A 144,179-nucleotide genomic window follows, 5' to 3' on the forward strand; every position below is an offset into this window, starting at 1 on the left:
TCTGTGCATGTTTCAGTCTAAATGATTAAACTCCCCACACACCCCTGCGCTCCGTGCCCTCGTGATTTTCTTTCCCCTGTAGCACTTTACAATGACCAATCACAGTGCCACGGGTCATTTTATGAAATTAGCAGGGAGCAGATGTATTGCAGCTAGCTTGCTTTATACCTCAAATCCTAACTCGTGAAACATAATGACCATCCATAACATTACGACGACGTACTTGACTGAGCAGTTCTCCATATTGACACTAAAACCGTGAACCATCTGCTGGCTTCTGGAGGATCTGGCATCAAGATGTTTGTGTGGTACGGTTAAATCCTGGAGACTGCACGCTGGGTCTCTCGTGCTTTGCGTTTGTTTACGGAGCACATCTCCCGGTCTGTTGCAGCTTTTCGGCTTTTTGGGCCGACACATTGAACACTTAATTTAGGAGATAGTCAAAAGTAGTGATATTCAAAGGTGTGTACAAAAGTAAAAAGTTGAATCTGATTAATCATTTTGACATTTCTTTGCAATAGAGCTTAATAATAAAGTTCTTCTGATTAATATATAGTTTGTAGGGTTGGGACGATCCACATTAGTTCTTAGGGTCTAATATGTCGCACTCTGTATCGTTATCGTCGTTTCAATAGTAATGTGATATAGGTACATGATAAGGCAATCTGTTCTTCCAGGGATTATACGTATCTGAGAATATACAGTCTGTTCTTTCCGATTGCATGTCTCTATAGCCATTAACACACTTTAGCAGGCTAAAGTCCTGGTAAAGTCAGGGTTTTCGTCTGAAAATACTGACATTGACAGGACTTTAGCCTGCTGGGGGCTCATGTGTGAATGTGGCCATATAGTAGTACTTTTCTTCAGATGAGATAGAAACTTTGTAGTTTGTTGTTGTAGGCTTCAACCGGTACACTAGGGCAATCGTAGGTGACCTCATCACCAGATACAGTATTAGGCCAGAAACAACAAACAACAAAAACATATTGTATGGCAATAATAGGTGATGCAACATCCGTATCACAAGAAGCCACTAAATTCACGAGTTCAAGTCTTCACCTGACTGAGATCGACAATTTATTTTTTTAAATTCAAAAAAGCCAAAAAACAAACAATGCATTGAAATTACAAATGTGTAGAAGTTTACCAATTTAGTTACATTTTACTCTTGTTTTGGTCCTGGTGCTGTGTTTTTTTTTAAGTTCAGCCCTAGTGATTACCTAGCTCAAAGATTAGCCTCAGAGGTTGACTGGAGAAACCTGCCTGAGGAAATCCACCCAGACAAAGGGATAACATGCAAACTCCACACAGATCAGAACCTGGCCTGGGACAGTCTCATTGTGAGGTGAGAGCCCGATAGCCCTGCATGCATGCAAAGTAAGATTCAGTCATCCAGGACTTAGCCAACATTCTGTACAGTATTCTCTACAACAGGCGTGTGCTCCTGTATTTGCACATGTAAACGATCCTATCTATATTTCAAGCGATGCAGATGTGTGGGCTGACATGATTGTAAAGCTGTCACAACAACACTTTAAGGGGAAACGCACATCACAGAGCCCTTCACAGAGGACACGGTGCCTTACACGGAGCTGCCAGGGCAGGCGTTCTGTAATCATTCCCCTTCACTTAATCACAGCCTTGCCCCGTAGCTGTGTGGCAGCCTGTAGGGAGCGCGGGCCCGGCCCACCGCACGAGTCCCAGGGCGGCTCCTCTGCGGCTCTCTCCCTTTCAGCTGGGCGCAGCCGTACAGACGCAGCAGAAGAAGACAAAAATATCCTGAAAGTTGCCTCTATAATTGGCCGTGCGGCTTAGAGCACAGCCCAGAACAGTAGAAGTCACCTCCGTCCCCCCCAGTGAAACTCTACACTCTCCCACATTCAAAAGTTCCTCCTCCCCGCGCAGTCCACACATCCACAAGGCTCGGAAGCTCACCTCACACTTTGGTATCGACACTGTGCACTGGAATTTTCAAGCTGGATTACACTTACATTTGACGTTTGGTTGTGATTTGGCGGCGTGTTGAGGGGGATCACTTTTTTTTGGGATTAGTGCTATTGGTTTTCAAGGATGCTGCTCAGGTGCTGATTGACGGAATTACCCCTGGAGGCCAGAGCGCAACCTCCAGGTCAGAAACAGGTAAGATATCACACCAATTAGATCTGCATGTCTAAATATCAATGCTTTCACATCTTTACAAAACAGTATAAAAAAGTTGATATCTTATAATAGATTGATGAGCTAAAATATCCTGAATTAAGCAAATACATCTTGAATTTGGGGAGGCTAGCCTAAAATAGGATGAAGTAAATCCTTGTGCAAATGGAACAAGCATTTAACAAGATGAATCAACTTTTATGATATGTTTACTGAGAAAAAACTGCCTGTTCCATTGATAAAACTGTTTTAGATCACAGTTTAGCAAATACTAACTACTATTTTTTATTCTTCTCGATGACCTGGTATTGACCGAGTGAAACTACAAATATTCCACCCATCACTATCCGCTGTGTGACGGCCAAAACAAACTGCTCCAGCTAAAACTTGTTCGGCAAAGTCACTTACTTACAAAACAAAGAAGTCAATCTCATCTTGATTTTCTAGCCGTGTTCTGCTTTTCCCATTCTGGCTGTGATGAACGTGGGCCTTCTGTTAGAGACATCAGCATCCTAGTCCCAGGTCTGCCATTGAGACAGGAAGTGGAAACAGGCCAGGTGATGTAGCCCCACAGATTGCGAGGGATCTGGCTACAGCCTCGGATGCTGACAGAGGAAAGACAGCTTGATTTTAGCTTTAGAGCTCAGATGTTTTGAGGCGACTGTTTAACTTGGAACAGCATGAAAAAAATGATACCGCTGATAACAAAAAGAGTTACTTTTCCTTGTCATTTCACCACACAGTTAGTTCTACAATACTATGAAGAGGAACTTGACTGGAAAACTGTCCAGTCACAGCTGTGATAACACATCATGCCACTAGACAGAATTACATGCCACTCCCACTGTCTGGAAGAAGACAAAACTAATCATGCTACATTTAGAATTGGGCATGAGCAAAGAGTCATTGTGCAGAAAGAAAAAACTGGGTGTAAAAATGTGGACTCAAATAATTCAGTTGTGCAAAAAAAAACCTCAAACGTGGACAGAAAGTGTGAATGCAGCTGTTGTCACGGAGCAGAGCTAAATCAGTCTGTTTTAAAAGCACAAATTGCGCAGTTAAAGTCATTGGGCTCGTGTGCCGCATCATTTATAGGCTCAAGGAGGCCAACAAGCAGAAACAGTCCAGTGGGAATCAGATAAGGAAACCTGGAGGCCAAAACACGCTGTGCACTATAATGAAGACTTTGTAACATGCGCTATAGTAGTGTGTGTCTGAGTCGCAGGCTGTTGCTGCTCTCTGAAACTTTCAATTGCATTTCCAAGAAAGTTTGAGTAAATCTTATTTATTGGGAGTACGATATTTCATTTACTGAAGGATTTGATCATAGTGAATGATGAAAACATTTATGTTAATCATATTTTTCACATTATTACAACATTTGAGGCAGTGATTGCAATGGTCGTTTAAAGGTGCACTATGCAACTTTTTAATGTGAAAAAAAAAACAAGTTGATATTTGTGTGTATTTGACCTTGTCGTGACCCAGTGGCTGTGTGAGTGGTCAGCATTTACTTTCGTCACAGTGGTCTCTGGGACGCTCCTGGATCAATTGTTTGGAAGGTTTTCACTGCTGACCACCAGAAAACCTACGAAACAACTGATCCTAGAGCGTTGTGAAGACCACCATGATCAAAAGTAAAGGTGTCATGCTGACCTCTCATGCAGCCGCTAGGTCACTACAAGGTCAAATACACACAAAAATTAACTTTTTTTTGGCATTAAAAGTTGCAGAATGCAGCTTTAAATAAATTTGATTTGTTAATGGCAAGATGCAGCAACAACATCGATGATATAATACGAAACATATGCAGTTCATTCCCTATGTGATATACAATCTGACGCTGGAAAATCCACAAGTGCTATTAGTGCTGATTCAACTGAACAACAACCTGAATAGAGGTCATAAAACGAAATAGCACTGCACTGAAAGAAGAAAAAGGCCTGTGAGAACAAAGAAAGTGATCTTATGACTTTCCCAGTAGCAGCACTCAGAGTTTCCAATACCTCCCTCAGTAACCCCCCGCATCCAAACAGCCGTCCAGTCAGGATGAGCCATGTTATGGCTGCAGCCGGCCACACGGCCTCCTCTAATGGCAGGCATCACAACCACCAGTGTACCGGCAGCAGAAATAGTTTGGTGTTTATATGACAGCTTTCTCTTAATGCCACCCAGACTCATAGATGAGGCAAAAACACGCAGGTGCCGCTGCATCCGTGAGCGCTGAGCATGTGCTGTAGGTGGAGGCAGAGAAAACGCTTTGGCATCAGGACGCAGCCATTGTTGACGAGGATGCTATTTTCTGGAGAGACAATTGGCTCGTCTCTGCACGGAGCGCTGTATTTTAAACCAAGGTTTCAATTATGACATCCTGAGTATGCAGCGGTTTTCCCACCAGCATCCATATAAAAACAAGTAAAACGTGGAAAAGACATTGTGCACCAGAGGGAATGAAACTGCACAGGAGACTTTTGACATTTAACAAGTCTGATCCAACTTTAAATAATCTTTTTAACATCCCCGCTGTACTGTGGAAAACCCAAATGTCACTTTATGACTTCTAATCCCCAAACGCACTCACTGACTTAAGCTTTTATGTCAGAAAGTGAGCAAAGCAAACAGCTACAAAGCAAGAAATGTGACATTAGAAGTTCATTTCAGATCATGTTTCTAACCTCTTGTGCCCGGTCAGTGTGTGTGTGTGTGTGTGTGTGAGTTGTTGATGTCTCTACTGACCTCTCCACAGGTGGGACAGCTTGATGGTTGTAATAAGTTTAACGAAAAAGAGCTGAACCCGAGGCCGAGATGGAATTCCGACTGGGATTCAGGATCACCCTGGTCTTAGTCATTCTGGCCTTGACACTGTCCGGGGAGAGAGTCCAAGCACAGAGGGCAGGTAAGATCATAAACTACATACAGTACATTTAAGTCATGTCTTTACAGGCTTTTAGATGGTCAGCAGGGCAACAACCTTTTATGGTGAGTTAACAGACTGGTTTGATTGACAGAATAAACGCCAAATGGAACAGGTGTGAGATGTCTTAGCATAGTATTTGCAAATAAATGTTTCTCTTAAAACTCTGCATAACCTATTTTAGGCAATCAGAAGTATCACAAAGATATAGTGAACATTTTATACTGTTCACAAGTTTTACAATTTTTTTTCAGTACAGTTTCAGCTTTTTTGTGTCCGATATCAATACTTGATACCAGTATCAATAATAGTAGCTGATAATCATTTGTCTTATGAGAACTTGGTTTGGATGTTCTCAATCCAAATGCATTGATCTGATCAATATTATGCACTGTAAACCTGATATAGCATTTTTGCAGTGTAAACTATTATGCAAATTTAAAACGAAGAGGCCAGTTGACATTCTTTTATTACATTAATGACCCAATCATAACATCTATGTCTGTCTTAATTAAAGGGACTGTACAGAGTTTAAAAATGATAGAATTAACTCTTTTCCTCCCCCTACATGTTCCAGCCATTTCCTAATGTGTAGAATGAGCTCAGACCTTTTTCACCACAACTGCCTCTAAAATCCTGCACTGTCACTTAAAAATGTTTTAATTCGGGTCCGAAGTCATGCACGAGCTTAATATAGAAGCTGCAGTTACGCGTAAGACCTGAGGTGGCAGCAGTGAGTATAGAAATGATCAACTTGCATCTAGTCCGTTTAAAGATAACGTTAGCGACATTAACAATAGTAATTGTTTGGCATTCTAAAATGCTCCAAAATGCAAAATTGATCCAGCAATTGGATTTTAGTTTTTAAGAGCTTTCAAATGACATGACAAGTCCATATTATTTGTGTTGAAGTTGCTGAAAGTTGTACTTTTAAGCCAAAACTGGTATCGATTCAATATTGGCTACTTGAAAGTGATACCTGATCCAGCATTTTTCTTCTCTATTGGCACTGATATTTGATCCAGTATTGGCACATTCCTAATATTGTGTCCGGAAGGCTTTATAGATGAGAACAGTTTAGCGTGGCAAATACAGGATGTTGAGGATGCCAAAGTGCCCCACAATGCAGCAGTCTGATCCCCTCAGCTGTCATGCAACACACAAATAAATTGTGCCTAATGCAAAGTAGACAACATAAGATGTTTATTGATTTCACAGTGGAGAAATTATCTTGCAAGTTAATAATATGCCATTTTGTCATTCATGATGATTTCAAACAGTCTCTTCAGCTGGTTTTGTTTAACTGACTTCCATAAAAGCCAGACATGTCTAAATCGAACCTTTTCTCTCCTCCAGGTTGTAAAAATGTTCACTATGACTTGGCGTTTATCTTGGACACCTCATCCAGCGTGGGAAAGGAGAATTTTGAAAAGATTCGACAGTGGGTGTCCAACCTTGTGGAGTCTTTCGATGTGGCGCCCGATAAAACCCGAGTGGCCGTGGTCCGTTACAGCGACCGGCCGACCAGCGAGTTTAACCTGGGCCGATACCGGAGCCTGGAGGACGTAAAGAGGGCAGCTCGGAACATACGCTACCTGGGGGGGAACACGATGACGGGGGACGCTATCAGCTACACCACCACCAACATATTCACGGAGCGCAATGGAGCCAGGCCCAGCGCCCGCGGCATCCAGAGAGTGGCCATTCTCCTCACAGATGGCCGCAGTCAGGATTATGTGCTGGAGCCCTCCAAGGCGGCAGCCAAAGCCGGGATCAGGATGTTTGCCGTGGGCATCGGGGAGGCGCTCAAAGAGGAGCTGGAGGAGATCGCGGCCGAGCCCAAGAATGCCCACGTCTTCCATGTGACCGACTTCAACGCCATTGACAAGATCAGGGGCCGGCTGAGGAAGAGGCTCTGTGAAAGTGAGTCTGGGCTTTGTGCCAACAGCCCTTAACTTTACAGGTCACATGTCTTCAAACTTTGCCCTTATTACAATTTTTTTTATTTTTTTTTATATATTTTAGGCATGTTGTCCCCTTGTTTCATTCATACATGTTTGAGAAACCTCCAATAATCAAAAATGTATATCTCATGAGGTGGTGCTTCTCTGCCTATTTCATCGCTCAAAATGCCTCCACTACCATCCATAACTTAAAGGGATATTTCAGGATTTTTGACATAGAGCCTCATTTTAGTTATCCAGAGTGCTGTTGATTTCTAGAGATACATATATTTTAAATTCATGCAGTCCTTATATTTGAAGAGTTTAGTGGTGCTAGGCTAGTGCTAAGCTAGTGCATGTCTATGGTAACTAGTAGCCTGCATTAAAAACCTCTTCAAAATCATGGGGTCGTCCTCCAAACGTTGCCATATCTGATTTGTAGAAAGCTCCTTTGTGAATTCCATGTGTAGTAAAGCCGGCCGCAGGTAAACAAACTACTGTAGATCCGGTAACCTGGCAGATCACTCCGCCGCTGCATAGCATACAACCAGGAAGCTGATGCTGCTCAAATATAAGTTCTTTTAAATGCAAAATTGTTATATTTCAAAAATGATTCAGTCAACACAGACATTTATATTGATAGTCTGGTGCTAGGAGTGATTTGCCTCAGGTGCACTGTGCTTGGGTCAGACGGTTTTTAATGCAGGCTACTAGTTACCATAGACATGCGCTAGCTTAGCACTAGCCTAGCACCACTAAACTCTTCAAATATAAGGACTGCAGGAATTGTATAAAAAAAATATCTCCAGAAATCAACAACACTCTGGATAACTAGGAAATTAGGCCCTATGTCAAAGCTGATGTATCAAGAAATTCTGTGTACTCAGAATTTAGGACTTGAAATGTGGTTTAACACTGAACCTGTTTTGCTACCAGTGGCTCAGGGCGACGTGTCAGTGTATAACCGCAGTGTGAACTTGCCTGAGGTTTTAGCTCACTGCTCATGTTTTGGGACGATGGGGGGAAACCTCACTCAGACACGGGGAGAGCATGCTAGCTTACTGAGTTTTCTATTCATATGCATCAGTTTTAGTTTTTAAATGTCAATGCTAAGATGGAATGACAAACGACACAAGTTTTTGTCATTTTCCTTTGTTTAAAAAGTGACCTTAAATTTTGTCAAAACTCCTTCCTAACTATCCATACGCATAACTACGCAGCTGAAATGGATTTCCCTCATGAGAAAAAAAATGGGTACTGCGCCTTAATAAGTATCCTTTCAAACATGTACTTAATAAACTAAAGCGTCTTATTTTAACCTTTAACCACGCGCTCGGCGAGGAAAGACCCTGACCACCATGCATACCCCGCCCCGACCACATGAGGCCCGGCACATGCGCGGCAGGCTGTGGCGGCGGCTTCCCTTTGATGGTGCATTAACCATTTGAGGGGCTTGTAAATGACAGCATTCTGCCCATGACATTTCTGTGGTGGGATCTGCCTTTTAGGAGCTGCCGCTCACATGGGGAGGTGTTTAATACTGGAAAGCCTGCGTAACTCAACCTCAATTTTTAGGACCAACGGTAGCTAAATGCATTTGCAGGCGTAAAACAGACCCGCTGCTGCATTTTGTTTGGTAGCAGTGCGGAATAAGAATGAGAGAGCTTTCACAGAGATGATGGATGCTTTGGGCTCGAGCGCTTGAAATTCCTATACCTAAAATTAGCCAGACAGGAAAGAAAAAGATGCCACGACGAGTACTTACCGCCATCTGTAAATACTGAAATGACATGATAGCACTGCTCAAGAGTACACAGAGTAGAGAGACGGCAACAGGCTCAGCAAAGCAGATCCGTGATGTGACATTCGGAGGCCGCTGAACTTTAGCCTTGCTCTTTGACCCCGTAGAATCGGTCATCCAAAGGAATACAAGTTACATGCCGTTGACTCTTTGGCGAAAAGTAACGTCCTGTTCATTATTTTCAGGGCCAGGCAATTTTAAACAAGTATTGTGTTAAGTGTGATTACTGATTTATCTTATCTTGTTGCAATTACAAATTCATTTCACAGTGCAGATAAAAAAAAAAAGAAGAAAAGTCCAGGAACAGAACGTTGGAGAGAGGACAAGAAATATGAGCCGCTAAACTTATACCACAATCCCATGTTTTTGCAAAACATATTTCTAAACTGCCGTGTTGTCAGAAATTGGAATTAGTAAGCGTAACTTATTGTAGGTAACAGTGTGCCCAGGCCTATTTAAGAGTTTCCCTCGTGTAATCTCAAAACTCGCCACAAGTAAATCTCTAAGTATACACAGAAAGCGGTCAGCGGAACTGGCTCACACAGCTATGCAGGCTATTTTCACCCAGAAAATTACAGCTCTAATGTTACGAGCGGGTCCGCAGCAGCAGTCCCAATGTCCATGTTGGATGTTTTCACCTTTTAATCTTTATGGTTAAAAAAGAGCTGGCTAGTTACTTGGCACCGGGCCAACTTTTATTAGCTCATGTGTGGTCTCTCACCAGTTCTGGACCGTGGACACTTGACCTATCGCGACCTGGAATGCCACCAAACTTCTAAGTCAAGCACTTCTGATTTAGAGTTTAGCTGAAACCTAACTTAAAGGTTCTGTCGGTTACAGGAAAACTGTCTAATAAATACAGACGGCCACAGTCGATGGGGAAAACTAGCGAATGAACAACTCTTTCACCTAATACTCCACTGGTACTTTAACAAGTGCTGAATTATGGATGTGTTTTCAATCAAATTAAAGACAAAGGGACATGGAGAGGAGCAACAGCCCATAAATACATAAATAACACAAAAGCTAACCTTAATGCAGGGGTCTCCAACCTCTTTTACCCGGCGAGATACTTTCACGCAACAAAAACATCGAAGAGCTACTTACGCTTCAAAGACACTGGTGTAAAATGTATCTTAGGTGGAGTTCACTCAGGAGAAGACTTGAGTTTTGACCTTATATTTTACTATATTGACCCAAAAGTGTGCAGATTGTGTTCAATATGTTCAGAACAAAAAGAAAATGCATCTAAAATCTGAGTCATCAAGCTTGTGTAGACATGGAGAAAGTGTTTGGCGAGCTACCCAGGAAGGGCTGGCGAGATCCCTGCCTTAATGCGTTAGCTTTAACGTTAGCTTCATGCTACAAGCTAGCGGCTAGCTTTAAGTGCCGTTCTTTTGTTGTACTTCTAGTGGACAATCTGCTCTGTAGAAACAGCCATACCCAGTTTTGACTTGACTCTATTTGTGCGTGCTAAATAAATGCTTACAGTCCACCAGAAAAGGTCTAAAAAGAGTTCCATAATAGACTCTCTCTCGGCCACGCCCCTCCCCCCAAAATGAATTCTTGTCTTCTGTCTCTATTGCGATAGAAAACATAAATTCCTATTAACTTACGAACACATTTCTAGCATCCCAATTCTTCACAGGGATGCGTTTATAAGTTTGTTTCACAAATTTCAGGAGCAATACTATCTTGGTAATGTAAACACCAACTAGCCGTGAGCACTGTGAACATCACTTTATAGTGATATTCACAGTGCTTTTTTCCACAAATGTCTGCTTTTACATGATACTGAATATGTTCTTACCTTAGCTTAGACGAGTTATTTTGTACCTTACTTGCCTTCAGTCACATAAACACAGCACAGACGGTGTTAGCATATAGCCTCCTCTCCTCTATAGCTCCAAACAAGGTGAAGATAGAAGCTACCAAGCTCTTCCACGTTTTCCCTATTTAAATATGGTTATGTAAAGTGTTGCACTACAAAGTATAATTACACAAAATTAAACAATGTGGATTTTCTAAGCGGATAAAAAGGGGAACTATGTTGTAAGGTGTAATAATACCAGGAGTAGTTCAACATCCGCACAGTAAAGTGAAGATATTACTGCACGGATGTCGAACCACTCCAGGTATTATTGCGCCGTCAAACCTACGCAGACACAGGGAGAACATAACTCCACACAGAAAGGCCCCATCCATGTAGGAATTGAACCCGGGACTTTCTGGCTCTGAAGCACGAGCACTAACCACTGCGTTACCGTGCCGCATTTACACCTCAACCTCCTCATACTGTAGCTCTGCTGGAACAAAGGAAAAGACAACTATGTAGTGCAGGCAATATGGGTGCTGAAATTTTAAGAATGACTCAGGTGAAGCTGCCTGGTGTTTGGAGCTGTTGAGAAGAAAAACAGAGGATCCCACAAATAGTGATGCATCGAATGGGCCCTTTAATAACTGAATTAAGAATAGACATTTTCCTGTATACTTTAAAGCTTCAGTTGGAAACGCCACCCTTGATAAAAATGCGCATCCGAGTGAGATACATCTTTCCAAATGCAGTCTTTTTTACACTGCTCTTATTTTAACCAACAGCTGGATCCCTAAATTATAGCCTCAGGGCCACAAGTGCAGGGAGTCGCTTGGCTAGGTAGCATGCTAGCAAGTCTTTAGGGTCACAGCCTTTAAAAAGAGTGACGCACTCGCCTTCACATATGGAACGGCAATTTAAGGTGAGGTGAGCCATTTTAATAAACAACACAATCCAAGCGTTCTATTATCGCTTTCCACACACACAAAAGGTTTACAGGTAACAGTTAAGAAGCCTGAAAGTCTAAAATGTGGCGGTATTTTACAGAGGTAGCATGTAGGTTTATTGGTTTCCGCAAACACCGCATTATGTCAATTAGCAGAGCCCGCTTCAGGGAAATTGATGGTTTTCTCTTCAAGAGTGTGATGACGTCCAAGATGTGGGGCAGGAGAAAGTTGCATCAGAAAGAAAGAAAGAAAATCCACAAATATTGAGTCGTTTATGTTAGTGAGTAGGCCCTTGAAATTGCAATATTAGCCTAAAAATGAGTACAGCTGCAACGTCTGCAGTTCAGGTTTTAAACTGATGCACGGAGGGTGAAAGAGTTCCCACTGAGTCCATTGAATAAAATGAATACGTCAACAGTCAGCGGCGGCGCCATACTGGAGGGAAACAGACGGCTTTTCATTGACTTAGGGCAGGCAGAAACTGGTCAATAGTTATCTCAAAAAGTTCAAAATGACATTGTTAAGCCAAATCGCCTTTTGACCTGCACTACTTCCATGCGCACAGAGGGTTGGACCTGAGCTAACCAGAGTTGCTAACCGCTATAGCAATTTAGGAAAAATATTTTCACGCTTTAAGGTGTCACTGCATTTTATGCTGCATACCCTGTGGTTGTAGTACTTCCCGTTGTCACTCTCTGTTAAAATGTGACAAAGCTGAGCCGTAGCTTTGAGAGTTCAATTTACACAGGTTCAGTTTGACATTAATTACATTAGTGACATTATCCAGCCCTATATTCCCTCGTACCTATGTTCCCCAGTAACCATGTTCCCCCAGTACCTACATTCCCCGGTAACTATGTTCCCCCAGTTCCTATGATCCCCGGTATCTATGTTCCCCCAGTTCCTATGTTCCCCGGTACCTATCCCCGGTACCTATGTTCCCCGGTACCTATGTTCTCCGGTACCTATGTTCCCCCACTTCTATTGATTAAGATTAGGCACCAGCCCACTATAGGTTAGTGGATAGGGCAGGGACAGGGTTAAGCTGATTGATATATGTATGACGTTGGTTGATGTACCAACTCACCTACGAAAAAAAATCACGCTTGGGGAACATAGGACCCAGGGAACATAGGTACGCACCCATGTAGATCAGGGAACTCCTGCCAGTATTCTGGGAGCTACCAGTAGTTCTCTAGCCCTTTCTAGGTACAGACAGTAGATCGCCAAAGACATTTCTACATAAGTTTGATGGCTCATATTTTAGATGCATTTTCTTTTTGTTCTGAACATGCTGAACTCAATTTGCAAACAATATAAATTAGTAGAAAGACTTCGTGTTTTTCTTAAATGTCATCTTATTCTCCAAGGTGACCTCCCCAAAAGTTGCATTTTACTCAAGTGTCTTTGAAGCATAAGTAGCTCTTCAATGTTGCGTAAAAGTTTCTTGCCGGGAAACAAAGGTCATGATATTTATTTGAATTTCACACTATTCTAAAACTGACCAAGCTTGTTATATACCCTTTATATTTGCTGGAGAAATGTATTGTGACGCATTATTACTTAATTTTAGGACTAAACAACAACAGTACTGCTAACAAGGGCACAACATTCCTTTACAACAACTTAACATTTATTATAACTTTATATCTTTAACTTTAAGCATTATCCTTTACCCTTTTGAACCTACCGCTTAAAAAAATGAATTAAAAAGGATGGCAGCGACCAAAATTGGGGCTTAGGCAATGGCTGATGTCACTGTGGCTAAACCCAGTGGTTCTCCATAAACAATTTCCTGACCACACACATCCTATTTTTATTCATGATCACCGCGACATCAGAAAACCAATTTATCGAAGCACGGGCATGGAAATGTGTTAATTTGTTTAACCGTCCTCCGCTAATCCCAACGTTAGCCTTCTCATGAATGCAGAAAGATGCTACAGCTGCGAGCGTAAATAAAAAAAAATACAACTGCTGCCAATGGAAACCCAGGCCGGAGGTGTTGGCTTTCTCACTGTCATCGCTGGGGTGGAAATATGTGTGTGGGAAATATTAGACTGTTACTACTGTCACACTCGGACAGTCAGCACCCCATTTGCAAACACCCACCCGGTCCTGGCTGCCCCCACATCACACCAGCTCAAAAACTTCATCTACCTCAGCTTTCGTCGACTGCCCAGGAGTCACATGATCAAATTTATACCTGGGGTGAATTTACTGTTAATTTACGAATCCCTTTGTGTGCTTGGACAAGACACTGGTGTATGAATGAGAGAGTGATCAGACAGTAGTAGTGCTGGGCAATAGGTTTGGATCACAGTTTTAATCTATTTCGTTTCAGTATGAACACAACTGTATAGCCTCAGTCTCCCAAACAAAAGTCCAAACTATTTATTACAGAGCCAGTCATGTCAGCCCAGATGAGAGGCAGCAGTCGGGGGATATATTAAATCGCGCACTCTCGCACAAGACATGTTAATGAACACACATGGGACTCATATGTGTTCATTAACATGCCAAGCCAGATTGTAGCCATGGGCTCATTTTCATCTGTTTCCTCACAGGCAAACACGTAAACACACTCTCATTCGTCCTGGTATATTGTACATGTTTTTAGTGGTAGGGGAAACTGGAGCGCCTGGAAGAAAGAAACATGCAAAGTCCACACAGACAGGCCTCACTCGGGTCTTGAATCGAATACAGGACCTTCTTGCTGCACGGTCCAAGTGAATAAAAACACTGTCTAATGCCTATAGCTCATTATTGCGATTTGCTTAGATATTTACAGTGTTATATATCTTTAAATTGCAAATAAATCTTTTTTTTTATTTGGTCAAAATGTATTTTTACTTTTGTTTGAACATTGTTTTGTCTGTAACGGGAAAACAATAACTTTGGGTCAATAGGGGACTATACAGAGTTTAAAAATGTTAAAATTAAGTATTTTCACCTCCCTCTACATGTTCCAGCCATGGTGTAGTATGAAACCAGACCTATTCACCACAACTGCCTCTAAAATCCTGCACTGTCACACTAAAATTGGTTACTTTGGGTCCGAATTGCCGTCATGCACAAGCTTAATATAGACGGTGCAGTTACAAGCATGGCCTGAGGTGGCAGTAGTGAGTATAAAATGGCCAATTTGCATCTAGATTTTTTTTTTAGATTTACTGCACTATATTTGAAAGAAAGAGGCTTTCTACTCAGGGCCAATTAACTTTTGCGCCCTAAAGCGGCTCCCCGGAGGCATAGGAGGACCAGGATGTTTGAAAGCCTGACATTTCTAGTTTCCAACACAAAAGATCGCAAGTCCCTTTCACTTTCGATCCCAAAGCGATGTCCGAAAATCGCCGATGTTGTAGATGGCGCCCTTGTTCTACTTCTTGCATTTGTAAAAAAAAAAAAGAAGAAAGGCCTCTTTATCTGATCTCCTTGTATCCTCCTGTCTGCTCGCCTCATCATATCTTTGACTTATGGCACGTCTCACTGAACCATTGTCTCTCTCCTCAGATGTGCTGTGTCCAAACATGAAAGTTCAGCCTGATCGCTTCAAGCCAAACAGCACGAGTTACGGTCTTGACGAGGTTCCAGGTATGTGTAAACTGCTGCTTTTCCTACGGCGACACACAGCGCTGGCTCCTCTCGTAAACCGCAGAACGCTTTTCACTTTCCTTTAAATCGACTCTATTTTGTGTCAAAGGGGGGATGACGGCAATCCATTTGAACAATAAACGTTTTGATAGAGCTTCATTTAGACGCAAAACGAAATGGATTTTATTCATGACTTTGAAAATGGTCCTATTCTGGAAATCTGTTGCCACGTTTTGAATGATTTTTTTTGGGAGCTCGTGTAAAGTTTTTACAACTGAAGTAATGGAGGCAGGTCTGTGCTTATATCTAAGGAAATGTAGCTGAAATATGTGCTCTGTTGTTTATGGCAGACTTTCGCCACCTTTAAAACCCTGCTCTTGCTTGTTGGCTGCCTCAAAGGCGATCTGGGAAAGTCCAGGATGCTTTAATCCTGAAGTCAGACCTTGTTTAGGCCTGATTTAGTCCTGGATCACCCCAGGTTCAGTCCACACATTCGCATTCAACGGACGAATTAATTTCAAATGATTGTAGCTCAAATAATAACTAATTTGTTGCAGTTTTTTACTCATTCATTGTCCATGAGAGTAAATACTACGCTGACAGAAAAGACAAAGGGAGAGAGGGATATTGTACATCCAATTGCCCAATGGAGATATTTTTTGTCACTCAAACTTGGCTGTAAATACTGTTTAAGTGGCGCTAGCCCACAGTTAGCTTTGCCTGTTAGCCTGTTAGCTTCTTCGTCGTGATTCCTTTTGTGTGTGTTGCGGCTCCGACCTGGAGGCAGGAAAGTTGCAATTGTGGTTTTCCGGCCAGAGACACCAGGGGCAGATGAAAGACCCCACAATCATCCCATTAACACTTGTATTACCCCCAGTGGGACTACAGAAAGGATTTATTAAGGTAAACAAGTTACTTAGTACTGCTTTAATGAATACATTGTAAGAATCAGAGGTGGGTAGGGTAAGTGTGAGTTACTTTAAATACATTTTACTCAAGTAGAAGTAAAAAAGTAATATTTAGAGTAAAAAAGTACTTGGGAGAAAATGTTACTTGAGCACTGTGAGTACTGAGTAACTGAGCATTAAAGTCTGATTCATGATTCAGCAGTGACATAAATTATGATAAACAACATGAAATCATGCAAACATTTTTAATATTTCCAAAGAAATTACCATAAAATATATAAACAGAAAGCATAATGAAAAATGAAAAAAAACATATTTTACACGTCAAAATGAAGATTTGTCACCTAAATAGTTACTCACAGTGGCTCGAGTTTCTATTTTTTTCACTCAAGTAAGAATACAGACACATTAATATCACTCAATTAGAAGTAAGAAGTACTGTAGGAAACACTTACGAGAGTACTGTTACTTCAAAAAGTGACTTATGTGCTTGAGTAAATGTAACAGAGTACTACCTGCCTCTGGTAAAAATGGGTAAAAGTGGATTTGACGAGAAAAAAGTCACAACTACTTTTATTAGGGTTATTATACATATATATTATATTTTTATTTTGAGTATTTGTTATTTGACTGTCCTTCAGTAAAGTCAGAGTAGGCCCAGGTCGCCTGTTTTGCACGACAAACGCAGTACAATTCAAAACTCTCTGTCACATGTGCTCACGTAATTAAACATGTTAAAAAAAAAGGCCAGATTTTGACAAGAAAGTTCTGCTAACTTCCAAAGTGAGTTTGCTCGATTGACCTTTCATATGTTTTGCATGTTTCCAGTTGTCCCGATCCTCTATTTTGGTCAGCAGATGCAACATAACTGAAAACCTAAAGACAGACCTTTAACTGCATCTGTGTTGTTTAAATCATGGCCTCCGAGCCTTTTAAAAATCCATTACAGACTGTCCGTCACGTGGAGTCCTGACTCGTCGTGTTTCCGTGGTTCTAGGACGGCGCTTATCCAGAAAGCTCGGGATGTTGTTACAAGAATGTCTTCTGGGGGATGCGAGTTCCTGTCTGCGTCTCCCACCCACATCCATCACTTTGAGACAAAAAACAGATGCAAACAGAAGTGGGCAAAGTAGCAGAAACATCTACTCAAACGAAGAGTAGCGTTATTCTAAAAATCCTTCGCAGAGTAGTTATCTGAGTGTTGCGAAGACGTTGCCAAACAAGAGAATTCAGCCAAACATTTACAGTATAATAGTTTCCGCTCCAAAAGAAGGGGATTATCTGAGAGCAGCCGGCTGAAAACACTTCCAATCTTTGAGCCAATATCTGTTGTGCTGTTTCAACTCTTGTCTTGTGATATTGTACATTGTGGTATTCCCGTACATCTGCTAAAGAAGGCGGATTGACCATTGCCCTTTCTCCAAGAGGTAATAGACCGTTTGCAGCTAATCTAACTTCCAGGAAGGTAGCTTGAAAAACAATAAACATAATGTATTCCCCATCAATTAAACATCTCTGTGGGTCACCAATGAATACGTTTTGCCGAACCCTGTGGATCATGGGAGTTTGGCAGCGTTAAGTGGAAGACTTGTTCAGAGTTGACAGCATCAGTTCCCAGTGTCGAGTCGCATTATCACATCCCCGCCACCGGCCAAGTGCTAATTATGTGGTTTGCTTCCCTCTCAGCCCCAAAAGACATTAAAACTAACTTTCAATAAATCACGGCAAGGCGATGACATTTTCCTTTGCACTTTTGCCACTGTGCGCGATTGGAAAAACACCGGCCAGACAAAAATGAGTGTTTTTAAGTTACAGTTTGATTGGGCAGCCACAAACATGTTGTCATTTATTCGGCGACAGTTATAACATAATAATGTCCAACTGGGAAGTACTTTTACTGTCACTACTACAACTATTCCAGAAGAAAAGATTTAAAGTCTTTCCTCCTAAAAGACAAACTTCCTCATGCTTAAACATATATGTCCATTTGGCTCTAATTTGCTTTAGGAACAGGTGCTTCTATTAAAATGATATGCTACTGAAAAGCCTTAATTATGTCTGCCAAGCTGAAACCATAAATTTAAGAGCAGATTTTCAAAAAAGGGGTGGACTCAAAAGTGGGTTATTTCTGACAGCATGTTTGACTGAATTACAGGGCCCGCATGTGTGCTCTGCTGAGTGCTACCCCAGCCTGTGGATCACGTACAATGAATGTCGTCCTGAAGTGATTTGATTTCTCAGTGGCTTGAGAATGATAAATATCTTAGTTTGAGTTATTCTGCCTTGACTATAACTAAAGACTGTGTTGTTGATTTGGCTCAAAACATTAGTCTGAGGTTTGAAGCCTCAGGATGCGATATAGTAGTAAAGTCGAGTACTGAAATCTCTGACAGCAACATGTTTTTATGCATTATGTGTTTGTCATGCCCTGTGGCAAACTGACGGAGACTTGGCTGCCAACCTCTTACTTCCAGTTACTTAGTTTGACAATTCTTCTTCCCATTTTGCTTTTCCACTCTTCCTGTGACACTCCAGTTCTTCAAAAACGTATTCATGTCATGTATATGTTTGCACAGTACAAACGAGGACTACAGTTGGCAGTTTTATCATCAGTAAGGACAGCTCCTCTTGGCTCTGGGTTCGAACAGCACAACAGATGTACTCTCAGAGTAATTCTCTGTTGGAAATGTCGAGTCGTTTTGGCTGTGATTGTGACTTGACAGCCAGGAGACCTGTGGTTGGAGTCAGACTTGTATTTATCATGGCTGTCTGGTGCGACCCCTCAGGGTACTCTGCACCCGCTTGAGGATGAATCGTATCTGCAGCGCTCGGCCTGCAGAAGCAAAGCCATCTGCTTTGATCAAAAGAATGCCGTGTGCCTTTTCCCAGTCTGTGAACTCATCTGGCTTTTCCCGCACATCACCCCATTGGACGTATTCTGGCTGTCCAAAATAACTTTTTGAGCTTGATTATACACTATCCACTGCCAGTCCAAATTACAGCTGTGTGCTGAGATGGCCCTGAACAGCCACAGAATCGCTACAGCGAGTCATTGTGCATGATGCAAGCTCGGCGACGGGACATTACGGCCAGCAAAAGTCACCGCTGCACGGCTTCCTCGAGCAAGATTCATGTCCTTATTATTGGCAAAACCCCACATCAGTGCTCGGTGCGCTCACTTTGATGAGAGGGGATCAGTGTTTCTTGGATGTCGACGAGCCATGTGAATTATTTACTACTCTCCACAAAGCACTACTTTAGTTATTTTAAATCTGACTAAAAGGGGTGGAACAGAAGAGGTGCAGTTGAAATTGAAGTGAATAATGCACTAACCACAAAAAAGGAACTTGTCAACACAACCTTTATAAAGTCAAACTGGAGCTTTTTGCCATGATAGTCACAAGAGCAAAAGTAATATCGTCAGCAAAGTATTTTCAAACTGAACTCAGTAAAAATGGATTAGTGTGCAACAAGTTGTCTAGTCCAAAGACCACACAGCACCATCTGTTGGCCACAGGGAAACACAACCAAGAGGACTGAACGCTTTCCATTTAAAAACGCGTACAGTATTAGTCGATCTTGACAGATGGAGTGGATTTCTGGTTGGCTGGTCCTGTCAGTTATGGAGCCTGTTATGACTGCTCTGTTGAAATGTTATTTTTTGCCCTGTTGCTAATGGCTCATGAGGCAGCCTGTGTGCCTTAGCACCTGTCTCCAGGCTATTCTCAAACACTTCCACTAAGACGCTCACATTACTGCCCCAGACTCCTGATTCCTCTTTTGAAGCTGCATGTGAGGGTGTTAATATTCCCCCGAAACTTGACGCCCCACAGGCTTTGCCACAACAATAGGATGCTGATAAAAATCTGTGAAAATTTGCAAAACGTAATAAACATAAATGCTGTGTGTATAAAATGAAAACATTTAGAATGACATCACTGAGGGAAGGACTTAATAGAAGTGCATTTGTTTTGTACTTAAGACTATTGTACCCTGTTGACTCACTAATAGCAGTCGAGGCAGAGGTTGATCTCTGGCCACATAACCGCGAGCGAGCCATCAGTGCGCTCCGTTGGACAATTGGGCAGCATTAGTGATCTCACTGCCATCGCCATAGTTACAGCACTTGTTTGTTGTACAAGGGAGTGCCTCTCTACAGTGACTGAATATGGTCCGTGGTCTGACCACTTCAAATCACACGCTGTGGGTAAATGTACACACAAGTGCGCACATACTCGAGAGGCACTACATGTTGGTCTGGAGGGCCCTTTTTTCCCTCTGGCAAGAGGCAGCAGTTGATTGAACCACATATGCTTGTTAGTTAAAAAGGTATTTAAACTAAGCTCAAAAAGCTTTAACACAGCTGCTGCAGTCGGGTGTGAAGTAACATCCAACATCCTCCCAGAAATCTATCAAAGCCATAAGTCAGTGCTCTGGCCTGCTCTGTGTATCTGTGTGGCAAAGGTTTTCTTCTGTCTCTGCAGGGTTCGACCTGATGGACTACTTCAATGTCAGGGACATTCTTGGGACCAGGGATGACGAGGGCCAGAGTTCCTATGTTCGGCTTGGTACCATGCCCATAGTACAGCAAACAGAGTGAGTGACCGGTGTCCCCACATACACACAACTCTATTGAAGAATATAAAAGAAAATGTCTTTTTTTTCTTCCCACTGATGCACTGTTGGTGGTTGCAATAAACATTGTGCTTTTCTCCCACAGAGATGTGTTTCCTCAGGGCCTGCCAGACGAATACGCGTATGTGACGACGTTCAAGTTCAGGAAAACCTCAAGACGTGAAGACTGGTACCTGTGGCAAGTCTATGACAAATATGGAATCCCACAGGTGGGTTCCAAATGTCATTATTTACTGTCTTGATTTAGACTAGATTGAAAGGTCAACCTAATGAAAACAAACTCTCTGAATAGCAGCTTTCTCAGTTATTCTCTTTTTACTTCTCTTTGGCTTTTGGTTAACCTAACTAGATTTCTTACCTCTGTGTGCCAGGTTTCTATCCGGCTGGACGGAGAGAACAAGGCGGTGGAGTACAACGCTGCAGGACTGACAAAGGACGCCGTCAGAGCCGTGTTCAAGAACCCCGAAGTGGACAACCTGTTCGACCGCAACTGGCACAAGATCGCCATCAGCGTGGAGGCCAAGGCGGTGTCGCTGTACCTGGACTGCAAACACATCGCCACGCTGCCCCTAGAGGAGAGAGAGGACATCGACATTCAGGGAAAGACCGTCATAGGAAAGAGACTCTACGACAGCGTGCCGATCGATGTGAGTTTGCCATTTTTGTTCCACAAACACCTTCGATTTGGAATGGGGGCACTGTTGCTGCACTGTGGGAACCAGCAAAGTGTCTAATCAATGAAATGTGTGTTTTGCACAAATCCAGTTCGATCTTCAGAGAATGATGATTTACTGCGATGCCAAACATGCTGAGCTGGAGACCTGCTGTGATCTACCCACTGGGCCGGTAAGTTCTGCTAGCAAACAGATTTATCGACGTAAAAAAAAAGATACAAATCAAGTACAAGCTACAAATCAAAAGAGACACTATTTAAAGGTTGTCTCCAAATAAAATAAACACGCCAGCTTTTGGAATTCATAAAAACAATGAACACAGTGAGAACTATCCGTTTTTGTCTGTTGTGAAATCATACTTTCCCTATACTAAAGGCTTAGAGACATATCTTTACTGTACAATACAGCACTGCAAGGGATTTGACGTTGTTCAGGTGACCCACAGATGGGACATTGTGGGCTTGGAATAGATTAGCAATGAGGGGGTTTAATGTCTCATCCCTGTTGAGAATTGTGATGTGTTAGGAAAGTTAAGAATGAGTTATAACACCACACATTTTAGTTTACTCGCTCTCCCCTTCATTATTCGTAACAAAAAAATAAATAAAAAATCAGGTATATGGCCTTTAAGATAAAATAAAAACATAATAACTTTTGCATCAAGTTATTTTGATTACTTGTATATAAATCTTGACATTTAGGGACACAGATGCAAACATACCCAACATACACTGCAATTAAATGGTATTTTCGGTTGTATAAATGGTTACTCTACAACAAGCTTTAAATAAAGACGTTGTTGCTGTTTGGCTAATTTAAGTATTTCTTCAGTGTCCTAAAAAGGTTGCGACTGAAGCTCCTCCAATAGAGATTTCTACTCCAACTCCGGCCACCGCAGAGCAAAAGGAAGGGCCTCAAGTCAACTGCTCGTGTCCTGCTGGAGAGAAGGTAAACTCTGCCGTGGCCAAACCTCAGCCATCGCTCCTAAATGGATTCTTGCTTTCTGGGCTTTCTAAGAACTTGCATTTTCCACAGGGAGAACCTGGTGTGGCAGGTCCCATGGGTGAAAAGGTCACTTACAATGCTTTCTGCTACTTTTGAGTGTCATACAACACCAGAGTGATTCTTTTTGCTGAATCTCAGTGTGGCTTTTCCAGGGTGATACAGGTGCTAAAGGTGCTGCTGGACCATCTGGCCTCAAAGGAGAGAAGGGAGAAACTGTAGGAAAACAAATGTGCACAATTACATCATTAATGAACACATACTTATGAATAATGATCAATATTTGATCTCATATAAAGAGCCATGCATGCAACCAACCATATGCCTTATTTCTGTGCCTCGATAATAATTGATCTGAATGATGAATTATTTGCAGGGCAGAGTAATCTCTGTCAAAGGTGACAGAGGGGTGAAGGTGAGTACCTGTCCTCTTTCCGCTGCATGAGCACTACCTCATCTCTGTATGCAGCATGTTTGTCTCTGTGCATATTTAATATGCCTGTATTTAAGACACAACATGATGTCCGCCTTTCTTTGCTCCTCTTTCTTTTATTTACGTCTTCTGCCACTGCACCGCTTAAGGAACAGTTAGGACTATGGTTAGAGTGATGTCCTGAATGGAAGGCCAGGTGACCACAGAGGATGTGCAGTGGGGTCAGGCCCATAGGCCCACCCAGTCTGCCTGCTCTGAGCTGGCAGTGCCAGCGTCAGTCTGACTCTGCAGGAGAGCTATTCTGGAGACTAACTGTTGCTATGAAGCAGACTGTCATGATGGCACTGCCTAAGTATATACTTAAGTATATATAAATCTGAGGAGAATGACATCACTTTGTTTGTTTTCTTTTGTTGAATGTGAACACATGATAGGGCCAAGAAAGAAAAAAAAAAATAGAAATTACATTTGCCTTTTGTTTTCCAAAACTTCTCCTTAAGCCATATCCTTCTCTTGCTTTATGAACTGCTTTACATTGCTTTAATGTAGAGCATCCCTATTGCTTTTTATCCTTCACTTTATGCACCAGAGTTGACAGCTTCTTTCGATCACTAGTGGCTTTCAGTTTTCTACAAAGAAAAAGATAAACCAGAGCTGAGCTGTCAAAGGGGCTTTGTGGTCATCAAGCCACACTTAGTGAAGTGAATTCACCCTGCTGTGTTTGTCTCTAATTGCATATTTAACCAACTCTGCTGCCAGTCAGTTTGAAGCAGTGCTTTAAAGGCAAATATCTCATTATAGGGCACAGACAGGGGTCTCTCTTAAAATATTGCATGATGGAGGAAATTATGCTACAATCACGTAAGCTCCTAAAATAATTAAAAGCCAACCATCTGTGATGTGAACTGGTTAAAAGGAGCAGCGTCCTGTCTTGTGGTGCTATGTAAGTTAATAACTTGTAAAAGTTTTTCATTTCTAAGATTATCCCTGACATAAAAGGTGGCTTCTGTCTTGTCCATAATGCATCTGGAGAGCTGGGGGTGTTCTTAATGTCATTACAAACTTGTAGAAAAAGTGTCTCTGTCTTCAGTTTGAGTGTCATATCTGTGAAGTCTGTCGTCCATCTAACCGTGTTGTATTAACATACATCTGTATGTTTGTCCATTCTACTAAACCCGTTTTGTGTTACCTAGAGGTTGCAAGAGCACGTCATCTACATTAACCACTCCAGGGAGCATGCTTCATGCAGCAAATGAAATGACTGAATATTTTTTTACAGGGTGACTCAGGCAGCATAGGATTAACAGGTGCTGCTGGACAAAAAGGAGAGAAGGTGTGCCAAGTGATGCCAAATCCGTGTGGTTCACTAAAATTACCAACAAATATCTCATTTAATTTTTGCATTACTTGCCAGGGCCTTGGTGGAGTTCCAGGAATTGATGGCTTATCCGGAGATAAAGGAGACAAAGTGAGAAATAGCTTAGATGTTTTATGCTTTAATGACTTGTGAGCGCTATTCTAAAGACAAACGTTCCTTCTTTTCCAATCAGGGAGCAGCAGGAGCGCCAGGAAGTAAAGGGGGGCAAGGTCCACCTGGCCTAAAGGTAGGAAGGCTTTTAGTTCTGTCTTCACAAACCACTTCATCATAATAGACTATAATATATGGGTGCCTATTTCCATAGTCCCCCAAATAAGACAGACCAGTATGTGTGGTTATGTGTCAACATGATTTTCCTATTTTCGATTTGGGGCAAACCTAACATAAATGTAATGGACTTGACATTAGGCTCAATTCAACAGGTCAGAGAATGATTATAGCCACTTAATTACAGACCAAAATGTTACAGAAATTACAGATTTAGCTCTGATAATTCTACAAGATGATATACTTAAAGGGTAAAAAATCTAAACCCTAACATACTGCTGTTTTGGACATCATCATATTTATTTATACTACTGCCAAAGTTGAGCCATAAGCCACACTCCGCTAATTCTCATTGGCCGACACACCAAATTGAGCTTTTTCTTTTAGCTTTATTAAGTTGATATTTTAGTTTTATAAATCATATGGTTAGGAACAAGGGTACGGTTAAGGTTTAGGTTAAGGTTAGGAAAGGGGGTTTGGTTAAGGTTAGGGGGCAGGGCCATAGCGTAACTGAGTTAGAAGACAGACACAATCCTTGTGACCGTAAGATACAAACACTGGACGTATTGACAAACATCCAGGGAAGGAGCTCGTAGCATCCTATCGACGAAGGAAACAGTCACAATCTGTGTTTTTCTGAGCTGGCCTTTGTTTTAGTCTAGTACACAGTGTTTGCATTTAGTGCAATTCCAAACTTTAATCACTTTATTTGTTTGTTCTCTCTCTTTCTCATTTTCAATAGGGAATTCAAGGTGATGCTGGAAGTCCTGGAGCACCTGGTTTGGGAGGCAAAAATGTAAGTACTAATGACCTTAAAGGAACAGGCCACTGTTTTTCCATACTGAGATATGTTCTTACCCGAGCTTAGACGAGTTGATTTGTACCCGTCTGGTCTTTGTGCGTGCGCTCAGTCCCGCAAACAGAGCAAAGACGTTGTTAGCATTTAGCCTCTCCCAGCAAAGGTATAGCTCCAAACTGGGGTGAAGCTACCTATTTAAATACGGTTATGTGAAAAGTTACACGATCCAAGTATAGTTACACAAATGTTATGGTTATGCTGTATAGAAGACGAAATAGTCATTAGGGATGGGCGGATCGAATACTTTTGGAGTATCGATGCAGAAACTATGCCATCGACTGTGATGTCACAAACCAATAAAACCGCTCGATAATGGTTTCATATTTTACTGGAGAAAAAAAATATTATTGCTTGATAGCGACTAATTATTCTATGAAAAACAGAATGTGCAACCTAGTCATGAGTAAATATACATTTTTACAGGGTGACTCTGGAATCAAGGGTGACAAAGGAGCACCGGGCGCCCAAGTAAGTAAATTTATGTTTCGTATCGTGCATGTTGAAGCTTTCAGACGGCCATTTTCACCTGAGATTTACAAGTCGGCTTTACTTCTCAAGAATAAACTTCATAGCAAAGGGGTCAACTCATTCCCTGGAAGAGACCATTCCTGGAACACCGAAGCCCGGGGTGTAATGGTGCAAACAGATGTGGCTTCCTTGATACTCGCTCCGCGCTTCCTGTCTAGGATTCTGTGGGGGCGTTTGGCTACAAGGCGGCTCATTCACATTCGCCAGAGCTTTTGTTGCTGTGCGAACTTTCCCCTTTTCCATCAGAATGACGCTGCGATGCCACTCATGCGGCCCATAAACACGGTGGATGTGACGTCCCAATGCTAACAGCCGCTTCCCGAAAGTCATACGTGATTACCGGTAGTTGATTCTCATTGAAATTGTGTCGTTTTTTTGCGATTCCAAGTTAAAGCCAACGCTGCTGAGCTTTCCAGGTGTCTCTATGCCACAAGTAAGCATGCCCCAATCTCATCTAGACACAGACTGCTATTCTTGCAGCGGGTTATTGGAATAAATCATTTGGAAAGACCTAATATGTTCAGCTACCTGTTGCCAACGCGGAGCAGCAACATCTCCATGGAGACGAGCTGGTCACAGCCCGCTCCCAGCAAAGGCTCTCACAGTGCAGACAGATTTTACCAGTAAAAAGTCCCACAAATCAAAACCTTCCTCTTATTTATTTATTGGGTGAAATATCATGCAGTGTGGTTAGACTGAATAGAAAGAATATCTGAGCAGCTAGGTGAATCTTGCTGAGATGTTGGCTTCCTTCAAATGGCTTTTACATGTGGACTGAACAAAGTTGTAAACACTTGAGTCAGGACAGTGATGACTTTAGCATATGCTACGAGGAAACACGGCAGGTTAAAGGAGAACAGGCCTGAAACATGCTTAGGCCCGGTGCTTTGACAGGTTTAGAGCTGTCTGCCTGTCCGCTGTTCACAACATCAACAGGTCATTTCCTGCGGGGCCTGCGCTGGAAAAGCACTTGTAAGGCCAGCGAGTGAGTGGCACGAAGAGGGGAGGGGGGACAGTAGCTTGGACTACAGTTCTACGGATGAATGAAACGTTATTGAAAAGATGAGGGTTGGGTTTTAGTTTGCACGCAGTTCATTGTCCAAAAGGAAACATGTGCAAGTACTTCATTTGGTGACTTAAATGCTTGTCCAGACTTCTAGTTCATCTGCTGAAACAGCGAACGTTTGGCTTGGGGAGCGACTTATACCCAGGTGCGACTTATATATCAAAATATATAATTTCCTGTTCGTTATTTTCATACTGACTGCCGCTAGAGGGCGCTCTAGGCTTGTGTTGTAGTATCTGCTACTCCTGCACCACAAAACAGTAATCGAGCAGCAGAACAAAAGTAAGCGAGAAACTTGTGATGGACTGGCACAAAGCAGTGGGTACTCTTACAGCAATGAAGAAAACAAAAAAAGCTAATTGTGCACTAAAGGCTAGATGGCCACAGCTAGAGGAACGAGTTTGAAAATGGGTGCTTGAACAACGTGCTGCCGGGAGAGGCTTGTCAATGGTGCAGTTACAGCTCCATGCCCAGGTAGTTGCCAAGGCTGGTGCGACTTATACTCAGGAGCGACGTACATATCTTTTTTCTTCATCATTTAGCCTTTTTTTGCTGGTGCGACTTATACTCCGGAGTGACTTATAGTCCGGAAAATATGGTGAATAAAATCTCTATAGTCTGTCAACTTTAAAAAAATAAAAATAAAAAAAAATAAAAAGGTTTTGTTGAAGTGAACTTTTGTCATGATTGCGGAATGTTTTCTTTTTGAAACAAACTACGTGTGACATATATGACCTGACAACAGTTACAGATCAACTATACACTGTGCAAACTTGTCCGCTAACATTTGAGGACACTGAACCCCCCCTGGGACTACAAGATCCGAGCTGTGCCTGCTGCTGACGTGGTGACAAGGCAGATAAGGACTGTGGCTCAAATCTAAAAAAAAAAATAGATTGGTTGAGAGATGGAGAAACCCGATTGCAAGTCGAGAGGCAGATGACTTTCTAGTTGACGTCTACCATTCTAGAAATTGAACATATACTTTATACTCTCTTATACTCTATCTAATGCCTGGTTTGGTTTTGTTCCTGTTTTAGGGACTGGCTGGTATCGATGGATTACCTGGACCAAACGGCGTTGCTGGAAAAGATGTACGTTTACTCACACAGGAAATAATGCAGCAAAAGTAACTCATTTCATAAGCATTTATAAACTCTTCAATTTATATGATGTTTGTTTAGGGCCTGAAGGGAATGGCTGGTGCCCCTGGACCAGGTGGAATTAAAGGCGACAAGGTATGTCTACTGTAGGCAAATTGAAAGCCAATCATTACAGGGCAAACAAAGTGACTACAGTTTGTATCCTTGGATAAATGAACCATCATAATTTTAGTACAAGCAAACATTGTCCATATATCTGAGCCACGCAGATGACCAGGAACCAGACGCCCCTCCAGTTTTGTAGATTCAAATTTCATACAGTGTTGCACATAATTGCTGACTAACCCAAAAGATATCACTGTTCGTTTGACACGATGAAGCACTTCAAGTTTACCCACGGTGCTCGGCCGATTCTCCAGACATTCCTCAGTCTCATTCACAGCCCACTCGTTTTTTGGCTGTCAATATAACCCACACACACACACACACACACATACACACATACACTATTTGCCTCTAATTACTTCTTTGATGTGTGTTTCTCCCAACAGTCATACATAATACGCACCCATTTGATTGCACAAAGACACAATTACTTCGCCCGGCAACTCCGCAGCTTTCACTTTCCCCCCGCACAAGAGCACAATTTACCAGCCAGAGTGGCATAAATTACAGCCATTGATGTATATTTACGTGAATGCCTTGAGGACTTGACTTTTGAGTTACCTAACCATGGTGTCTGTCTCTGTGTGTGTGAACCGTGTAACAGGGAGATCGAGGTCTTCCCGGGATACCTGGAGATGTGGTGAGTACCAAAACGAGAAGGAAGGGGGAAAGCGTATCTGTTTTCAACGTGCTCATTTAAGGAGAAGCAGACAAGAACAATGTGGGATGAAAAGTTTTAATGCGAGAGATGCGAGTTTCAACTGAAAACAATGGAATGAAAAATATAGTTTTTTAAGGATAGTTTTCTACAATGCCTTGTAATATGATGACAAATAATGGGTGGTAACCTACAGTTAAAGCTCTACTTTCAGATGCTATAAAATTAGTTAATTGGAGTCTGTCATAGTCAAAGATTGCTGCTCTTGGTACAATTGCCCTCCGGAACAGCCTGTAATCAGTGATGAAATGAATGATTTATTTTGGGCATTCTGTCACCAAAACACTGAGGCTGCAGCATCAGCTCGGTCACTCAGAGCTCGCTGTGCGCCCTCTGATCCCCGACCTTGAACCAGTTTGGTATCGGCCAGTTCATCCCTGAATGCCAACGGCTGATAAAGTCTGTAATAAGTGTCATTCAATAGCGCAAATTACTACAGTGACTGGACTCGCACTGTTCACAGTACTTCACACTGTTACAAAAGCAAAATAATGGCTAATGAAGGGCATGTGGCCCGAAACGTCACACTCAATGGTGTAAGAAACGTAAAAAAATTTAATTTAAATTTAAAAAATTGGGAGCTTTAACTGCTGTGCGGACCCTTACTTTAAATCACAAAAGCAAAATAAAACCGAGTGTCCTGACTAAAGCTTTAGGCTGTTGTGTTGACTGGAGCCAGGGTCCAGTGTGAGGCTGCACCTCACAGTCAGAAATGAAGTTTAGAGCAGGGGCGGAGCACATGCCGCAGAGGGCTGGGGGTCGGGGGCCCCACTCACTCAGATTGATAAGCAGTAGTAGTTAAATTTAGAATATAAGTTGCCTTCCTATTGAAATATTTTAAACTTAATAAAAAAATAATAATAATAGGCAACGCAAGCATTATAGCATTAATAAAATGTCGCCCAATAATAGAATTTAATGAAAATTTAAATCCACAACTTGAACCATACAAACCTGCTGGAGCACCGCGAAAAGGCACCAAATTGCAGGAAATGCAGTCTGTTCAGGTAAAAAAATATTGTGTAGCCCCCCACTGTGTAAGTATTTAAATTAGCCGTTTAAGGTACATAGGTGATTTTTAATGTGTTTTTTTGTATTTTTTATATACATAAATGTGGGGGGGGCAGAATTTTTTTTCTGTCATAGGGCCCAGAATATTTAACGGCGCCCCTGGGCATAGATCTGGGGCATAGATCTGTGGGCATAGATCTGTAACATTGCCGAACAAGGCTGCAAACCTTTGACTCAGGGTCAAATACAGCCCTCTGAATTCTTGTTGAATTTATTAAAATTTCCAGAGTCTGTCATTTTAACTATTCACTCTGTTTACCACCGTGACCTCAACAAACAGTGGCTTATCTTTGAAATCAGCATAATTGAGTTACAGAGCAAAGGGAGCTGTTTGGCTTTTACTTTTTATCTAATGATGAGCCAGATCCAGTCACATTAAGTGGCCTTTTGTTGTGATACTTATTTCAAAGAGTGTGAGGGCTATGAAAGGGAAATGAAAATTGAAAAATCCCTGCTAGAACATTCAAGCCACAAGGGGGCGGCAATAACTAAATCCCTAAATCCGTATATTTGTGTTTCTTGTGTCTTTCAGGTTCAGAAGGATGGCATCAGAGGAGACAAGGTAACTGTCAAATAATATGTTACAAATGATAATCCTCTTTCATGTTTTTGATCTATTTTTTATTGAATACTACAGTCTATTATCACTGTGTTTCTTTGTTTGTAGTTTGTGTATTTGCTTGTGATATGGATTTTCTTCTTTCCCCCCTCTCTTACAATGTAAAAATCAATTATCCCAAATTGTTTCACAGTAATTGAAATGTTGAGATTACTGGCTCATCTCTTCATGCACATAGTATCATGATGCTGTTGTTGCAGGGAGTAGCTGGACCCCCGGGGCCTCCTGGCGCTGACGGACCCCCTGGGCCTCCTGTAAGCGTCTTCTCTTATTATTCTGTGTTTGCGCTGTGGTGGATTTTGCACTCCCAGCCGAGAGCTTGGTATTGTGGAAAAAGGCGCCTGCTTGTACATGTGTAGTCGAGCTGCTGATTAAATTTTTTTTTTTTTCCCCCCCTTTCTCTCGACTGTGGCTGAATGTCAATGTTGTCTTCTTTAGGGTCCTCCCGGCGCTCAAGGTTTTCCCGGAGAGCCTGGTGAATTCGGCCAGCGGGTAAGAATCACCAATAGTGAACATTTCTGACCTTGTTGATCCATTTTTCTGTGCGTCATCGTTTTCATGGTGCAACCTTGGTCCATCATATCATGCTGTTTTACTAAATAAGTTCACATTCAGATTATGAATCCACGTAGACCTTTAGGAGCTTTAAGTTACCAAATATGTATGATCAAATGACTCAAATAAGACAGAATTAGAACAACCTTGTGAGCACCTAACCCAACTATTGTAAAACATTAACGTATATATTGGGTGTGCTGTACAAAGGGCATTAACGAGTATGTTGTGCCTTCATGGCCGCTTGAATAAGACATGCTATTGTTAAAAAAATAAAGAAGGACAGAGTGGAGAACAGAGAGAGTTCCGCATCCTGACAGCCATTTTATTAAGGGGATATTGCTTAAGAACACTGCTAAAAGTAAAGAAAAAAGTAAATTTGCCCCTGATTTAAAGTGATAGTCTGTAAGTTTGCAAAGTGAGGAGAGATGGAGTGAAATTTGAAAGTAAACAATCAAATTCCTCCCCTTTTCAACCAGAAAGCCCTTCTTCGTTTGCAAAATGAGGAGAGCAGGAACAGAATTTTTAAATAATAAAAAAAGTAAATGATCAAGCTCCTCCCCCTCCTCTCCTGACAGGCTGGTTCACAGGAAAACCTCGTCTCATTGGTCAACACGAGAGGATACTAGACTCTGATTAGTTGATTAGATCCGGGAAGGAGTATCTATTATTACATACTTTACAGAAAGATGTGGTCAGTTTTGCGCATTTTGGAAAATTTGTAAAACATTTAGACTTCCAGACTATCACTTTAAGTAATGTCAAGAAATCTGTCAGTGTTTTTTTTACACTTAAATGAAGAAAAAACCTCTACGTCAGTGTTACGAGATCTTTTTTCCTGATTTACGTGTACAAAAACTGGCTTCACTGACACGTTTTCTGAAATGAGTGACTCAAGTCAGGGGAAAATGTACTTATTTCAAGACAATGTTGCTTATTTCAGTGTAATCATTGTTTTGAGGGTCACCATGTTGTTTTCTGTAGCGGGCTGTGGACACAGGTTAGATGTCCACAGCCACCGCAGCCCAGTGTCCCCTTCATTTGACCCATCCTTCATTAATCCGGCAGTGAGTACCAACAGTGCAGTGCCCGTGACCCATGCCCATATCTTGAACAAACCAAGCAGGAGGGTAGCAATATTTGACCATGGTGACCCCGTTGGGCCGGGAGCTGCCAACTTCTCAAGCCGCACGTTCAAGTCTTTGCAGTAGATGGTGAGGCCGACAGTCGGGAGCAGGACCATAACCTCTTCTTGGCCATGAATAAAAGACTGTTGCAGCAGAACGTCCTCAACCCGACAAGCTCCGGAGAGATGTAGAGATTTATCCTTCATTAATATGTATAAAGGGATTATATCGCGTTGAAATGGAACAATATCCACCTAATCTCCCTTTTGCTCAAGCTCGGTTTTACTGCAGAAATACATCCACTTGCTTTTTTTCATAAGAGAAGTATTTGGTTGAAGATGCGCTTGATTGAATTGCACAGATGCTTGTCATAGTAGGTGATTTATTCTACAACATCCAGGCCATACCTTTGAATATGAACGTGGTAGGTGTTGCCACACTTTTGACAACCAAATATCTACCAGATTCATAAAGTAGCAAGAACCACAAACGGGTGAACTGATGGATCGATATAACCCACAATGGCAGTGAGTGACCTTGTGAACCACATTTGTTTGTTTGCCAGGGAAAGAAAGGTGAGAACGGTTTGCCTGGCGTGGACGGCCTTCCCGGACCTGCGGTAAGTACTTTGCAGTTTTGAATGAAAAAGCTATTGTTGCGAGTCACGGCGCATTACTCCCAGCATGTCATAATGGAAAGCTGTTAAATAAAGTGAGATTAAAAGCTGCGGCTCCTTCTGCAAATTGCTTCCCAGGGCAAAACGCTGCACCTGTTCTGTGCTGCCAAACGTGGCTTGAGAGCTCCCTCTGGTGGTTCAATGCGGATACTGTATTTGGCTTTCACAAACTCAGAATACTAATTAACCCCTCACTAAATGTTGTTGTTTTTTGTGTGTCTTAGGGCCCAGAAGGTCCACCCGGGGGACCAGGAAAGCCCGGACTCACGGGACCACCTGTAAGCGAAAGAAACGACAAATCTCATTTCGCATTTTTATGTACTTTCTAACTGTTCTCTTTTTAGGGACTGCCTGGTGAAATCGGGTTTTCCGGTAAACCGGGAGAGATGGGAAAACCTGTGAGTGGCGTTGTTATTGGTTTACAGCTCTTTGTGAGTTTTAACCGTCCACTTTGACTGACACCTCATCCGTCCTTTTTTTTTTCCAAGGGTCTTCCTGGTAAAGATGGCTTGGATGGCCTATCCGGAAATGACGGCGCTCCGGTCAGTGCGACCTTATCCCTCCCATAATAAAGGGTCTCATGAAGATTTAAATATCAATAGAGATCAATGACAAATCTAGCCAGCTTGAATAATACATAACTTAGCAAAACACGCAATTATATTTAAAACATTTATCCGAAACTTCGTAAACCAAGTAGTAGTCAGTAGTTAACTTACCACAGGTCTGTTTAGCCTCCGTTGTGCCCTGTAAACTGTTATTTTGGATCCCTGAGGACAGAGAAATAATCAAAAAGACTATTGTTATTGTGTATATTCCTATTGTAGCATAAAAACTGGTTCTTGTAAATGCACGTTTGACAGTGAGTTGACGTCAGTGTTTGTAACTGTGTCCGAAGGGCCCCAGAGGAGAGCGCGGAGCTGACGGGTTTGCTGGAAAGTCTGGGCCTAAGGTACAGTTTGCTTCCACAAACACACGAAGCTCCCGAGGTTGCATTTATATCTTTATCATGGATGCAACATGCTAAAGCTCCGCTGATGTGCTTGTCCTCAGGGTGATGAAGGGCCGCCGGGACCAAGAGGGCCCCCAGGGGAGAGAGTGAGTGCGCAGCAGTTTTCTTCATTTACCACCATTGCTGCGGTTTAACTATAGGCGATGTTTCTTTGTCAGGGAGAGGCTGGACTACCCGGGCAGAGAGGTGCTGACGGAGCAAGAGGAGACAGAGGAGTTCCTGTAAGAGCTTTGAATTAACAGTTTTGTGACACGTTCATGTTGAGGTTTTCCCAACGGAGGTGTTCACAAAAAAGTCCAGTCTGCATTCACGAAAAACAATGTGGGAGACTGGGTACTGGTGTGGAACAAGTAAAGTTATACAGGACAGCTGCTCTTTCGAGTGGGGTTCTTTGCAGCCTCTGAAAATATTTAGTGGTCTGGTCGGGTTAAGCTGTCAAAAAAATGTCAAAGTGCCCATAGACCAAAAAACCAAGGACGTTATGAAAAAGTGAAAAAGATCAGGGTGCAGAGACAAACGCGGATCAAAGGGAGTGACCCACCGTATACAGGGAGGGGCCATGAGGGCCTGTCTCGATTTACAGGTAAAACTCAGAAATTAGAACATCGTTAAAGAGTGCATTCATTTCTGTTATTTGACTTAAACTGTGAAACTAATACATGATAGACTCATGCAAAGTGAGGTATAGCCTATATTAATATGGTGCACAGCTTGTAAAAACCCCAAATGAAAAATCTCATAAAATTAGAAAATTTTAAAAATGAATTGTAAGCCATAATCATCATATATATATAACAAATAAAGGCTTGACATATGTCACTTTGATGAGTCTACTCTACATCATATATTAATTTCACATTTTAAGTTGTATTACAGAAATAACATGATCACCTAAGAATACAATAAACAAAAATGATGAATATTACAACATAATTGTAGCAACAATTGATAAATATACAATATGGAAAACACCACAGAACTATAGGCAATGTAAAATGGTCACTGACACGAGATAGCTCCACCACAAACTTCTCTGATGCTCTATTCTGTATTTGCTCTGATGGCACATTGCTTTTCCATGGGGCTCAAAATTGAATGCTTTTACACTGTAGGTAACAGTTTTACTTCCCCACACTGAGCCTTCTCATAGGGAACCCAGGGAACAAAACAGCCCATAGCGCCACCCTCTGGCTCGGCATGATTGTTTGTTTTGGCTCCTACCGTTTAATTGCAGCATATACAAATAAACAAATCCTTGCAATATGTTTTTTTTTTTATGAATTGAACTTCATTCAACAAAAAACACAATAGTTTCACATGGTGCCTGCAAAGCTGTAGCAATTTCAAGTAACAGCCTCCGCTCCAAAAAAATAAAATAAAAAAAAACTACAGAATAGTTTCATGACAGTGAAAATCACAATGTATAAATATAGTATGTTAAAAAAATGAAAACAAATCGAGAAAAGTAAAACGAAAAAAATAAATAATATGAATAAGTAAATAACCAAATGAAGATGGCATGTAGCCCGGATGCGTATTAAAGCAATGCAGTCAATTCAAACTGTTAAGCTGATTACGCGAGCTGGAGATGCCACTGAATTTATACATGAGAAGCAAAAGGACCGCTTTCTGTTATAATCATCTGCAATATTTAACAACCTATAAGTTAATCTCTCTAGTGCAGCGAGTTGACCCAGAGAGCTATGCCTGCGAGTAAGAGAGGGAACAGATGGACCCTTCCTCTCCCTTACTAGCAACTTCCTCCACATCATGACGGTTGTCTGAGTCCACTGTGAGAGGGTGGAAGACAAGAGCTCAGTAGTGAAGGGTCCAACATTTGACCTTCCAACTAACACCAGGCCAAGATCAAGTTCGATCGCAGTGCAATAGTGTAAACCATGTCTAAAACTATATGAAACCAGCAACTTCAATGCAACAAAAACCCTCCCAATTTCAGTTCGCAACAGCTTTTTTGTGACGCTATCGTTAATGTCTCTGCATTAACATAAAAAAACTTTATTTTCACAGACATCACAAATACAATAATGACCAGTTAGACAACGCTGCTTGTCAACGATCAATGATACACTTATTTTGATTTTGATTTTGAATTATACTTGACATAACTGAGCTTAAAGATTCAAACTTCATAGGAGCAGGTATTGAAAAGTGCCAGCATTTTTTCCAGTAATGCTGCTTTAAATATTTATGAGTAATATAACATTAAGTCACATTATCCTCTCTGTTTTAGGGAGAGAGAGGCCAAGACGGATCCATCGGGCCCAAGGGAGAAAGGGGCGACAAGGTAACAAGGATAAACAGTCAATTCTCCAATATTCCCATATGTTTATCATGTATTTTGTTGTCGCACTCCTCGCACTGCCTCCCCGTGGCATAAGCCGCTACTTATGTAAATGTTATGCCGACAGCGTGAAAACAGTCTCTCTATCTGCAGGGTGAAGTGGGAGCTCGGGGACTACCGGGAACGCCGGGAAATGTGAGTACAAGGCCCGAGCGGCTGGAACTTAAACTCTGAGGCGGTGTAATACATGAAGAGACGGAAGCGCACTGAGGACAAGAGAGTTGAGAGTGTGTGTGTTTTTGCGCTTTGTCAACAGGTCGCGAGTGTCATCCCCGAACCTGGTGAGCCGGTGAGTCGCATTCACACGATTCCGTTTGGTGCATTTACTCAGAAAAGTCAGTAACGCAAAAAAAAAGTGTTTTGTGAGTAAGTTCTTAGTAGTGTGAAACCTACTTTGTTGAGGAGACAAAGTAGTATCATCAGTAAGAGTATCAAAGTACCCTCTATAAAATTTAATTGAATTGAACATTTTATTTCCAGCCATATAAACAAAGCTGTTGTGTTCAAGAACAAATACAGAGACAAGGATACATGCCATATCTGTCCAAGATCTTTACCTGTACATGCAACACACTTCCTTTGCCCCTATAATTGGTCGACAAAACAAAATAAATAACATTTTAGCTTGAAAAGGAGTGGGAAGAACAAACTTATATACTCCCACCCCATTCATATATTCTAAATGATTTAAATAATGTGGTTGCTGAACTTAGTTTAGCCCTTGGTAGCTTGTAGTAATGAAACAATTAAGTTAGTTACATGTATACATGAGATGCAACAAAATGATATAATATATAATTATTCATTCGTACACCCAATATATCAGCATGTTAGTATTACTGTTATTATAAAATCATCATCATCACAACCCAGTATTTATTTTGTATGTAAGAATAAGTGTTTTTTTGATATATAACATAGCCCATATCTATTCATGAGAAGTATACTAATAACAAATGGATTCATTGATGCTCATGGTAACCAGATTTCGTTATAATGATGTGTATTTAAAGGAGTTGAGGTACTTTTTTGAACAGAATGTAAGTTTTAAAAAGTATTTCAGTTTTGGACGATTCAATTCAATTAGTAAATGCAAGTTATCTTCATGGGAAATGTAAACATACATTTTAAAACATCCAGATTGAATAATATTAACCTCTAACCCCCACCTGAACCGAGCTCATTTTCTAAAACAGCGACAAACACGCCACAAAAGAGGACAAAAAAATCAACCAAAGGTGACAAGAAAGTGGCAATAAAATCAACAAAAAAGTGACAAAAATGTAATGGAAAAAAACATAAAAAGTGTCAAAAAGGCGATGTATAAGATCCATTTTGTAGGTCTTAGCTTTCAAATAAGGCGCTACACTGGCTCCAGTCAAGAAGCTTTTAGATTTGGGTAATGCTGAACTGTAGTAAATGGTTAAGGTGGGGGTTTAAGAGGTTAAATTGAGGATGTGATTTGGTTTGACATTGGCTGTTTGAATCAAGATGTGTCCAGTGGTCGAAAGTATTAGATTGAAGATTAAAAAGCTCTTTAGTGATAAAGATCAGATATTGAAAATATATGAATCATTTGTGCATCCTGAAAACGTTACCATAAAATGTCGGTCCATGTGCTTTTTAATGTGTCTTGTCGACTTATGTGTTAACTATTTTTCTCTCATCAAAGGGAATACCTGGAGAGAAAGGAGAAAAGGGCGAAGCAGGAAAACCTGGGGAGACTGTAAGTCATATGATGTAATACATCATATTAGTGCTGTGACCTGCGACACACAGACAGCAGTTGCAATACAACACAACGACCACTAGATGTCACTAGACAATTAGTAAAGCAGCGTGAATTGTTCAGTGCACTGAGAGCTCAGATTCCTTATTACAGTGACTGATCACCGTTGGATATTGTTCAACAAAAGTACAGTTATTTCAAAGTATAGTGTTTAACAGCTTTACTGTACAGTAGTTAGTAAGTTAAGATTTCTTTTATCGTTGACTTGATAACATTTAGAAACCCTTGATGACATTGTTTATTGTTTGTGTCACTAAAGGGTCAGAGGGGTTTACCTGGAGAACAAGGCTTTAAGGGCACCCCTGGACTTCCTGTGAGTTATTCCATCAATTTAATGTGTTGAATATTTAAATCATGTTTGCTATTATGTGCTAATGCTGTATCACATATATTCTACGACTGCTTGTGTTGCCTGAACTACCTTTTCTAAGAGAGGGTTTTAGTAAAAGTTGTTGTTCTTTGTCAAGGGCTCTAAAGGTGATACTGGACCGCAAGGAGAAACAGGAAGAGTGGGTGACCCTGTGAGTGGAGTTTTATTGAGATTATTCTAACTACTCTGAACTAACTCTTAAGGAAGTAAAGTAAAGTGCACTTTAATGTTTATCTGTGACGCTTGCAGGGTCCACCTGGCGTGGCTGGGGCACAAGGTCCTCGGGGTCTGCCAGGCAACGTGGTACGTCCTAGAACTATACTACAATACTATACTAGACATTATCTTAGGGCGGGGCAATTAATCGCAATCGCATATATGCTGCTCGACTGACTTGTTTTGATGTTTGTGTCATAGGGCTTACCGGGCATCATTGGGCCCCCTGGTCCTGCTGGACTGAGAGGAGACAAGGTCGGTTAACCCCTACAAACCCTGGGCACATTAAAAAACGTTGTGTGGAGCTGGCTGTGTTCAGGATGTCAAGGCCGCAGAGAAAAACATATGTCAGTTACACAAACCTCCCAGGACATTTTCACTTTGTTGGTCGTGAGTCTTTCTGATTCTGACTAGTACACACATTTACAACACCTTTTCACCGAAGAGCATTTCAATAATAAGGTGAAATCACATCTCTTGTATAAAACCATCCCACATCTGTACTGCACTTATGATACAAACCGTTTAAAGGCAGGTACAGCATGATGACTTGTGTATTCGTGCAGGTATCCACAGATAGTATCTTTGTTCATCTGTTTTAGGGCGACGCAGGTAAACCCGGACAAATCGGTCTCATCGGCCCCCCCGGAGACCAAGGTGTGATTGGACCGCCCGGACCACCAGGGAAGGGAAAGGATGGACAGAGTGTAAGTCACATGGATTCATCCTTTATCTCATTGTTATGGTTCCAACTTCCTGGCAACTAAGAAATGGTGATAAGAGTCCCCATGAACATTACAAGTTAAAAAGTAAATCAATCAAGCTTAAAGGGGCTAGATGCAAGTTTGCCATTTTATACTCACTACTGCCATCTCAGGTCATGCGTGTAACTGCACATTATTACATTATTTTAACATTTTTAAACTCTGTATAGTCCCTTTAATATACTAACAATATTATAACAACCAATTTCCATGTACAGTGTAAGCTTAGAAGAAAGCTGCTGGTGTGAGTTCAACTTTTTCTTAATGATGATTTGTATTTTTTTTCACCGGCTCCAACATGTGGCGTTCTGCTGAGGGGGCAGAAAGAAACAGGAAACACTGTAACGGCACATCACATTAAAGCTACATGGGCCCACAACACGAGAGCTCCCGGCGCTTCCCCCTTTTACTGCTGCAGCCAGGTGCGGCCTCGGGGGCGAAGCTGCTCAGGTTATGTGTATCATAAAGAGAGAAAAGCAGGACACTTTTCAACGTCAGATTTGATGCCCACAAAGAGCCGGCTCATGTGTTTGGCCCCCTTCAAAACTTCAGGTGGAAAGCAGGAGCCAAAATAACTAGATGGGAAATGTGTAAAGAACCTCAAAACAGCAAATACAGTAGTTGCCTCCAGTGTCGACGTAAACAGGGGTCTGAGTAGGGCTGGGTGTCGTAAAAAAAACTATTTTTCTCCCCCTACATGTTCCAGCCATGTCCTAATGACCTGTTCACCACAACTGCCTCTAAAATCCTTCACTGTCACTCAAAAGGTGTAACTTCGGGTCTGAAGTGCCGTCATGCACAGGCTTAATATAGAAGCTGCAGTTACATGTAAGACCTGAGGTGGCAGTAGTGAGCATAAAATAGCCAACTTGTATCTAGTCCCTTAAACAATACTTGGTTTTCGATACCGATACTTTTTCCGATACCTATGCTAAAATATTTGTCATATATATAAGCATAAAACAGGTTAATAATTTATTCCTTTTCTTTCCATTTCATTCGTTTGTATGTACAAATGAAACTTTCTTTAACTACAAAAGGGCAGAAAAAACACTTTCTAAATTTTTGTTGTTTTTTTCACTCCATTTTTAAGTTTTCCCTAAATTTCCCAGAATTAAAAAAAAAAGAAATTTCCCCAATTTTTTGTACATCTTTTCCCCCAATTTTCCCATTTTCCCCCCAAAATCTTTCCCCACGTTTTCCCAGTTTTTCTCAAAATGTTTCCCCAATTTTATATATTTTCCAACCAATTTTTCTCCTCAATTTTTTTTCTCAACTTTTATCTTGATTTTTCCATATTTTTAAAAACATTTTTCAACTTTTTTTTTTTTTTTGGTTTTATTTCTTAATTTCATGCCAAATTTGCCCCTTTTTTTTCTCCACTTTTTCTATTATTTTTTTTTTTTACATGTGTTTCATTTTATTTTGATGACCAACAGCATCCAAACTTTTTTTTTTTGGACACCTGTAGTAACCAAACCCTTTTTTAAATACCAGACTGGTTTATCGTTTAACGGTACCCTGCCCTAGGTCTGAGTGAGCGTTTGTGAGTGCACTTGCTGGGACAACAAATGAAAACTACAATCCAGCTCCACTTACATGTCTATTTCACGTATGACAGTCAGTCTCACCTTTTTCTGCTTCCAAAAGGGAGAGCCAGGACCCCAGGGAATCCAAGGACCCCCAGGCCTGAAGGTATGAATAATTTTTGGCAAAAGCAAAAGTGTTTTATTTTTTTACGTCCCACATTTTTCATTTCAACTTCCAAATGTTTTGTAGCTGAAATGATGAGATAATTTCACTTTCCCTCGGTCTAGCCAAAAGCAATTTGTATGCCCGCTGCACTGTGACCTCCTCCGACCAGCTCCATGAGCCGTGGAATTGGCAAAGTTTTTTCTGGGGCACGTTTTAGGTTTATAGCCTCATCCCTGATTGTTATTTGTTCTGGCTTCTAAAATGTCAAGTGCAGATTTTTTTTTTTTCCGAAGAAGGTGATACTCTTGAGATGTGGGGCCTTTTTCCCTCCAATATCCTGAATGCTTTTCATTTCCTTAGGGACCACCAGGGCAAAGGGGTGACCCAGGACCCCAAGGAGAAAGAGGCCACGCTGGAGAGGGCAAGACTGGACTACCCGTATGAACAGTGCATTTTATATTATTGATTAGCTTTTGTTGAATTCACATGCAAGCATTACAATTCACAGGGGCCTTCTGGGAACAATGGAGAACCAGGACAAGCTGTAAGTGTGACCATTTCATTTGGGATGAACACTGATTGAGGAGAAGGTTTATTTTTTATGTTTTTGTCTTGATTGAAGGGATTGAGAGGAGCTCCAGGTGTAGCCGGTCCCCCAGGCCCAGCTGGACACAATGTAAGTCAACATATAAGAAAAATAACAGCCATTCATAAAATAACTCGCCAGTATGTAAATATGACTCCATTTCTGTCATTTTAAGGGTATATGTAGATACTGTGCTACTCATAGTTGGTGACATTGGAGGAACACACACGATTTGTTAACCTCTTCACCCACGCCTGAACCGAGCACATTCTCTCCTGTTCGGCTTTACCCAAAGCTAAATGCTTCTGGAAAAAAAGTGTCAATATAGTGACAAAAATGAGAACATGGATGAAAACGCAACAAAAAATCCACTCTAGAGTAACAAAAAAGTGCCAAAAACATGCTGAAAATGTGGAAAAAATGTGATGAAAACCCAACAAAAAAGCAATGGTAAAAAAAAGTGAGGACAACATGAGGAAAAAGATCCATTTAGATTAGTTTTGTAGGTCTTAGCTTTCAAATGAGGCGCGACCTTATGGATCTGGGTAAAGCGGAAGTGGAGAAAATGCACTTGGTTAAGGGGGTTAAAACAGAATAGGCCCGGGGTGTCCAAAGTGTGGCCCAGGGGCCAAATGCGGCCCTCGGATCAAGTTGTGGTGGCCCTCGGGCTCCTTGTTGAATGGCACACATTGCAGCAGACGGTACTTTTTACTGCAAATGTCATAATTCTGCACAATTCAAACCGTAACTAACTAACTAACTTTTGATTAAAAGAAAGTGATGGCGTTATTATTCCAAGCCCAATATATTTTTGGAGGGGATTAGACACTGTTACTAACTCAGGAAGAGCAGCGCCCCCTGAGGAACTACTCGGAAGTGCATACAGCCCATTACATCTTAAAGCAGTACTAAGTAACTTGTTTACCTTAATAAATCCTTTTCGTAGTCCCTGTGGGGGTAATACAAGTGTTTATGGGATGATTGGAGGGTCTTTCATCTCCCCCTGGTGTGTCTGGCCAGAAAACCATGTTTGCAACTTGACTGCCACCGGTGCGGAGCAAGCAATACACACTAATGAAATCACGAAGAAGAAGCTAACATGCTAACGGGCAAAGCTAACTGCGGGCCAACGTCACTTTAAACAGTATTTACGGCCAAGTTTGAGTGAAAAAAAAAAATTCCATTGTATAATTGGATGCACAGTAACCCTCTCTCCCCTCACCTTTCCTGTCTACTCTCCAAGACAATTAATAAGTTAAAAAATCGTAACTTGCTACTACACCTGCAGTTGCGCTTATGGCCTCTAGGGGGAAGAGTTACTTAGTACTGCTTTAAAAACAAATTTGGAAATCTGCTGTGCCAGTCGATTTGTATTATTGCAAAAAAGGCCAATCCGAATAGGCTACACACACAGTAGCAGCATAAACAGAAAACCTGCTGCGCTATGTGCCTTTCTATACAACGTCCCTGAAAACTATAAATACTGGATATGATCTTACCCCCTGTTTTTTATCGTCGATTTGTTGTGCTTTCTGTGACGGTCTTTGATACGTGTTGGTACTACAAACCACAATGACCATGTGATTTCTAGGGTTTACCTGGAAGACCGGGAGAAAAGGGATCCCCCGGGGAGCCTGTAAGTACACACTACATGTACCCTGGATCATTTTTTATTCATGGCAGTGCCGTGTTGAGCACAGGTGTTAGTCAATAGTTATTACTAATGTGCTTTTTATGGTCCCACAGGGAAAAGTTGCTGACCTGCCCGATCTCAAGGTAGGACCAGAGTAAAAAAGAAAATGTCGAGGGAAACTAGGGCTGCACGATTGGATTAAAAACGCAAATTTAATTCTTGTCATCGTGTAGCACGCGCTAATGGGAGACGAATAAAGAAGCCGACTAACTATACAATCTTTTATGTGGTGATCTGTGTAGGGCATCTGCTCCGATTGCCCTGCTGGTCCCCCTGGTGCACCCGGTCTCCCAGGACTCCCTGGAGATAAAGGACATGCAGGGCTCCCCGGGAAAAGTGGACAAGATGGCTTTCAGGTCGTACAAATTGACTGCACATCCATTTATATCTGAATGTTTGCTGTGAAGTCACATCATTGCATCCTGTGTGTAGAAATCATCCTCACACTGTCACTTAGCGGATGGCTGGGCCTAGTTTGTGAAATTAATCATGAAATAATTGTGATCGGCAGATGATTATGTCGATACAGCGTGACACAGCATTATCTAACTAAACAGCAGCATCTAGTGGTTTGAAAATGTATTACAGCTGCAGTGTTGAAGCCTCGGCATGTCACTACTATATACACACAAAAGAGGACTACGAGTTCAAAATATATTTCTTATCTTTTAAAAACTAGTTACATTATCCAACCGCACAGATTATTGTCTTTTTGCTATAAGATTGAAAAAGGGGGTTGTGGTCCTAATCTCTAATAAAAAAATGATCAGGTTCAACATTCAACAAAAGCTGTGTCTCTTCCTGCCCTATTACATACAGTAGACCCACTACTCCCAGCTGAGATTCATTCATTAACTTTTTAAGCGAAAAAAAAAAGTTGATCTTTTTTTGCGTATTTCACCTTGTAGCAGCTGTATGAGTGGTCAACATGGCGCCTTTACTTTCCATCACAGTGCTCTCTAGGACACTCCAGGATCAAATATTTGGAAGGTTTTCACTGCTGACGGACCCTCTCACCCGAAAACCAACAAAACCATTGATCCTGGAGCTTTGCAGAGACCACCGTGATCGAAAGCAAAGGCGTGACATTACCCACGCAAACACTGAGTACAAGGTCAAATACGCACAAATATCAACTTTTTTTCCCACATAAAAAGTTGCATATTGCACCTTTAAACTTGAACGTGAAAGCTATCTCTTTCCTAAGTTTGACTGGTATGGATACTTCTCATCTCTCTATTCTTATCTCTGTATTAAATAAGACATGTGGAGCGGCCATTGCTCTTTGATCATTAATCATTGCAGTGTAGAAGAGAGAGGCTGTGCTGCTCTGAGGGCTCCACTGAAGCATTAGGAGTCTCATCCTCTGTCTTCAAGGCGGAGACTGATGTGCGGTCTTATCATTACAGGGCCCGCCTGGACCAGCCGGACCTCAGGGGCCTCCCGGAACTGATGGCACAAAGGCACGTTCCCACACGAACTGCACCCTAATGCATCTCATAAACAAATGATACTAGCCGCTTTTTAAGCACTTGCTTCCAGAAGTAGTGTTTTTATAATACACACTATTAGACTTCTAATGCTTAAGAATGACTTAATCAGCTATAGCACATTAGTAATAGTATTCTGGTATATTTACATAATCTTCTGAAGTTTAAACTGGAGCAGTGGTCGTCACGTAGCACTGCTATTAGCTGCTGAAGCCTAATAGGAAATGGGGGCAGGCTCCGGACGTTCCCAGCTGTAATGGACTTTCCACTGAAACATTTTTGCCTTTCTTTAAGTCATTATTGAACTAAGGCTTGCCATTCTGACAAGTGTTTTTCTTAACATGCACTACATCGTTCTACTGTTTTCCTTCCTAAATATAGGAGCCAGCTCCAACAATCCAGCCAAATGAACGAGCTTCAGTTTAGCCCGCGATGTTCGCTATGAGGAAGCCACCCTCACTCAGTCCATTGCTATTTTACAGTCTATGGTCAAGAACCACAGGTCCATTTTCAGTATCCTGGCAAGTCCAGAATGATACCCCAGTGTATTTTTGATACACAGGAGTATCTATCTGGGCAGCCCTCCCTCGTTTACCACCCGTGCAATCAGATTTATTTATTTTGTTCGCGAGCACCATCACTCTTAGGACGCAGATGTCCCCTCAATAGCAATCTGTGGATTACAGCGGGATAGCTAATATCGCTTTCCAATCAGTGGTAATTACCAAAACCACATCAACAGTAGGTGAGTTCTGTGATTCGTAATCCTGTTTGAATATTAACACAGAACCGCTAATAAGCCCACAACTACAACACATGTCCGCCCTTCGCTGATTGGTTTACTCCACTTCCTGTTTGCTCGCGCATGTTCCGACACTGACCAGACTCAGTCTGGTACAGTGGTGAGTCTGCATTTTTCCAGACAGCATTTTCAGTGGGCCATCTTCTTCTGCCAAACTTTTTTTTTGACAGTTTTTGGTAACTGAATAATCAATGATTGCTTTAACAGAACCTCTAAGGGAATAATGATTCTATTATTGATTTACTTCAGGTATAACTTAATGAAAGTGCTACATGCTTGGATTATATTATATTCTTTGAGCTTGTTACGGTTATGATAGGCAGAAAGTGTGTTACACCAGTTTGGAATCACAGCTTTACAGACGAGGATAATATTAGTGCATTTGTTGTTCCAACACCGGGACAAAGCGTAACATTTTTTTTAGGATGAATACTTTTCTAACAGTTTATTATTTGTCCATCTTCATGACCACAGGGAATCAAAGGAGACCGAGGCCCTGCTGGCGCTCCAGGAGACAAAGGAGATAAGGTAAGGTATTCAATAGTAACAATAGTATTACGCCATGTTTGCAAACTCACCCAGGATGCTCCTTGGTACATTTGCTTAAAGATCCAATAAGCCATAAGAATAAAATTAGAAGTATATTTGTTGTTAAAATGAACAGTGCCCAGTGCTTTTTAACCTGCTCTTGCGTTCCCAGGGTCACCCAGGTCCGCCCGGCCACCCCGGCCCACCGGGCATCATGGGATCGGCTGTAAGTTCCCTCTTTTGAATTCACCAAGGCTGCTCTAAAAGCGGCGCACATTTATTTGTAGTGAGTCTCTCAGCGGTGGCTCTCCCCTGACACTGTGCCTGTCCTCTGCAGGGTACCGACGGACAGCCCGGCCCTCCTGGTCCCCCAGGGCCCCCTGGAGAAAAGGTCAGTCAGCAGGGGGTGGACTTTCCTCTCAGAAAAACGTATTACCCATGTGTCATTATTGCACAGAGCGGCCTGCGCTGCATGTAGGTCAGCCGGGCGCGCGGTAATAGCGGCCATTCATCATCTCTGCTCCTCTGTGGTGGTGACCAGTTTGTCTGTTTGTTCTGCACCAGGGCAAAGAGGGTCTCAAAGGAATCCAGGGACCACCAGGCCTTCCGGGATTAATAGTAAGAGACTGCATCATTAAGATAAACTCTAGAGCGTAATGCTAACGATGATGACAAGGCACGCGCACAGGGCCCCACTTCCACAAGGGGGCACCAGACATTTGCATTTACAACAAAAATGTGAAATTATCAATTTAAACATGATTCAGGCGAGTTCATCATTCCATTGTAACAATTCATGAATACAACAATATTCCACAATAAAAGGCAATTATGCAAATATAGATCGTACAAATAGTCCCTTTTGCATTAGATTATATTGATTATGAATTGCATTAAATCTCATAGAGTCAACCGTATCTTAATTGGTAACATTCTGTAATAACCACACACTATTTGTAAAACATTGGTTAATACTTATGCCATCATTTATAAAGCTGTTCTCATCATGTGTTGATTATTTATAGACACCGAGATGATGCTCTGTGAAACATTTTAGAGTATGGTTTGGTTTGGCATTAAAACTAAAAACATGCTCGTTAAACGTGTGGGGGACGTGATCAAAGCTGTGCCATAATGATTGTTGAAATCTTTAGGGTCAACCTGGAAAAATGGGGAAAGATGGGCGACCAGGTGAACAAGGAGAGTCGGTGAGTGGATTTGTATGAATGAAGAACTAGAAGACCATACAAAGAAAGACAGACATTCAATTCTCTGTTTCTCACTGAATTCTAGGGCAAACAAGGAGAGCCTGGACCCCCCGGCCCGCCTGGAGTCAGGGGACTTCCTGTAAGCGCTTCACATTATTATGGACGACACAGACGAGTCAGGCAGAGCTAATGAGTCACTGTTGTTTATTCTCTCTGCAGGGATTTAAAGGCCACCGAGGGGAGTCCGGACTTCCAGGGCAAAAGGTCAGCGTCTGCAATGAACTTACACACAATTATCACTGTTTTTATACTTTTGACATTCAAACTGCTGCTAGCTGCAGATGAGGCAAGGAAATTGTCCAGGTTTATTTCCGACTGTACGTTGAAAACTTGCTCAGAAGAATTACATTTGAGAGAATAGGAGAGCCAAGCGGTGATTAGGGATGTTGGCGGTTGGTAGATGAAAACTAGTTTACTTTTCAACCAAGAGTGGCAAGATTTCACCGCGGCGATGCTGCAGAGGTTTTTCATTTTGTCAAGATGTCCCAAAATGTGACACATCGACGGATAGGGAAGAAAAACTCTCCCATCTATCAGCGGCGTGTTTGTGAGCAGTTTTCTCAGCTCTGACACCAGAACAATAAACAGAAGAGACAGCTCGGAGACAGCACCTGCGTCGCAGTGGAGCGTGACAGTTCATCGGACTTATGAAAACACCCAAGGAAGCTTAGTGCTCAGCCATGGAGGCAGCGCAATAAAATGGATCTCAATCGAATCGCAGTTTCAATGGTTGAAATGGGGAAATCACAGACTACAGGGTTCTTTACCAGCCACAAAATATGGGGGTCACATTGTGCACAAAAGCTGCAATCCCCATAGTTTAAACCTCTACCAACATTTTCCCCAGAAGATTCAGATTCTGGTATTTTTTGGTCATTGGAGTCTATTCACGTTTCAAAAATTTCTGCAAAAATTCTACATTAACCTCTAACCCTGGCCCCCACCTGAACTGAGCACATTTTTCTCTAGTTTGGCTTTACGCACATTTAGAAGCTTCTTAGAAAAAAGTGACAAAAACACAACAAAAAAGTGAAAAAAAAACGCATTGAAAGACTGACAAAAAAGTGAGTAAAAAAGATGAAAAAGTGAGACAAAAAAGATAAAAATGTGAGGGAAAAGTGAGACAAAAAAGATGAGAAAGTGAGACAAAAAAGATAAAAATGTGAGGGAAAAGTGAGACAAAAAAGATGAAAAAGTGAGACAAAAAAGATAAAATGTGAGAAAAAAAAAGATGAAAAAGTGAGACAAAAACGATGTAATAGTGAGAAAAAAGTGAGAAAAAAGGTGAAAGAGTAAGAAAACAGTGAGAGAAAAAGATGAAAAAGTGAGAAAAAGATGAAAAAAGATGAAAAGGTAAACAAAAAAGGTGAGACAAAAAAGATTTAAAAAGTGAGACAAAAAGATAAAAAAGTGAGAAAGAAGATTTTCTCACTCTTTCATCATTTTTCATCTGACAAAAGTGACAAAAATATGAAAAAAGTGGATGAAAAAACGCAATGGAAAAAAAAAGTAGACGACAATGTGGCAATAATGCGAGGGAAAAGAACTCGATGAGAGGAGTTTTGTGTCTTTCAAAAGAGGCGTTTACACTGGCCTATAGGCTACAAACTTTTAGATTTTAAATATCATTTTTCAGCGCAGTGCTCTCTTTCTCTTGACTTTTTTACCTGCGTGGTGGTGAGAGTATAAGAGTGTGAGAGGAATCGGAGAGGCCTGTGTCACTGCGACCACAAAAGAAAGGCTCATTATTAGAGAAGGATCAGCCCCGCAGCCTCCACTGACAGGAGAGCTCCCATTAAAGCACACCCAGAACTCTCTCCATGCACTGTGTGACAGCCCCTCCACACCACCCATCATTTACGTCAATAAAAGCCACTCAGAAGGGCCATAATAGTCTGTTGGTATTCAGCAGATTGAAAGCTCCACCATCATACACAGCATTTTTCTTTTTGCTCCCAAAGATGATGTTTATTATTATTATGATGGGCCAGGGAAGTGATATTATTGATACAGAGATGACCAGTACTTCCTCTGGTACTGACACTGGCTTTACTGATTTATTATTCAAAAGTATAAAGCACCCCCCGCCATAACCAAGCTCATTTTCTCCAGTTCGGCTTGACCCAAATCCAAACGTTTCTTAGCTGGAGAGCAACAGTGTAATGCCTCATTTGAAAGCTAAGACCTACAAAAGGGATCGAAACGTTTTTGTCAAGTTTTTTTTTTGTCGTGTTTTCGCCGCTTTTTTGTCATGTTTTTGTCACTTTTATGTCGTGTTTTTGTCGCTTTTTTGTCACTTTTTTGTCACTTTTTTGTCACTTTTATGTCGTGTTTTTGTCATGTTTTTGTCACATTTTTGTCACTTTTTTGTCATGTTTTTGTCACTTTTTTGTCACTTTTATGTCGTGTTTTTGTTGCTTTTTTGTCCTGTTTTTGTCTCTTTTTTTGTCACTTTTTAGTCATGTTTTTGTCACTTTTATGTCGTGTTTTTGTCGCTTTTTTGTCATGTTTTTGTCACATTTTTGTCACTTTTTTGTCATGTTTTTGTCACTTTTTTGTCACTTTTATGTCATGTTTTTGTCACATTTTTGTCACATTTTTGTCATGTTTTTGTCACTTTTTTGTCACTTTTATGTCGCGTTTTTGTTGCTTTTTTGTCCTGTTTTTGTCTCTTTTTTTGTCACTTTTTAGTCATGTTTTTGTCACTGTTTTGCCTTCTTTTCGTAACTTTTTTTGTCATGTTTTCGTCGCGTTTTCGTCGCTTTTTCTCTCACTTTTTTGTCGCGTCTTTGTCGCTTTTTGTGCCTTTTTTGTTGCTTTTTCTTCGCTTTTTTTTCCCATTGCTTTATTTTGTCACGTTTTCGTCACTTTTTTGTCTTTACGTTTTCCTCCTCCTTTTCATCGCTATTTCGATGCTCTTTTTGAAGCCTTTAGAATTGGGTCATGCCAATAAAGAGGTTAAATGCAATCTGTGTGCTGTTGTTTCAAGGCCCTCACTGGATCGCTCTGTTATCGTCGTATTTCATAAAAACTGAATGAGCTCCGCTTGCATTAACGGTGCCTAAACTGAATGTGACTTTTCCAGGGAGAAGATGGGAAGCCTGGGGTGCCGGGACATGAAGGCAAACCTGGCAAAGAGGTAAGTCAAGTAAATCCAACATTAGGGGCATAATCGCATAAGTGCTACAATCTTAAGCCTTTTATACTCAGTACTAACAATAGATCTTTAGTTGTAGCTCCACAACCCTCATCTTTCTGCCCTTAATCATAGAAACAGGATGTACTTCACTGAAACAACCCTTTTGCAATGCTGTTCTTTTGTGACCAAAGTCAGAAAGCCTTTGTCCGCCCACATCCACGACTGTGACAAGGTCGTCCCTGAAAGCTTCCACATGATAGCAATACTAAACTCTGCCTTGTTCCGTTTCAGGGTCCAAAGGGGCCTCCTGGACTCGAGGGAATTATGGGACCACGAGGAGAGTCGGTGAGCGGGCCGTGAAGCACTCAGTGTCACGCAGAGTTCACAAGGACTTCGCTCAGCTCTTCAGTCTTTCCCTCACACTATGCTTCCAACGCATTCTGCATTGTTAGAGAAGTCCACACAGGATTGAACAGAGGCGGTTCCTTTCTGTGTCTGTGTCTTTACCTGATACCGAAATGTAATGAATGACCACAGAGCAGATCTATGAGCAGAATCACTAGAATATTTAGACATAGTTACATAAAAAAAAAAAAAAATCCAAAACGATGCTGCCTAGTTATGCCATTTCTCAGATTTTCTTTCCCATTTCCTCCTCAGGGCAAACCCGGCGAACCAGGACCATCGGGAAAATCAGGTCTCCCCGGAACGCCTGTAAGTCAATATGCAGCTTTTTCTTCCGACATTTAGTGCAGCATTTACTTAAAGAAGGAGCCGTTGGAGGGAGTCTTTCTATTACCGAGTGCACTTGGCTGTGTGGTGGGTGTAGCTGTAGGCAAGAGGATGTGGGGACTTCTTAACAGGAGATGAGCTGTCAGTTCAAAATAGAGAATTGCCGAAATAGCCTTGCTCCTATCTGTGGCCGTCTCCCGAGTGGTTTTGGAGGGAGTGGAACAGCGCGCTGCAAGAAGAGGCAAATGATGGAGAGTGTTTAGCTAAAGGGAAATACTATAGGAGCTTTTTAAACATTATCCAAGCAGATTACCCTTGTCAAAAGCGACATTCAAGGCTAACAAAGGCATAAAAAGCTAGAAATAATATTGCTATAACAGAATAACAGAACTGCTTTGTATCGCTGTATTGCTGTAGACTAAAGACTGCAGCCATTAGAGGGTAATGAAATGTAAATGTGTGCTTCATGTAAGCAGGAAAATGAGAGCTTTTATTTTGAACGATGATCCTCCGCGCACTGATGCTGCAGTGGTGCAGGACTTGAAAAAGCCTGGGCAGCAGTCACACTTTATGAATGTGCTGAACACACTGTTCCTGTGAAGTCTCTCATGGAATAATGAATGGCTCTAGTCTGTGTCACAATGGTAGAATATAGAGAAGGTGAGCTGTGTATACGGTGTGTGCCACGGATTCTTACACTCTTAGGGCCTGAATGACTAAGCCAGGGGCGAGAATGCACATGAACTATTTAAAATCAGCATATCGCCCCTGATTTATCTTTAGAAACTGTTTAGGCCCAAATCCGATATACAGTAAATCAGGCCCTTAGACTATACTGTGGCACAGGCTGGACTCACTGCTCTTATTGCACTTCAGGTTAGAGCACTTCACAAGTACACAAGTGTCTGATCATTCCTGCAGCAGCTGCTTCTAAAGCCACATTGTAAATATGAATTATAATCCGCTCGATCAGGCGCGTCCCACCACCACACTCATGCGGAGATGTTTTATCCCGGCCAGTGCTCCATGACCCATGTCAAAAAGAAATCCTGCTAAATGTTAATCTCTCTCAATCCTCAGTAATGAGCGGGCTTTCATAGTGCAAGTACAGTGGTCCACGTGTGTGCCATGTGATGTATGCTCTCTGCAGGGCCTGATGGGTAACAAGGGAGAACCGGGCAGCCCAGGATTACCAGGCTTTAGTGGACCCAAAGGTCCCGCGGTAAGAACTCAACTGTCTTTCTTTGAAGCATTATTTTAGCTCACTGCTGCATTTACTTTTCTCTGTCGCCTCGGGCTCACTGTGTCCATGTGTTCTGTGTACAGTCAGTTCAGTCACCCACATTAACAAAGCTTTACCCCAGTGGCTTATTACACTGTACTGTACATGTCCCAGTGTGATCATTTAAGGATGCTCTAAGACAGTGGCTCTCAAACTTTTCACACCTCATTAAATATTTAACCTGGTGTCGCACGGCCCGGCTTTAGACTTCACCTACCTTGCCTCCAGTGTCTGACACAGGTGTATGAATGAGAGTGTCAGTGGCTTTATGAGAAAAGCACTGTATAAATAGTGACCATTTACCATAAATTGGACTAAACTATGATTAAACTGGATCTAAACCATTTCTAAACCAGAAAAAAGGGATAACTTAAAGGAGCTATATCATGCTATTTTAGCCATTCCAAAGTTAAGTATAGGCATTTATATGATATATTGTACCTCTACCACTATGGAGCACTCATTTTTGTGATAAATATAAGTGTTTTCTGGAGGTATTTTTCGAACCCGGAAGACACAACGCTTCGATTCAGTTAACTCCGCCCCCTCTCTCCGCGCATACAACTTTACCGTAATATAAATAAACAACAATAAGTGAAGTCACTTCACGATGCAGTTATAAGGAGTTGACATCTGCAACACAGCTTCATAAATGGCTAACACACATGCTAATATGCTAACACACAAGCTAACCCACGTTTGGATTGACTCACCGCTCTGGTCCATCGCTGTTTAGTTTGTTTGTTTGTTTGTTTGTTTGTTTGTTAACTTTATTGTCCCCGTAGGGAAATTTGTTCTCTGCATTTAACCCATCCTTCGATGCCGCTGGGGCAACCCGTAAGGAGCAGTGGTCGACAGCAGTGCCGCGCCCGGGGACCCATCTCCATGATGTGGAGCCAGGCTGATGGTCAGAATCACCTGGCTGGAGGATTCACCTATTGCACATGTTTTTAGTGGTAGGGGAAACCGGAGTACCCGGAGGAAACCTACGCAGACACGGGGAGAACATGCAAACTCCACACAGAAAGGCCCCGTCCTTGGTGGGAGTCGAACCCGGGACCTTCTAGCTGTGAAGCGGAGGCGCTAACCGCTGCGCTACCGTGCCACCCATGATGGGACTCGCGTTGGTTATAAAAGTTAATCCACTTTGATTCTGGCGAAGGTTCACCAAACATCCATCAGAGACAGTCACAGAAAAACAATATTTTGGTGATAGTTGCTGAATCCCGGAGAAAAAAACAGCTGAGTGGCCTCTTCTTGAAAAAGGCTGAATAAACTCCTCGTCCTCGTAGCCAAACGCGCTTCTTTTTCTCCGTGACATGATCGTTAGTTAAGAATGAAGAACAGATGTGTCCAGAGTAGGTAACGAGCTCCATCTTCAGCTGCAGCGCAAACATGACTGATCTGTTCAGACGCGATGTGTTTGTTTTGGCCACAGCTGACCTGGAAGCACTTCGGGCACATCCTTTTTTTTTTTTTTTTTTTTTTTTTTTACTCTTTGTTCCTCTCTTACGACAGAAATAATGAAAACGCTGTTTTACAAATTAAAATCAGGCCGTAAGCATAGAATTAAGACATTACATTACAGACGTCGAGCACTTCCGTTCCGCTGTTACGACACAACTGAACACTCAGTCGTTCACCAGGAGAGGGAGGAGCAGCTGCTCAGAGAGCAGGATTCAGGAGGATTACTGAGAGCTGCGTGAATGAAGCCACAAACCACTCTGGGGGTGTTTTTGATATGGAAATAGCATAACAACATGGCTAAAAGCAACAAAAAGTCGATTTTGCATGATATAGGACCTTTAAATTATTCACTGAAGTATAAACTATTCCCAATCAAAATGAATACAATCAAAGACTGAGAAGCCTTGTGTAAACACACAATAGCCCCATAAGCTCAGGAATCACACTTTATCTTTGGTTTAGACACAATGAATAACACATAAGCCTCATAAATCCCTTGACAAACCTGCATGCATCTGTGTTCAAGCCAATGGACTGACACTCCCTGTCAGACATCATCATACAGCAGAATGATCTCAAGTCTATTATGTGTTTATTTACAGGGTCCTCCTGGTCCAGTTGGCCCTGAGGGTAAACAGGTATGATCTTTATCTCTAATGAAATAAATCACCCTTGTGCTTTGCTGATCGATCTGCTTCTGTTCCACAGGGAATGCCAGGCCGAGTGGGAGATCGGGGAACAAAGGGGGACAAGGTGGGTCCATGGCAGATCTGATAAACTTCAGACGGATGTGACCTGGTCTAATGCGGTACATGGTTTATTTGTGTCTAGGGTGACCCTGGCACAAAGGGAGACAAGGGGCACACAGGAGAGTCTGGAATCCCGGGAAACCCTGGCCCCCCAGGCAGGAAGGGCCACACAGGCATGATGGGAATGACAGGACCACAGGGAGAAATGGGCCCTCCGGGATCTCAGGGACCTTCTGGAAACCCGGGTTCCCCTGGACCAAGAGTGAGTCCACCTTCACGATCCTCCATCAGTGTAAATGTGTGGATGTGGCACTGCTAATGACTGTGCTGTTCCAGGGAGAGTCAGTGTCACTGGAGCAGATGAGACGGCTCATCCAGGAGGAGCTGAGCAAGCAGCTCGACGGTAAAGCGACACGTAGACTTTTACACCTGCTCTGATTCTTCATTTGGATAAACCTCATCCCTTTCTCTTTAGCCAAACTGGCCTACCTCATGGCACAGATGCAGCCCGCCCATGTGAAGACCACAGCGGGCCGGCCTGGACCTCCAGGGCCCTCCGGCAAAGATGGTAGCCCAGGACGACCAGGGCCTCCTGGGGAGCCCGGTATGCCAGGGCAGAGTGGAGGAGAAGGACCCAGAGGACCCCTCGGCCCTCCAGGTAGGGCACACTGTGCATTTTAGATTTTAACCACAACAGTTAACAGTATTAAACGTTTGAGCATTGGGTTTGTCAAGTGCCAGTTCTTAAAGGCACCTGAGGATTGTTTTGTTGTAATACAAATCTTGTATTTGCAGGTGAAAAGGGTGCACGAGGGGAGAAGGGAGAGAATGGTATCGGTGAGAGAGGAGAGCAAGGACCAGTTGGTCCAATCGGTAACTATCATGTTTATTTCTCCAGTTTAGGGTCTATGTTTGATGTTTTAGTGTAATTGAACAAATGTCTCTGCCTAGGCCCTGCTGGTTTACCTGGTTATGGTAAAGACGGAGGCCCAGGACAAGCTGGAGCACAGGGAGAACACGGGAACCCCGGCCCCCACGGGCAGCCAGGGCCCCCAGGACCCCCGGGTCAATGTGACCCCTCACAGTGTGCCTACTATGCCAGCCTGGCACAGAGACCCCACTCCAAGAATGTGAAGGGGACTTAGACTCTACGTGCTGAAGGACACGACCAGAGGTCCAGCTGTATTTATGAACTCGGTCCATATCAGTCCAGAACTTTCACTTTTTGGGATGGCCTCCCTGTGGAGGGCTGAAGCTGCTGCCAGTGGATTCTTTTGTATTGTTTGATAAAGAAATGAAGCTTTGGGTGCGTGGGGCATTTTATAAATTGGGGTTGAGAGAGGGCAGCTAAATGTTTTCCTTCCTTGCATGCTTCCTGTATAATATATAGGGAGATAAAGGCTGAAGCTATTCCTTGGAGATTGGAGTCTGTTAATCTCTCATTTCATCAGCAATTACTCAAAATCCCGTCTTTCAGGAATCGGCCTCAGTCTGTTCTCATTCTGTCTTCATTTGCCATTTCTCCAACAGCTCACTCTGTACTGCAGCACAGAAAGCATTTGCTGATTCAAACCGTGAATATGTGTAGGAGGACTCCCAATGACTGTGGGGTGACAAAGTACAGAATCTATTCTCTTGTTTGCCAGTAGCCAGGATAGATACTGTATTTACAATACCGATTACTGATATATATCACTGTGGACGCATTCTGATGCTCTCACTGTCGACAGGGGGGAATAACATAATATTCTAACCATTTGTTACCTGAACGTCGAACAGTGGAGAAGAATCGTCTTGTTTTCAGCGGATTTCTTGCCTCTAAGAAGATGGAGCATTTACCCCGGAACTACAGACGACATATTCAAGGCATGTTGAGTCTGAAAAATGAGTCATGCGTCAAATGCCTTTACTGTGTGCAAGAAACAACAACTGAATCATCGAATGGGATCTTTGTGTGAAAGGAGATGAAGGAGGGAGAGACACTCTGCGAACTGTTGGGGCCGTGCATCATAATGATTTTTGTTTTGTTTTCTAACTCAGATCTCAGTGCTTAACAAAGGGTTTTATATAGCAGTCATGTGTACCAGACAGGCATGGGTTTGAATAGGGAACTGCCTCTTCTCACTTAGAAGCCACTCCGCGGTACTGCTGCAACAAACTGTTCGTTTCTGACTGACAGGACACCTAGAACTTTCAAAAATAGTTGTCATATCTGCTGATTCGGATCTATTTCTACTGCATTTCTTCAATATCCTGAAGTAAAAAAAACAACAACAACAGATTTAGTCGAACCCTGTTGATGTAGCTGAAGTTGGCTTACATGTAGCTACTGTATGTTGCCATTTATCCCCCGCCCTGCCGCACGTGTCCAAAATGACAGGAGAACGATGAAGCGTCAGTCTGGAATTGGCCTTGCCTTGTTTAATGAAGTGCGGCTGCTCTGTCCTGTGCTCTGTGCATAGACTTGGGCAGCAGTAAACAGCTATAATTGCAGACCTCTCCCTCTAAAGCCGCTTGTTCCACGGTGCTCCTTTCAATGTGTCCCTTCCATTCGGCACCACAAGGCGCATTAAGGGCCCCCACAAAGCTCTGGGCCTGCTTTTCTAAAACACTCTGCCTTTTTTCTTAATGTGTCCCCTGGAACCCGGATTGGATAGTTGCTTCCCTGCATAGCGATGACCAGTCCGTTGTATTAGAGCATTTGAGAGATGCCTTTGCCTTTTGCTCCTCGCGGGCCAATTAAAGCGGTCCCCGGTCGGATGTGCCCCGTCGCTATAGCGCGCATTAAATGGTTTACACAAAAAGTCTTTGGGTTTGTTCTGCTTTTCGAAAAAAAAAAAAACCTAAAGAAACACGTCAATACCTGCTCGAGGAAAGCGAGGCAGCAATTCTTCAAAAAGAGATGGTGTTGAGGGGAAATTGCAGGCTCACATAATTGAGATGTTATGTGGGCCTGTCACGACTCCTCCGGATGACCTCTGCTCACACTAATCACAGCGTGAGTCTTGTTTTTGAATTGGAGCATTAAAGTTAAATATTTTGTGGACGGTTTTCTCAGAAAGTTCATGTGCGCCTAGTGTCTTTGTCTCTAAGAGGAAACTAAAGCCATCTGCTGCAGCTTAAAGTTAACACTTCACAGTGATTGGTTGTACCCGCCTGTATATGTATATGTGCGAGTATATGCCAAGACTCACCAGTAGGGGGACTGAGTGGTAAAATGTCTGAATCATTTACGTTCTTCAGATTAAAGCAGTACTAAGTAGCTTGTTTACCTTAATAAATCCTTTCCGTAGTCCCTCTGGGGGTGATACAAGTGTTAATGGTATGATTGGAGGGTCTTTCATCTCCCCTTGGTGTCTCTGGCCAGAAAACCACAATTGCAACTTTCCTGCCACCGGACCGGATGCCCCAATTCATACTAATAAAATCACAAAGAAGAATCTAACGGACAAAGCTAACTGCGGGCAAGCTCCATTTAAACAGTATTTACAGCCAAGTTTGAGTCTCCATTGTGTAATTGGATGTACAATATTCCTCTCTACCCTTTGTCTTTTCTGTCAGCGAAGTATTTACTCTCACGGACAAGTTAAAAAATTGCGACTTGCCACGGCACCTGCAGTTGCGCTTTTGGTTTCTAGGGGCAAGAGTTACTAAGTTCTGCTTTAAAGGGCAGGGGCCAATACAACTCTATCGGAGAGAGACAGTTTTTGTAAGAAATCTCCAAAAAGAAAATTGATAAATGTTGAAGTGATTGGATAAAAAGATCTGCTGTGTTGTTTTTACGCTCATGTTTTCGAATAATGTCTTCACGTTTGGACGCCTTTCCGAGAAAATAGCTGGATGGTTGGTTTATACTTGCTGACAGCGAAGACATTGAACTTCGAGACAGTTTTTGTTCATGTGGGTTGTCCGAGTAGTGATGTGAGATATTAGCCAAAAACGACAAAACAAATGGCAGTTCAACAGTTACCATAGTTGTTGTTTTTTCCCCCCAAGTTGTTTCTGCCATTGAACCTGATCTCACACATGCTTTGTTTTTGAGTTTTCCTTCTTCGACGTTGACACTACTTTTCCCCCTCATCAAATATCAGCAAACCCATTTAAACCCATTTAACTGCACAATGCTCAGCTTCAGTCTCATCCTATTACACATTATTATAAAAATACGTATATTGTGGTTGTTTTGAGTGTTTGCTGTCCGTAAGTTATACTGGTAAATTATTCTTTAAGGCCACCATGCAACCGTTTTGAACAACAGATCACGTTTCCCTCCAATGTTCCAATATGAAATCGGTGCTATTGTACAATAATTAGTAACTTTGTAAGTATTGAAATGACACATGTACTGTAATGTTTAATAAAGACTGGGAGAGATTAATTTTAGAATGTGGTGTGTGGCGTGGTTTTGTGTTGCACTTTAGTTCTCAAAGATTATATTGAGAGAGTTAAAGGCCCTATACCTGATTTTCTTTGCCCAAAGCACTCCCCTGAGGCGTAGATGAAGGACCAGGGGGGGCTCGTTGGAAAGACTGGAATCTCTAGTTTTCAACACAAAAGACCGAAAGTCTGTATCACTTTCTGATCTAAAGTTATGTCCGAAGATTGGCGATGTAAATGGCGGGAGTATGGGGTTCAAAGATTAAAGCGAAATTCGGCACCCCTCCAGCAGATGGAGCCCTAGGCGACTTCCTGGGTCGCCTATGCCTAGGGCCGGCCTGCATGGAGCAAATACTGTGACGGTCATGTAAACAACAGCAATTAGCCCGCTAGTTCATGATTGATTTTCAAACTCTTAACCCCCACCTTAACCGAGCACATTTTCTCCAGTTATTAATGAGATATCCAGGCATTACTCGAAAAGCTTCTTGGAAAAAAAGGGTCAAAATAGTGTCGGAAATGAACGAATGAATAAACTAATATGAAAAAAGCAAGATGAGTTTTGTAGGCGTTGCACTGGCCTTTAGGCTGCAAGAAGCTTTAAGATTTGGGTAAAGCCTAACTGGAGAAAATAGGCTCTGTTAAAGTGGGGTTGTGTAGGTTCAAAGGTTTATAATTAGATGCTGTGCACAAATGTCTTTTTATTCCAGTACTATAATAAAAACGAGTATGGGCATTTAGCAAACGTAACACTATTAAATATATAATATATATAATAATAATGTATTATATATAATATGCTGGTGATATGCTGGTGATACAGTGAATACAGTCACAGTCAGGTGAGGCTACACACAAAAGCATTTTTATCAATCCTTATTTTGAAAAAAAAAGCCCTTTTATACAGTTGGCTAAGTGCACTGTGGCTGGCTAAACAAAGTCAAAGATGTCCTCCCGAGGCTGCTCCAGCTGCTCACTAAAGGTCACACTTGATCTTCCGATGCTTTTTACGCCGCTGCGATCATTTTGATATAGTCCTGTATCCAGGCAACAGTGAAATGCAATAACAAGAGATAAGGATAATAAATGTACAAACGCAAGTCATTTCACAGCTTTTTATCACTGGACTGGCTGTTTTTTTTTTATTGAAAGTGAAACTGTCTTTTTTTCTGTAAACACTTTGCAAAGGCTGTCTTACATGGTTTGAACAGGTCGGCTACATAATGTATAATAATTAAACAAGGAGCAATGCAACGTGAGTTGGTGCTGTGGATCTTTTAAACTTTCCATAATCAAATAGATTCTTAAACTGGCTCAGCGTGTGAGGCAGTATCATAATGTGTGTGTGATAATGTGTATGATAATGTGTGTGTGTGATAATGTGTGTGTGATAATGTGTGTGTGATAATGTGTGTGTGATAATGTGTGTGTGATAATGTGTGTGTGATAATGTATGTAAGGCCGAGGTTTCCTGCAGGCCTGTTGTCTTTTTGAAGGTTGAAGAAGTGGATCTTGGCACCAGTAGCAGTTCATTTTTTGAGTACACACCATAAGATAAACAGTAAAAGTCTATACAAGTTTGTACAATTGTGCCGTGTCTCTGATTCCAGTGGAGACAGAAGGGGACGTCCACACATGTCCCGGGATGGATGCTTTGAGGTTAATGGGTAGTTCTGTCCCATGTTACTTTCTGCGTTTGTAGCTGGCAGCCTTCTTTCCACTGAACATATACAAAGGAGGAATTCTGGCCATACAGGTGGAGGGGTCACACAGGCCAGGGGTGCCAGAGGGGCCCCGAGGGCCCGATGCTCCTGGGACACCAGGACTTCCTGCGTCACCACGCTCTCCGTCTTTACCATCTTTACCGATGCCTGGAGCGCCCGGAGCACCTGGACAGAGCAGTGTAAGAGTGAGGGTTACAAACAGGACTTAGACGGATTACAGGCCTGTTGTTCTGCTGTAGCCTTACCTGGGGCGCCTGGTTCACCTGGGCTTCCCTTCACTCCGATGCCGTCCTCTCCTTTGTCTCCCTTGTCTCCCGTGTCCCCTGTGTCACCTGAAGGAGAGAGATTGATGAGTGTGTCATTAGTCAGCCTAATGAGTGTGTGTGATTCAGTTTTGTGGCTCAGTGATTGTGTAATGTACATCTCAGACACAGGAGGAGGCAGAGGCGCTGCCGTCTCTAGGGTTTATCTCTTCTCTTCTGGAGACTGTCCAGGAGGACGAGGCCAAAACACTGACTGAAGCTTGGCTTATTGATGAGTGTGGTGATGTTGGCACAGTCAGCCATGATTCTGACATATTGTACTGACCTTTTTTACCAGGAGCTCCTGGAAGCCCAAAATAGCCGGGCGGGCCTTTAGGACCCATAAGCCCTGGAGCTCCTGCTGCACCTGCAGCACCAGCAGGTCCTGGGAGTCCAGGAGGCCCCGCTGGTCCAGGGCTACCAGGGGCACCCAGGGCAGCAGGCTTCTGCAGCAACTCTTTCCTGAACTCTGAGAGTTGTTCTGGAGAACAGACAGTCAAATGTACAATAGACACACTTGATCAAAAAAATAAATGCACTTTATCCATTTGTATTGAATGTACCTTCTACCACTGCTGCACACATCTCCCGAAGCTTCTCATCGTTGACTTTTGGACCCTATATGGAAAAAAATCCTATTAAATCAGGCTACATTCATCTTCCTGGAATAATTCAGAGGCTGTTAATTATGTAGATATGGAAGAGAATGGCTCAGATGTGATTTCCTTCTTGCTCAGTCTATTGTTTGAATGTGACTAAAATGTGCAGCATCTGCACAGAGCTGATAACTTCATGGAGTCACTCTGGGACTAAGCTGCACAAAACCTCTGTCGAAACCAAAGCCGTTCTGCAACACTCAGGAAAATCAAGTTTAATAATGGCTTGAACCACGGTTTGTAAACAGAAACAGTGTTTTTCTTCATGTATCCTTTGTGTAACCTGATAAAAGCCAGTTTGATGCTACAGTGCAAATACAGTAACATTAGTGCAGTAACATCGTTCTTGACAGACTCTCATATTTTCTGCTCCTTGTTTTAGCCAATCACAACTAAGTCTCAAAATGTCGCTGAATAAGAAAGTACTAAAGCAATTCAATATTTAGTTTGTAAAAGTGTTATTTGTGTTTGTAAGTCTGTAGCATCATACCAGGGGGTTTCCAATGTTTCCACGTTAATTAGTAATAATTTAAGTGCTTGTGCAAATGTACAACCACTCACAGCAACAAGGCCCCGCAATTGTGTCAAATCCAGTGGATTTAAGCCTGAACATTTCAGCTCCAGGCGATCATTCTTGGCAGTAATACTAAATGTAAAGTGTTATTATTATTTAACCCAGACTTGTTGTTTGCGCCTCAAAAGTCATTGACAATATCTCACAGGCAGTCCTCTGGGTCCTACTGGTCCGGGTACTCCTGGCTCTCCCTCTAACCCTCGCGCTCCCATTGGTCCCGTCAGACCCTCGTGTCCCGGCTGTCCTGGCCTGCCCTCGTCTCCGGTCGCTCCTCTAGCACCTTTCTCTCCGCGCTGAAGGGATGAGAACACCACATGATCTTTATATTTACAACGACACTGAGTAAAGGACCATCATACCTCTCCTTTGACTCCGGTCACACCAGGAGGCCCCTGCAACGAAACAGCCCGACAGTTTGTGACGCGAACAGTGATAAATGTTTGTTTGTATCCAGCCCCAGAGCCTTACCTGGTCTCCCTTTACTCCAGCGTCTCCTTGCAGACCGGGGTCCCCCTGTCAACAGCGTAAGACTTTTAAACTCCTCAATGCTTAATTAAACCGTTTTTACACTGTATTCTTACCTCACTCCCTTTAGGTCCCACTGGGCCAACAGGTCCCTGAACAGACACGCCAATATTTCATCAGAATGATAGTCGAATGACAAAAAAAATCCGAAAGAAATGATGCACTTCTTACCAGATCACCTTTGAGTCCAGTGTGTCCCTTGTATCCCTTCTCACCAGGGACACCCTTTTCTCCTTGTTCCCCCTGCAAAAACACAGAACCTTTAGCTTTATTCTAACACTATTCACACAACTCCTTCTTCCCACCTCTGCTGTCTTTAGCAAAGCAAAGGTATATTTGAGTTAACGCATCTTTTGGGGGGCAAAGCTCTCGATTTACCGATCGATCTACGTTCCCACCCTCACCTACGGTCATGAGATTTGGGTCATGACCGAAAGGACAAGATCGCGAATACAAGCGGCCGAAATGAGTTTCCTTCGCAGGGTGGCTGGGCGCACCCTCCGAGATCGGGTGAGGAGCTCAGTTACCCGGGAGGAGCTCGGAGTAGAGTCGCTGCTCCTTCACGTCGAAAGGAGCCAGCTGAGGTGGCTAGGGCATCTGTTTCGGATGCCTCCTGGTCGCCTCCCGTGGGAGGTGTTCCAGGCATGTCCTAGTGGGACAAGGCCTCGTGGAAGGCCCAGGACACGGTGGTGGGACTATGTCTCTGGGTCTCTGGGTGTCCCCCCAGAACAGCTGGAGGAGGTGTGTGTGGATCAGGAAGTTTGGGCATCTCTGCTGAGACTGCTGCCCCCGCGACCCGGCCCCGGATAAAGCGGAAGAAAATGGATGGATGGATCTTTTGTACACAACTTCGTGTGAACTGTGAGTATTGGTAATAATGTAGAAAGTAACCTGGATTCCTGGCGGACCTGCTGCTCCCACTGGTCCCTGCTTTCCAGTTTCTCCCTGAAAGATTGGATAAGAAATATAATTCTATTTTTTCATAACAGCGTTGCATAAGTGAGATAAGGAGCTCGGAGTCCACGCACAGTCGCTCCTTTATCTCCAGGTTTGCCATCCTCTCCTGGATCTCCAGCTTCCCCCTGTAAAAAAAAAAAAAAAAAGAGTTACTGCTACATTGTTTCCTCTTTGTTTTTGTATCATTCATGCATGCCAAGCACTCTCTTCAAAATACCGTAGTAAGAATAATAATAATAATTCAAAAACGGATATCAAGAGTGAAGATTTCTCACATTTTTTCCCGGAAGTCCGACTGGTCCAACGGGTCCCACGTCACCGGTGTCCCCCTGGACCACACGACACAATTCAGGCTCAAACGTGTCCGACAACAGGAGCAGATACGGCTCATTGAATGTTTGCAATTACCTTTTCGCCAGGAGGTCCCTTCACACCCTGCTTTCCCGGCAGCCCCTGGAGGAAACCATCAGCCCCGTTTAATGGTCAACATAAAACCAGATGATAAAGATGTGACATCGTCGAGGGGAAATGACAAGAGGCCTGAAATGTCGGAAGCTCTGTTTACTTACTTCAGGAACAACCTTAACCCAGTGCACTTTCTCCAGTTCAGCTTTACCCAAATCTAAAAGCTTCTCGACTGGAGCTTACAGACTATAGGCCAGTGCAACGCCTCACTTGAAAGCTAAGACCAACAAAACTGATCTTTTTGTCACCTGTTTTGTTGCTTTTTTGCTGCCGTTTCATCACTTTTTTTGTCGCCTGTTTATCTCTTTTTTGTGCGTTTTCATCCTCATTTCCGTCTCGTCTCGTTTTTGTTGATTTTTTTCCAGAAGCTTTTAGATTAGGATAGGTTAAGGCTGTGGTTCCCAACCTTTTTTTGTCTCGTGCACCCCTTTCTACTCAAAGTACCCCCTAAACTCTAAGGTGCAGCCAATTACTTCAGATTTATTGGTATTTATTTGTGTATTGTGTTAAAAATGTTAAATGTTAAAAAAAACGTTTTCTTTTAAAATAACATTGAAATATGGTTCAGTTTTGCCTTTTTATTTTAGATGTGAAATCTTTTTTTTTTTAGTTCTTTAATATTTCCAAATACCCCCCAGGTAAGTACTCGCATACCCCCTGAGGTCCCAGTACCTCTGGTTGGGAAACAATGGTTTAAGGCATCTCATCATAATGAAATGGCATAAAACATAATCATTGTTGCGATTTATTGATTTGAGCCAAACAAAAACACACATACATTTCAGTTCTATCGTTAGAAGATCTTCTCACTCTCAATCAAAGCGTTGACTTAACTTGACTACTGCACTACCAGAGCGAGAAGAAACTTCTGACGATAAAAGCGAAACTTCCTCAGTCCAGTCAATGATATTTGAAATCCTTGTTGCTCTTTTAAAGTTAAGGTGTTCTTTGTTGCCCCAGTAGTAGGGATGTCAAGATTAACCAGTTTTACAGTTATTGCGGTTATAAAAGCTCACGGTAGCTTAATCGTAAGAATTTCAGGCTCCGCGTCTCCTGTGTGTATTTGTGCACAGGTAAAGGCTGAAGAAACAGCGTCCAGTGTTAAATCCACCCCAAGACACATGAAGTCAGCGGCAGGTTTAATAATCCAAAGTACAGACAGTAAATCCTATCCATTTTTGCCAAGGGAAGAGTCCCAAAAGAACTATGTGCAGCTGGGTTTGTTTTGTCTCGGTGAAAGTGAGAGAGAAAATGTGTGAGCGCATGGAAATCAGCTGAGAGGGTAGTTAATTCATGAGACATAGATCAGAGAGAGAATATCTTCTGAAAACATTCCCATCAATCTGCTTCCTTTAGATATGCCTGATAATATGAAGAAAACAAATACCACAGGCTAAATGTTCAACAGGTTTTCAATCAAAGTGGTGGTTTCTTATTTTGTGAACATTGAGACAGGACTGCAAAGGATTTGTGAAATTATTGGTATTTTCTCCCTTTAAAGCAGAACTAAGTAACTCTTGCCCCGATAGGGCATAAGCACCACTACAGGTGTCATAGCATGTTGTTGTTTTTTTTACTCATTAATTGTCCGTGAGAGTAAATATTACGCTGACAGAAAAGACAAAGGGAGAGAGGGATATTGTACATCCATTTACACAATGGTGATCATTTTTTTCACTCAAACTTGGCCGTAAATACTGTTTAAGTGGTGCTAGCCCACTGTTAGCTTTGCCTGTTAGCCTGTTAGCTTCGGGATTCTATTAGTGTGTATTGCGCCCCTGGGTTGGAGCAGGGAAGTTGCAAGGGTGTTTTTTGGCCAGACACACCAGGGGGAGATGAAAGACCTCCCAATCATCCCATTAACACTTGTATTACCCCCAGAGGGACTACGGAAAGGATTTATTATGGTTAACAAGTTATGTAGTTCTGCTTAAATTTTTATCATGATGAATAATTATAAAATCACAATATTTTTCCACAGAATAATCGTGACTCGGAAATATAGAATCCCTATTGTGAAGAGAAATTTGTTCTCTGCATTTGACCCGTCCTTCGACGCCGCTGGGGCGACCTGTAAGGCGCAGTGTCCCGCCACGACAGCACCTGAGGAGTGATGTCATGTCACTGAATAATGTCAATACTTACTGGAATACCCACGATCCCTCGGACACCAACAGCTCCAGAAGCACCAGCCTCTCCCTAATTAGGAAACAAAACAGCAGATTTAATGCTGAAAAGTCATTTATGTTCACTTTCTCCACAATCAAGGCATTTTTCCCCGTTTTCTACAGGGTCCCAATGACGTTTATGTACTGTATGTGTTTCTGTAGCGGTACCTTTGCTCCATCAGCTCCCGGAATTCCATCTAACCCGTCGGTGCCTGGCATCCCCTGTGGTTTATATCACACTGTTAGGCGCCGAAAGACGGTCAGAAAGAGAATGTGCCGGAAGACGCTAAAAGACAATCACAAACCCCTTCTCCTTTCTCTCCTTGAGGTCCCTTTTCCCCCTGAGCTCCCACCGCGCCCTGAACAAAACGACAAGAGGATGTGAAAATGGTGTCTAAAGGCTTTTCGCTGTCAACGTGAAGGAGAGATAACTCACTTCTTCACCCTTTGGTCCCTCTGGCCCGGGACGTCCGCGGATTCCCTCCACACCCTGAGAGGAGAAAGTGTATTGAGAGTCAAGTCACACCCGCAGACGGAAATAAGCCAATATCGTGAAGGGTCTGGAGAGGGCACGCCACTCACCGGGGCTCCGGGTGGGCCCGTGGGTCCAGGGACGCCATTAAAACCAGGTGGACCCTGCAAAGACATTTACTTGTATCAGTATTTCCAACAACAACATGGCTGACTGTACGGCCATATCCATATCACTTACTTTGTCTCCTTTTTCTCCCGTCGTTCCAGGAAACCCGATTGGTCCTCGCACACCCTACACACGGGAGCATTTCATCACAGGGATGAATTACGCAAACTCTCCAACTTTCACAATCTATAGCACACACTGACAGGTAAATACTTCCGCCGAAGCTTCACCTTAACAACCTACACAGAGCAGCCCAGAAGTGCGTCATAAGAGGAGTGAGGGTGTGTGTGCTTGGGGGACAGAGCGCTTGTTTAACCAGGAACAAAGGAAAAGAAAGAAAGGAAGGAAAGACATTTTGAATTAGCATTTTCTAACCAACAAAGGGTAAGATAGTGATCGAGATGTGTTTGAAATCTTTACCAAATAATGGCAAAAAGCATAGTGCCCTTTCTTCAAAACTTTATATTGAAATACTTTGAAATAAATTATTTCAACTTAAAGGGACTATACAGTGTTTAAAAATGTTAAATGTCCTAATATGTAGAATGAGCTCAGACCTGTTCACCACAACTGCCTCTAAAATCCTGCACTGTCACCCAAAAAGGTGTTCATTTGGGTCCGAAGTGCCGTCATGCACGAGCTTAATATAGAAGCTGCAGTTATGCGTATGACCTGAGGTGGCAGTAGTGAGCATAAAATGACTAACTTGCATCTAGCCCCTTTAAGAGTGTTATTAGGGGACATAACAGTTGATTTCTGTTGTAACATTTTTCAAAGTTTTTCATTATCATGCAGAAAATCAATGTGAGCGAAGTTACTATATTTGGTTCCTTGCCCTATAAGGGGTAAAAAAAAAAATACAATGGTGTAAATATAAAATATACAGAGTGCACTTTCAGGTCTCGGGGGGTGCTGGTATTCAGGAGACGTTGTGTTTTGTGATATTGATGTTTGAATGATCACACCTGTCATAATGTGATTGTGCTTTACATGCATTGGGCGGAGTCAATCACCTCGAATAATGTCTGCCTAAAAACGTTACTAAAAATAACCCCCAGGTGCAATGGCCGTGGCCAAATATGGACAAAACTAATTCACTTTAGGTTTAAGTGAACGGGGCGCATGATCAAATATGGTGCCTGCCTTTTCCATGCTGTAATTTCACTTATTTCACTCTGTCCTCCAATTATTCACCAATAAAATGTGTGAGATTCATCAACTTCCCATGGCTTTGTTTTCAAGTTATGTAAAGAAATTAACCATGAATTAGGCCAGACTTGGGTCCTTTTCAGACTTCAGAGAAAACAGGAAGTTTAGAGCATGACCGGTCTCTGCTGATTGGTCAAATGCCACAGTGGGATCTGTGATGTCGGGTGATCTCTTCTGATTGGCTGAGTGAGGACTACATGCTCCTTTACCTTATACTGACTTGCAGCAGGGAGGCCGTGTGTAAAGTGTGCAGAAATGACCAAAAATAGTCACTTGCCCTATAAAGAGTTAAATATTACAAATTCAGCCCGGACTCCCCTGGAAATGGGATTCCTCACATCACTGGGACCATCCTGGTTAAATAAAGGTCAAAAGAAATATACAAATAATATGCAAAGCCACTGGAGCTGTGGGCCATTGGGACCTATCACTTGACCGAGATTCAGAATGATTGATATATAAATGAAAGTGTCTGTCCCAGAAGGTGACAGAGGTGCACCGAGCTGAGGATTAGCCTTCTGTGCACGTCTTGGGTCGATGGGGGGGAAACAGAGCACCTGGAAGAGACCCACTCAGACCCGGGGGTAACGTGCTCACTCTCCCATGCTCTGGGAATCAAACTGGAGACATGGCCAACGCTCAGCCAGCATCACTGACTCGTTGCTCACTAACTAGAAATTTCATTTGAATGCCAGCCCATTTGAGTGTCCCACCCGATACGCCGGGTAGAACTTGGCCCTCTAAGTGTAAATGTAGATGTGTGCGCAGCTGTGGGCCTTACGTCGTCTCCCATGCGCCCGGGCTGCCCTGGCGGACCATCTGCTCCAGCGTCTCCCTGCGGAAAAACAAATCAAATAATGAGCTTAATCTTATCAGACTGTCCCATGATGACTGCCAATGACTTATTTGTTCTTAGCACAAATAGCACATAATGAAAGCAAATCTGTATTACATTACTCTGACAACAATAGATTTTTCTAACGTCACAAAGGAAATAACCGATAACACTGTAAGCCTTACCTTGTCCCCGGGGATGCCATTTACTCCCGGCTCACCATCAGCACCTTTGTGTCCCTAAAACAATAGTGAATATTTCATTATTTCATTTTGCACTATTTATCTATAAATGGATTTGAACTTAATGTCTTGGGTTAGTCGTATAAACCTCATAATGACCTCTCACCTTCATCCCAGGAAGTCCCGGCAGTCCCTGAGGTCCAGCAGGACATGTAGCTGGACACTGTAAATACACATTAATATGTTACAAACTGAATCTGCAGACACATTTAAAACTGACACAGAAAAAGGCATGCAGCGTTGGCGTCTCTAGAGTCATGCAAACAGAGGTCCACAGGACAATAAGAACTCACAGGTTCCCCACTCCCCTCAGCCACGGCACCAGGAGCTCCCTAAAACACAGCACACAGGCGTTGGAAACTGAAGATGTCCACACAGACCACCACAGGAAACACCTCACTGACGGTGCTCTGAATAAAGCCTGCACATGTTTAAGGTTCAAAGATGTAAAAGGTAAAAGGTCTGATGTAGAGGAAGATCAGGAGATGTTATAGCTAGGCCCATGGAAACACCCGCGCACCTCAAAGTCAGGTATTGCAGAAGTTTGGAGGTTTGAAGGGTCTTACCACAGGCCCTGGGGGACCAGGGGGCCCTGGAGCTCCTGCTACTCCTGCTGTCCCTCTGGGCCCAGGAGGACCCTGTCAATCACCAGAGACATGTCACTCACTTCATCCTACATATAACTGTGTGACTTAACCAGGAGGCGTGGCACAGACCTCAGGGCCAATGTTTCCTTCATCTCCAGGGGTTCCAGGTTTACCTGGTGCTCCCTAGACGTTACATAAGCACAGTCAGCCCACAACATCAATAACAACAAATACTGCAAATATTTGCAAATATGTAGTGTAATTAGAGCTTTAACTCACAGCAGGTCCTTCACTTGTAGGTCCCTGTAAAAACACAATATTCAACACTTTACAAGAGCATTCAGCATCATTATATCAGAATAATTGGATGTGTGGACACTTACAGGAGGGCCTGCTGGTCCAGGGAAACCAGGAAGACCCTGCAAAAAGAAATAACTATAAACGTCAGTATTGTCTTAGAGGAAAACACTGACCAACCAGTAGCTGCTTGTTTTACACAGATTTCTACAGATCAGGAGAAAAGTGACAAATGAGATGATACTTTTAGCTGTGAGTTTAATCATTTTGTAACATTAGAACATCACACTTCATTGTGAAATTGTATTGTTTTGTGTGGTCCAAGCCCACGTAAAGGTGTGAGGAAAGGACCCAATTGAATGTTTGACTGCATTGGCCACCGATCTGTGGCCCTCCATGCTGAATACACACAGTATGTGGCCCTTATAATAAGTCATACACCCCTGCTATAAATATAATGACGTTTCAGTGCATTTAGGTTTACCCTTTGTTTTGAACTCTCCACCACAGGACCTGATACATGAACATGTCTGAGGTCTCTGAGTGAGCCTCACTCACAGACACTGAGATGGGCGTATCTCAGGTTTCAATTGTCAGTAATTTTGTTTTGGTGTTTGCTGTTAGTCAGGAATGACTGACTTACCCTCTCGCCAACTGGCCCTCTGGGACCCATTGTACCTGGAGAGCCCTAAAAAATAATAAAAACAGTCTCTGTAAATCAACCACCAAGCATTGGTTCAGTGTTAGAAGATGAGAGTGTTGTAACGTTGTTGCTGGTCAGTGATGGAGTCTTACAATAGGTCCGGGGAGGCCGGGCAGCCCTCTCTGCCCTGGCAGACCGATCTCTCCCTTCTCCCCTTTGGCGCCCTGAGAAACAGACACAACATGAATCACCACACTTTATCTTCTTCCTGCATCGCCTTGTTCTGTTGCTAAGATACACCGAGGTGGTGACAGTCAACATTTATTCAATGACCAGAGAGCCACTCTGGTCGCTGACACAACATGAAGAAAATAGTTTTTGGAGTAGAGACTTTTGTTGCACATAAATGAGCAGCATGTTTGATGTCTGGCAGACAACCTTCATAGTGACAAGCACAAACCTCCACAATGATTAAAATACACAATGATTAAATTGTTTTAATGTGAATACCTGCAGACCATCAGTGACACTGTACTTACAGTTGCTCCTGGGCTGCCAGTGGACCCCGGAAGACCCTGAAACACAGCACAGTGTCTCAGGTTTGTTTGGTTATGTGAATGCACAGATGTATGTGTAAAGTTAGGCCTTACATCTCTTCCATCCCTGCCATCTTCTCCTGCGGGCCCTCTGGGACCTTCAGGCCCGGGGACACCAGGTGGGCCTTGAAGTGACTTGTCTGGCTGAAAGGATAAACAAGTGTGAGAACATCAAAGTAAAAATATTGTTCTCTTTTACAGTTTAGTTGGGATCCATTTTACAAGTGCAAATGCAACTAGTTGAGTAAAGCAAATTCATTTCAAAAAGACTAAATGCCATCAAATTGATAGTATTATTGACCATGCAGGTCAAATTAGCATTAAGCATAAAGAAATGAGGCTGGATTATTGGTTTAAAAAGTGTAAATACCTCAGCATTGGCATACATCTGCAGAAGCAGGAGAAATGAGAGGAGAGTTAGTAATAGTCCCACACCACCTTCACCAGCACCAGCACCTGCTCAGTCTCAGGGACCACAGCCGTGAGTAAATCATGCTGTCACTGTTCCCAGTCTGCAGTGATGCATAATGTTAGCCTGACAGAGCACACCAGGCCAGCAGCCTACATCAGCTAGGAAACTCTACAGTACATTGGAAAACACTTCATTAACATCTCTACTTAGTTCTGTGTTCAAATGATGTAGTTTAGGGTAAAGGCTCATTTGTGAAATGATCATGACATTGTATTTGTAAAAAAAAAAAAAAAAATTGAAAAAAGTTAGATAAACAAGCAAGGCAGTATCAAACAAACAAACAAACAAACAAACAAACAAACAAACAAACAAACAAACAAACAAACAAACAAATGAATTACATATGTGATATTGTGAGTTGACTCCTTTGGCCACTAGAGGCATGTTCCCTTTTCTCCACTAACACAAAGCAAAGCCTGCTGCTTGGCACAACTATAATGTGTGGGTTTGGCTTTCATTTGAGCACATTTCCTTTTTTGTTTGTCAGGACGGCCAATTAGTTTTCTAACAATCGTGCTTTCCCTCATAAACCAAGGCGTAAAGAGAAATGAGATCATGTCTGACTGAAACTGTTTACTCTGTGGTGTGCAGGAGGGTCCTTCTCCCTGGCACATGCTTTGCCCTGAGTTGCAGGTACTGTACCTCGGTGGCAGGCAGCTCACTGCAGCTCTCTCTCTGCGCTCTCTTTGGGTCACAGTGAATCAACATCCACTGGAGCTCGAACTGTAAAGATAAACCAGTGTTACTGTACATACAACACACTGACAGTTTGAAATGAGAAGTGTTTTGTCCCATGAAGCTCCCATAGTCCTGTTGATCCAGGCCCTGTTGACTGTTGAGTCAGATTTTTACACCAGTACATTTGAGCAGGGATTACATTTTTCTGCAGGAGCCCAGCTGAGCAGCTTTGCTGTGACAGCAGCACTTTGGAATTATAGCCGAGCTCAGCGCTCACTTAAACCTTAGTGTGTTACGGGCAGATTTAACATGAGCCATAATGCACTCCCCTCCTATAACCCCGTTTCCACAAACTAAGTTTCTTATTCTCTATAACATCAAATATCAAATCATATCGAAACAAATCCTATTTCCTACTAACTCATACAGGGTTTCCCATTTATGTATTAGCCGCCACAGACTCATTTGTCTGATTTATGTCGCAGCATGAATGGTGCGTATACACATGTGTATTCTGTATATATAGAAGTTTAACTCATTTTACTATAACTTGTATATTTTTTGCATGCCCTGTAGACTTATTATTTACAAACTATCTTATGTTATATGTTGCACAAAAAAAAGAAAAAAATCTAGTCTGAGATTGTACCTTTACAGACAATGGCAATAAAACCAATTCTGATTCTGAACTATGAAAAACCTATACATGCATCATAATGCTTAGTATTATTCATTTTTGCATGACCTTTCAGCGGATGAAAGTCAATACATTGAATTATTAATTCATGAATTATGTACAGAGATCTAACTTCATCCTTCCAGCATACTAACATCAGATGTACAGAACAATATAAATCAACACACACTGGATGAAGCTAATTGTGCTTTGGTTTCTCCTCTTACCACCACAGAGGTGTCGGGGTCCGAGTCCAGCCGGCCAATCAGGGTGTCCCCCTCGGTGTTGATGGGGCCCTTGCCTTTTATGGGCTTCCTGTCCACGGGCTGGCAGTCGACGTAGAGGGTGACCTGCTCGCGCTCCACTCCGATCATGACCTTGTGCCACTTGGTGTTGAAGAGCACGGACAGGCCGGGGAAGGTGACGGTCTGGAGCGTCCCGTCGGCGCCCATGAGGAAGTACTCCAGGGCCTGCTGGTCGCCGTTGAGCCGCAGACCCGCCTGCTTGTAGCCGTCCTCGTCCACGATCTGCCACACGTTCCACACCTTGCTCACCGTGTTCTTGATCATGCGGAAGGTCACCATGAAGGAGTACTCGTCAGGGAAGCCCCGGGGGAAGTTCAGCCTGGCCACAAAACGGGGAGTTCATTTCATTAGTCTAAGTCTTTTGGTAAACACAGATTTGCTTGTCAAACTTCTTTGCTTGTCTTTTGGCTGTAAGGGTGTGAAGAATCAGGAGAGACATTCAGGAAACTGTCGGAGAGGAGCCTGGAAATCGTCAAACAAAGCCTGACCGGCACAGAATATTCCAGAAAAACAAGTAGAAGAGGATAGAAATAGTGTGTCAGTCATACTTCTCACTCCACAATAGTGCAAACATTCGTAAATGAAATATGTAGCTTTAATTCAGTCAGAAAACGGACAACAACAAAAAAGAGAGTCCTGAGCGCATAAAAAACATGCAGCTGCAAGTGTTCCAGTATGTTGATGCCGCTGTTTGTCCAGAACAGCGTTACAAAACACAAGGGCGCGCCGCAAGGTTACGTTGACTCATCTAAAATGCAGATCACACCCAGATAGATTCCCAGCGCTAAATCCTTCACACATCACAAAACGCAGCAAAAGACCATGAAGCTCATCCGCTCTGGGAAACGACTGCGCTGTTTCTTTCTCACAAACGCACACATTTAGACTGAGCGTTTGCACAACCCAATCTTTTGTTTATTCATCTTTTGAGAAATAGCATTGATGCAGTTTTTTTTTGGGCTCGTAGGCCTTATTCAACAGAACAGCACAGGGTGAACGGGAGGGAAAAATGTGTGGAGACATTTCAGCAAAAAAGCCGAAGACGGAACAGCAGAAAACTGAACACATTGTTTGTGTGCAGAGGTGAGTAGAGTAGCCAATATATTTACTCAAGTAAGAGTAATGTTACTTTTAAATCATTTTACTCCAGTACGAGTAAAAAGTAGTGAGCAAAATAATTAGTCAAAGTACTTGGAGAAAATGTCACTGTAGAACCGTGATTAACTGGGTAACTGTCTGAGCGAAAAAGTCTGATTTATTTTCAATAACGCCATAAATTGCGTGAAACAAAAATCGTGACATTTACAAAGAAAATTCCAACAAAATGGCAGAAAACACAGAAAAACTAAATAATTCTAAAGAATAAGGTGCATGATATGAACTACATCTACAGATCTACTTTATAGATCGGGGTTCCCAAAGAGCGGCCCTCAAACTAATTTTGGTTGGCCCTCAGGCTTCTTGCTGAGTTGGCACACGTCACTGGAGTTTGTAAGTTTGCAATTTTGATAATTACAGATAATTATAACCTCCAGACCTAACATTTTAATATGAGAATGAGCTGCATTAAGCGTCTAATCCCAAATAAAGATGTGGTTTCAGCGTTTAAATCTCTGCTAAATGTAAGCGATTGAATCTTGCACTGCACTGACCACAGGTGTGGGGCCCTCCATGTCTTATACACCTACATATGTGGCCCCAATGAAAAACGTTCTGGACAACCCTGTTATAGATCAAACTGAAGCATTTACCACTTAAAGGGACGATGGAAGTTGTCTTTTTTTTTTGTACGCACTACTGCCACCTCAGGTATTACGCGTAACTGCAGTCTCTATGTACATGTACATATACAGTCTCTCGTGCATGACTGCAGCTTCTATATTAAGCTCGTGCATGACGGCACTTCGGACCCAAATGAACACCTTTTTGGGTGACAGTGCAGGATTTTAGAGGCAGTTGTGGTGAACAGGTCTGGGCTCATTCTACACATTAGGACATTGCTGGAACATTTGTGGCTGGAAAATACATAATTTTTACATTTTTAAACTCTGTCTAGTCCCTTTAAATATTTACTCGCAGTGGAAAATATATTGTAATATATTTTAATGATTATTAATGATTTTAAGTAGAAGTAAAAAGAATTGTATAATGAAACTACTCTAAGAAGTAAAATCATCAAAAAGTTACTAAGTAAGTGGTAAGTATGCTGTACCTAGTATCTAACAAATCTGAGTAAATGTAACTACCCGTCTCTGTTTGTATGGCTAAACAGATTATTCAGGCCTAATTTCCGAACCAGAGAGGAGTAAGGCCGTTTAAAGAGGCTAAAGGGCTGCAATCTGTTCCTGGATGAGAAACAGAAAAAGTGGTGTTTTTTTGAGTGGGGGAACAGCATTATCAAACATAATTAAGCACCATAATTAGACAAGTCGTGGTAAAAAATACATATAGAACTCGTGACCAAACATCATCCTCATAAATGCATGCAGTAAATTTTGCCTGTGGCAACTTCTACAAAGTAACATTCAAAAACAGAGCTCTAGAACTTAAAAACATGGGAAAATTCTGAACGGTTTTGGGAAGAAGTTGAGGAAAAATCTTCAACATACCCCGGGTCACACTTCATATCTTACATCAGCCCTAGTTGGCAATCCCTGTTTGATGCTTTGTGCATTTTTAACAAGCCATAGTCTCAGCATGTGGCGCCTTCGTGGATATGCGCTGCAATAGCCGGACTTTTACCGTCTTGTAAACGATCAAGGTAAAAAAAAAAAAAGAAAGAAAAGAAGTTTCCTGTCGGCCTATAAAACCACGGAGGAGCTTTCTGCAGCTTTGGCCCGCAGTGTGAAAGTGTGAGGCATGTGGTGTTTTAGCCCAGAGGTAGAAAGAGGACGTAGAGTGTGATGGTGGTGGTAGTGGTGGTGTGGGAGCCGCTGCCAGTGGCTTATGTAACAGCAGTGAGTGAGAGCTATAGTCCACAAGAGGAGACGAGCTCAAAGTGACAGAGCGGGCGGACAGGGAATGACCAGGGGACGTTTAGAGTGATAAACAGCACTTGAGACAGTCCACTCCTTTGACAAAAACAAAACAAGAACGCCTGTATAAATCAGCAGTTTCTTCAGCCTCATAAAGTGCCCTTATTCTGCTAAATTGATTTTCTGGGAGCTTGTTACAATGTGAAGAGGCTGTTCCCTTGAGAAAACATACCGTATGTTCCGAAGAATAAGTCGTTCTGGAGGATAAGTCGCTGACAAGCCTCTCCCGGCAACCTGTTGTTCAAGCACCCATTTACAAACTGGTTCCTCCAGCTGTGGCCATCTAGCTTTTCGCCCACGATTAGCCTTTTTTTGGTTCTCTTCACTGCAGGAAAAGTAACGGCAGTTCCTCTCAGGTTCTTCCCTCACTCGAAACTTTTTTAGGACGCTCGTTTTCGGCGGCATATTTCACTACTTGTAATCTGCAGAATATCATTTTCTTTTTGGGGGCATTTGTGTTCAGTCTTAGCAAATACTAGTACACAAGCCTAGAATGCCTAGAAAAGCTGCTGTCGGTGTGAAAATAATGTGAAATTATATATTTTGATATGTAAGTCACACCCTCAGCAAAAACTATGAAAAATAGTGCGACTTATAGTCTGGGAAATACATAGAGGTATAGAGTTGTGTTTTTTTGTTTTCATATTTAACCATTCTCCTTCACAAGTGTTTTAAACCCCCACCTGTTGATGTCATAAGGCGGTGTGACTTTGTTGTTACTGTAAGTCCTATCAGCTTTTCTGTACTCGCTGTGATAAGTTCCCAAACATACCTGTCCACTTTTGACACAAATATGTAACATTCGCTCAGGCATGTTTTCCTGACAATTACACACTGCGGTGGACGCTGTAACATCTGTGTTGGACTAGTAATGCCGCACCTGCAGCGCAGACCTCGGCTGCTCTGTATCTTTACTGCACTTACATGGTTGGAATCTGGAAGTTGGCCTCTCTGTCGAGGCGGTAGGCCACCTGATGGGACATAGAGCCATCCACTTTCCTCACACCTTTCAGAGGGATGACGTCCAGCTGGAACTGTGTGATCAAATCAAAGCCTAAAAGGGACACAACACAATCATAAGAATAGCAATAATAATGCTCCTTCCAGTAACAATTTGCCACCACATGTTTGCCTTTATTGAACTGAAGAAATGATCTGCTATGCAACGACATGCCAGTAAATGTTGTTGCTTTAAAACTGGGATGTACAGCTTTACATCAAGCTGTGTGTCACTCATTTTCATTTACTCCCCATATAATTAGATATTTCCAGAACTTACACAGAAAGACATATTGAGACAAAAGGTTAACCTCTTAACCCCCGACTTAACCAAGCAAATTTTCTCTGGTTCGGCTTTACCCAAATCTACAAAATTGCGTTTTCATCGTACATTTTAGTCCCTTTTTGTTGCTCTTTTGTGGCTTTTTTTCCTTTGCTTTTTTCATCTATTTTTCATCACTTTTTTCCATCGCTTTTTGTTGCATTTTCTGTTGCATTTTCATCCTCGTTTTTGTCTCATTTTCGTCACTATTTTGGCCCTTTTCAAAGAGGCTTGTAGATTTGGGTATCGCAAACGGCAGAAAATGCGCTCGGGTCAGGCGGGCAGTAAGAGGTTTAATGCACATTCCAGTTTTACTTAGAGCAACACTTGCCATTCTGTTTTCCCCACCAGGGGGCGCACTAAGCTTCTGCACCTGGCTCTCAAAACAGTGATACTGAAGATAAGCAGGCTGTTGTTTTTTGTGTGCAAAAGCCAACATTATTAATCCAAGGTAGGAGGAGATTTGTGTTGAACGCCACCTGAAATGAACTGCCCCCACCAAACAAGCATCACTCCACCAAAACCTCAAGGCACAACGCACGCAGATGTGGCTCAGGGTAAACAGGAGCAATTACAATCTTGCTGAGCTTGAACCGCTCTCAGTAAAAATCTGAAGAGCTTTGGTGGAACATTTTATTTGGCTCATTCAAAATCCTTAGGTGTCTCCAGGCGTTCGGCAGCCCACCCTGTTTAACTAATTAAACGCTCCCTTTGGGCTATTTTGTCAATGGGGTTTTTTGTGTGTACTCTGGTGGTTTTCTACCACCTCTTAAGCGTTCTGTGAAGAGAAATATGCTTTTACCTGGAAGGTCATCCTGGCCGCTTCTTATTGGGGGGCAGACAGTATCGCCATCAAGCCGGTTAAGGTCTAGTTCTGAAAATATAAAAACACACACAATAAAATAGCAGTTTCATTTACACATGTCCTTAAAGTCTCATACTGCCCTTCTGTAGCCACATCTGCCCTGGGTAAGACAGATATGTGGCTATCATTCTACAGCAATGGCTCTCAACCTCTATTACACTGTAAACCCGTACAAGTTCAGTCAACTCAAAACTTTTATGGAAACTCTATTAGGACATAGAGTTAATGTTTTAAAATGTTTACGCAATATCCAAGTTATAATTACAAGTTCAGTTGACTCATCCAACGTTTATTGTTTTAAGTTTAGTAGACTTATCACTTATTACTTTTGTAACAATTTTAACTTACATTTTCAAGTTAAACACACTCATTGCATTAACTATTTCCTGTCAATTTCAACCTAAAATTTTAAGGTTTAGCATCATGAGATTAATATTCAGTCAACACATTTTTGAGTAAGATGCCTAAAAGAATTATGAGTTTGTACATCTTTTCGAGTTTACAGTGTAAGGTTGGACAATTTTTAGAAAAATGTCAAATTGCAATAAGTGTCATCGAGTGTCAAGATTAAGTGACTCAAACTACCAACCCCCACCTGAATAGGCTCTACCTAAAGATACACCAAGACATCGATGTTGTTTTGATCTGAATCTGTCAACAGTGATGGAAACGCAATGCATTTTAATACAGTGCCTAATGTTGCATGGCTCCAGGCTCGTGAAGCAGAGGCTATAAGTCATCAGGATGAACACACGCTTCAGAAGGTCAATGCGGCATCTGGTAATGAGGTATCTATACTTGTTTGGTAAAAACTGCAGTGACACTAATACAATACCCCTGAAACCGAAACTTCTCTCACATTGTCAAGCGGGAGCTGCATTTTGGCTCATCATCATCACTCAGTATGAACTTGTAATGCGGCATATTTTCTGTAAGTGAAGATCTTGCTTTTTGGCCGTAATGAGACAAGGGAAAGATAATATTAATATAAATGTTCATGGAGACTGCTCAGCTCCTTTATTCTATACTTATATCAAGGGTAGTGAGGGGAAAAAGAGAATTTCCACATGTGAAGGGAATTAAATGATCCTCAATTACGGAGATATGTAAAATAATCATAATTAACAAATAAAAACACAAATAATGTTCGTTTTTTAAACTTATTGTTAACCAATACTGTCAAGGCTTGATATAACACCAGCAAACAGATTAATATTTTGGCTCACTAGCCTCTTTTGTGAGTTGAGTTTTCTGATTTTGTACAAACAAAATAGCAAATAAAGAATAACCTGATACACCTGTTCCAGGTCTGGTTACCATGTCTTAGATAGTTTTACATAACCTAGTTTCATCTGCATATAGCATCCCATTGGCATATATTAGATTAAAAATTTAGCCAAAAGTAAAACATTTTCCTCATTAAATGGTGGCAAGTAAAATCATGTGGCGACGTGTAACATTTGAAAAGAAGCAGCCTCGGTGATCAATTAAGTTAACATGAAGACCTGAATACACTATAGCCCATTTACTGTGAACTCTATCAGGGGTGTCGGGGGGGGGGCAAAACAATTCCATGTTATGTCAGGAGAGGTCACTACACTTGATTGGCTGCACGAGAAAGCTAAATGAGAAAAGCACATCAAGCCTGGTGGCAGCCAGAGGGCTCCCCACTCTGCACCCTGAGTCAGCTCGTTTACATGGAGCACAGAAGACCAGCACATCTGGAAGCCCTCCTTAAATCCCACATTAGTGCTGAGGAATGAACCCCAGTGGTGAGACGGTATTTATAATCCCATATTTACTAGCACTAAACACTTATCTGACTGTGCACGCAGACCTCAGTTGTTAAAGTTAGTGCCTGCCGCAGCATTACGCATTGAACACCGGTCATTAGTGCAATGAATGAAAACGCAACACTGTTAAGATGTCACATGCGTCGGCACGTGTGAGTGACAGTGAGCCGGTGACAGACATGAGTTTACCTGATGGACCAAATTATCAAATCTGTAATATTCATCACCACAGCAAAAAAAGAAATGCAGGATTTTATTCATTTGTCTATGTATTTTTTATTTTTTTTTGCTTTTACTTTTACAAACAGGGAATAAAACGGAAAGGAAAGACACTTCAAGGGCATAGCATCCAAATAACCTTTTTTACTGCACATTGGGTTCTTATTTGCATTAGAAAAATGACAAATCCAAAGTCCACAGGCACATTACCCCTGTCGCCATAGAGAATGTTTACAGAACAAATATATTCAGGACAAAAGCCAGGCCGGCAGTGTAGCCTTCAGAGCAGGGGCTCAATGATAAGACACATTTAATCATGACTTACGTCCAAGGGCTGGAGAGAGGATGAGGAGCAGCAGAGCCAAGCAGACAGGCGAGTACCACGTCTGGAGATGCCATGGTAGTTTTCTGCGTGAGAATGAAACATATTTGTGTCAACAATCACACTGTCTGCCACCAAAATCAATAACTCATCATCGGTATGTGCAGGCTATGGCAGATATTCATTTTCCCCTGATGAGGAACACAAAAAGGGCAGGCAGCTTTATAATGACCTGCTCTACCATCTGGGCTACTGTCCCCCATGCTGCAAAACTAAGGCTATTTTAGCTTTAGCAGGTTTTAAGGTCACAGGTCAATGGGCAACACTTAGTGAGTTAGCTAAACAACCAACTTTAAATGTTTACAGGGAACAACAAAGAAAGCAACCTTGGAGGATGGCAGTTTTATCGCTCCATTTCACTGTTTTGTGGCCAATTTGTAACAGTAAAAAAAAACCTTGCTAGCTTAGCGACAATTTGAGACAAGTAGCTTAAATGTGACAATGTAGTATGCTAGCAAATTAGCGATTCATTACTTTTTAAGAGCAAACTTGACATTTACTGGAAGTCAAACCAGTGAAACTTACGGCTTTCATTATCCGTTCATTTAGTTTTATATAGGCTATAGAGTTCGGGAATGTGATGTCATATCGCTAAGCATTATGGGGTTAGCAGCAATTGTAAACTAATGGAGATTTTAAAAGTTAAAATACTGGAGTTACTGTTCACATTAAAACACTTGGACACCACAGTGTGGTAGATGTATTTACCAGAGGTAACTCAGCAGCTAACGGAGTTGTTCCACGTTTTTTTTCTCTCAAATTTTTATGCTGTTTTTAGCTAATGTTAGTCAATGGAAATGTATGCTAACAGCTGCAAAGATTGCGGATTTCTATGGTAACTGGAATTTCCCGAACTCTACATACATTTTTGTAGCTATTCCATGATTATGTAAGCTAGGTATTATAGCCACCCAACCTTGTACCTTGATTTGCTTCCTACCCTCAGTCCAGACTATTCATTCTCATATTTTCTTAATGGAACAACAATAATAAATGTATCACTACATGTTTTTATTGGGTCTTTCTGCACTCTATGAATATGTGTCTAAGTGCTATGTGCAAACTGAAGAGCCACAGTGACGAATTGCCAAGTCGAGAGGGTCTTTGCAGAGGACGTGCTAAGCTCTAACATTATGTCCTTCAAGAAGCCTTCTCAGAGCCCTACGGGGACAAGCTGCCTGACGGGCCGCCAACCCATCTTCAGGCTTGATTGATGCCGTCACAAAGTAAAGACGAATTGAATTGTGTGGGTCAGAGCCTTTAGTGCTGGTTGTCAAGCCAAAGTAAAGTTTGCTCTGAGCTATGTGGACATTAGCGCAACTACAAATGGTGCCCGAAAAACTATGTAGGTCAGAGTCTAAGAACGATTTGAGAGGGTAGCTTCATATTGTGTAATTTCATAGCTTATTTTATGCTCTTTTTTTCTTTTCTTTTTTGAATAATTAATAAATTGCTTTAACTGTTGCAGAGCGTTGGGTCACAGTACCTACAGGCTTGCAACATCAAGCTTGTACTCACGGGGAAACATATGATTCACCAACTTTTCAAATCAAAACAAGGACATAACAACAGCCAAAAGAAGCCGGGATATAGGACTGCCATGTGTAATTCCAATTGAATACCAATACATTTTTGATGGGGTCTAAAGGGGATCATAAACTGAAGAGGAGCCAAAACTGACCCTTGTGGGCCACCTATACAGCCCTTATAATAGGCTATTTTCAGAGATTCAAGTTTCCAGTGTCTAAAATTACAAGCTGAATCTAAAAAGATAAAATAAAGCTCGAAATACAGTAGGCCACCAATATGGATAAAGGGAGCCCTGCTTAACATAAACACATTATTTACTTCAATCATTCTCACAATTTTACTCAACCATTTCCTCATCATTACAATTATCTGAAGATCAAAAGTCAACACCTATTTTATCATGGCATGTTTTGACATCCAAATTATAGACCAACAGTGGTGCTGAAAAACACCACATGATTTCTCTGACAAAAAAAAAAAAAAAAAAAATACTGTGAAAACTATTATTAATGCTCCTGCAGTTCAAAAATAAACTCACTACGTACTAATTTGGCGCCAGAGCAGAAGGTGTTCTGAAAATATACTTTAGCGAATTCCCCTCGGCTAGTAATAAATCAGTCAGGTAAATTAGGTAACGCTATGTCATCTGCGTTTTGTTCCCGGCATTCATCATCATTTAGAGGGATTTCCCAAATAAACGGCTCACATTATGAAATGCGTTTGCTTTCTCAAACGGTAATATGTTTTGCATTGTTACATTTGTTCTGAATGGCTATCAGATATGTACAGGTAATATCCGGCCATAATGTTTTGTACCAAGATACATAGGTTGACCATCCAAAGTGACAGCATTTTTTAATCCTTCGCAAATTGCTGGGTTTATAATAGCAGAAAACATACATTGACTTTACAACTGTTTTACTCATGTACTTACCTAACATAATTAAGTTTATTAAGATATTTGAAGCCTTACATATACAAAAATTGGTGCTAATACCCAAAGGCTTTCTATCCACAGGCCTGCATGGGCACAGTGGAGCATTTAGTGATTATACAGCAGGTTATCTTCAAAGCCAACCTGAAAATCAAAAGCACGCGATGATGTGTGATTGCTCTTTTTCAATTTACCTGATCAGATGAGAGCAGTGGGAGGCCATATTGCCAGATTACAGTCCCTCCGCGTGGGACCAAGTATTCAGTCAGTGGATCAGATGCTGGAGCAGAGGCAGTCACAGTTCACAACGTCCCCCTTGAAAGCCCGTCCTACCTGCGCATGTTGAGGACTGACTGAAGAGGGGCCGCACACGGGATGCTCAAAGCTTTTCAGCGACCACATAAAAGTTTGTTCAATGGGTTCTCATTGGCTACCGGTTCTTCAAGAGGTGGTGACTAATGTTTTATTACCGACACTTGCAGGAGCTCCTGGGCCCGTGTAACCCCCACCCCTCTTGCTTTTTGTTTTACTGTGCCCCCTAATGACATGTGCCGCCTGTATGTAATTCCCTTTATAATTATCGACAGCAACAACAAAAAAAAGTGGCCTGGAAGTGATGAAAAGTGCATTTCATAATCATGTGAGGCTTCAGAGCTGGGCAGAGTGTCGGCCTGTGGTGTTGACATGCGGAAAAGCCTTGTCATTACCTGAGCAGCTTTGAGGCACACATGCTGTTTATGTGTCCTGCATGTTACGTAATGGCATCGATGTGTTTGAACTCTTCAATAAATTCCCGTTTAGGCGCTTCTGTTAATGGAGTGCTTTGGGACTGTGAGAGGTTGTTTGAATGAAGAAGCACTTTCACATTGGAAGAGTCACAATGAGTTGAAGAGCGATTATGTTGGCATTTTGTTGGCCATTTATAGAGAATTATGCTATTGTGAAGTATAAAAGTATCAAACTTATTTTCCAAGTCATTTCCAGGCCTCGTGAGTCGACTCGAACGTCAAATTGAGGACTTTAACTCGGACTTGTGAGTTTCCGAGGAGCAGTGACCTGGACTTTGGCTTATGGGCCATGGTTTCAGATTTGGACTACAAGCTGATTTCGCTCTGAAGTACTTGTAACTATCAACCTCTGAATATACACTTACAAACAAGCTTTATAGATGATAGTTTTAATTTCAAAAGGTAGACACTGAAATCTGAACTCAGGTCCACTAAGCGTTTGGCTACCTACGCATAGGAACAGGCTAAAATAACTACATTTCTATGATGGTTACCTGGACATAAGAATGCATGGAGTCCTGGTTGTGTTTTAACACAGTACTAAGTAACTCATGCCCCTACAGGCCATAAGCACCACTGCAGGTGGCGTAGCATGTTAGGTTTTTTTACTCATTAATTGTCTGTGAGAGTAAATACTACACTGACAGAAAACACAAAGGGAGAGGGGATATTGTACATCCAATAAAACAATGGAGATATTTTTTTTCACTCAAACGTGGTTGTAAAAACTGTTTAAGTGGCGCTAGCCGGCAGTTAGCTTGGCCCGTTAGCCTGTTAGCTTCTTCTTCGTGATTCCATAAGTGTGTATTGGGGCCTCCGGGTCGGAGCAGAGAAAGCTGCAAGTGTGGTTTTCTGGCCAGAGACACCAGGGGGAGATGAAAGACACCCCCCCCCCCCCCCCCCCCCCCAATGATATAGTAAGGTAAACAAGTTACTTAGTACTGCTCTAAATGTGCTTTGGAAGGCAACACTTTTTTAAGTACTTTTCCCAGAGCAGTCAGCTATATTTCAAATCAGTAAAAAAAAAAAAAGAATTGCAAGTGCATAAGCGTGTGTAAGTGACAAGCTCTACTCTGCTTCTTTAGCTGCACATCTCTGTAAGCCTGAAGCCAGTGTTGTGTTTTTGTCTTAAAGCCACATGCTGTCTGCAACACCTGTTTTTGAGGAAACACGATTTTTATCGGAGAAATGGTAAATACCACTGTCCGGAGGGGTAATGACCAGTTTGGGCTCTATCCGTCAACACGGTATGAATCACAGCTCTTAACAATGTCTCAATTTAGGTATTTTAAGTATTGATCCTTGATTATCTTCTTTTCTTGTTCTGCTTAAAGCTGGAAATTGCAGTTTGAAAGCCCATTGATTTACTGTAACTGTTGTCAGTGTTTCTGGTTAGAGTTTGTCACAAAAATGTAATCTCTGTCATGCATTTTTTTTTAAGTGGTAGCATTACATGGTATGGGCATGGTTTTGCACACTGAAAGGAAACCCTGGGAAAAAACCTGATAATTCTAGACTCTGGGTGGATATCATTAAAAAAATATTTGCCCCATACCCTTGATGTAAGTTGTTGACATAATCAAATTTACAATGTGCACACAACCTACTGATTTTCTAGATGTAACTGCATTTAGTGTCTTCCCATTACGAGAAAAACTGTAATCAATAACCCTTCAGTAACCAAATACACTCTCATTTGCTACAGCCAGTAAAACAAAGGTTATAACGAATCGTCCCTGTATTGCATTTCATCAGTTGACGGCGCAGCGGCTGCACATTGTCCCTGTTCCACCGAGCTGTGAGTGAAACATAAGGCAGTGACTGGGCCTCCTCAGAGATTGTGCAGAGAGATCATGTGTCTTGCTCTGGATAATTGAGAGCTCATGGTCTCAAAGAGAGGGCCTGCACACAGAGAGCAGCCTGAGCCGCGGAGAACACGAGCAGCGATTATTCCAGCCGAGCAGATAGCCCCATGACTACTGCTCTTGTGACTGAGCATCGCAAACACGCCCAAGGCTCTGGGTTAAGCAGCTCCATCCTGGATACATACACAGGTATTGCATCACACTGCAGGAGATGGCTTAGCTACGGCTTGCACCATGTCGAGATGTAAGATTGATCAAAAATGGACCCTGACTGGAAAAAGTCTTGGAACTGAAACCCATGAATTGGTATTGGTCTTTAGAAAAAAAAAACTCTCTCACAATATGTACAATTATACCCAAAAACAGTGAAATGAACATGGCGCACACTGCAAATATGAAACCTTTTTGAGACATGAATGTATTAACCGCTTACCACCCGACACATTTTCTCCAGTTCAGCTTTACCCAAATCTATAGAAAGCTTCTCTACAGGAGCTTACAGCCTATAGGCCAGAGTATTGCCTCATTTGAAAGCTAAGCCCTACGAAAAACACATCTAAGATTTTTCCTTGTGTTGTTTGTTCCTTTTTCTTCGCATGTTTTGTTGCTCTTTTTGTTTGCGTTTTTGTCGTTTTTTCATCACTTTTGTGTCATGTGTTTTGTTGAATTTGTATCACTCTTTTTGTTTCGTTGTTGTCACTCTTTTGAATCTTTTTTTTTTGGCTGTGTTTTCATCCTCATTTACATCTTGTTTTCGTCGCTATTTTCGACGCTTTTAGAAACTTTCAGATTAGTCGAACTGGAGAAAATGTGCTCGGTTAAGGCGGGGGTTGAGGTTAAATAAACTGTTCCATTATGTGCAGAAACTGTGTTAACAAACCTTGCTGTGCTTCCCTTGCGCTGTAAACAATCTGTGATTCAGACAAACAGCCCTACCGACATCAGCTGTTTCCCCACCATTCACCACGACATCTGTTGAAATGGAAGTAAACAACTACAGCAATTGCTCCTGTTCACTTTTCATCTCTGCGTAATGTCTAGTGAGTACCAATGTCTACACGCAGTATCCATGAGACTATGACCAGTCTGATCCAAAGGGGACCCACACCTCCAGTGCTGTAACTGATCAATGTCTGCACTGCAAAAAGTATTGAACTAGATCAGTATAAACATCTCAATTTAAGCATTATAATCCAAATTTTAGTTGTTTTGAGTAGGTAAGAAGTTCTTGGGCATTTGTCCTAGATTATTTAACTTGTTCTGAGATGTTTCTGACTCGTTTCGATACATTTCGTCCTTATTTCAGGCAATTTTCTTTGCCAATGGGGTAAGAAAATTGGTCTTATCTCATTGGCAATTTTACTTTCTTATTTCAAGCGAGATTTACCCTAGAACTGGTCTGAAATGTCCTCAAACAAGCAAAGTAAACTTGGTCCGATCAGGAAAAGTGTCTAAATGAGTGAAAACCACTCAAAACAAGATACATTTCCTCAATTCAAGTCATTTAAGCCAATGCTTGATATTTACTTTTTGTAGTGTGACATTCCACACCACCTCTGGAGCGCCGGGAAGTCTTTATCGGACCTGGAAAAGAGGACGCACACAGCTACAAGCACTTGAAACCCGAACCCTCACAAATCTGCAATGCTGCTTGTTGGTTGCACAAGCAGAGTTATCAAAAGAGGCAGGCTAATAGTAAATATTACACGATGGATTCACAGCAGTGAAGCTTCAAGCGGCTCTTTCTGAAGTCTCTAAAACCACTAGCCAAAGTGTGAAAAAGGATGTCCTTGCCGCGTAACCTAATTCTGAAACTTCTGCCAGTTTCCTTCCCTACAGACGCTCACCTAGGCCCTGCCAGCAGAAGAAAATCAATAGACTACCTCTCTTAATCAAGAGTGCTTTTGGTTTATGGCAAAGTGCCATAGAAGAAAAGCAGAAATTGACTTTCTGTGTATGAAAGGAAAGGTGATTGAGAAAAAAAGAGAAAAAGGAAAATGGCAGTATCTGGTTTGTGATAAGAGAAGTAAAATGTCCCATGTTGATAATACTGAAGCTATCCAATCCCAACACTTTATGGCTCGTAGATGTTTGGATTAATTTGTGGTTGCATAACCTCCTCCCACTTATCTGACGAGTGATTAGTCTGTCAGTTCAACCAGGACAGATGGGATTTTAATTGCACTACCTGACTGACAAATACAAGTGTGCATTAAAGCAGTGTTAGGGAGAATACTTTCTAATTGTGTTACAGAACACTGAATATTCGCCTTAAAATGTCTTTAGTGACATATTCCGTTACTTTGTCCAGAGTTATTCTGAATACTTAGAAGACTTTCACGTTGATTTGCGTAATATTCAGACATAAAAGCGGCGTATGATTAAGACGATATCTAGGCTACACTTGTTACATGCCTGTTAGAAACTTATTTACCACTCATTTGGAATGCAAAAAAAGCACTTTGCAAATGCCCACAGCGCAGAAGGACAGAAGAGCTAAACCTTTCACCTTTTCTTTCTTATTAATAGAAGCTGAAATGTAATTATTTAGTACTTTTTCCTTTGATTTTAGGAAAGTAACTGTATTCTGAATGCCCTCGAATGAAAAAGTAACTGTACCTGAATGTTGCTCAAAATGAATTCCCTTTTCCCACCCCAACACTGTGTATGGTACAATGTCAAATAAGAGTAACATATACTTTCATTTCTCCAATAAAACCTCACAATACAATTTAGAAAATGCATTCAAGATAAACTCTGTCTTGTTTTATTTGTAAAGAATCTCATAAGGACTTTAAAATGTCTATGTTATGTATCAAATGTGCCAATTTATATGAAATGATCCAGCAAGCCACTGTCACCCCGAATCCACAGGCCACGTGCTTTAAGACTTGCAGGCCTGATACATTTTAATGCAGATAAAACACACTTAAAAACAGTGGCCCCTGAAATGGTCGGTCTAACTTAATGTGGATTGACCTTGACTTCTTTCCAGCCCTATATTCAGCTCTTGGTCTAGTGGGGGAAACAAATCCATTTCACCTTAAAGCTGGAGTACCTAACTTTTTGTTGTTGAAGAGTACATTTATTTTTGTCACCTAGAAGTACGTTGTAAACACAGCAAAAAACAGACCTTGGTGCTATGTCTCCTGCTTCACTTTGCCACCGCTCAAAGCTGTACACGGGCAGGAAAGGTGAACATAAGGAATTTGCTGGAACAATTTGGATATGCAGGAGGGATTGTGAGAGCTAGAAATGAGTTTGGGCCAGAACTAAAAATGTCAAAGTATGAACAGAAAAAATTAGGTACCTCAGCTTTATAGCTGTACTAAGTAACTCATCCCCCTAGAGGCCATAACCGCAACTGCAGGTGTCGTAGAAAGTTGCGCAAAGTGAGTGAGTGAGTGGTTGGTGGTGGTCGGAGGTAGCCTGGCATCCAGACTAATCTCCGATGTTTATTAATTAATAAACAGGAGACTAGTCTGGCGACCCTGTCGTAGAAAAGCTACTGCTTGAGGCGGGACTAATGTGGGACAACCGAAGCGCATAGCAGCCAATGAGAACATAGCAGATGTGACGACAGAAACAGCGACAAGAAAGTTGTCGTCATTCGGACATTAACAATGACGCTCCTGCCACACGGAGTACAAGAATACAAGCATACCGGAGCATTACGTGAAGTGGTTGCTTGTGTTGAAAAACTACAAAACAAAGGTGCAACAATGTGACGCCCGTTCAGGGAGCTGCTAGCCCGCAGTTAGCTTTGCCCGTTAGCTTCTTCCTCGTGATTCCATAAATATGTATTGGTTGCTCCGGTCCGGTGGCAGTCAAGTTGCAATTGTGTTTTTTTCTGGACACCAGGGGGAGATGTAAGACCCTCCAATCATCCCATTAACACTTGTATTACCCCCAGAGGGATTACGAAAAGGATTTATTAAGGTAAACAAGTTACTTAGTACTGCTTTAAGGCCATGGCAGCTAAATGTGTGGACAACAATAACACGAAAAAGACATTAGGAGCTAATTCAACAACGTACAGATGTTGTTTTCTGTGAATTATAACTTCTTTTTACATGATGAGACACTCTGATCCCATATCAGAGGGATGAGGGTAGACAGTAACACCTGAGTATATTAGTAGCTATACAATTTGGTGGTCTGATCATCGCATAAGTTGCTGCTGTCTTTCTTTCTTTTTCCACTTTGTTGCCCAGACCAATGCCCATGCACGTGATTTCGCCAATCGCCATTACGGTTCACAAGAGCGTTTAAAGGGTGTGCGTGACGTCAGCCCGGACAGAGCTACGGCAGGACTATTAATATTCCGCTAATGAAACTATCCCCCTCTGTGCCTACGTGTGTGCGCGGCCGGAGCGAAAGGGGGGGGGACCGCCACCGCCACCACCACTACCACCACCACCACCACAACAACAACGCCAGATTCCGAGACAGACGCTCGACTGCTGCTGCTGCTGCACTTTCCCAAATTGAAATTCCCGTAAGGACCGAGCGACATAGACGGTGCGTGGAGGGAGGCAGAGAGAGGGAGAGGGAGAGGGAGAGAGAGAGGGAGAGAGAGAGAGAGAGAGAGAGAGAGAGAGAGAGGGGGGCACTGCAGAACGCACGGGGTCTGGAGGGATAACCATGGCAACACCAGCAGCAGCACCACAAGCACAAGCGGTCATATAAACACTGGCGAGCGCGCATCCGTCCGCCAAAAAAAACGCTGCGTTCCCGGCTGGATTGTGAGCTGATATCCGGCTACGTTTCTTCTTAAGGTGAGTCTGACCGTCACCATCCATGTGGCGTCCCGGCTGCTGTCTGTCCGTCTGTCTATCTGTCTGTCTGACTGACTGACTGACTGTGTGTGCGCATCACTGAAACTCATTGTCAGCAGCCAAATCCTTCGCGTAAAAGCAAAGGATGTTGTTACACAGATATAAAATAGACTTGTTATCCGGCGGGGGACGCGGTGTGCAGTGCTCTTGGCGTGGCTAACTTTGGGAATGTGTCCTTTCGTAACCCTGTGGTAAAAAAAAAAAAAAAAAAAGTCAGCCGGGACATCCTCGTCTCAGACTTTTACAATTAAATGATATATGGTTACGCAATGAGGTGGAGGTTTTGGCTATTTGCTTTCCAACGAAGCACAAGATCCATTCTCCCACTTCAAAGTGAAACAGTGCTGAGTCGCCTTCATTGTCACTGTTTTTTTTTTTTTTTTGTCTTTTCTTCCACACAGCAGGCTCAGCACTGATAAAAATAGAAGTAAACATTGATGAAGGGCAATGGGCATAAGCACTCATGGGATTAATGCAGACATGAGGGGGGGGGGGGGGGGGGGGGGGACTCTGCTTTATAGTGCTAAGTGTATATTATTGGTCAATGTGCTGGTGAAAATCCTTATGATCTTCAAAATGAATGGCCGGGTATGATTTCCCTTTTTTAACGGCCTTTGATGATAAGTGAATCTAATTTGTCCACAAACAGCAAGTAAAGTGGCGTGCCTTGTAGTAGCATCACTGAGTCAAAGGATCTTTTATTCCATGGGACATTCCAGTGAGATTTTATAGCCCTGGTTTTTACAACATGAATATGTAACCCTCTAATAAATTTGGATTCTCTCTAACTAAGTTACTCCAATTGGTCAAAATCAAATTGTAGACATCACAGCCTTTGCTTCTTTGGGTGTGAAGAAGGGATTGTCCATAATTACAATGGCATGTCATGTGATGTGTAATTACGTTAAGCTCCCCTGCCGAGAAGACTGTCTCTAAAATTGGGCTGTGAGCAAGCGATGGGAACACTTTTAGGAGAAAAGTCGCATTCTAAACTTAGCGGGATTCACGCTAATGCTAATTGTTGGTGTAGATGACCAAATGCTTCCTCACTTCCATCAGTGACGGGTTGTTGCACTTTACATCAACGTCGACTTCTTCTTTGGGCTTGGAGAGGACTGTGATGGAGTAAAACAACCTTAATCTTAAAGCGGGCCACGTTTTGATCTTGCAGTTCAAAATATAATCTGTAGTAACATAAAGTATGATTGAAAAAAGCTGCATTTGTTTTATATTGTACCCTATTTAACAATCTACCAGGGCAATTCCAACTGCTTACCTGCTGTGGAATAGAATAGATTCACTTCATTTTCTACCGTTCGCAAAGATTGAATTTGTCTTGCTCATTCACATACAGCAGTAAATGCGCGCCGACTATAAAACACATTGCATTACATTGCAATAAGTTTGTGGATGAATTTTTGTTCAGGTTCATTGCAGCCGCAACAGCAGTTCATCATATTAAATGTAACGGCAGAAGCTCAGTTGGTCAAGTATTCAACTACTGATGCAAAGGTCAACGATTTGATCCAATCCTGTACCAGCGTATTGCTTTTTGTGTTTTCTGAAGCCACCTGCCTACAGTTTCCTGGTACACAGGTGTATGAGTGCCCAGTGGAGCCAGGATACGGCTATATTCATGTGATTAACATCTTTACATAACAGTCTAATTGGTCAAATCTAACATAAAAGCCCCAAACCATTGTGTGCAGCCTTAGATAATCCCATCACATGACCTACTGGCTCGGTCTATGGCGGCTCTTTGGTCAGCAGCGCATCCAATCACTGTATTTGTGTCTCTTTTGTCTGTCTCGCCCACAGCCAGCGCGGCCGATGCAAAAAGACTGAATTGCAGATTAATTTCCGTCTCATTGGGTGTGCCGCGGTGTCGCCCAGACCCCCCGCCTGCGCGTTACAGCGTTCCCTTCTTTCTGCCGCAGCGAGGTTTAGAAATGTCAAGCTGCGTTCTCCTGTGGGCTGACACCACCGGGGCAGCACCGGGGGCATGTTGGGATGTCCCCCCCCGGGGGAATTAGTTGTGCGGCAAACTCTGGTCCATCACGCCAGCGTCACAGAGTTACTTACCACGCGGCAGATGGCTGTTTTGCAGTGATTAGGGTGTAACGATTCGCCGTGAGGAGAAAATTAGGGATGCGATGGGGTAAAAGTGCCCCAGCAGCAAACTGAGCATCAAGTAGCTGCTTTTATGGATCTTTGCAGTGCAGAGAAAGAGCTTCTGACATGGATTGAAGTGTGGAAGGGAAAAGAGGTCAAAGAAAACAAGAACAAGTTAGAATATTTGTTCATTTACTGTGTTTATTAATTCTGCTCTAAAATTTCAAAATGATATGGAATACCCATGTATGTCCTTTATATAAAGTTGATTTAAAGTCATGTATGGGCAGGTTGGTGCATTGATTTCCCTCTCCACATTGCATTGACTGCTGACTGCTGACCCAATGTTCTTGCTCTTTCAATATCTCACATCAAACATAGCATCATTTTGTGGCACTATTGTGTATTCAAACTGATTTAACAGTTACTGAGCACTTGGATGTCTTGGTCATCTTTTGTCTTTGAAGGATCTTTCAAGTACAAGTGGAAGAAATAGAAAATCAATATTTCAGCTGAATGGGCAGAATTCTTTTCTTGTGTGCTGGAAGGTACCACAGTGACAGTAGACACAGCGAGATGGCAGTATAGTGGCTGAGTGGTTATCGTACCTGCCTCCCTGAAAGAAGCTTGCTTGTTTCTCCTGGCCATGTCTGGGCGCGTTCCTTCTGGGTTCTCCAGCTCTCCTCCAAAAACCCCAAACAAACTCACTGGGCTAATGCTCCAGGGTCCATTCATGTCTTTAAGATGGCAAGAGGTTTCCAATAGAGAATGCTGCAAGACAATTTAAGCACCTAACAACTAAGCAATAAGAAATTCAGTGAGAAAGTTTCCCTTACATAACATGCATTGTTACACCTCCTACAATGCGCCGCCAGTTATCTGAATTGTTACATTTTCATGCCTCTTGTGGCAAGTTAAAAGTAGAGCTAATCTAATTATGGTTTTATTATATTCTATAAAAATCTAGCGGCCTATGATTTCAGATCCCATAAGGAACATTAGTGCCGTTCTATAGGGATCTCTGAGCATAAACTTTAACTGGAGTTTAGCCTTAACACGTTGATGCATATGTATCGTGACTTGAGAAACATGTTCTGATTCGAGGGGGCGATTTGAATATAAATGGAAGACTTATGCTTTAAAGGCACTGTTTTACATTTCATTCTGTCTGGCTTTTGAAAGTACTCTTTGACACTTCACATTTTATAAGTTAAACAAGTAAATAGTAAATATAGAGTCAAGGAAGTGACGTTGCAAAGACAGTAATCTAGGGTTATTAAGTTGGGATCCTGACTTTCTAAGTTGGGGATATTAGTGACTTGAGTGAAGGAGTTGTTATAAATGTCACCCCCTGGGCTCTGTAGGTAAAAGTTATTTTGTTTCACTTTAAGAACATGAAGCTCGGATGGAAACAGGAGATGGACTAAAGATGATGGGGATAATTCATTCTATGTAGCTAATTTGCAAGAAAATACCCATGTTTCCTGTAAATTCACTGTCTTTTACTGAGTTAAGGATAGCATTATCATAATAATTGCCATGCTATTTTCAAATTATCGTGCAATTAATATGCCGTAAAGTAAAGTGCTGCCAGTAATTCTAATCTTGATCTTAGGAAAGCAGTTTTGAAAAGAATAAACCAAAAGCAGAATTACAATGGAGGCAATTTAAGAACTGAAATCTTCCTGATGAAGCTGTCTAAACATTATATTGTTTACAGAGTGTCCTCATGCTAGTAATGTTTTTTTTATTTATTTTTTTTAGCAATATGTATTCTTGTCAAACAAATGACAGCTGTATGGCCTTGGAGATTGGACACGTGGGCGTGTTGCTCTGAGCATTTGATTATATTATTGATCAATTCAAGTCGGGGCAGATTCATCACAGAATATGGTCCCTCGGTTGCTGGGAGAATTTTATGATGAGTGGAGGGAGGCAGGGATTGTACAGTACTAAAAGTACACAATGTTCAATCGCCTACGTATCTCTGAGAAGGGAACCCGAGGCTGCTGTTTGACTGGCATCACTGAATTACTAAAGCTGTGAAATGCTGATCAAAAAATCGCCTCAACACGTTCCCGCCGCTTTGCCTCTTTTATTTGCCGTCTGATAAGTAATGCATGACATTGCAATGGTGGCAGTGTCATGACCACTACATGTAGTTGCTGGTTACGTGGCAGAAAAAAAAAACAAGAAACACCACAGAGCGGATCAGGCCGGGGAAGAGACAAAACGTTGGTGACATGTTGGTCCAGCAGGCTGCCAAAACATTACAGGCCTCATTATGCACACTGTCATGGTCTAGAAAGCTCCTGAACAGTTCGCAAACAAACATATGCTTTCCCTTGTAGCTAACGGCGTCAGCGATTGGCCTAGCTTACCGCACAGAGGATGATGTGGAATAATTGGTAGAATTAAGGCTGCGCAATTAATAAAATGAAACGTATAAAACTTTAGTTAGAAATAGGCTTCATGTGAGGTGAAGATACTAACACGTTTATGCTAACAACTTAAAACCTTAGTTAGAAATAGGATACATGTGAGGTGAAGGTGCTATCATGTTTATGCTAACAACTTAAAACTTTAGTTAGAAATAGGCTACATGTGAGGTGAAGATGCTATCAAGTTTATGCTAACAACTTAAAACTTTAGTTAGAAATAGGCTACATGTGAGGTGAAGATGCTAACACGTTTATGCTAACAACTTAAAACTTTAGTTAGAAATAGGCTACATGTGAGGTGAAGATGCTATCACGTTTATGCTAACAACTTAAAACTTAAGTTAGAAATAGGCTGCATGTGAGGTGAAGATGCTAACACGTTTATGCTAACAACTTAAAATCTTAGTCAGTCAGTCATATACTCGGCCACTGTCACCGTTTTATCCTCCTTGTCAACAACAACAACAACATCAACATATAGGCTGTTATTTTTATCCCCTGCATCAGCATTTCAATGTAGCAGGAGAATAAAAGAAGGTTGCCAGTTCATATTAGCCTGTTACTTTGATCTGTTGGGAGATAATTAGGGCTAGCAGACAGGCTAATGGTACACTTGACGGCAATGTAGCTCAACATCCATATGGTAATTAAGCGGAGCATATCCAGGGGGCTTTCCATTTATAATGCCAAGTAAAAAAAGTAAAAGGCATCACAACTTCAATTACATAGCCACGTGATTCCAAAATTATTTCACTGTCAACAACATTCAAATTAATTTTTCTAATTAATAACACATCTACTTTGCAGCAATTACACGAGGCTAAGCATTAAGAGGTCTTGAAGTATACATTACTCTATTACCATGCATTAGTTATTTTTTTTTATCAAGGGAGATAATTAGGGCTAGCGCAACTTAGCAAGCTAATTATTTTCCTGCCTGGAAATAGATTCATCGCTGTTGTCCTTTCCTCTTCAGTCACATCGCCTAAGCAGTTGCTAACCAGGAAGTAAGTACAGATCAGAATGGTTGTAAGCTACACGTCTTCCCTCTTATTACCGCTGTATTCATCATATTAAGTCTGTTGCGATTAAAACATTCCTAATGATTATAGATTTGAACTTTTAATATTGCTGTTTATTAAAGGAAACATCCTGCAAAATGTACTTTTTTGAGCTTTCAACCATAGGCTATGTAACGCTCCCTTTTCAGAAAGCTCTGTTGCTTCTTCATACAGTAAAAGCGCTCCTATCTGTTATCCTCTGCATTTTACTAGGTTTATGAACCATCACCCGATCTTTTTTGTGTACATGTGCACCCAGACTGTGTTTATCATGGTGCCATTGATGTGTTAACATGCTGTTGCCAAAAAGTATGGCTTTTACTTTGTTTTTCTTGTCATGGCGTATTTTTCATGACACTGAAAGCTAGTTTGTGCATGGTATGTCCACGTTAATGCATTTTTGACACTTTGCAAATCTTGTAGATCTGTAACAATCTGTGATAATATACGGTATGGATTAAGAAATTGTTGAAAAAAAATAATTATAATTATAAAAATGCCATGGCTAGTTGGTTCCATAATCATTTTATTCATGATGGTCAGGCATTATCATCAGGCGGCACAGATCTAAGTGCCTTGACCAGAACACATTGGGGCCTCAATTTCCATATTATTCAACTTATCTACGCTCTGGAATGGAAAGCCAGTCACCCGTGCCCATGGTGACAGAAATATGCTGGCATGGAAACCGATATAGCTTGCGGATATCAGTATAAATCTCCTAAAAACTGGAGAAAAATGCCATGTTATAAACGATGACTCACTCTCGCTATAATCACAGCGAGGGATTGGATTCATTTCAATAAATACTTAACCTGTGCAGGAACAGAGATGCTGCCCAAGATTGCGGCGCACATTGCCACAGCAGCCAGGGGAAATCATGTGTGCTCATAATAGTTTCTCCTCTTCTATGTGTGTGTGTGACATGTCAGTGTGACCGCTCTCCTCTCTGCTTCCCCCCGGCAGGTGATGAGTGGGACTGGATCATGTCTGAAGTACAGGGAACAGTGGAGTTTTCGGTCGAACTGCACAAGTTTCACAATGTGGATCTGTTTCAAAGAGGGTAAGTCTCAGTATTTTTGGCATCTCGTTGATGCAGTTTATTGTCGTGCGCTTCTAATGACGTCACACAGTTGTTTGTGGTTTGGTTTTGAGGACAGAAGTGGAACTATGCCATACAGTAATATCGTTAATGTAATAAATCTCAAGGAATTTATCACAGCGTATAATCGTTGCTCTCAAAAATAATGGTCAAATATTATTACCCTAGAAAACTGTATATCATGAGTTTGTCAAAGATCTGCTTCCACTCTAAAGACTAAATGAAGGCATCAAAAAAGTAACCCAGTAGATCACAGGATCCTGTACTCTCAAATATATGTATCAATTTGTAAATCTGCAATCACTGACAAATATATCAGTAACATATCAAAATAAATATAATTTGACCAATTATATATTTCTATTTAATTGAATAACCATAATAAACATCTTCGAACCTTTCGCTTAGAAATATAAAAGTATATCTCCAGGTCATGCAGCAGTCGCTCACGTGCTCAAACAGGCTGAGCCCCCTGTCGTACAGAGCCTCCAAAGTCAATGTCAAGCAGCCTGAGGCTGTAGCTGCAGTTGCTTGTAGCACTTAGCCTCCACACAGTAAACAACACCTGCAACTCATGAGTCCTCTATTTGAACAATACAGAAGTATAGCTCTTACTTCTGTTAACATGATAACTCCAAGACAGTGTGGTTCCCAACCTGGGGGATGCAGATGGCAGCCATACGTTCATCTGGATACCCCAGGGCAGCTGTGGCAGCAAGAGCTGCTTACTATCACCGAATGTGGAGTAAATGAGTAAAGAAATGTAAAGTGCCTTTGAGGTCCCAAGACCTATATAAAACAGTTTACCACTGAAACTAGATACAGAAATTTCACAAAAACCTTTTTCGCCTTTCTGTTGTTAAGTCCTTAAATATTCTCCTTAAATCCACATTTTCTAACTGTGCTCATGCTGTTTATGCAGTAAATAAGTGTGTTGGCTGCATGTGTCCCAGCGGACGGAGCTCTCAGCCTGTTTGAATATTAAAACTGTGACAAGGCCACTTCAAAGAAAAGCAACTGTTTTCAACAGGGGCTTATGTATTTAACCATGGTTTCAAAGCTACTTTTGTCTTTGGTCGCACAAAAGTGCTTTGTGAGGCAGATTATTCAGTAAGAACTTCAAGCAGAGGCTGAGGCGTGCTCATAATTTTAAAACCTAGAGATCAGCATGTTTGTAATTGCAATGCCATAATAAATGTGCATCTTAATCATGCTTAATCTTGTTTACCTCAATAATATCGCCATGATATTGAGTTGGATAATCAGCAGCTACATTTACAGCCAAGAGCTCTAATATGTAATTTAGTGGTTTGAAGCTGGGCTTTAAAATTGCATATTGCTTATTGACTTTTTCCACTAAAGGCAGTTTGAGGTCTCATTTAGCGTTAGTACCCTCATTTATAACACATCTTAGCACAATTACTAAACTGTTTTCCTAAGACTCACTCATTATTCAACACCGCTAGAGAATCCATGAGCTCAGTGCTGCACATTATTCCTAAATGTATTGTTTTGAGAGAGATATTGATAGTAGCAAAAACAAGAACGATCATTTGTCTGCTGCCTGTCTGACATTTAGCTTTTATTTGGCACGTTGTTGGTCCGGCGCTCATTTGCAAGGATTGTTAGGAAAAAAGGTTAACTATTTTCTTAAGCTGATTGTGCAGAATCTATTTAGCTTTGGATTTGTGCATCTACAATTGTAGAGACAAAATAAATCCTTTCCCCATCAAATTTGTGGGGCAGTGCAGTGTTCAGATTTTGTGTAGCGTGCATGAGAGAAAGTCATAAGCACCCCTAATCCTTTGCGACATAGTCCAAGTACAAGCACACTAATGAACAACCCATCTGCGGCTATAGCAACCGCCACCAAACGCAACATTCTCCATAACTGCTTCCTTCAAGAGGCCAACGCACCTTTTTTTTTCTCCGACATTCACTAATGATTCCATGCCGTCTGAACTATGCCACGATGCGTCTGCTGTGAGATTAGTGGCTAACCCTCATCTGCCCTGCCTCTGGCTTGGTCTAAAATGATTTTCTCTCTCCAAATGGGACGGGCCGAGGTTTTATCTCCTTAATCCCTTTGGTTGAGTGCACTAATATGTTAGTTTACGCAGGTTGCAATGCTGTGGGGTTTGTGAAGCAAAGAGGAAGCGGCAAAGTCCTTTGTACTATCGCTGCCACATGCAAACGTATGCACAGCTTTGACGTGACGTTTAGCGGCTAAAGTGGGCTGAAATTGAGAAGATATTTCGACTGTCTGCTTTGATTGTGGACACTTAAGCAATTGATCATTTCGTGTGTGCAAAGAAGGACTCATCTGTGACCCCATATGAAGTGAACATGCTCAAATCTAATATTGTGTTGATGAGAAATCTACAAAAAGACAATACAAGACCAATCAATCAATCTACCAAAGTTTTTTTATAGAACACTTCTCCCGCTCAAAAAAGCACATAGTCCTTTAGCAGCTGATAATCCCCCACTGTCCTGTTGTTGCGAATAAAAAGATCAGGAAAGCAACAGAATGAAACGATGATAAAACGTGTGTAAGATTTGAACTAAAGCTAGGCTAAAGAGATAATATGGTAAACTCTGCCACAGTTAGAGGCCATAAGAACTGAGGCCTCACCATGAGTTTTAATCCTTATTCTTGGGACAGTTAAAAGGTTATACCTCAAGACCTGTGGGCCTGAGAGGGCTCAATACATAAATAAATAGGATTAAGACCACTTTATAAAACAGTAAAAGCACTTTAAAATCCTCCCTCTCTGGTATGCTCTCTCTTTCCGGCGCTTGTCAGGAGGCAGGCACCTGAAAATTATTTTAATTTATTGCATTCTCACGTCCACAGAGCCTCTTGTTTTGGGTTGCCAGATCCTATGACTGAAACCAGAACGCCATATGACACAAGTTGCCTTCCTTTTTACTGTGCCATTCTGATGATTTTTTACCAAATGTGATATCATTGACTGACAGCAATTTGCAGGTTGTGACAGGTTTGTGGGTCATATATGATATTTTGATGCACACCGTCGCAGTTTGGGCCCAATGAAGCGATAACCGGCCCCAGAGGCAGCAAGGGAAGAGAATTGTTAACCCACAGTGAAATGGCACTGCTGCGAAGCTCGTATTGATCCGAAGAAGGCGGCGACAGCTGTGCACGTCCAGTTGTACTGATTGCATTAAAACACAGATTATATCTGCAGTTGCTTTGCATAGACAGCAGTCTACGAATTACACTCAGCTGGATCTCTGTGTTTTCTTCTATGGACATAAAAAGCTACAGTAACGATACCAAATATAATCAAAGAAACAGTACTTTAGAAAACTGGTGTAGTTGAGTTTTATACATTGCAGTGATGTAATACCCAATAGACCATATTAACAGCACACACACACACATATGAGCATGTCTTTTCAATTATTTAATTTCAACTTACACTTTTACCCATAAATCATTTAAATTCACTATTGTACAGTGGGGTGCTGGGTAATCGGAAGAGTTGGGACATTTCAGTATACTCTCGCACTTTTGGGCAACCAGGGGTGCAAAAAAGAAGATAGTAACGGACTCTCACAGTTGTTTCTATTTATTTTTTACTTCTAAATTAGTTTTTTGAGTGAATCCAAACATTTTATATTATATAAGTATCTTGCCGGGACATGACTCCTCTTTTTAAACCCTTTTCTCTAGATACTGTCCCCGCTGATCCTTGAAGTTGCAGTAATTTCCTGACTGCCACATTGTTTCATTTACCCGGGTCAAAACTGTTATGAAGCCCTTTTTTAATAACACTTAAACCTTTCTTATCTGTGCCCTCCCAGGTTCTACCAGGTGCGCACAGGGTTAAAAGTGTCCCCTCGTGTGCCGCACAGATTGATAGCGACGACACAAGACAACACAGGTAAGAGCGCATTGTGTCTCATTGTGAAACACACGCACGTTATTTTCAGAATCCACAGGGCTAACAATGACAGCATCCCCAGTTGTCTAGGAATAAGCCTTCAATTTGCTATATTGCGTCCCTGTAATAATAATCTGTTATTGCTGTCTGGCTGGTGGACCTCTCCATCGTCTGGCTCAAATCCTGTTCGGAGGAAAACACCGCAACAACAAATTTCCGGTGACTCCACCCCCTGCATTAACAGAATATAAAAAAATGGTGCAAACCTCTGTGTTTGCCAATTTGGCTTATTCCCTCCTTAAATCTGGTGGTAAACCATATGTTACATTACACAAAGCAGGTCCAAGCTCAAAAGTGCTGTGTGACCATATTTAGGCTGCAATAGTTTATAAAGGTGCATCGCTGACTGTATCCGAAAAGCTTGGTTCGCCTCAACAATAACGTGTTCAATAGCACCATACGTGTGTCTATGTGATATAACAGTGCAAGGTGATATTTCTATCAAGACAGGTGGAAAAAGGACAGCGCTCTTATGTCAGTTTTGGTTGTACTGTTGACTCATGTCTTATTGTGTTTGGTCAATACAAAAGGCAGCCAAGGGCAGTGTATCCTTATCACAATCCGAGCAACTGCAAAGTCAACCGGACAGGCTTTTATGTTTGACCAAAAACAATAAAACACAGGTGTGGCCAGTGGGTGATCACCTGTAGTTGTGTAAATAAGCTCAGAATATTTCCCAACTGATTACGGTCCTTGAAACGTTTTCATTGTATATCGTCTTTAACACTGTCTTACAAAACCAGGGACCATATAAATTAGCATATGCTAGAATAGGAATAGGGCATAGGTACACAAACTCCAGAAAATACAACAGTATAAAACTAGAGGTTTAGATCACAGGTATAGTATTAATGTCAATACCAATTTTTCAGAATCCAGTCAATAGCAGATATTTTCAGGGTACATGAATCTTACACCAATGATTACGATTGTTTACTAACTGAACATATAATAAAGTGCAGCTTTATTCAGGGCATTGCCCCATGGGCTAGCATTTGCTAATGCTAATGCTGCAGACTTGTACGAAAGTGTTCAAACAAAGCCTCATGTGTCTGCTTAATAAAATAAAAAATAGAAAACACTGGCCTATGCTGGAGCTTGGAAGCCAGTAGTGTACAAATGTGTTATAGTTGTCTGTGGCACTATATTTGAGTGTTGGCTTCTGGTATTGTGTTGCTTATTCATGACTGAGAGAATATTACATATAAAGCTTTATTACATATGAAATATCCTGGACCACATAGGGGAACAAGTGTGGGAAGATCTCCAGTCAGGAAATCTTTTTATGACCATTCATTCTGTTTGCCAATGACAAAGAAGTCTGTGAAAATAGCTGTCTCCCTGAGACGTATGTCCTAAGTATACACTACAGTGAGAATAGTGTTCATGTAGTGTCGAGGGGGGGATTTTTCCTCTTGAAGCCGCAAAGACATTACTCCATGACTGTCATGACTTTTTGTCAAAAGCCTGAACAAATGAGTTATAAATAGAAGCCAAAGTCTGACCTTAGCTTATAAAAATCTGAAAGTGATTCTATTAAAGTTGAGTCTTTTACAGAAGGCTGCTGATCTGAATACCATAGATCTCGTGACGTGTTATTTATATGAATAGCAGTAAATTGTGTACATTATTAATCATAAATTTAAAAAAAACAAAGGGTGATACGAGGACAGGACAGAGACCTCACCAATATATAATAGTCAGTGAAAGGTGTCACCTACTGGATAGTTGAGGGCCATTGGAACAATCCATATTTCTGTTGGTCACTGGGCAAACTCACCATCAGCGCTACAGTGGGACTGGGACATCAACAACTCGTCTCAATTGAAATTTAGCCGCTTTGTTTTGACTATAAATAATGACATAATGTTTAGACCAGTGGTTCCCTCATCCAAAAGATCATAGAAAGTGAACCCAGGCGTCCACATGTCCGTCTGGTGAGATGGAGGAAGCTGGTTCAGGGGCAGTACAGATCCAGTAATGTGTGCTATTTTTAGCCTCTGGTCATGTCTGCAGCACCATGTGGGCGTGTGTGTCTGTGCGTTGTTGTGTGTGTGACTGAAGCGGACTCGTGAGGACCATGTGACAGCAGGGGTCGCTCCGCTCTCCTCAGCCCTGCCGGGGACGCGCTCGTCTGCATGCTGGGCTCTTATCAGGGATCGTCACGAGGTTCGCTTCAAGGTTATACGAGAAAGCAAAGGCATCCACGCAGCCCGAGCAGTGTGTGTATTCAGAGTAGGCAACAGTGAGTGACACAACTGGAAAAAAATAACCATCAGATAATGACTTAAATGTTTGGAGGTTATAGTTATTTTCTCTTTTTTTTTATGTTCCATTGGCAATTGCATTTGTATCTTATTTTAGATGAGTCCACAACCTAGTCAAAAAAACAACAGATTCTCTTAAACCGAGCCATTTATCTAATTTCCGATGGTATTATTTGGGCAATGCCAAGTATTTGGTGAATAGAACAGACAAGTTAAAATCAAAAGGCTGCTTTGTTAAATTTGGAGACATTTCACAGCGGCTTAATGGTTAGCGCGATCGTCGACCAAGTTGAAGATTGTTTATTGTGTTATTGTTTCCTTGGGCAAAACAGTAGATACTATGATGTACGAGTGAGTGATCGTTGGCACAGATCGGCAGCTATGTTTCAGCTTTGACTTCCAACTTAGCCACCACTGAAAATACGGAGAGTGAATGAATAGTGCACGAAATCGTAAAGCAACTAAGTTAATTTGGATACTTTTTCTGCACTGCAATATGAGAAGGCTCTCTGGGGGTAATACAAGTGTTAATGGGACGATTGGGGAAGTTTTAATCTCCCCCTGGTGTCTCTGGCCAGAAAACCGCAATTGCAACTTTGCTGCCTCCGGGTCGGAGCCACCAATACACACTGATAGGATCACAGCAAAGACGCTAGCAGACTAACGGGCAAAGCTAACTGCGGGCTAGCACCACTTATATAGTATTTACAGCCAAGTTTGAGTGAAAAAAAAAGATCTCCATTGTGTAATTGGATGTACAATATCCCTCTCTCCTTTTGTCTTTTATGTCAGCGTAGTATTTACTCTGACAGACAATTAATAAGTAGAAAACTGCAACATGCTACGACACCTGCAGTGGCGCCTATGGCCTCTAGGGGCATGAGTTAATTTGTACTGCTATGAAGGTGCTTCCAAGAAGAAGAAGAAAAAGATATTTTTTTGTATATAGCGCCTTTCACAGATATAGTCATAAAGCGCTTTACATGAGACAATTGTACATTCACTCCACAAAGGGACTATACAGAGTTTGAAAATGCTAAAATTAAGTATTTTCCTCCCCCTACATGTTCCAGTAATGTCCTAATGTGTAGAATGAGGCCAGACCTATTTACCACAGCTGCCTCTAAAAGGACTGATATAGGAGCTGCAGTTACGCCTAAGACCTGAGGTGGCAGTAGTGAGTATAAAAATGACCAAATTGCATCTAGTTCCTTTAAAATGTAACTCTTTATGCAGAAAAAAAAAAAAAAAAACAGTTGATATTGCGTGAATTTGACCTTGCAGGGACCCAGCAGCTGTATGAGTGGGCAGCTTAGCGTCTTTACTTTCCATCACAGGACGCTCCAGGATCAATTGTTTGGAAGGTCTTCACTGTGGACGGGCCCTCTCCTCAGAAAACCTACAAAACAAATGATCCTGGACCGTCCATCAACGGCAGGCGCCCACCCTTCGCTAATTAATTCACTCCACTTCCTGTTGTGCTTCATCTTTGGAAATGAAGTTGATGCCAGACTCAAGCGCTGGTCCAGTGGCGAGTCTGGTTTCCGGGCAAATGAAAGCTTGCATTTTCCCGCCTCTACTGTCCTGCCCATATTTAGATATTTATAGTTAGTGTGTCAGGAGGGGGAGGACCAGGTGTGCTGTTTTTGGACTTACTGCCATTGTCCACACAGGAAAACTCTTTCTGAAAAACAAATATCAACAAATCCAGTTTCAAAATAGACAGGGAAGTGTTTTCAAACTAGTTAAGTCTTGATCCATGTTTGGGAAAAGTTGGAGAATCACTGCCCTCAATCTTCTAAGACTCAACACTTACATTAACCCTGCTGTAGCTTGGACTTGCTTTTGAATTACAAATCTCAGCTCTCTATCGCTTTGCCCGGCATTGATTCCTGCCTGCAAATTGCTTTTTGAAGAACAATATTTCATAGGTGGCCCGCAGTGCAGAGCTCCCCGTGCCTCATCCGGCGTCTGCAGCCCTATATTTCACTCGAGCGGCGGCGTGTGTTGTGAATGGGCTTTCTCTTACAGCCGGGGTGAAGACTCATATCCATATTGCAATTTGACGGCACTGGCCCGCCTTCCTCAGCGCGGTGCTTTACAAGGCCATCTAGACGGAATACATTAATGCCCTCTCGCGTCGTATGTCATGGGAGAGCGCTCGACATTAGTAAACAGCAGGGACCACTCAGCATTTATGGCCGCATATGATTCATCTTCAATTAAAGGCCACACAGTTAAGTTTTTCTTTGAAACGATTGGGTTAAGAGCTGTACTTCAATTAGATAAGTGTTGCATAAGAGTATGTGAAGGAGATGATTTCAGAGATTTTTATGTCTGATAGGGAAATAGAGCAAATTCATGGCAATAAAGTGTCAAGTTGAGGTAATGGTGTAACAACGATGAAATGATTTTTAAGTAACTTGCACTAGGGAAATCTCAGTTTTACGGGAAGGTGCTGTAACAAGCTTTTTTGCATATGTTGCACTGATAAAGTGTCAAAGGAAACAACAATTAATAGCCAGAAGCATACAGATATATTCAGATTTTTCAAGATTTCTTAACATTTTGGACTTTCAATCTCAATGTTTTCTTTTTGTCAATGTCAGTGTAGTTTGGTCCACACTCAACACACACAGATAAAGTCTCTTGTCAAAGGAAACAACAGCACCAGGGGCGTAGACTGGAAGCATGTTTTGACATTTAAAATGTAATGATAAACACACTTGGCATTGGCTCATCAGTTCACCCGTCGACTACTGTAACACACTCTTTTTTGGTATCAAGCAGTCTTCACTTCATCGCCTTCAGTTGGTGCAAAACGCGGCTGCCTGCCTTTTGACAAACACCTCCAGACTCGCCCACATCACCCCCATCCTTCCCATCCCTCCACTAGCTCCCGGTCCGTTTTTGAATGTCATTCGCTTTTAAGCTCTATATCTGTCCGAGCTTCTGTCCATGCAAGGCCCTGCGCTCCTCCTCTCAGATGGTTTTGGATGTGCCCATGGTCCGGGTCCAGGCCGTGTAGCAATCGTACTTTTGCCGTGGCAGGGCCCAAACTGTGGAACTCACTCCCAGACAGGCCCTCCATAATGTCTAATGCCTGTGTTTTTACATTTTACATAATTTAATGTTTTTTCTTGTGGTTTATATGGAAAGCTTTTTGGCCTGCCAAGTGTACAGTAGTTGTAAAGTGTTTTAGAAATAAACTTGATTGATTCGATTGAGCTTCAGTTATATTCATCATGGTCATTATTAACTTGAGAATAACCTGGTCTATTAGGACTATTTGCATAATATTGTTAAGTAGGGGTATGACAATCAATTTTTCAATATATCATGATACAATATGATACCAATACTACAAGGTCAGAAACATCATGTTTCTTTAAGGCAGTACTGTACTGCAGTAACTCATGCCCCTACGCCAATCAGCGCCACTGCAGTCGTAGCATGTTAGGGTTTTTTACTCATTAATTGTCCGTGAGAGTAGTTTATTTTGTTTTATTTATTTTATTTATTTGATAGGGACATGTACAGGAGCATTAATCAGCAGATTAAAAGATGCTTTGTACCAGACTTTAGCTCTTGGAGCTAATTTCCATCTGCAGTCCCCGAGACAGACAATTACAAAACACTACAAAAAGCATAAAAAAATACAGTTCATAATATTTACAGACAGTATTTACATTTATATGCAATTTTTTTAAAAAGTACATTTTATTAAAAGGAAAACTTGTTCCTCTATAGTCTATACCCACCCCTACCCTTCTCAGATGTCAAATTTAGTTGTTGCTGTTGTTGTTTTCTTTAATGCTGACATGTTTGATTTCCCAGAAAATGTTGTTTCACACCCAGGCAAAATCGTTGTGGGTCTTTGCATATTTTTAGTGCAGTTGGAAGTTTGTTCCATTCAGAGATAGTTTTAAAAGAAAATGCCGATTGTCCTAATGCTGTTTTTCGTTTTGGTACATTGGCCATTGACTGTTGACCTTGTTGTTCTGACCATCTGATCAGATGTTAATTGGACAAACTTTTTTAGTGGTGGAGGTGCCACATTATTAACAATCTTGAATTGTAAATTTTTATTTGGTCAATATTTGACAGTGATGATACTGTCGCGATTTCCTATCTAGAATCCTAAGTGCTTGTTTATAAAGAGTTTCTAAAGGTTTAATTGTGGATTTGTTGGCTTGTGACCAACATGATACACCATATAGTAAGTGAGGTAATATCATTGCATTGAAGTACGTTTTAGCTCCTTGTATTGTCAATGAATTTCTTATAGATTTAAATGTAAACAGATTATATTTTATTGAATGGCATACCTTTTTGATGTGTTTCTTAAAGCTTAGTTTCGTGTCTAAAATGATGCCAAGGTATCTGAACATTACTCATTGACATTATAATTTTTTTTTCCTTTTACTGTAATTAAGGGGTTTGTTTTTTTGTTTGGTTTTGTTGAGAAAAACATTGCCGCAGTTTTACTCACATTCAGTGTTAGACAGGAATCATTCAACCATACAGAAATTTTGTCCATTGCCACAGATAGCTTGGTTGCCACTTGTTCATGGTCCTTCCCATCCGTGTAGATAACGGTGTCGTCAGCATACATCTGGACATCAACATCATCACACACGGATGGGAGGTCATTTATATATAAACTGAACAATAATGGCCCCAAGATAGATCCCTGTGGCACTCCCATAGTGCACTCTCTCAGTTGGGACACTGCTTCACTTACATGGACACACTGAGAGCGCCCGGCTAAATAGGATTTAATCCAGCTAAGGGTATTGATGGATAAATTATATTGTTTTAGTTTGGACAATAACACCAGATGATTAACGGTATCAAAAGCCTTTCGTAGGTCTAAAAATACAGCACCTACCACCTTTCCTGTGTCAAGGCTTGCAGTAAATACTACGCTGACAGAAAAGACAAAGGGAGAGAGGGATATTGTACATCCAAGTACACAATGGAGATAATTTTTTTCACTTAAACTTGGCTGTAAATACTGTTTAAGTGGTGCTAGCCGGCAGTTAGCTTTGCCCGTTAGCCTGTTAGCTTCTTCTTCGTGATTCTATTAGTGTGTATTGGTGGCTCCAAGTTGCAAGGCAAAGTTGCAATTGTGGTTTTCAGGGGGAGATGAGAGACCCCCCAATCATAGGTTATTCATATCGGCATATCGTGAGGTCATCTCTATTGTAAGCCATGTGTTGCGTATGGTATCGAATCGTGATACGCCCCCTTATCGTGTATTGCGATATGACACAGTATAGTGTCTCACCACGGCGCCTGGATTATTACCCGGCCATGAAGGCGCACGTGTGTTTTTTTTCTGCAGATGGTGTATGCGTTTAACTCATTGACATGGATGAATGGGATCACTGTAAGCATAATAACAGTGATTCAGGACAATGTAGAATTAGCGGTCCATTTACAGCGCCCTGCCTCTTTACGATAGTATCACTGAGAGCATGTGGGCGAAGAGTGCAGTGCTTCAGTTATACGGGTGGCACATGCAGGCAAACAGCTGCGAGTATGGAACAGCACATTGCAGTATATAAGCTGATTATTTCCAGCGCCTGAATTGGTACAGGCTTATAGAGGCAGAGGTGCGGCTTCTTAACGCCCTAGCACCTGGAACGGTTCGCCAAAGCCCGTCGACCAAATGAGGAATTGCCTGCACACACTGAAGCATTTGATTATTTCTACAGGGACGCGATATGGGGGAAAAAGATGAGAACTTCCGGACTTGGTAGAGGCCTGGGATTATAAGATCAAACCCTGCACAGGCTTAAGGTGTGAATGCAGGATGCGCCGTGAGTGAGGTGAATTGTAAACAGTGCGGTCGTTTAATCTGGAGAAGGATATCGTGTTTCACAATTTCACTGTTTATATTTGTATTTTTTCGTCAGGTCTCATGCTTAAGCCAGATGCCCTTCCTGTTGCAATGATAGCCACATTAGTGCTTAAAGCCACTGGATCCAATAGTTGTGCATTCTGTATAGACAAAATGGCCATACCGCCTTTGCAATGGCCAATCCCGTCAGACCTTGGAAGCTAAGCAGGGAAGGGCCTGGTCGGTACTTGGGCTGCGTCCGAAACGGGCAGATTGGTAAGAGCTCTTACGCCAAACCGGATGTGCGTCAGCGTCCGCCATGGCAAGTTGCTTCCGAATTGGCAAGTCAGTTAGGAAGTAGTTAGGAAAAGGAGCCTTGATGCTAACTATCATGGCCACTTTAGCATAGGGACCTCTGATGCTAACTAACCGGTGATTAGGAGCTATGTGCCATCCCACAAGCCACTGCGTCTCTTTAAATGTCTTTGTTTGGACACTATGTTGTTGTTGGACACTGTACAGTAGGGGGCGACATGCACTTTTGTTTGGCTTGCACTCCACCAATAACTTTAAAGAAGAAGAAAAACAGCTGTTGGTGATGTCACTTCCCTTTCCCCTGTTTAAGGATGGACAGATTGTGCAAATTCTGCTGAAGGTCTAGTTCACTAACTGCATAGAGATCTAACAGTCGACCCCATGAAAGGTTAAGGAGTTAGTTGCTAGTGTTAGTGCTTAGAGGCTACAATTTGATGGTTTCAGACGCAGCCATTGATGGGAGACCGTTTGGGAACACCAGGAAGCCTAGCGAATGTTGTGAGCGAGTGAGTGGTTGGTGGTGGTCGGAGGGGCCGATGGCACAGACTGGTTGCCTCGCTTCCGTCAGTCTACTCCAGGGCAGCTGTGGCTACAATAGTAGCTTACCACCACCGAGTATGGAGTAAATGAATAATGCGATGTGGAGCGTCTTTGAGTGTCCAGAAAAGCGCTATGTAAAACCAATGCATTATTATTATTATTAAAATGCTGAGTAGAAAGAGTAGAAAGTGAAATCATATTGCATCATATTGTTTCACGGTCTTGCACTGGAACAAGTCACAGAACAAACCACTAAAATGTGTTCTTGTTTAATTCTTATATATTGTTACGCTGTGAGCAATTAAAAATAAAAGATATAATGAAGCTGTGTGGATCAGCAACCAAGAAAAGCCTCCCTTTTTTTTATCTTCAACCTATCATGGATGTGGCAAATTGAACGATTATCGGTACAATATTACTGTCAGCCTTTGCAGTTTTAGTATAGCTATTATTATTATGGTATTTTTACCTACCACCTAACCTACAGTCGAGAACCGCTCATCTAAAGATTTGAAAGCATAATAAATCAAACAATTGTGCAATGTATCTAATTGCATAACTAATAGTATAACTAATTGCATTCAGTAATTTTAGACCAAAACAAAATGCTGAAGAAGTCAACTTTACGGTCTCGCTAACCATCAGATTTGCTTCACTGGTCACATTACTCACCCTGTGGTCAGGAGTCTTGTGGTCAAATTACTACACTTCGTTTCCTTTCCCCCACTGTGACTGTAAGGTCGCCCTTCTCATGATATCTTACACGCATCCCAGTTTGTAAAATCCATACCCACTTGTCTCCTTTTGAAAATAATTGCTCGTATTGACTTGGATGACGCACCACGACATCAATAACGGATTGTGAATGCCGATTTGAATTTTGAATGAATAGTCGATGGAGCGTGCAACACTAATTGTACTTAGAAGAACCGCTACATTTCTCTTTCAGTTGTGTTTTATCTTGAATCTAAATCTTATCTGCTCTTTGTTTACACCACTCCGTTTATGTAAATGAACAACGGAGCAGCAGCTATGTATCGATTCGTGGCATTAATCTCTGTCCGACACAGGGCAGGTCACAAGTTCCCTACGGGGGTTCAACCTGTGCACATTAAGTCATGAGGTTAGTTCCACTGCACAAGCCACAACATCTAAAGTTTAAATAATGGAATAGCTGCGATATGTAGGGCTATCCAGAAGTTGAGACTTTCATAACCACCCATGAAATACCAGTGCCTCCTTTTGGTTTTACAGACACTCAGATGACAGTGCACTTTTCCTTGGCACTGCTTGTCTCCGTATATATATTTTTTTTAAAAAGAACCCATAACTGTCACTGTTAATTTGCAAGAAAAATGCCATACTGTGACGAATAAAATTTTGCGATTCTCTGTCTGCTCATATTCACCGTGCGCACCGGGCCTATAGAGCGTCAACGAAGTCAGAGTGATCCCCGTCGAGGGAGAAAAAGAGCATCACATCGGCAGGGGGCGCTGTCAGCTGCCCCCCCCAAGCACATCAGTCAGATCACACTCTTGGCGGAGTGAGAAAGCTGCTGCTGCTGCTGCTGCTGCTGCTGCTGCTGTGACTCAGTGGAGGAGTGGAACAGGCATGATTCACCAGTCTGTGAAGGAGGATGTTTCTAACTCTGATAGACCCTTCATAGAAAGTTGGACAGACGCCAACTGTTGAGAGGATTATGCTTAATTGACTTATATGAGCTTGTAAGCATTCCCTCAACAAAGACTGGGACGGTTTCATTTCGTTTGTGCAGGTTTGAGTTATGCTCCCTCCTACAATGTCAAAAATAAACGTCCGCATTATGCACTTCCTGAACATCCTCTGTGTTCTTACACCAAACACACACCGAATGGAGGGGAGTTTGAGCTTTAGTTTATACCATAATATAACCTTGTTTCTTTGTCAATTTGACTTCCTCCATACAGTTAATCCTGTTTTCCGCAGTCCACGCAGTTGATTCTTTTTAGTCATTTCTTTCCATTTCTTTCTCTACAGCTAAAGCGCGTACACGATCTGTATTTTCTGTATTTTGATACGTACTGTGCACGATAGACGGAGGCATTTTTGTAACCTCTTAACCCCTGCCTTAACAAATTGCATTTTCTCCACTTCAGCTGTACCCACATATAAAAGCTTCTCGATGGATCTTTTGCCTTGCGCTGTTGCCGTGTTACCGCAACTTTTTTCTTGACATTCCTTTTCATTGCTTTTTGTTTGCGTTTTTGTCACTTTGTCGTAGGGCTGCTCAATTATTGGAAAAATAATCACTACAATTATTTTAGTCATAATTGAAATCACGATTATTCAAAAGATAATTTTATTTATTTATTAAATAAAAAAAAACTATGCTGAGTATTTTCGGTTTTCTGAACAGTCATAAAAGTACAAATGATTTCAAGTCTCTGTTTCACACCTGCCCCCTGCTGGCCAGCCCTCACACCTGCGCAAGTAAACTTGTAATCCTGTCTTGGTGTTAGTTTGTCAAGTGTATTGTAACTATTGAAATTGTTACGTATTGTTTGTTTGTCTTTGTTTGTCTTTTTCAATAATTACATAAAAAAATTAAAAGATTTTACCCGATTATGCTATTTTTGTAACCGTTTAGTGTAATAATCAAAATCGTAATTGAATTTAGATTAATTGCACAGCCCTACTTTGCTGTCACGTTTTTGTGGCATTTGTTGCATTTTCATCCTTGTGCTCATCTCAATTTTGTCGCTAATTTCACACTTTTTTCTAGAAGCTTTTAGATTTGGGTAAAGCCAAACTGGAGAAAATGTGCTCAGTTCAGGTGTGGGTTAAGAGGTTAAAGTCCAAAAAAAAATCACCAGACAAGTTCTGAGCAGTTTACTGACAAACTGTGTTACTTGCAATGCCATGGATTTGTTAGCATGCCATTAGCTAAAACTAACTCATCTAAAAAATAATAAAGCTGAAAAAAATTAAGCTAAAAATTGTGATCATCCCCACTGCTGTTTATAGAGGCGGCTGAACTTCATAACCAGATAAATGCATGAATTTGAAAATGGAAAATGTAGCAGCAATTATGCAAACGTCAACTCCACATATCATATTCAGTTACTTACTAAGGACTTACCAAAAATGATCTTTTTCCTAACGCCCACTCCCTCTGTGTCCCCGCAGAAGAATGCAGCTTCAGCTCCCCGGGGGTGTACGACGGCACCGTGTACAGCCGGATAGTCCAGATCCTGTACCGCAACGAGGAGATCACCGTCAACGACTGCATGGTCTTCAGAGTGCACCTCCTGCTGGACGGAGACAGAGTGAGTCTCCTCATTGGGGCGCAACCGCTGCTTCTCTTCATCTCCACACTGGAATTCATGGATTTTTCTCTTTTTTGCACCACACGCGGGATGCAGCAGCACTTTTAATTACAGCCTGCGTTTCCCATAACACAATTAAAAGCATGGCGCTGCTGCCTAATGGGAAAGTATTACGCCTGTGTTAGTGATGTTCACAGGGATCGCATTAGTCGTCCGTGTGATTGGGGAATTATTAATCTGTAATTAGCAGAAAATGAGAGTACTTGCTAGAGTGTTAAAGCAAACCTTAAGTGTTAGTGCTTAGTGATGTTGGACCTATTAGCCGCACTTGTACCAGGTAATGGCATAAATAAGTTGTGACTGGGGCTCGCAACACAGACGGCATCTCTGGAATCGGCCACATATGGTCATATTTGAGGCAGTTGAGGGGAGGAGAAAAAACGAAACTTTCTATAATTACTCCAAAACTACTTCAACAAATGCTTAATTATGAATATAGTTTTCTACCCAATAAAGATACAAAGACATGGAGAGGAGCAAAAACGCTCAACATGGTGCGTCATGTTAGCATCATGCTACATGCTAACGCTAGCTGTAACTTTAGTTTTTTAGCTTCTACTGCTAGCTTCTGCTGAGAAATAACATCCATATGGACCCGATTTACACTTCACTTTATTTGTGTGTGATAAATAAGTTTATATTCTGCCAGAAAACGAAGTGAAAAATTATGTTTCCAAAAACATACTTCCTTCCCCCTCGGCAAGGCCACGCCCCCTTGCATGACATGATGACGTCTGTATCTATATTTTTATATTAATTGACGATTCTTCATGGTTAATCGCTATCCCTGCCTACTCTGGATGTCGAGAGGTTTTCTTGCGCTCTGTCTCCTTATCAGGTTGTAGCACATGTTTGCGATGGGTTTGTGAGCTTTCTCAGACCGGCCCTCAGTGCCGTCCACAGCTCGGTTCTGCTGCACTTTATATAGACAGTTGGGACACAGCCACAGCCAAAGGCACCTTGGTCCGACTCATTGATTCTCCACTTCCTTCTGTTCCACCGGACTTTCCACTCAGCCTTTGGGTGGCGGCCAGCTGCGGAGGACCAGCGGAGCTTTCATTTATCCGACTGGACAAATATGACAGCAAGAGTTTAATCTAAGGAATGGGAGCGACTTGGACGTCAGGCCCGGGGCTGGGCATTAGGAGTAAATACGCAAATTGAAATAATTCATCCTTTAGCCGGGTTGGTCGGTCACAATTATGCTCTGAGCATTTTAGATATGTCCACATTAACTCATTAGTGAAGACTGCTATTGCATTTACGGACATATTTGTATTATCAGACCCCAAGGAAATTTTGTTTTTTGTTTTTTAATGTCTGCCAAAGTCATTGTACTTGGACATTGCCGTTTCAATATTTACAGTTCTTACACACTGAGACAGCAGTTTTTATCATTGTACAGCCAGAATACAAACACTAAATTACCATTCCCTATATCACAGCTCTTCTTCAATCTGCAGGACAGTTATTGACAGAAAGTTGTTTATGTCCATACCATCCTGAAAAATTGCCCTCTTGCCTGTTGCTGGTAGAGCTCACGCGAGTGATGAGTGGAGATGTGGCCCCGGCTAATCTTGATCATGACGGCCACAACAGAGGAGAGCATCAGTCAGAGCACACTGACTCGGACAGTGATGGATGTCGAGGAGCTCCCATCGCAGTGCGCAGCCACTGGACACAAGGGCCAGGAGTCAGGAGGCTGATTCATGACGCCGAGTTTCCAGTGGCTGGACACCGACGCTGGACTCGTCTTCTAAGAGCTGTTTGTGGGGAATACTTGAATCTTAAAACCACTTTAGATGGTTACAGAAATGTTAAATATTCCCTCTAACGACCAGACTCGTAACACTGGAGTTCTTGTAGGCTTTTCCGTCATTAGCCTTCCAGAGGGTTATCTTTCGCTCCCAGCCCCGCGGCGCTCAATGCCCCCCCCCCCCACCGTCCACAGCCACATACATGCTTGATCAATCATACATCACAGCCCGCCAATGTTTTCCACTTTCATGCGTCGAAGCTTTTATTCTAATCGGGGCAAGCGTGATCGGGCCTTCAAACGACTTCATTACAAGAAGCCTTTTGTAGTTTGCGTTTCATATGCAAAAAAAAAAAGGATTGAACTTTGAACTTGAAGGCAGGATTGATGCGAGAGTCTTTTGCCAAGTCTTTTGTGCGAACATAAAACGTGGCATATTGAATGTAAACATATATGATTAATCAGATCACATCTTTATTTATGTAACCAAATGAAAATGTCTCAGTTAGCGCGGTTGCCATTGGTTACAAAAGCAAGATACAATATGCTGCGTTCGTTACATAATCATCTGAAGTTAATAGTGCATCATCTACTAAAAGTACTTGAAGACTTTTGCAAAGGCCTGTCGTACTTTGCAATGAAACATATAAATAGTACATTTGGTTGGTTGGTCGTACCTATTTCCCGATTGATTACTTATTTAAATGTTCAACGTGTTACAGAAAAAATGCTTTAAAGTCACAAACCAATCAGTAAAACATGTAGTTTTAAAACTGTACTATTTATTTATATTAGGAACTGCCCACCGCTTTTCCATACTGAGATTTGTTCCTCCCTGAGCTTAGATGAGTTGATGCGTACCTGTCTGGTCTTTGTGCGTGCCCTCAGGCATGCAAATCGACCAAAGATGTTGTTAGCATTTGGCCTCTACCAGCATATTCCTATAGCTCCAAATGGGGTTAGAAGCGACCAAGCTCTTCCACGGGCACGCACAAAGACCAGACAGCTACGTATCAACTTGTCTAAGCTCAGGTAAGAACATATGTCAGTATGGAAAAACTGTGCCTGTTCTTTTAAAGGGAAAATTTACTTTTTAAAGCTTTTTACCAAGTTATATCCTTGATCCCCTCACGTACGTTGCACGTAGAATCTTCCGCGGCAACTACTGGCCGCCTGCTCATTTCCTCTGAACTTCCTGAGTCCTACTTTAAAGGATAATGTATAACCAACAAAATATAAATTAGTGATCTAGATGTGTTTCAGGGATTATTAATCATCACCAAATTCCTATAAAAAAAACATAATCCCCCCGCACTTTTTTCCAACATCTGATGGGAAATCATGGTTGCACCCTGTCACATTTACTAAAGTTTTAGCACAAAATTATCTGTACGAATCATTGCTTGCATGAAGCAGCTTAAATTTCTTTTCGGTCATAATTTGCAAAATTGTAGTGCTCCGGCATCCTATTATGCATCTCAGTCGGGTGAAAAAGTAATTCCAATATGCCTAGCCAGAGAAACGGCAATGCTAAATCGCTTGTTTTGTTGTTGCTTGTTGCAGGTGGAGGAAGCGCTGAGCGAGGTGGACTTTCAGTTGAAGCTGGACCTCCATTTCACTGATAATGAGCAGCAGTAAGTTTTACAGCGCGGCACTTTCACCGCTTTGTACTTTTTTCTATTGTGGTTAGTGCAGCTAAACAAAAGGAACCTGCACCGACCTCATTCTTTGCTGGTTTAATGCGCGCAAGGATGCAAAGTAGGCATGAAAACAGCTCATTATGCGCTTAAGCAGATGGCTACAAGTGGCTTGCCCATGCGTGTGATTAAAATAAAAGTTGAAAATGATGACTTTGCATTGAGCACGCCGCAAAGGCCGGTGTTTAGACCCACTACTGTACTCCCTGTTTTTGACATACCTGGGTGATTACAGTACTCTACTGTTTACGCCAATGACATATGTTTGTATAGTTTCTTTTCTCGCACGGAGGAATGAATGGGGGGAAATAGCTCAGTAAAAGGCAGAAATTCTTCCAAACATGCCAGACAGAATGTGCCTTTTGGAGCCTGATGAGCACGAATTGTTCAGTCCTATGAACTGCACAAAGGGATCATCTAAAGTATATAAGTCACTTTACATTCTCAGTCATTTGCGAAATGTCAATTTGAGATGAAAATCAGTTTCATGAGGGCAGCTGGATGAAATAATGACTTTTTTTTTAAAATTTGAGTGCTGTTTTGGTGTAAATGGTGTGAGTACGTGTCACAAATATTAATATGGTTCATGATTTAGAGAGGCCTCAAGTCTGATAAATGTCAGCTACACATAATAGAAATCCAGTTTAATCAAGAAATAGATTGGCCAACTGTTTTATGATCTTTGGTTTCATTAACTGGCAACGAATCCAAATGCCACAAGGAGCTGCAGTAGAGATAACATTTGCTGATATTCGGAAATGATTACTCTTTTCGGTATTTCAGTTTAAGCTTGTTGCACAAATGTGGGAATGAGTTACTATTAGTCTTTTTGCAGATCTCTTGTTAAGGTTTTTTTTGCTGATCCTACAGGCAAAATTGAGCACCTCTCTTGGTTTGGCATGGGGAGCGTCTTATAATATATAATTTCACATGCCCCTAGGGGGCACTGCAGGCTATTTGAGCCACAGAAAGACAGTTTGGAGTGAGCGAGAAGCCGAGAAGAAAACAAAACAAAGCTAATCACGGGCTAAAAGCTTGATGGCCACAACTAGAGGAACGAGTTTGCAAATGAGAGCTTGAAAAACGTGCTGCCGGGAGAGGCTTGTCAGTGGTGCAGTTACGCCTCCGTGCCCAGGTAGTTACCATGGTGATTGTACTGAAGTGACACCGAGGATGAGGATTTCAATGGATTTAGTGATTTGGAGTGAGATGGAGAGTTTGGTATGTTCTTTATGCTATAGTTATCTGAACTCAAAATGTGACGTTAACATACCAGACACCTATTTAGTTGTTTATGCGTCATGTAGCTAACCATCAATGTGTAACGTTAGCATACCGTACGCCTATTCAGCCCGTTGTTTTTTTCTACATTAGTCATTTTTTGGCTAGTGCATCTTATACTCCGGAGCGATTTATAGTCTGAAAAATCCGGTACATACTGTACATTTTTGTTACTTGTCTCATTAAAGATGCATTATGCAACTTTTATGCAAAAAAAATAAAAAAATAAGATGTTCATTCGTATTTGACCTTGTAATGAACCAGCGGCTGTATGAGTGGTCATCATGGTAGCTTTGCTTTCCATCACAGTGGTCTCTAGGACACTCCAGGATCAATTGTTTGGAAGGGTTTCACTGCTGACGGACTCTCTGACCAGAAAACCTACAAAACAATTGATCCTGGAGCATTGTAGAGAACACTATGATGGAAAGTAAAGGCGCCATACTGACCACTCATACAGCCGCTGGGTCACTAGAAGGTCTAATAAGCACAAAATAAACAAAAAGAATTTGCATAAAAAGTTGCGTAATGCACCTTTAAATGTGTATCGCCACACCAAACCAGGCTCACAGTTAGGTGATGGGTGGATTTTTTTCCATTAAATCAATCAATACTGAACAATGTGGGTGAATGACTTGCCCAGGTATGCTCAACAGAATGTGCCCATTATTTGTATGTACGTAGCTTTTGTTGTCTTGTTGTTTCAGGCTAGCAGAGATAGCCAGCGTGCCTCTGATCAGCTCCCGCACCCTGAACCTGCACTTCCACCCGCGCAGAGGCCTGCACCACCACGTCCCGGTCATGTTCGACTACTTCCACCTGTCTGTCATCTCCGTCTCCATCCACGCCTCCCTAGTGGCCTTACATCAACCCCTAATCAGGTAATCCGGCACGCTTACACCGCGGCCATGCGCGTTGGCCGCAAAACGGAATCGATGGCGAAACACTTATGACATGAATCTGCCATTGTTTAACGGTGCATTATATAGATCAGTGCAGCACTCGACTGTTCAGAAGCACACGCATTCTGAAGCTGTACCGTAAGGCTTTTCAAGTGACCACACATTTGATGGTCACTATGAGCAAATCACAAAGGCTGCAATTACTTTTCGGTAACGCAGTAGGATGTTTTGAGCACCAAGGTGTCATGTCTCCATGGGTAAAACATGCTAATCAAATAGTTTAAACCTCTACATGTTTTAAAATTTGGAGTTACATGTATATTTAGTTAATATTCAACTAATATTAAACCCCTCATCCAAGAGCCGTTTTATTTAAATCCTAATTTAGTGACACATAGGGATGGGTGGATCCATACCAAAATATTGATATTTTTCATGCTAACAAATTCTAGCCTTATTCCCAACATTTTATGCTAGCCCAAGCATTACTTTGTATCATATTGATTCTAAAATCACAGGTGTCCACCATCCCCACTGAGGGAAGAGTTAGATCTGCCGTAACCTCTTCCTATCAATGTGAACGCTCCGAGACATGTTTACTCTGTGCACTGTGAACTGATTTCAAAACATAAATTGCGTTTCCCTCTACCATATCGTGTGCTCCACAGCTTTGCACGAACAGGGAAAAGCTCCTGGCTGGGGAAAGGCTCACCCGAGAGTGCAGGAGACACGTCGGGTTTAGAGAACCTGGTGTTCGGAGCTGGATACTGCAAACCTGTCATCTCCGAGGTACGTCAGCATTTAGGAAGCGGCACCTTGCGGGAAAGAAGGGAACACAAGGCCGAGGCCAGTTTTGAATTGTGAAAATGGCACAGAATCACCTCACGTTGTGACTGATAAGAGGTCAAATGATAATATGATGGTCTTTTGGGAACAGTGGCCTTATCTCATTGCCTCGTGACTTAACATTTTGTCAGAGCTGCCATGATGGTCACACGGTTTCTTTTTTCGTGTAAATCATTTGGGTGCTCCTTTTTTTCATCAGGGGTTGCCTCAGTGAACTGGTCGCATGTTGATTTGGCTGACGGTCAATTGAGCTCTGCGACGAATCACCGCATTGTGATATCAGATGTGCGAATAAATGACCAAACTGCTAATTGGCTTGTTGCACGGTATGGCTATGCTAGCTCCTCTGACCTGAAGCTGTTAGCGCCAGTACTTCCTGTTTGTATTCTTTTCCTGGAATAATCATCATACTGTCTAAAGATTATGTTGTGGGCAGTGAGTTCCCGGTAGACGATCATTTACTGTGTGTTCAAATCTTGATGTAACGAGTTCAGAGGAGAGACCTGAGATCATAAAGGAAAGAACTGAATAAACGCACTATTTCAAATGTTTAACCTCTTAACTCCCACCTGAACCGAGAGCATTATCTCCAGTTCAGCTTTACCCAAATCCTGTAGGCCAGTGTAACGCCTCATTTGAAAGCTAAGATCTACAAAACTCATCTAAATGGATCTTTTTCCTCACGTCATCAGATTTTTTGGGGGGGGTTTCAACTAATTTTTGTATCTTTTTTGTAATTTTTTTGTCACTTTTTGTCACATGTTCATCATTTTATCATCATTTTTTTGTAATTTTTTGTAAATTTTTCATAATTTTTTGTCCTTTTGTCAATTTTTTGGTCCATTTTTTGTCACATTTTTGTCATTTTTTCATCAATTTTTGTGAAAGTTTTGCCACTTTTTCTTATTTTTTTTGGTCAAATTTTTGTCAATTTTTTTGTCAGGTTTTTGTCAAAGTTTTTTCACTTTTTTGTCACATCTTCATCATTGTTTTCATCTCAGTTCTGTTGCTATTTTCTCACCTTTTTTCCAGAAGCTTTTGGATTGGGGTAAAGCCAAACTGGAGAAAATGTGCTCGGTGTTAATGGGTTAATGCATGAAGTTAATGTTAGCCTTTAGCTTCAAGACAAACTCACTGATCCTTATAAACATAAATATTTACTCTGTACAGCAACTCGTTAACCTGCAGGAAGTGATCATCTACCAGGAACTGTAGGAAATGCCATGATTCGAATGGGTCTAAGCTAATCTTAATGGAAAAGAATACAAACAGGAAGTACTAGCGCCCACAACTTCAGCTCAGAGGAACTAGCGTAGCCACATTGTGCAACAAGCCAATTGCTCTCAGTAAACATTGAAATTAAAAAAGTCGCCCCCCCCCCCAAAAAAAGCGTCACACGCTCTAATATTTAGCTTTAAAGTGACAGTCTGGAAGTCTGTTACCTGGTCTTGCATTTTAATAAATAACTAATAGTGAGTAATAATATGTGTATGATTTTTTGTAAAGTCCCTTCTTCCCGGATTTCATCAACTAATCAGAGTTTAGCGTTGACCAATGAGACGAGCTTTTCCAGTGAACCAGCCAGTGAGGTCCAATCGAAATTCTTTTCCTGCTCTCCTCACTTTGCAAACTAAGAAGGGCTTTCTGATTAAAGAGGTAGAAGAACTGGATTGTTTAGTTTCAATTCTCACTCTATCTCTCCCTCACTGTGCAAACTTACAGACTATCACTTTAACTACAGCACACAATAAGCTTCAGCAATGCCAAAAGTTCGGTGATGGGAGAGTGTGACCACTGCGCGATGCCTACTCAAGCACATCCCAAAGATTCCCAGTGGGATGAATATCTGGACCAAGCCATGCCTCCTCGCGCTCCCTGAACCACTCTTTCATCAGGGAAGAAGAAATCTATTGATGAAATAACCTGGTATTCAGCCTAGACTTAACCAACTTCAGAAACTCCAGATCATAGAAAAAGACACATACTTTAACTTATGGCCGTACATGTTTTTACTGATAAGAAAATATAGGTTGCCTCCCTGGAAACCATATGTGTCACGTCAGTGTGGGCTCGCTGCGCTGTTCTGTTCTGCGGACTTCACAGTAAACACAGTAAATGTTAATGAGCGCGGCCCGGTGAACCCTCCGCCCCCCTCCCCCGGCTCCGCGCCTGGTTGTTACCCCCACCCCTCACTGTGAGCTTTAATAGTCTGTGTGTTTAGCCAGGCGGGAGGGCTGCTTTTGATCCCGCTAATGACGCGCTCCCTCACTGCCACGTACCTTGTCGCCGAGCAGGCAGGTGAAACATTATTCCCTCACGTTTATTTAAAGACCCGTGTTTACCTGTGGCAACGCTTTCAACGCTTTCACACAAGTCACACGGCGCGCGCTCTCCGCAAACGTGTGATCTCACGCCGGTGGCTGCGTGCGTGCTGTTTCAGAGAGGATGTGAACTCGAGGATTGTCTGACTTTGTAAATGTGGTTCTCTTAGATATTCGGTATCTTGGGAGACTTATGCTAATAGTTTACTTTTGAGAGAGCACCATAGCGCAGACTTAAAAGTGTACTGATCAAACTGAGAAGCGTGCGAAAAGGGAAGATGGCAGTGTCGGCCTTGCTCCTCCCTATTGCTGCAGCAAAACTCTTGGATGTGCATAGTTCAGGGAGGTGATGCGTACATACATAAAAGATCACTCAAGACCAAGCAAATGGATGTCACATACACACTAACAAACAGAGGATTTTTCAGTCTCAGTGGAAGAACATTTACTCACAAGCCTGAAGGTTGGTGGTTTGGTAGCGCTCATCGAAGCATATACCGCTAGGCCTGAACTTTATTCAAGTAACTTGCGATATGCGATAACAATGTTATTGAGATATTTCACTGAACCATTTCAACACGATATGTTCCAGTCTAATTAAACACAAATTACACACTACATTTATGTCCACGTAGGCTATAGATGTGATGTCTGAAAGAGAGTGGAGAGTGACGAGTAATGCTGTAAACATGGCGCGACTTAGTCTCTTAGTCGGAAAAGAGTGATATGAATGAAAATGTGGATAATGAGTTCCCTTAGGGTTGGGAATCAGGTGAACCGTCAGGTGAGCATCGTGTAGAAGAACGACTAAAATTGTTGGATAGTCCTGAAGGAGGGAGAGAGAGGACATGGCGCGTATACTGACATTGTATGTAAATGTCTCTGTGTTGAGAGTGAAAGCCAAAGCCTCCTTTATCAGTGAGTGGATTCGGGAAGCAACACTGACAGTAGTAACTTTTTAATATTATACTGCATACCTTGCACTATATATAAATATACAAGTTTGATTTAAATGGATGTGTTTCAGTCACATGCCTGTAGAATCATATTATTTGAAAGTTGTCCAAAATTTGGGTCAATCCAAATATTGACAGCGCTGCGAAACTATGGATCTGTGATAATGGATGGCTTCTTTTCAGACTTCTATAAAGCTTTGGAGAATTATGAAAGTAAACACACAGATGTTCCTTCCTGGTTTAGGTAGAGCACTCCTGTGCAATTACAGAGTGCACAAAGCTCTGATGATAGGCCTGGACACACCGCTCGCCTGCAGCAAGTGACACTACATGCCTTTGGAACAGTGAACCCAAATAGTGTATGCAAAACAGCATGACCCCCTAAAACATACTTAGATAAGTGGTCAGTCTGATGGCTCCAGACTGTAACGGAACATAACTGTAAGCTTGTGAAGGTTAATGATACTAGACAGATGGTGGAGATGATTTGTAGCAGTTCAAAGACAGCATTGTGTTCAGGTCAGGTGAAGAGCTTTTCGCAGCTTTGTTAACAGAGCCATCTACTGTAAAATGGCTAAACTGCACTGGTCTGAAGGAGATGCAGACGAATGATTCATTGGTACCTTTTACTGTTACATTCAATTGCTAACATAACGGTTTGCATGATGTAAAAGCTGTTTAGGTTCATAGATTTTGCTTTGGTTCCTGAGACTATTATCCAATTACAAAACAAAATGAGCTCCGTTCTTTGGGATGCCAGATCCAGTGGGATGGTTTACAATATATAGAACTCCCTCACCTCCCAAATCCTAGCACCCGCCCACAATCAGGTCCATATTTGTGCTAGTGCGGACCTCCAGTGACTGAATTCTGCAGAGTCTGAGCTTGTGGTAAGCGGTTAATACAGTATACTGTATATTTTTTCTTTGTTGCACGTAACTAAGCTACCCTGTCTCTTGGCATCGGCCATCGAAAAAGAAGGGACTTTATAAATCACTAACATTTAGTCCATTCTCCCGTATCTCTGGTATATGCAGATTTTTACTTTGGCAGCAGCCTTGCTTGAAACTTGGCAGGAGGTTGCAGTAGTTCAGGAACATTTGCCTGTCAGTGGAAATGTTGGAGGTCCCATTCCCACTTTTGCCAAAGCACTTTGCCTAAGTGTTAAATAAAGATTAAAAGTGCTAGATTTGTATACATTTGTTTGGTTACACTGTTTTACACTACCTTGATACGTTGTACAGAAACAAAATGTAATAATAATGCATCGGTTTTATATAGCGCCCTGGGGTAGACTGATGGATGTGAGCCTTCCAGTCTGTGCCATCGGCCCCTCCAACCACCACCAACCACTCACTCACTACATTCGCCAGACTTCCTGGTGTTACTGAATGGTCTCCCATCCAAGTAGCGACCAGGCTCTTCCTGCTTAGCTTCCAAAGTCTGATGGGACCGGGCAGAGCAAAGGCGGTATGGCCCTATTTGGAGGCACATATTAGGGCATATTAGGGTTAGGGCTTGTGGTTAGGGTTAGAGTTAGGATCTTATGTCTCATTACATTATGTACCTCCAAACTACAAAGACATATTATTCCTCGTGTATGCAACCCATAGGTACAGGTTATTACACATCGGTACACATTACTTTGTGCTGAATTTGACAGGAACAATTTATCAAGGGTGGTGTAAAATAAAGAGTCATCATTTGTATTTCCCAATGTAAATGGCGAGGGTATTACTGAACATGGCAACAGTGGTGAGATTGCTTTCAGTACATTTTTTGTTTCTAGTTAGGCATTTTTGAGTGAGTTCAAGAGGAAACATCTTAATGGTTTTGAAATGTTTTTTCCAAAGCTGAAAAACGTCCTTATATTGCGTGTCTACATCTATAGACTGAAATGAGCTTGCTGAGATTGATTATGACACAATGCAAACGTTATATGTGCAATACAACAAATGACATTGCATTTGCTTCCCATTTTAGATGTGGTTTTATATTAACATAAAAATCACAGCAGTATTAGTTTAACTGGAACATTTTACAGCCCCCTGCTGCACCTTCCCTTCCTGATGGGCCTTTACTGTCACTCAAAGCAGTGTTAGGGGGCCCATTTGTGTCCAGTGCCTCGTCAGATCTCCCGCCTAATGATTACCAGTGAGCAAAATACTAAAGGTGTCTTCTTTTAGTGGTGCACTTACATGCCTGTACCGACTGTAAAGGTCAAATATGTAGCTATTCTCCTCCACTGACCTACATAAACTGACATTTGCTCCCTTGTTTTGCTCCTGCTCTTCTGCCTCTCTCCTTCTGCAGGGGAGCTTTTACGTGGCCAGTGAGAGCTGTGCACAGAGAGCGCACACGTGGCACCGTAGACTCTGTCGCCTCCTGCTGGCCGCTCACAGAGGCCTGCACTCGTACCACTCAGCGCTGATGAAGGAGATCCCTCAGCTGCAGCAGACTCCTTTAGAGCCAGGTGAGCACAACTTTTCTCTTTTGTTTTTTCATTCCATGCTTAAAGTCACACTGTGAATAATTTTCACCTGATTTGTGTAATTGTGGGCGTTTATAATGGTGAAAATTCCTTAAAAAAAGATGTGTCTTGTACTGCAATCACGTGCCCTCTCCTCATAAATGACCCGTAACAGATCATCTCAGAGGTCGCTGCTTTGTTTTTGAATGAAGGTTGGCAAACGTAAGATGTAATACTTTAGGTCCTCTTCCAAATGCTTTATTTTGATAATCCACGGTAGAAAAAACCCCTCCTGTTACTGTTTTTTTGGAATGTTTTGCAGTGTGGCTTCAAAGAAGAACTAAGTAACTTGTTTACCTTATTAAATCCTTTTCGTAGTTCTTCTGGGGGTAATACAAGTGTTAATGGGATGATTGGGGGGGTCTTTCATCTCCCCCTGGAGTCACAGAAAACAACCCTTGCAACTTTCCACGCCTCCGGGTCGGAGGTTCAACACACACTAATAGAATCACGAAGAAGCTAACAGGCTAATGGACAAAGCTAACTGCGGACTAGCCCCACTTTAGCAGTATTTACTTTTCTGTCAGTGTAGTATTTACTCTCACGGACAATTAATGAGTAAAAAAAAACAAAATGCTACGACACCTGCAGTGGTGCTTATGGCCTCTAGGGGCATGAGTTCTGCTTTAAGATAATGATATCTCCATTTGTGTGTGTGTCTGTTTGGATCATCCCTCCTTTGTAGGTTACCAGGCTATATTCTTGTCATATTGAATGTTACATTCTTTCCCACAGAACCGTCGCCTGTTGATGAAACGCTGAACCAGCTCACAGTAGAACTCCAGGTGTGTTGTTCATTACTGTATCTTCTTTGTATTGACTAATATCTTTATTTTGGGACAAATTGAAGAATTTCCGAGGAGACACAGCGGTGCTAAATCCCATGTGGTTGCAGCGTGACAGTCCAACATTTTTATTTGGAAGCAGGGATTAAAGCCGCTTAAGAAAGGCTAAGGTTGGCCAAATGAAACATAACACAAATCTAGAATACTCGAAAGGGCCTTGTGAAAATCTGTTTGTTGAAGCTAGAATTTGTCATTTATAGGCGTGTTGGATTCAGATTTTACTGCAGGTTACACACATGTCTCAATATTAATTTACCGTAAAATAGGAACCAACAGTCGTGCACAGATACTTTAAGAACCGACTGGATGAGTAATGAACAGATTCCCTTCAGTTGCAGGAGGGCCATGAGAAGGTGGCTGAGCAGATCAGTCGAGACGTCAGCCATCTGTGCTCTCAGCTCACAGCTCTGTGGAGCCACTTCCTGGAGGTGGTGCTTCTCAACCCACACATTCTGTCCTACCTGGCCCAGGAGCACCACACGCTCAGGGTGAGGAACGCAACACCTCCACACGCCATATGTCGATTTAAAACTATTCTCTGCACTCAAACTAAATCTGTCAGTCGGGGTTTGATTTGAAATATAACAAACTGATGTTTTAACTTTCACAAATCTCTACAAGTTTACCAATGGTTTGTAATAAAGTACTAAAGTTTGTGGAGGGAAGCGGTGACGGAAGAAGAGGAAGCACCTTGAGCAGTGCCGAGAGAAGTCCTTTAATTGTAAGCGCATATGGATTTTATGAAGTTGTGATATTGATTTTAGATGACCACATGAAAAAGGCCTTTTCCTCATCCACATAATAGTATGAGAGTTGCATTTCAGTTGTAATAAAGATTGTGAACAAATCAACATACTCCTTATGTGCTGCTCTGTTCAGACTGGTGCCGTTCATGGCGCTGTATAATATATTCGTCGTGAGTTTAATGATAGATTTTGATATTCAGATGATGCTGACTCCTCCTGTTTCACATGAACCCGTACACAGATAGCGCTCTTTGTAGTACCACATATCCATGTATGCCTAAAAATATCATCTTTCAAGTCAACTTCAACTGGGAGCCTGTACAGAAAAAATAGTGTAAAATTGGAATAAATGTTACAAAATCGAAACATGACCAATTTATGTCCCCTAGATATAATGTAAACATGTTCCAATATCATCCAGGTTTCACAGGTTATAAGAGTAATGTTGATTAGATCCATTCACAAAAACAAAAAACGCACGTGAAGGAATTACTTTAATCAATACATTTTCTTTGTGTCAATTCTGAACTCCACCTGCGGCCAACTTTCCAATCAATAAGTCCACACAAACCCATGCTTTGGGTTCCCAGATTATGTAGCTAAAACTGCCCCTACTGTAATAAAAGTAGTGTAGTAAATTCTGCAAGTGTGCATACTACATCCTACCTTTAAAATACTATCTGTGGTAGTTGACATTTTAGATCAGTGGGACTTTCATTTCAGGTTGGGCTCCACATAAGGATCAAATTCCAGTCATATTTACGATAATGAATTCACGTGGAGATTCACACAAAGAAAGTGCTTCAAAGAGAATTAGCGGTGCGCTGAGCAGTAAGTCTCAACCACCAACCGCTTGAGTGGGCAAATATCATTTCCTTTTCTCCCTCTAATCTAATCACTGGTCTGGTTAATAGAAATATGAAACGGCGCTCGCGGTGCTTCACAGCGGAGCGCGTCTCTCGGCTCTTTTATGCCACACAGTTTGGTCCCAGTCGTCGGATGGTAATGAACATGTTTGCTTTGGTATTCTTTTACCTCCAGGGGTATTGTTACGCCTCCACCCACCCAGAGGAGCTAGGATTTCAATTAGCATTTATTCTGCAATTATCATGGGGGGAGCTGACACCACTGCTGCTCTGTCTGCTGTGACTGATTGAGAATCGGAGTCTTGTGTTTGTTCTTGTATTCACATGGCATCCTCAACCACACTTTTGGATCACTTTGGGCCAATATAAATCAGAAATTGATATTATTTTTTCGCAAAATGACATGATCAATACATCCCTGGTTTAGTTGTATAAGGGCTACGCATATACACTGCGTTCCAAATTATTATGCAAATGACATTTTTCTAAGATTTTCTAAATTGTCAACTCAAATGAGAGTCAGCATAATTTTCAAGTCTTTACCTGGTAGAGGATCATTCAAATGTGGTGGATAACATTTCCTAGTGATAACAGTATTTTTTTCAAAAATAAATATAGTAAAAACCTCAAAATCCACTGTTCCAAGTTATTATGCAACTCATCGTTTCAATACATTTTAAAGCTTGTAAGTAACTGAAAATGGTCATTTGTTGAATTTGTAGCATTAGGAGGTCATACTTACTGAAATCAAAAGCTATTTCGATCAAAAAAATATTAACAGGTCAAGTTATATTTTAACATAGGAGCCCTTGTGTGATAGCAGCTTCAAAATTCTTAAATCCATTAAAATTGTGAGTTTTTGGACAGTTTCTGCTTGGATTTCTTTGCAGGATGTTAGAATAGCCTCCCAGAGCTGCCTCCCACTCTCATAGAAGTTTTTTTGTTGAGGCTCCAAAGGTTCTCAACAGGGTTGAGGTCAGGGGAGGAGGGGGTCCACATCATGAGTTTCTCTCCTTTTATGCCCATAGCAGCCAGTGATGCAGAGGTATTCTTTACAGCAGGACATGGTGCGTTGTCATGCATGAAGAGGATCTTGTTAGGGAAAGCACGGCTCTTCTTTTTGTAGCATAGAAGACAGTTGTCAGTCAGAAACTCCACATATTTTTCAAAGGTCATTTTCACACCTTCAGGGAGCCTAAAAGGGCCTAAAGGGGCCGACCAGCTCTCTCCCCATGACTCTGGCCAAAAACATGACTCCACCACCTCCTTACTGACGTCACAGCCTTGTTGGGACATTGTGGTCATTCACCAACCATTCACTACTCCATTGATTTGACCATCCAGGGTTACACGGCGCTCATCAGTGAACAAGACTGTTTGAAAATGAGTCCTCATGTATTTCTGAGCCACTGCAGCCGTTTCTGTTCATCAGCATTCAATTAACAGTTTAGGGGAGGCCCGGAGAGAAGGTTTATGCACAACTGCAGCCTCTGGAGGGTCCTACACCTTGATGTTCGGGAGACTCCAGAGGCACCAGCAGCTTCAAATACCTGTATGCTGCTTTGTAGCATCTGTTCTCATAATCTGATGTGTTTGTCTGGCAGAAACCGTCCATATTGTGCCTTTATCGGCACAAAACGGAGTGTGCTCTGAATCATCCACAGATCTCTTATCTGTATGATGATTAAGCTTAATCTTTCATGAAATATCGAAGGTTTTCATACCTAGACCAAGGCATTCAACTATTTTACACTTTTCATCAGCAGAAAGTCCCTTTTTCTTTACCATATTGCTTGAAAATGATGATCTGCATAATAAAGTGGAACACCCTTTTTCAGTAGTTTTTCCCTTAACTGGGCTTAACCTGACAACTAATAATCCCAGGTCTCTGAGATTAATGTCAGTGATTCATAGAGCCCCAAGACACGATACCATCCATGAGTTTCATTATTATTGCTTTTTTTTTTACCTTTTAGACACAAAAATCAAATTTGCATAATAATTTGGAACGCAGTGTAAACTCGAAATTGTTTGATGATTTCAGGTAAGAAGATTTTCCGAAGCGTACTTCTTTACCGAACATCCCAAAGAAATATCCCTGACTTTTCAAGAAGATCTGTGAGTAAACTACACATACACTGAGCAGTTTCATCTCGATGTGTACTTAGCAGCACTATACTCTCTTCCCCCTTTTAGCATCAACAGACACGGGCAGATAGCTGCAGAGGTGCGGAGCTCGGAGTACCTGACCAAGATGCCTCCTTTACCTGTTGAGTGCCTGGACATCGATGGAGACTGGAATAGTCTGCCCATCATCTTCGAGGATAGATACATGGAGTCTCCTAACACAGGTAAAACAGAAATCATATTTCCAATGAACTTAAAGTATGCACAAAAGGTTAATGCAGGCTCGAGATTTGGAGATCCGTCCCCAGGCGTTGTACTCCTGCATTACTGCTGTATTATTCACAGCACTTTATTATGCTTACTTGTATTGGTTTGTCCTTCACTAAATACAACATGAGACTTTTATTATCACTGACACTCAAAGTTTTGACACCCCTGGCTGCAAGACTGTGCGACTGAAGTGTTATTTATGCTACTGCGTCATTGTTTTCTTAACTTTTCACAAGGCTTTAGAAGAGGTCTATAAAACCACTCATTACAGTTGTACAAACTGTTTTTGAATCTATTGAAGATTGTTTTTTTTAGCAAGACAGAAGGTTTGTTTACCTGCTTTATAGTTTCGATCACTTCCTGTGATCTTCCTCAGAAGCGTCACCTGTTTTCTAATCTGTTTGGGGCACGGTAGCTGAATGGTTAGCACTCTCGCCCATCGAAACGAGGTCAATCTTCACGGCGGTAATGAAGGATGGCTCAAAAATAGACTGCAGAATAGCGATAACTAAGTGTTGGTGGCGTCCCTGTAGTGCTCGGGCTAACTGTCGGTAGTTTATGCTAGCAATTTCACTGGGTTTTTGGAGCCAGCGCCTATATTTTACTTGTGTGAACCAAAAGTAGCAAAAGGGACAAATAGGATGATGTTGCGTGCGTTAAGGCAAACACATGTAGGTGAGAATGACAAGCCTGTGTCCGATAATGACTTGAAGATGAGCAAAAAGGTTTTACAGTAAGGAACGTCCGTAGCCTGCCCCAATTTCCCTTTTAGGTTTCAGCAGCTAATAGCTAAAAGCAATTATCTTCAATGGATAAATAGTTAACGATAAATAAGCAAACAAATAATTAAGTAAGGCAAACAACATTAACAATAACATGGGGCAAGTTTTGTGATCGCGATGAGCTTGAATACCTTTGGTTCCTTTTTATAACTTTATAACTTGACTTCACTGTCTCTTTGTCCTGTTCCTTTCAGACTGGCTCTCAGAAAAGCCCAAGCTAAACAAAGAGCCGAGGAAGTTCCATCCTGCCGATATCTTTGAAGAAAACCGAGGAGACAGACCACCAGCACTGGCCCAGGATCCCACAGACAGTGACGAATGCATGGACCTGCCCACATACATGTCACTGATGGCAGAGCAGAGCCGAACCAGAAATAACCACCTCCACTCTCCCACTGATGCTATCGAACCCACTCATATAGCAAAAGCAGAAAAAGAAGAAACTAAAGAGTCCAAAGAAGTCAGTCCTAGCAGTCTTGATGTGTCCAGAAATTCCCCTCACCTCCAAAACTTAGTGAATGACGAGGAATCCGATATAGCCATGCCACTAAATCACTCTCTAGACAATGATCCGGAAGATGTCCCTCTAATAACTTTACCAGCTCCTCCGGATTTTCGAAAGGACTTAGCTCTTCGCGGTGGTCTGTTGGGATCAAAGTTCATCAAGCGCTCCTCTTCCGTCATTTCCGACTCAGGTATCGAAAGCGAGCCCAGTTCTGTCGTATGGCCAGTAGAAACGTTGAGAATCGTGCAACCTTTAGATTTCTCCAGTGAGCGAGAAATTCCGCAACAGATAAATTCCAGACTCCCGGTTCGTCAGAGTTCTTTGGAGGGACTTCAGATCGAAAGCAATGGTAGCATACCGAGTGCCGGTATTCAAGCGTCATTGAATTCGATTAGCTCATTGCCATATGAGGAGGATCCGCAGCAAAGGCAACTCAGAAAGCTGACGAAATCTATGTCGGCCCCGCAAATAAATAGTCCTGAAGAAAACGGCGAAAGGAGTTTATCGATATGTCAAGATAGTTGCGCCAACAAAGATTCGGAGCATTCCACTCCACCGCTTTCGGAGGTTCTCAGGGACAATTCTAGTTTGGAATTATCAGTCCATTCACATCACCAGCAAGATACCAGTACAGACCTAAGTGCATCCAAGTTGTTACTACAGGCGTCCATAGATAGCCCTCAAGACAAGGAAAGTTGCACGATAGATTGGGTATCCAGAAGTAAGGGGAGCGCGTCAGTAGAGGATGTGCATCTCATCGAATCCAATGGACACTTGAAGCAACTTATGGAAAAAACAGAACTCCCGAAGGAAATCGTAAGAACAAGAAACGATCGCAAAAGTCTAAGTGAGTCTAATTTGCTTGACGCCGAATATAAGGAGTCCGGCAATGAGCACAGACACAACAGCGCCACCACTCTGAGGCCGACGGAACTGGCCGGGCTGACCATCAACAGCGTCATGTCGTCTCCGGAGCTCAACGGGACACTAGCCGGGGAAAAGGAGCATTTAGAAGGGCCAAACAAGTCGAAGATCCCCAACTCGGGTCTGGCGTTTGTGAATAAGAAGATGGTGGAGGTTGTGAACATGTCGGTGTCCTGCGCGCCGACCTGTCTGCCGTTCTCGTCCGCTCTCAGAGACTCTCCGTCCATGGGTGGCATGTCCGCGCGCCAAGCTACCTCGCCCATTACCCATCAGCCCCTGGGCTCCTTCGGAATCATCTCGTCCGACTCAATGAACCCCCTCAACATGGATGAGGAGACCAATGAGCGCATGCTGAAGTAAGTTTGACCCAAAAAAAAAACGTATAGGCTCCACCTACGATTCTGTAAAAGTAACTCTTAAAGTGGACATGTCATGCAAAATCAACTTTCATGAGATTTAAACCACAATTTTTCGTTGTTACCTCATCAAAGACATACCTGGAGTAGTATTTCACTACATTCACGTAGTTTTAAGTAGTCCTCGGACAAAGCTGTTAAATGTAGCTGTTTCTTCTTCTACGGTGTCAGCGCCTCGTTCTTTACTTCCTGATTATATTCTAACCCAAAAACTCTTTTGAGCCTTTCTGAGCTCAAAGTTTAATGCTGGAGCCACTTATTTTTTTAAGAGAATGATTCCTGTAACTGCCAGCAGGAGGAGCCCCAGTCAAGATTTTCGCCAACAATTTTATTCTTACAGACATATTTTCAAATTATAAAACGTAAAATGTCAAAGCTGAGACACCCAAAATAAGGTTTTTAAGTCTGCTTTTAGGCTCCATATGCATGTCCACTTTAAAAGGGAAAATAGATGAAGTATTTACACTGGTCTTTATAACATACATCCCACAGCTAACAGCATGACGCTAAATAATTTATCTCAAGCTAAGTTTGTTTTTTTGTTTAACAGTTATTTGAAATGATTGGCTACACATCCCAATCCTCAAAGGCTAATTACTTAAACCTTTTTAATAATACTTCTGTACATGCCACTGTTCTAAATGATGAAAAGTTGATACCTAATCCACAGTAGATTGAACAACCTCCAGCAGAGGCAGGTGACTCATGGCGGGAAAAGTGGAGCAGCCCAAAATGAAACCAGGGCACATTTAAAAGAGTGAGTTAGAGGAGATGAGGTGGAATGCCCCGTGAGTGTATTAAAGCACATCAAAGAGCTCCACAAATCCATCACGATTAGTTCTTCTACGTGCTCGAGCTGGAATCGGATTTGTTTGCGCTTCTCTACGGCTAAAAACCCATAACCTGGCCCACTGACAGCCTAATAAAACTTTGAGCAGCTACTTGAGACTTTTGTAGACTTTGGTTTATAAGCTTCCGTTTGCTACTGGGCAGTCTTTAGAGAAATCCAACGCACAAGTGGCAAGGTTGTGGCTGATGGAGCAGAGCTCTCCCACAATTGACATTTCTGGAATCCCAAATGGCCAGAAAAGCAGGATTGTGACATTTATTAACTCGTAAGGCTGTACGATTTTGGAAAAAAAATATCAAATTGTGATTGGATTAGAGATACAGTTCACAGTGAACATTTACGTCCAGATTTTTACAGGTTTTGTGCTGCGAAAGGGTGGGCCAAATACAGAAGATAAAGTTATCTACGGGGAAAATAAAGTACATCTTAACCTCTTGCTGTACCTCTCACACCTCTACTTGTCATTATGGTTACAATTTATTTCAAGCATAGCAACAAAACGGCCACAGAAAACTAAGAGAAACATACATAAATTATATAGAGTTAGTAAAGGGACAATGCTTTATAGGTGATTTTGCAACGGCGCATCTGTAGCTTCAGTTTGATAGTGGCTCTTTCTTTCTTTATTCTAGTTTCTACAAAGCCAAAGAGGGCCTGTTGAGAGAGATGAGCTTTCAGGGCGCCCTGTACAGCGACCTCCCTGTGCTGGCCTCAGATCTGCCCTACTTCCCTCCAGAAGAGGACGATGAGGAGTTTGAGGATGGCATACATTTGGTGGTGTGTGTCCACGGGCTGGACGGTGAGTGTTCCGCTTCACTGCTGACCCATCGCTGCTGCTTGGCACAACAGCTATTGTACTCCATTGTTATCATCACATCCCTTTATAGACAGGTTACTCATTACCATTGCAAATGTTCGACAGCCTCCAGGAACATGTCCTACTAACCTAAAACATCAGAAATATTGGTATTGTTTTTTTTTTACCTGCTTTGTTCTGTCCAGAGACTGCTCTTCTCTGCAAAGTTAAAAGTGTAAATGAGCAATAACCATGATAAACACAATTATAACATGAATCAAATCCATGCAGTTTCATCAAATGTTTGAGACTAATGAGTGCCTAATCCCCTGTGTTCTCCCAGGAAACAGCGCAGACCTGCGACTGGTGAAGACTTTTATTGAGTTAGGCCTGCCCGGCTCCAGGCTGGACTTCCTCATGTCTGAGAGAAACCAGGTGCGCGATTACATGACACAGATTGTAGCAAATTGACAACATGAGCGGCCATATTGAGTCAAATGGCTCGAGGGGAGAAAACGGCAGAACGCTGAGGCTTGTGCTTTCTCTTTGTTTACAGAGCGACACGTTTGCAGATTTTGACACCATGACGGACCGGCTCTTGGATGAGATTGTTCAGCATATCCAGCTCTACAACCTCACCATTGGAAAGATAAGGTCAGGATACATGTTAAGGCTTCACTGTAATGACAAAAGAAGGGTGACGGGACTGCTGGAGTGTTTGTGAAAGCAGGCAGGTCTATGTTTGGTCAGCAGATGGCAGCAGAGACTGTCAAAGACTGTTGGTTCCACTTCTTGATTCACTTCTGTTTATGACTGTTGCTTCAGCTCCTTTTACAGACCAGCACTGACACTTATGAATGTAATTGTTCAACCTACTCATAAATCTTTCTGTGTTAAGCAAAAGCAAATGCTATCAAAACATTATGTAGTCCGTGTTAGGTAGGCAAGCCTAACCAAGATCCTGATAAAGATCTGGAGATGGATAACCAGATTCTGCACTGTTGTTGAACATTGCTCCTCACAAGTTACACAGAGGCATGTGGAAGGATGGGTCAAATGCAGAGCACTAATTTTCCCGAGGCAAATATGACTATATTGATCTCACAGTGGAGAAATTATCTTGTTACAGCAGCTCCTAATACACAGTATGTTGCAGATAAAAGACGTTCTATGTATAGGGAATAAAAGCTTTGATAAGGAAGCAAATATTTTGTAGATGATGATAAAAGTGACAGGTATTGCACATGTGTAAGGTTAGAGTAGTAGAGTAGACATATTCAATGGGTAATGAACTTTTTGTATTGTGTCCTTTATAGATGTAGTACACAGAGCATATTTAAAAAATACCACAATATGGATGGAAGTGTCCGATCATGCCAACACCTCCCTGACTGTGACTGTACAGGCCCTCCTCATTCATCGAGTTGCGCCGCCGAGTTCCGCACAAATGAAGCCATTTATCTTCTTGCCTAATTGCCCTCTATGTGCCAATTTACTTTTTAAGACTTTCTCCTGGAGTTTGTTAACTTTCTTTATTGTGCTGTATTCCCCGGAGTTCGTGTTTCAAAGAGAAGACGCAATGGCCCGCCGCGCCAGCATCTGCTCCATATTTAGGCTGGTGGCAGCAGAAGAGACGGCGCAGACGTGGCGATGGGGAATTCTGGGTAGAGATATAAGAGTACAGTAATTAAACTAAGCGACAAAGTAAGCTTCATGGATCGACTGTGTCCCACTGCATTTGCAAACGCTATTAGTTCTGATGGAATTTACACTGTTAGCGTCATTACCTTCGAGAGTGTTCAAGTTAATGGGTAGAGCTAGATTAGCTGTCGGGTTGTGAGTAGAAATTAGTCAGTTGGATGCAAGTTGGATATGTCAAAATCTGCTTTTGATTGACTGTGGACTATGCGTTTTTTGGTGGGGTGTTGTTTTAGTTTTTTGTTAGAGAAGCTTTAATACTTCAAAGCAAACTTTTCATTTCCCCAGCCGCCACACTGTGCCACACTGGTCGCCCAACCCCCCCCCCCCCCCAGTGGCCCTTTATCCAGCGGAGGGCGCCCCAGGACACACACGAGAGGCTTAAAAGATCAGTTCGAAGTCATCAAGAGACTTTTCCTTACGGACACATCCATTTTTAATTGTAAAATGTGAAATAATTGCTTCACTCGTAACTGGACGCCGCCGGGCTCCCAGACCAGACCTCTTACCCGAGTTCACCTCCGCTTTGTGTCGTGTCCGCAGCTTCATCGGCCACTCTCTGGGGAACATCATCATCCGCTCGGTGCTGACCAGGCCTCGCTTCCGCTGCTATCTGCCCAAACTGCACACCTTCCTGTCTCTGTCCGGCCCCCACCTGGGAACGCTCTACAACAACAGCACGCTGGTCAGCACAGGTACAGAAAAGGCTATTGTGCACATTTAGATTGAGATAAACAATGCGCCATACAATATTTCAGCGCCTCTGCTACGGCTTATCTCTATAGGTCTGGAGAAAACACGCACTAAGCAATAACGCCATACAAATTTTGGTGATCCTGTTTTCCAATAGACTCGTAATAGGATGCTTTTGAAAATGGAAATGAACTTGAATAGCTTTAGTTTATGTATAAAAGCACATTTTAAATGCCACTGACAATGCGTGCGTGTGTGTGATTATCTCTTCAGGCCTGTGGCTGATGCAGAAGCTAAAAAAGTCTGGCTCCTTGCTGCAGCTCACCTTCAGAGATCACGTGGACCCGCGGCAGACGTTCCTCTATCTGCTCAGCCAAAAACCAGGTACTTTGTAACGGCATCCAGCTTTTTCTGAGAGCCACGCGATATCCTCCGCTTCACTCGGCTACATCACAGACGCGCGATTCAAATATTCATGAAATAGTTGTCGTCGCTGCGTTGTCGTCTCTTTTTCTTTCTTTTTTTTTTTCTCATTTTCCCCAAATTTTTGTCAGCTCGCTAACACTCAAACGCTACCGTGGAGTTTCGACAGGCTTGTGAGAGGCCTCCCCACTGCGGCAGAGGAACAAAGCAGTCGTTTGTCACACGAGACTGAAGCAGATAAGACTGAAAAGCGCGTTTTTTTTTGTTTTTTTTTTCTTCTTCCTTTTTTTTTTGTGTGGCTCCCCTCCATAGCAGCAGCAGCCTGACAAAATGATCCAAACCCTGTCATTGGGAACCCACCAGAGCACTCTCTTAAAAGCACTCTTGACAGCAGACTTTAGAGAGAACACTGCTTTATCGTTGCGGCCTGTCATTGTACTATGTGATTGTACTATGCATTTTTACAACCATTTCTGTCTTTACTGCTGTCTGCCTCTCGCTCTAACGCGCGCTCGTAAAGTTTGCGGGAATATTACAGACATAGATATTGTAGATGCATATTTATTATTTAACCATGTAGACTCGGATAGCTTCTTCTGTCCTGGTGTTACCTTTGTCTCTTGGTTGAGGCTTGTTTCAAAAGCTCATACAAGCAAGTTTGTATCATTCCAGGGCTCCAGTTTTTCAAGAACGTGGTGCTGGTGGCATCTCCGCAGGACCGCTACGTCCCGTTCCACTCCGCCAGAATTGAGATGTGCAAAACGGCGCTCAAAGACAGAACCACAGGTAAATGACTCACTCGAGATATAATGGGTTAGTGTTTGGACAATTACAAGAAGAGCTGAAGGTGTGTAGTCTATTGTGCGTATTGTGAAAGTTTCTATTAAGATGAAATAATTTCCAAAAGGCATGAAGTTACGCATAAGACATTCCCAAAACGTTCAGTTCATTGACCGGAAAAGGTACGTTTGGAGAAGATGGGGCACATGATTTCATGAAAAGCACTCCTGTCCTACAAACGGGTAATGATATTCATTACACACACCTCAAAATCCACAGAGGAGTACTGGTGTATAAAGAGGTGCAGTCTGAAGGTTTTGACATGGCCTTCCCAGTCTTTTGACCTACACCTCATTGAAGATCTGTGGATGCACCTTCAAAGAGCAGTGTCTGCAAGACGGCTCAGAAATCCCTTAGTTCTGGAAGGCTTTTGTAAGGAAGAAAGGGCAAAAATCCCTCATACTAGAATTGAAAGGCTGCCTACAAAAGCCATATTATGGGGCTATGAAGTATTAAAGGGGGGGTATTATACAAAATCGACTTTTTCAAGCTTTACATCATGTTATTATGTCATTCCCTCGTTAAAAACATGCCTGAAGTGTTGCCTTGGCACATTCACGTATTTTTGAGTAATCTGTAAAAACTCTGATGGCAGCCATTTTAGGGATAGGTTTGCCTGAGTCCTCCTAGGAACGCCCCCACCTCCTGGAGACGCCTCCGAGCTTTCGTCACCAGCCGAGTAACCAATCACTGCTCCTCAGCAGAACCCCCTCCCCACTGATGCCACAGACAGAGTGTGGAGGGGGCGTGTCTGAAAGAGTCAGAGGTTCTTAAAGAGACAGAGGCCTATTTCAAGACATTCGCTGCAGCCATTTTGAAAGAGCAATTTTATACAAGGCAGTTATTCTAATTTACTGCATTTACAGACCAACAGAAGGTTGCATCATCATTGTAGTGTGCTGGTGCTATGTGATTGAAAAAAGCATAATACCCCCTCTTTAAAGGGATATTTCAACAACACTCATTATCCAGAGTGTTGTAGATTTCTGGAGATTGTTTGTATTTTTTTATTCACGCAGTCCTTATATTTGAAGAGTTTAGTGGTGCTAGGCTAGTGCATGTCTATGAAAACTAGTAAAAAACACTAAGAGCAGTCTGACCCAAGCACAGTGCACCTGAGGCAAATCACTTAAAATCCTGAAATATTCCTCTGCTGGGTGCCCAAAATGTTGCTGCCTTTTTCCTCTCATGTTAGTTTGAAAAAAAAATGAAAATAAAAAGTTAAAGTGATAGTCTGGAACTCTAAATGTTTCACAAATTTTATAAAATGTGCAAAATCGACCACCTGGTCTTACATTTTGCTGTAAAGTAAGTTATAAGATATATATATTTATGTTATTTTTTTGTAAAGTCCCTCTTTCCCGGATCTTAGCAGAGTCTAGTATCCTCCCGCATTGACCAATGAGACGATCTTTTCCTGTGAACCACCCTGTCAGGTCCAATCTGGAGGGAGGGGGAGGAGCTTGATCATTTACATATGAAAATTCTGTTCCTGCTCTCCTCATTTTGCAAACTAAAAAGGGCTTTCTGGTTAAAGAGGGGAGGAATTCCAGTTGTTTACTTTCCCAGCTCCTGAAGGTGCCCACTGTTGTGGTATCCTTGGGCAAGACACCTCACCCTCCTTGCCTCCAGTGTCTGCATACATTGGTGTGTGAATGAGAGTGTGCATGGGTGACTGGTTCCTTGATGTAAAGCGCTTTGGGCCGAATGAAGGTAGAAAAGCGCTAAATCAGTTGAGACCATCTACTTTCAGATTTCACTCAAATCTCTCCTCACTTTGCAAACTTACACTTTAAGGGAATGTCTCATCTGTAACTTCATACCTTTTGGAGATCAATACATGTTCCTCTGTCTTCATTTTCACACAATTCAATTTTTATTTCGCCAAAACTTTTTCAGAAACCTTTTTTTTTAGTATTACTAGAGCTTCCAGTAACTTTTCAGTGTAACAAATTGCCTGGACAAAATAACGACACGCTTCCCTGTAGGCCCCGTGTACACCGAGATGATCAACAACCTGCTCCTTCCGCTGGTGGAGGCGAAAAAGTGCCAGCTCATCAGACAGAACGTGTTCCACGCTCTGCCCAACACGGCCAACACGCTGATCGGACGGGCCGCGCACATCGCCGTCCTGGACTCGGAGCTCTTTCTCGAAAAGTTCTTTTTAGTCGCCGGCCTCGACTACTTCAAGTGACGGCGCCGTCGTCTCAGTGGATCCAACACAGGCTCGGACCGCGAAGAGCCAGATATTAAGAACCAACTTTTGTAAATATTTAAACCGACCTGTAGCCATGCAAAACTCGGCATCTTGGACTAAACGAAGATGCTTTTGTGGGCCTTATAAGCAACGCTATTAAAATCTCAAGCACTTGACGACTGAAAACCCTTTAGGACTGGTTTAGACTCCTTTTCTTGTTGTAAATATTAAAAAAAACGGTCTTAAAAAGTATATCTTTCACACTGGATGCACTATAGCAGGTCAATGGCAAGGACCGATCTAATATTTTTTTGCAGTAAGTGTGGTTGGCCTCTCTAACCCAGGCAATAGATGAGCATTTAGCCCTTGATTGTATCATACTAACTTGTACAGTACAGACAGACGTTCCTTTATATGAAAAAAAAATAATAATATATTGATCAGAATGATTTATTTTTTACTTCTGTGTGTTTCCGTCTGTCGTCCATTTAAATGTCGCGTGCCGTGTCAATTGTCAACGTATGTTTTTCTAATCCAGAAGTGTTACCTCACAGCCTATAATATTAGCATTCATATTTAAACTCCATATAAACGCCCAATAGAGCTAAATCGTAAACACACAAAGCCAACGGCAAGCAAAAGAGCAAAACAGAATCTGACGGTGTTTTTTTTTTTTTTTTTTTCCTCAATAGTGCCTAGTGGCTGTGTGTAAAAAGGCTCGGCCGAATTGAGTGAGTGTTTCGCTTTTGCTACGTCCGTCCGTCCGTCCGTCAAGTCGTGCCATCGCTGCTCCGGTCTACTTTGGGAATGTGTGGTGCTTTATCTCGGACCTGTGCCGTCGTAACGTCCCAACCCTTTGATTGTAACGTTTCTGTAACATATCAGATCAGGCAGGCAGACGATCACACCCCTTATGTTTGCTCTCAGTCCAGACGTGTTCTATATTGCATTTCATCCGCCCATCCCCTCCTCATACCTTACCTTCGCCGGGAGCGGGACATTAGCTTTGACCACAGGGAGTCAAAACATGTGGTGTAAAATTCACTAGGTCCTCGTTCAAATGCCATATGTTGATAACCCTGTGCGACGGTAGCTTTGTCACTGTCTGTCCCAGCTTTGTTTATGTTTTGCGTTTTATCGCTCTCGTGACATGGCAACAAATAATCTATAAATGTCTGTAGTCTGGCTTTAAAGAAAACAAATTGTTCAAGTAGGTAATCGATTCTTTTCACAATTCTTCTCTTCGCACAATAAAAGCGAAGAGCGAGAGGAATTCAGGCGAAGTGCCATGCCACATTCAACACCCCCTGTCACCAGGTTTGACTTGCACGCTGCCCCCGAGCCTTTTACCCTGTCACGAGAGGGGTTTCATTATATCCCCGCATACATCCGAGGCCCGCTTCCCTTCACTGTGCGCTGTCCATCAAACCGCGTTTACACTTTAGACATCAGGAAAACTGTTATCAGCGCCTTGACATGCATTTCCATCTGCCACCCCAATACAGCATGCGGACACCCAAAGCTATTGTTACCCTTTGCACGAGTTCCAATGACAACTGCACTTTATTGAGAAACCCTTGAGAATCCTCTTCCAATAGCTTTACAAACGTTTAGTACAAAATTAGCTCTGCCACACGAGTGACAAAACCCAATATCTAGCATCTCTATGTCGTCTTCAAAGGCTGTACGATGCTGAACGCTCTTTTCCCTGCCATTGGGCGCACGTCGTGTCGGTTAGCCGAGTGTCGCCGTGATCGGCTTGAATCAAACGAGCTTGTCGGGGATTGTTCTGAAAGAGCAGCATAAGCAGCAGTCGGGCTGAGCCTCCATGCATCATTTCACACCAACACGAGGGGTAGGGATGAGGCGTGTTTGCTCGCTCCACTCGCGTGTTTACAGAAAGGGGTCAGTGAAATCAATGGAGGGGAAAAGTGGCGCTCGGATTCCAAGGACAAAACCTGGCTCGGGTTATAATGTGTTTCTATTAGGCATGGGCTAATTGACCCTTCGGTGGTGCAGGTTTGTTGTCTTTTTGTTTGTTTTTAAGCAGATGTTCTTCGCTTATTGTTGAATTTCAGCTCAAGTTAGAACTTTAGGTAAAATCATAATTTTAGAGACACTGCAGGCGAAACATTATTTTACCTCTTTTAACTCATTGACTGCCACTGACGTATATAGACGTCAATTAGGTTTTTCAATGGGAACAGCTGCAGCAAAGCCTTGAGCATGTCTGGTGTTAAAATCGTAGTTAGCACAACTACGATTTTAACACCAGACATGCTCAAGATGCTGCCACCTAGTGACTCAATAAAAGAACTACAAGTTCTTTTATTGAGTCACTAGGTGGCAGCATTGCTCTTTCGTTTTCTCAGCTTTTTGGTCAGAAAACAGCATTTTGGGTGATTTCACCTATTTTCTACGGACGATTACTAAAGAATGGAAGGAGGTACAAACAAACTTATTTTCAGATGAAAGAGTCTAATCTTCTTTTGGTGGGT

General features: G+C 42.0%; 3 protein-coding genes across 3 annotated transcripts; 2 read left to right on the forward strand and 1 right to left on the reverse strand.

Annotated features, from left to right (window-relative positions):
- Positions 1 to 2,111: 2,111 nt before the first annotated feature.
- Positions 2,112 to 56,042, forward strand: col22a1 (collagen, type XXII, alpha 1; the record flags this gene model as incomplete). Its single annotated transcript, XM_079571205.1, has 65 exons — positions 2,112 to 2,139; positions 4,904 to 5,053; positions 6,428 to 6,994; positions 15,089 to 15,169; positions 20,562 to 20,673; positions 20,798 to 20,921; positions 21,084 to 21,359; positions 21,478 to 21,558; positions 22,218 to 22,334; positions 22,422 to 22,457; positions 22,544 to 22,606; positions 22,765 to 22,803; positions 24,101 to 24,154; positions 24,236 to 24,289; positions 24,372 to 24,425; positions 25,209 to 25,262; positions 25,749 to 25,793; positions 27,960 to 28,013; positions 28,104 to 28,157; positions 28,792 to 28,827; positions 30,509 to 30,538; positions 30,796 to 30,849; positions 31,034 to 31,087; positions 32,843 to 32,896; positions 33,178 to 33,231; positions 33,298 to 33,351; positions 33,442 to 33,495; positions 33,852 to 33,905; positions 34,007 to 34,051; positions 34,124 to 34,186; positions 36,217 to 36,270; positions 36,421 to 36,462; positions 36,584 to 36,616; positions 38,000 to 38,053; positions 38,376 to 38,429; positions 38,584 to 38,637; positions 38,736 to 38,789; positions 38,904 to 38,957; positions 39,305 to 39,409; positions 41,117 to 41,161; positions 41,522 to 41,599; positions 41,670 to 41,705; positions 41,784 to 41,837; positions 43,339 to 43,383; positions 43,494 to 43,523; positions 43,683 to 43,796; positions 44,850 to 44,903; positions 46,207 to 46,260; positions 46,433 to 46,486; positions 46,598 to 46,651; positions 46,825 to 46,878; positions 47,415 to 47,468; positions 47,554 to 47,607; positions 47,688 to 47,732; positions 50,614 to 50,667; positions 50,959 to 51,012; positions 51,328 to 51,381; positions 52,550 to 52,621; positions 54,751 to 54,786; positions 54,857 to 54,901; positions 54,980 to 55,159; positions 55,234 to 55,300; positions 55,373 to 55,555; positions 55,693 to 55,770; positions 55,849 to 56,042. The coding sequence occupies exons 2-65, from the start codon at positions 4,963 to 4,965 to the stop codon at positions 56,040 to 56,042; spliced, it is 4,854 nt and encodes a 1,617-aa protein (XP_079427331.1). The 5' UTR covers positions 2,112 to 2,139; positions 4,904 to 4,962.
- A 4,677-nt stretch (positions 56,043 to 60,719) lies between these two features.
- On the reverse strand, positions 60,720 to 81,410 carry col9a1c (collagen, type IX, alpha 1c). Its single transcript, XM_079571134.1, has 37 exons — positions 81,384 to 81,410; positions 78,984 to 79,055; positions 77,785 to 77,914; positions 73,748 to 74,144; positions 72,809 to 72,889; positions 72,065 to 72,082; positions 71,749 to 71,838; positions 71,638 to 71,673; positions 71,251 to 71,322; positions 71,099 to 71,143; positions 70,542 to 70,577; positions 70,438 to 70,461; positions 70,288 to 70,341; positions 70,138 to 70,209; positions 69,865 to 69,903; positions 69,678 to 69,734; positions 69,515 to 69,568; positions 69,276 to 69,329; positions 67,358 to 67,411; positions 67,228 to 67,281; positions 67,082 to 67,135; positions 66,951 to 67,004; positions 66,814 to 66,867; positions 66,623 to 66,676; positions 64,421 to 64,465; positions 64,288 to 64,341; positions 64,084 to 64,137; positions 63,947 to 64,000; positions 63,227 to 63,298; positions 63,112 to 63,147; positions 62,999 to 63,043; positions 62,890 to 62,922; positions 62,677 to 62,823; positions 61,864 to 61,918; positions 61,587 to 61,781; positions 61,244 to 61,330; positions 60,720 to 61,163 (listed from the first exon to the last, which is right to left on the reverse strand). Exons 3-37 carry the CDS (start codon positions 77,841 to 77,843, stop codon positions 60,958 to 60,960), a joined length of 2,595 nt encoding a protein of 864 aa, XP_079427260.1. The 5' UTR covers positions 77,844 to 77,914; positions 78,984 to 79,055; positions 81,384 to 81,410; the 3' UTR covers positions 60,720 to 60,957.
- A 9,551-nt stretch (positions 81,411 to 90,961) lies between these two features.
- Positions 90,962 to 142,681, forward strand: fam135b (family with sequence similarity 135 member B). Its single transcript, XM_079571211.1, has 20 exons — positions 90,962 to 91,335; positions 97,976 to 98,072; positions 101,943 to 102,022; positions 114,215 to 114,354; positions 117,734 to 117,804; positions 119,856 to 120,029; positions 120,719 to 120,839; positions 126,487 to 126,646; positions 127,439 to 127,488; positions 127,881 to 128,036; positions 131,205 to 131,278; positions 131,357 to 131,511; positions 132,534 to 134,124; positions 135,667 to 135,833; positions 136,174 to 136,265; positions 136,387 to 136,484; positions 138,072 to 138,223; positions 138,495 to 138,605; positions 139,317 to 139,430; positions 141,473 to 142,681. The coding sequence occupies exons 2-20, from the start codon at positions 97,996 to 97,998 to the stop codon at positions 141,676 to 141,678; spliced, it is 3,789 nt and encodes a 1,262-aa protein (XP_079427337.1). The 5' UTR covers positions 90,962 to 91,335; positions 97,976 to 97,995; the 3' UTR covers positions 141,679 to 142,681.
- The last annotated feature ends 1,498 nt before the right edge of the window (positions 142,682 to 144,179 follow it).

The sequence above is a fragment of the Gobius niger genome (assembly GCF_951799975.1).
Source record: "Gobius niger genome assembly, chromosome: 14".
Classification (NCBI taxonomy): Eukaryota; Metazoa; Chordata; class Actinopteri; order Gobiiformes; family Gobiidae; genus Gobius; species Gobius niger.

Bases quoted from the DNA above. Each gene is read 5' to 3' on its own strand.
- col9a1c (XM_079571134.1), bottom strand. From the start codon at position 77,843: ATGTCCCATCAGGTGGCCTACCGCCTCGACAGAGAGGCCAACTTCCAG. The intron at 61,782-61,863 runs GTACATTCAATA...TCTGTTCTCCAG, and splicing joins GTGTGCAGCAGTGGTAGAAG to AACAACTCTCAGAGTTCAGG. The intron at 61,331-61,586 runs GTCAGTACAATA...TCTCTCCTTCAG, and splicing joins AGGAGCTCCTGGTAAAAAAG to GTGACACAGGGGACACGGGA.
- fam135b (XM_079571211.1), top strand. From the start codon at position 97,996: ATGTCTGAAGTACAGGGAACAGTGGAGTTTTCGGTCGAACTGCACAAG. The intron at 126,647-127,438 runs GTGAGCACAACT...TCTTTCCCACAG, and splicing joins GCAGACTCCTTTAGAGCCAG to AACCGTCGCCTGTTGATGAA. The intron at 127,489-127,880 runs GTGTGTTGTTCA...GATTCCCTTCAG, and splicing joins AGCTCACAGTAGAACTCCAG to TTGCAGGAGGGCCATGAGAA.